Here is a 141,991-nt window from a genome sequence, read left to right as displayed (position 1 = left end):
AACATGTGAATGAACCTCGGCGCGCTAATCAGTTCAATATTGATTCTTAAATATTTCTGTATATTAATCAATTTGAACAAACCAGCAAACAAAATAATGTTTTCATATATTTTCTGTTCAATTTAATATACATAGGGAACAAACAGTTTTGACCATATATTTGGAAGCAATAACATTTTATTACAAGAATGGAGGGCTTAATACACTGATCCTCCTGTCAGACGCTGGACCGGCAGCCGACACGTGTTTCGATACAGAGTAACTTTTTCAAGGCTTCAATAAATCGTGAATAAGTTCCAGAAGAATTCCATAGACATTCAAGTCTCCAGTGAAGAGGATCAGTCCCAAGCGAATATTAGCAAGAGAAAATCAGGACAATTCATAAAGAGATTCTATTAGAAATAGTATCTTTACCCGGAACATAAATTGGGCCCCAAGTTTTAAATGGATCCAGTACTAGTCATAAATTGATAGGCGAGGAAGGTAGGGCTATGATAGGCCCCTGTCCATAAGCATTCCGCGGTGTATCGACGCTGTTCGAGTAGGTTAACAAGGTTGTTGTTTTTGACTAGTACAGGATCCATTTAAAACTTGAATGTCTATGGAATATTGCTGGAACTTACCATGGGGTAAAGGGTTTTGCTAGATACAAGAACTGTATTATTTCATCATCACCACAGGCCTGATTTTGTACAGGGTTGCTTACAGAATAAACATGAACATATTACTTAATGCACTTCTTTTTGGTACAAAATGATATTTTATTTGATTTTTATCTTTTGAGTAATTCTTCTTTTTCTTTTTCTGTTAGTTAAATATTGTCATAGTTCATTTAGTGCATGATTTCAATTCACAACCTCGATTGTTCACAACATACATAAAAAATATATATACATCACATACAATACATAACAGTGCTGTACACAACTTATATATAAAACTAGGAGAGGAAGTTCCTAAAATAACAAATCTTTTCTATGGCTGGCAGTCGGATAACATGCGACAAGCGTATTGGCGTTATTTTAGCGTTCTTCATGGGAACTGTCTCAACTTGCTACAATAAAGTGAACAATAAAACACAAAAGAACACATTTAACAGCATTTAAGGCCTGAGACTTCATTATTGATACAATTATGAACACATGGGGGCCCATTGGCATGTCGGGCGGATCGCCACCGCCCGCATGAGGGTGGCGATCCACCCAACATTTGTACCTGCCCGCATGCTAATTCCGCTGCCATATTACTATGGCGGGGACACCCCGGCGGATGGAAAGACCGTCCGCCGTTTTTCCGCCACTAGGCAATCCGCCCGATTGCCTACCGGGTGGAAAAGCAGTTAATATGGTGGCGGTGTCTGGTAGACACTGCCATCCATATTATGATGCATGTGGGGTTTTGCCATTGCCGCCACAGAAAGGCAGGCGGTTCTCGCCATTGGGGGCCTGTAGCGGGCCCCCAGGGATTTAGGGGGATGGGGGTACACATGGGGGGTACCTATGGTACCCCCCTGCAGTTTCATGCACAACATGGCAGGCACCATGCGGTGCCTGCCACGTTGTACATGGAACTACACAACATGCCTTTTTGGCATTGCGGTGGGCGGTGCTGAGAGCACCGCCCGCCGCAATGTCAAGAATGCAGGATGCGCCCGCCAGTGTGGCGGGCGCATCCTAATGTCACCCAAGGGACCCCCGCACCAATTGCGGGTGGTCCCATTCTACGAAAGGGTGGCGGGCGGACAACGTCCGCCCACCGTCCTAATGATGTCCATAGTGTTTCATTCTCTATATACGATTTCTGAGCCTTTGTTTATGAAGGAGTTCCTCCTGTCGCTATTCATTAATCCAAAACATATACATTTTGCCATTAAAAAAAATCTTAATTTATATCTTGTGAAAAAATAGGCAGATAAAGAACACAAAAGAAATAGATCCAAATGTACCAGGATAAATCACCCAATGTGTTAGATCAATTAGAGTGTATTGATCACCAAGCAATCAATAGAAAATGAGTGGTTTATAAAGGGGGGCAATGTTGTGTTGCCCCAGATATAAAAGGGATGAAATATATAGAAAAACTTAAATTGCTTTTCCAAGTTATACCTGTAATTTTGATGTAAAGATATTGATTTTCGATATTAGGCGGGTGAAGAAGAAATGTTATCCCGGACTAATGGTGTTTCCTTGGGGGTCCAGTCTCTTCTGGATTGCTATTGATATACACATAGAATGGAAAAAGGACCCTAATCATTAATTTCTTCCCTTATATCTCATTCTAAAGCGACCTATGTATAGTATATTGGGCTGACACCGTGGGTAGTGAGGTGTAGATTTTTGACCTTGAGGGGCACCAACATTGTGATGCTAATGTATAATGCACATAGAGAGTGATGTGCTACCAAAGAGACCACCACTACCATATGTAAATATTGTAGGGAACGGGGTAAGGTGGGCATAGGGTAAGCGAAGCCTGTACATGGTGTGGTCAGTGAGCTACAGAGTTATTTTAAGGGTTTCATTCCATACTGACCTCTAATTAAAGCCCCTAGCCTCTAGAAGAGACACAGGTGTAACAATGCTGTGTTATGCTGTATCTGAATTGCTGTACCTGTACTGCATCTTGGGGTAAGCCTTCTCTGCTTGCTAACGCTATCTTGGAAGAGTCAGTGGTAAAAAGGAAGCAACTTGATTACTGAATTAGAACAACATAAATTACACAATGTTAAACCAGAAAAACTGGGATCAATCCCAGCTTCCCCACTTGACCAAATTCTGTGATCCTATGCATGATCCCAGGAAGATGTTTTATTTCACTTTGCCTCCTTTTTCTTCATCATCACATATAACAGCACCTTGAGATACTTGAGTTGTGGATGTGCGAGCTACACAACCTTCTCCTGTGTCTGATTTAATAAACTATAATATTTTCCATGTGTAATAATAACCCATGCCGCTCAGAGGAGTCCACATGATCCCGATGACTTACTGACCTACTTCTTGGTTAACTATTGGCATTATCAGGGTGGTAGGGGGCATGAACGTTTGTATGTTTATTTTGCAAAACTATCACTTGTAAAAAATGCTTCTTAATGCACTGATATAATCCGATGTACTAAGGTGAAAGGCCTTTGCATGTTAATAAAATACATTTTTTTTGTGAAATATGAAGGGGCTTTTATCATATTTTTTACATGTTTAATGCTAGATATATTAAAAGTAAATGTGTTGCTAAAGTTAGTGGCAAAGGACACCTTATTTGCTTCTTTTATTTTAAGAATTCTATAAAGTTCTCACAGAATTACTTAGAAGGATCTCATCCCATTACTCAAGATTTCACAGACAAACTGACAAATCATTACACAACCAAAGCAGACACGTTAGACTTCTATTCAAAACAAAGAAAAACCACCAGCACCAATCCTTTAAGAATAAACCTCCAAGAGTAGGCTAACCCAGCCTCAGCAGTCCTTCCACCAAATTTCACATGATCAATGTATGGATCTGGTCAATGCAAGCAGGCCAGCCGGCAGCCCTTCTGACCTTTGTACACCACTAAATTTCAAGACAATTCTTCTAACTACCTCTACTGAGACACCGGTAAGAAGTATCTTCAAAAATTCCTTAAATGTTGGAATATTTCCAGAAGACCTAAAAAGGTAAAACTTATGCCTATTACTAAAGAAAACAAACCTGGACCCGCCAACAACAGACCGATTTCAAATGGAGCTTTCCTGGGCAAAGTGATAGAAAGAGCAGCATTCGCCCAGATGACACAATTCATTGAAGATAATTCCATACATTCAGACTTCCAAACATGATTCCGTCCAGGAAAAGGCTCAGAATCTGCCCTCATTGCTATCTGGGACAACTATAAGAAGACAGTTGACCGGAACGGGGTTGCTGCACTACTTCGCTTGGACCTCTGGGCAGCCTTTGACAGGGTAGACCATGACACTAATACAACGACTCTACGAAGCCGGCATACAGGAGACTGCTCTCGACTGGATCACATCTCAACTTTAAAACAGAACTGATTTCGTCGTCCATGCCCCTTCTTTCTCATCCAAACCAAACTTCACAAAAGCAGGGCTCCCTCAAGGCTCTATCATCTCACCCTTGTTTTTCAACATCTACATGAAGTCATTATCAATTATCAATTGATTTTCAATCAATTTCACCTAACATGCTATAACTATGGAGATGACTCACACATACTTCTTAAACTGGAAAGCCCCACAGACATTGGAAACTTACACATTTTCAGTAGCCTCAGAGCCGTGGATCAGTGGATGGCGTGGAGCCATCTCAAACTGAATGCCTCCAAACCAGACATACTCACTGTGGCGATTGCAAAAATTATGACCCACTCCTTGCCTGGCCTGATGACCTGGAAACACAGCCTAAAGTATCAAAGGAAGTAAGAAACCTCAGAATTACCATGGACTCCAAGCTATCAATGAATGCCCAAGTGGACAAACCAGCAAGATCAAGCTTGTGTTTCTATAAAAACTCTGCAACGCATTTTTCCCCACCTGGGATTTCCACACATGGTCGAGGCTCCTATCTCTCTTGTACTATTTGTAAAAAGAGGGGGACTCTGGGATCATCTTTAACAACTATGAAAAGACTACAATGGATTCAAAACTCTGCTGTCAGACTACTCTTACATATAAAGCCGCAATCCCACATCTCTCCCTACATTGGTGACCGGTTGCCAGAAGATCCACATTGAAGCTGCTTTTTATCACCCACAAAGTGATACATAGAATGGGACCACTCTTCATAAGGAATGAAATTGCCAAAAACATTCAACAAAGAAACTAGATTGGCACCTCGCCTCAAAATCCCACCATATAAGAAAAAAACATAGGTGGCACATCCTTCTCTGTTCAAACAGCCAAACTATGAAACTCTTTATCCACAAACATAAGATCCACGGATAACTACCTTATCTTCAGAAGACTACTCAAGAGTTGTCTCTTCCCCACATAACCACCATATTCAAACACATATATACCATATAGCCCTGTGTATATAAGCATTCATTTGGACTATATATGTGTTCATAGATGTATGCATTGTTTTTTATAAACATATATAATAATTATGTTAATACATATATAGATATCTGTGAGTTCTGCTTAACAAATGTACATATACTTATACTTATGGTTATATGACAGCATAAATAAGAACATCTTTATCATAATTATTTATCTACAATTGCTTCACTATTGAAATACATAAATATATATAAATAAAACAAATAAATTAACATAAAGTACAGCAACACTTCAAAGTCTGAGTTTATTAAATACAACTTAAATATCCATACATGACCATCCTTATACATATATAGCTTCCATGTACTTATGTATCTTTATATTTAGTACTTTACTTCTAATTCAGCATCTCCAATGCACTACCCTATCTCTCAGCCTATACTTCTCTCAATATATCCTCTACCTCCACTCTCTGACTCATCCCAAACCAATTCTACTACTCTGCACCACAAAATAACCCTTTCTAGATTCTTCCCTCCTCTACCTTTCCTTGCATCATCTCATACCTTTTTTACTATTCAGATCTCCCAAATAAGCCTTTCTAAACCCCTCCCTCTGACTCTTCCCCCCTCCACCTCCCCCTCATTCATCCCAAACCTCACCCTACTGCTCTGGGATCCCAAAAAACATTTTGTAGACTCTTCCCTCTTCTATCCCTCCATTATCCTTTTCAAATCAACTAACAGACCAACTTGTGCACCGCTCAAATTAATTTGATCTTTTCCTATGCTAATTCACCACTAATCCTGTTCAGGTTCCGGAGTAGCATGCTACTTGCTGAAAAGCGCTTTGACACCTCATCAGGGTAGGAAGCACTATATAAATGCAAACCCTCCCCTCTTGCATCCCTCCACTATCCTTTTTCAATCAAAATACCAAAATCACATGTCCACCGCTCAAATAAATTTCACATCCTCCTATACTAATTCACCACTAATTCTCTTATGGCGACACTCCGGGCCGCGGTGTTGACTAAATAGGTCTGAGGCGGGGAGTCGTCAGCGTGATTATACGCGACGTGAAGCTTTCCCTCCACCGCGTTTGCCAATGAGGAGAGACTGACGTCCTCTGAAAGTACAGACCCCAGCAACTTGCTACCTGGGTCCTAACCGGCTTTAAGCCGTAAATATTTTGGAACAATTTTCCTTATATTTTAACTTTTTCACACATTATTCCTCACGGCTGGGTGCACCTTAGCGCGTGCATACCACCGGAGGATCACTGTCCTTTGGTCCTGACGAAAGCTGAGCGACTTGGGCTCACTGAGCAGAAACATGTCGACCATTTTTTCACTCAGTGGACTAGGTGTCTTTAATTATTGAGACCTACCCTATGCTTCCACTTTAAATTGTTTTTAACCAGTGCTGGTTGGACTTTGAATAAAATAGTTGACTGTCACAACTACGCACTTTTTAAATATTTGCACTCACTTAGCACAATTCGGTTTTTCTGTTTGCACCCTCAACACTCACAACAACCAGCTCCGCTGCAAAACAGGCGTCGTAGCACACTGGAAAGACGCTAGGTCTTTCCAGTGGGAACCCAGTGATGAAGCATGTCACCACTAGGTGGTGAGTGAGGGTTCTTACTCAACCTTTTTTTGGTTCTCCTTCACTTTTTGTCTGTTTTTTCACCACATCAAGAGTTTCCCCCTGTATGTGGTGTTTTGTTCTATCAATCTTCAGTTGTTTATGTAATTGACACACAGTAAAAACCATGGGCAGGTTGGGACACTTGACACAAACGACCCAACTATGTCAGGGCACATACATATGCCCTGTCTCCGTACATACAAGCTTTCACAAATGAGACAGCCTGGGAATCTCCACATTGTGCGACATTATGCAAGGCCGCACCCTCAAATCATTTCAACAATTACAAAAAGAGTTTCAGTTACATAAATCGCAGTTCTACAGATACCTTCAATTGCGACACGCTCTAACCCCCACATTCGTCAGTTCAAGGAGTTACCTGAGTTTCATCCCCTAGAGGGTCGTCTATTAATGGGAGACCCGTGGCACACACGATCAGACAAATTTATCAGACCTTGACCACCTACACACGAAATACACTACATAAGACCAGAGATGCTTGGGTGAGCGACCTACCAGCCATGACTGATGACGATTGGACAGAGGCCCTAGCTAGTCCCAGGTGTGCAGTGATTTCTTCACGATACCGCCTTAGCCAGATCAAATATCTCCATCGCGCATACTATACCCAATCCTGTCTGTGGAAATGAGTGTCATTCAATCTCCCAGTGCCTCCATTGTGGGGGTGCTGAGGGCACATTTTTACACATGGTCTGGAGCTGCAAGGCGCCACAACCATATTGTCGGAAAATTACGTCCTGTCTGGGTCGTGTCCTGGCCTGGAACATTCCAGATGACCCCAGACTGCTATTACTCCACAGTACGAAGAGGATTGGCGGAAACCGCTACAAACAACACCTGGTGTTCCTGGGCCTAACTTTGGCCCAAAGGGACATAGCCCAGATGTGGAAGGCAGCTTCTTCGCTGAGTAAGGGCGGATGGAAAATAGCCATGGACAGATGCATGGGTGAAGGGATAGCATTCTACCAGGTGTGGGGATACCCACAGAAACACAGAAAGATTTGGTCTGGCTGGGTGACATACCAAGGTATTGATCTACCCCCTCTGCCACAAGTCGACCCCTCATAAATCCCCTGGCAATATGCATGACTTATCACTAAGCCACAGACAGGTAACCCTGAATGTTGACGCACACACATTTAATCCTATGGGTTGTGGGTATTCAGTGGTGTTCAGTGCTATCTTTCAGTTGTTAGGCCTGATGTTAAACAGGCTAGTTTGATAAGGTTCTCAAAAACATGTTACTTTCAACATCAATTATTATTTGTAATTGATGCATTGGGCATGGCCCATCCTGTACCTTTAAAAATTAATAGAATTTGTCATGGAAAAAAAATATATATTTTTGTAAATGTTGAAGGTTTCCTGGGGTGCAAATATTTTGATGTAAATTGCATAAGATATTTTATAAATATTTGTTTAATAAAAAATATTTGTATACATATATGATAGGATAATTATTTTTAACGTTATTTCTAAATCATTTTTTATTGTTTTCGTTTTTTATTTTTTAGTATTAATATTTTTTCTTTATTTGGATAATTTTGAATTTAAAACTTTAAACAAATGTTACTGTAATTTAGAACTTAATATTTATATATTTTTTATTTTTGTGAGAAGGGGTATATCAAATATTTATGAATACTTTTTTATAATATGTTTTAAAAAACATGTTTATAAAACATTTTTGGACACATTTTTAAAAAACTTGTGTAAAATTGTAAATGTTGAATAAAAAAATGTAAAAGTTTACACATTTTTGTTTTATTCATAGTTTTGAAATGTTTTATATTTTTATATAGTTATCATGTTTAAATTATTCAGCATTTTCCCTCAGTTTATTTGTTTTGGAGTTAGGAATAGTAACTTTTTGGGGGATTATTATCCAGCACTTTCCCTAAGTTTAGTTGGTCTTGGAATCGGAAAAGTAATTTTTTATGGTTTAATATCCAGCATTTTCCATGAGTTTAGTTGGTTTTGGAGTTGGAATAGTAATTTTTCATGGTTTATTATCCAGCACTTTCCCTGAGTTTAGTTTGTTTTGGAGCTAGAATAGTAATTTGTTATGGTTTATTATCCAACACTTTCCCTGAGTTTAGTTGGTCTTGGAGTTGGAAAAGTAATTTTCTTTATTTTGGTTTATTATACAGCACTTTCCCTGAGTTTAGTTTGTTTTGGAGTTGGAATAGTATTTTTTTATGGTTTATTATCCAGCATTTTCCCTGAGTGTAGTTGGTTTTTGAGGTGGAATAGTTTTGTGGTGTAGGTATTCATACATTGTTTTTGTCTGCTTACTGAGTTTAGGGCCCATTTTAGTTAGGGATTGCTCTAGCCTTAGCTCTTGATAGCTCTGTTCTTTTCTGATGGCTTCTTTTATTTTGTGTAAGGTTGTTTGCCCTCTTCCTATTGTGGCTTGGAAGGCATTATGCCATCCTTCTTCTGCGTAATTAGTTTAGCTTTCTGAGCTACAGTGCTATCTTTGACTTTCCACCAGGGGAATATGATGTTTATGATTAGATTGTGATTTTTGCATATGTAGCTGTTTTTAAATCATGTTTTTTATCCAATGTTGAAGTTTTTTTATGTGTATAAAAATGTTTTTACTTTATTGATTTTGCATAAGAACAGAAGCCAGAATAAAAAAGAATATATTTTTCATTACACATCCCTTTGGGTCCATTTAAGGTTGGTGATGCATACAGTGTATGGGTGACTTCCTTGTGCATGTATGATAGTGTGGATCTGGATGCTCAAATTAAACTCAAAGGGAATTGATTTTTGACAGAAGTGTCTACTTGGTGTCCTGTCCCTTTGGGGAGGAGGACCCCTCTCTTATATTTGTGATTTGGTACTTCAGTTTTTGGTACATAGGCCAGGGCAATTAATTTTTTGATTTTATAGGCAACGTTGCTATGTGTGGCATAATCTATTCTTAGAGTAGATTGTCATAGGTGTCTCCAGATACTTTTGGTTACAGTGATAATAACAACCTAGTATTGCAGTGTGTGGATATATTTTTAAAATTGACTGAATCATTGCTTGTTCAAAGTCATTGATTATTTTTTGTGGGAAGTATTATTGTAAGGAGTTTTATGTTGTTTTATTATTGTAAGGAGTTTTATGTAGGTGTTGTGTTGTTTGTTGGGGAGTAATGCGTAAATGAAGGGCACGCGCATTTCCTGCAAGAATTGCACATGCGCCGGCACGTGCAGATGCGCAGTTTTTGCAATGATCATCCAGAGATGGATAGGAAGAGGAGGAGGGCAGCCAAGGGACGACCCAGTACAGGTAAATGATTTTAGTTTTTGTTTTAATTAATTTTTACTTAATTTTTAATAGGGGGTGGAGGCAGGGGCTGGCCAACACTGCTCCACTGCAGAGTTTGCAGAGATTTGCCTACTCCGCGTTCCGTGTAGAACGTGGAGTAGGCAAATCTCAGTACACTCCACGGGTGGAACGGAGTTCTCCGCCTGCGCCTAGAATGAGCCCTGCGGGACCCCACATAGAGTGACTATGGGCTCAGAGTGGAACTTGTCAACCCGCACTGTCTGTGTCCTGCTGTCTGGACGATGACAAAAGCTTCAAGGCTAAGTCTGTGACACCAATTTCCTGTAGGCGGTCAATCATCCAGGTGGGAGAGTTGGTGTTGAAGTCCACGGATAGATCCAGCAGAATCAGCGCCACAGACTGTCCAGTATCAACCAAGGAGCGGATGTTATTGACTGCAGCTATTAGTGCAGTCTCGTTCCCATGGTTACTCCTAAATCCTTACTGTGAAATGTCCAGCAGATGCTGTTGTTCCAAGTAAGCCATAGGCTGGATAAGTAGAAATTAATCCAAGACCTTGGTGGGAATAGGCCTGGCCATGTGGGTGGGGGTCTAGGAAGGGTCCATTTCGAAGCCAGGCAGTGTGCTTTGTGCCATAGGCCTGCTGTACCCAGTATGCCTTGCTTTCATCCATTATGCCCATATGTAGTCAGTGGTGCATGGACCAAGTCTTTCTGTGGGGTGTCTTGAATTTATACATCATTTATGGCATGGATGGTATTGGATTGTGGTGATATTTGTGTGTTTTTCGCTTTTTGGGGTGTTGTTGGGGCCTGGCCATGTGGGCGGGGGGCATTTTGAGGTCTGGTCCAGGCAGGGCCTGGCCATGTGGGTGGCGGTCAAGGGGCCATTTTGAAGCCAGGCAGTGTGCTTTGTGCCATAGGCCTGCTGTACCCAGTATGCCTTGTTTTCATCCATTATGCCCAGGTGTAGTCATTGGTGCATGGACCAAGTCTTTCTGTGGGGTGTCTTGAATTTATACATCATTTATGGCATGGATGGCATTGGATTGTGGTGATATTTGTGTGTTTTTCGCTTTTTGGGGTGTTGTTGGGGCCTGGCCATGTGGGTGGGGGCCATTTTGAGGCCTGGTCCAGGCAGGACCTGGCCATGTGGGTGGAGGTCAAGCAAGGGTCCATTTTGAAGCCAGGCAGTGTGCTTTGTGCCATAGGCCTGCTGTAGTCAGTATGCCTTGCTTTCATCCATTATGCCCAGGGGTAGTCAGTGGTGCATGGACCAAGTCTTTCTGTGGGGTGTCTTGAATTTAAACATCATTTATGGCATGTATGGCATTGGATTGGGTTTTTTGTGTGTTTTTCGCTTTTTTGTGGTGTTGTTGGGGCCTGGCCATGTGGGTGGGGGCCATTTTGAGGCCTGGTCCCTCCAGGCAGGGCCTGGCCATGTGGGCGGGGGTCAAGGAAGGGTCCATTTTGAAGCCAGGCAGTGTGCTTTGTGCCATAGGCCTGCTGTAGCCAGTATGCCTTGCTTTCATCCATTATGCCCAGGGGTACTCAGTGGTGCATGAAACAACTCTCTCTGTGTGGTCTCTCTTCTATTAATGTAAACATCCATTTTTTATGAGAAATACATTTTCAATTTTTATTTTTGGTCTTTCCGTTTTTGGGTGTGTTGTAATAATAGTAAATGCCTAGTTGCAAACTATTAATTGAAGCTCGACATATGCAACATTTATTTAACTGATGTTCCTCTGGCTTCGTTTGCTTTTAGGTGCACAAAGAGAACCACAAATCAGCCTCATCATTCATCATCAGTGCCAGGAAGAAGTCCTGCTGCAGTGTGTGCAGCACAACGTCATATGACGTCACGTGTGGCCACAGAAAACTCTGCAACTCGTGCAACTGTGGCCTGCTGTTCTGACATCTGAAGAAGATGGGCCCAAAAAAAGGTGGCCGTAGCAGCTCTACCAAGAAAGTTGCCAGTGCCACTGCCAGTAAGAAGGAGCAGAAGAAGCAAGTGGCGCCACTTACCAAGGAGACTGGTGTGCCGACCTGCACTTTTTTTGGGGAAAAAAAACTACGCCTGCAGCAGCGGGGTACGCCGGGGACCAAGCTGGGAGCAGCACCTCCACTTCATTGGTCTCAGTGCCACCACGCCAAGTTAGGCCCAAGGCCATGAGTGCAGCAGAGGCAGCCACTTTAATTGCTCAATCACCATCGACCAGTGATGTTGGCTCATCGCAAGAAAGCAGCATCCAATCAACGCAGGGTGTAACTCATCTGACGAGTGTTCAACAACCACAGCCGCAACGACAACCACAGGTGCAACTAGTACAAGTGCAAGTACATGCGCAAGTACATGCGCAAGTAGAGGCGCAAGTAGAGGCGCAAGGAGAGGCGCAAGTAGAGGCGCAAGTAGAGGCGCAAGGAGAGGCGCAAGGAGAGGCGCATGGAGAGGCGCAACGAGAGGCGCATGGAGCGGCACAACTGCCCACAATGCTTGTTCCTCCAGAAGTAGGGGCACATCCGGAAATCGGGATTCAAGCTGAGGTATCTTCTGAGGAAGCCACTCCTCCTGATGATCCATTGTCTTCCAGATCCCCAGCAAGAAAAAGGTCAAGAAGGGCTACTACAAGTTCTTCTTCAAGCCCCCTTCCTTCTGATGATCTTGATGTTGATTGGAACCCACCAATGCAGTCTGAGAGTGAGGCACGCCATGAGCCGACAAAGGTAGCTAAGCCTAAAACGAAGGTTCCCGCAAGGCTTTCAATTATGGGTGATGACGACGAACAAGAAGTGGTGTATTCTGCTGCTGATGAACAGTCTGACGACAACTCAGTCATCACAGTCGTCACTCCAGCCCCAGCGGGCATGCAACAGACAGACATTTTTACCCTATCCCGAATTGCTGCTGAGCGGGATGTGGGCGGCGTGGCACTGGTACCACCACCAACACAGGTAACTACTACACCAACATGACCTACTACAGCTGCCATATTTTCTCTTCAGAAGGGTCGGCAGGGACCTCCATCCAGCTCGACCTCCATTACCTCAAGTAGTGGTGCTGTAACTATAAGGGCACACCAGAGTCAAAATCCGCCACGCCCATCCTCCACTTCATCTGGCATTGAAAGTAGCACCTCCACCACCACCACCAGAAATCTCCAGTCCCCAGTTTGGGACTTCTTTAGTATTAGCAGAAAGGCGGAAAACCTAGTCGTTTGTTCGATTTGTAAGCAAGTAGTTAGTCGGGGTAAGCTTGGTACCAACTATGGTACCAGAGGCCAGAGAGGTAATCTCCAAAAACACCACATCATCCAGTGAGAGGTGCACCTAAGTAACATCTGGAAAGCCAAAAGTACAAATCCAAATGTATCCATGGATATTGCATCTTCTAATGACGATGAGCAGATCGTGCAGGGGGGAATTGAAGAATCAGAAGCGAGCGACATTTTTTCTGGTACACACAGTACCCCTGGCAGCATCACTGCAGTGGTAGCGCCCACACCCTCCACCCCAGCAGCATCTATGAGGCACACTAAGAGTCAGGGAGAGACACCAGTGTGAAAAAGTAGTACATCAATGAGCCTAACTGGGTTGAAGAAGTCTAGATCATCAGCATCATGTAAAACGGTCCAGACCACCATTAAAAGCATGTTTTGGTCGGAGGTGCCATTTGAACGCAACCACCCAATGGCACGCCTTTATAATGCAATGCTGGCTAAAATGTTAGCACTGGACCTTCTCCCTTTTTCTTTGGTGGAAGGGGTGGGTTTTCGAGAATTTGTGGCAACAGTCTGCCCTAAATGGAAGGTTCCTAGCTGGTCCTATTTTGCCAGAGTTGCGGTTCCAGCGCTACATCAAGATGTGCTGGAGGTGATTGGGGCAGCTTTGCAGAAGAGTGCTGTTCACACTATCCACCTGACAACAGACATTTGGACCAGTTGCCAAGCCCTTGATTACATGTGCATCACTGCACACAGGGTCTCTTTTGCCGGGGTTAGAGACAAGTTATATGCAGGTGTTGACAGTGACATAGTTTTTCAAGCTTGTCGGAAACATGCAACAGTAGCCATATTTGCCATGGAGAAATCTCATACTGCAGAAAACAATTTGAAGGAGTTTCAAAGTAAGGTCTTTCAATGGCTGCATCCAAGAAAGTGCATGATTGGTTTTGTTTCCACAGATAATGGCAGTAATATAGTTAAGGTCATGCATGATGGTAACTACTTCAGAGTGCCGTGTTTGGCGCACAGTATTAACATTGTGGTGCAAGATTTCTTGAAAAAAGAAAACACAGTCAGCAAGTTACTGACCACCTTCCGAAGAATCTGCACACATTTCAGCCATTATTTTAAGGCCCGGAAGCAGCTGAGGAACATTCAATGTGAACGTAGAGTGCCAGTCAGAGGACTCATCCAGGAGGTGGTAACACGTTGGAACTCAACCTTTTACATGCTTGAGCGTCTGTCTGAGCAGTGCATGGTAATCAATGAGTATGTCTTTCAACGGGGTTCTACTATGAAAGACATGAGGCTAGATTTGGATGAATGGGACCTAGTTAAAAGCCTGACAGAAATGCTTTGTCCTTTTGAGGTCTTAACGCGTGAAGTCAGCAGGGAGGACGGTACTTTGGGCAAAGCTATCCCATTGTTGTGCATGCTAGAGCACCAACTGAAGGCGGTGTCTTCATCGTTCAAAGATGATACTGACAAGCAAGACGCATATCCGTTGATGGAGAGCTTATTAACCCGCCTAGTTGACAATGAAAGGCTTAAAAAAATACATACAGAACAACATTACATTTGTGCCACTATTCTGGATCCACAGTACAAAAAGGCACTGGCCAGCAAAGCGTTCATTCCTTTTACTGAAGCAGATGTTTCAAAGTACAGACATTGGCTAGCTCTGTCAGCCACTCAGTTCGAAAAAGAGCGTCAGGAAATTGAAGGAACCGGCACAAGTACTACTGAATCAGCAGGCCATCCGCCGTCAAGGTCCACTTCTGTGGCCGATGGCAGTCACTTTCCCTCAGAGCCGTTACCGACACCAGCAACCATATCATCATCATCATCATCTGCACCAGGCCCAGCCATAATATTGTCGGAAGCGGATTGGATAACTCATCAAAGGTTTTCTTCTCGTTCCAGTGTTGATGTAAAGCCTAAGGCAACAGATGGTACGCAAAGTGGGCAAACCCTGGAGGACCTTGAGTGGATGATGCAGGCCTATCTGGATGACCCAGCAGAGGTCTTGATTGATCACAACTAGGGCTCCCCGTTTTCCGTTTAAACGGATTTTTACATATAAATGCAGACGGGAAACAACTTTTCCTTGGTCTGTATTTATATATAAAAACGGGAAAATACTAGTATATTTAGTCATTCACTTCAATAGAATCACCCCCCCAACCATCTGATGTCTCCCCCTCCTTAGAGGGTTAAGAGGTGTTAGCCCAGCTGAGACAGCTTCCCTGCGCGCACATAGCCGCACCCGAGTACTTCACAGGTCTTTGAAAGAATTTTTACATGTTAATGAGGCTTTATTGTTCACCCCTCAGCCCCTGCCTCTTCACTCAGCCGATTGCTCCAAGTATAGCAACCAGGGAAGAAAATTCTCCAGGCCAACCTCGGAAAGTCCTCGAGACAAAGCACTGGCCAGGGAGTGCTTATAAAACTAAAATGAACTTGCAAACAGGACACACCCTGAAGTCATCACCCGATGTAGGGGCCCCGGTATCACCGCCCTTGAGCCCCCCTGGCTGTAGATCCAAAATAGTCTCCAATTTCAGGCATCAATAAAAATGACCATTCCGGTGATTAATGTTCTTCCCGTAGAGAGTCCGAAGCTTCGTCTAGTGCAGGTTCTGACTCATTATAGCACAGAGGGTTAATATGCCTGCTGGAAAGAACGTGTCCCATTCACAATGATTTGGGGGCAGCCATGGTTCCTGCGCACTCATAAGCAGGGGTGTGTGGGGGAGGGGAATCAAACTTTCATGTGCAGAAGTCTGCCATCATTTTTGTCGCTTTATTTTTTGTGAATATGTAAATAATAACATCATTTTTGCATGATTCAATGTGTATCAATTGGTAGCCCTGACATGATACAATATAATTCCCCTTCCCCACAGAATATGTTGAGGGGCCCTGAGACACTTCTACGTCACAAATAATCGTATCCTTCTGGTTGACTAGGGGCCCCAGGAAGGGTGGGCTCCTTCTTGCACCACAGTGAATGCAGGGGTCTGCATTGCGCCCCGGCTTTGTAGTGCCACTACACTTAGGTCCTGTCAGTTTGCAGACATTTGAAAACTTCTATAGTGCCACAAAGATAGGCAAGTACCATTTAAATGGCTTAACAAATTAGGTTCAGTGAAAGCGAAAGTGGGGTAAATTAACATAATTAACAATCATATTGAGTAAATAAAATCCTAGTCTGATTTTCACTCAAAAAATAAACGTTTGAAATGTAGGCCTAAATTGGCATTCAGTCACGTCTTTACATGCCATTACTTACTACTAGCCTCTCAGTGTGGCAGTAAGGTGTTCAGTGGGGGAAGAGGATGTGGCACCCTGCCGATAGCAGACACTGCAAGGCTCTGAGACAAATGGCTTGTGATAGCACTTTTAAGCATATTTGGGACATCCTGCAAATGGTAACGTTTTCAGATGAACGTATAGCAGAGTGTTGACCAATAACAACCGAGCGCATGTGTGCATTCACAATTTAAATATATGTGGAAAAATACTAGCTGTAGTGTTGTCTTTTGCTTGTGACAAAAATAAATGTGGATAAATACAGAAAAAATGCCCAAAAAATAAATATGGATAAATACAGACAGTAATGGCAAAAAAATAAATACCATAAAACCGGGAGCCCTAATCACAACCCATTGCGGTATTGGTATGGGAAAGGGGGTCAATGGCCACTGATCACCAAGCTGGTTCTAAATTATTTGTCTTGCCCACTCGCACACGTGTCTTCCGAACGTGTTTTCAGTGCTGCTGGTGCCATTGTAACTTCAAAAAGGACCCGCCTCTCGACCAAAAATGTGGAGAGGTTGACAATGATCAAGATGAATCAGCACTTCATACCACCAGATTACAAAATACGTGAATCCATGCAGGAAGAAGAGGACACCGACTTAGGTGACGGACGTTCTTCTCTGTTAGCTGACCTACTCCCGTCTCAATTCACAGAGTTTGAGAACGAGCTCTACTTCCCTGACACCGAGGCCTGAAAATGACTTTTTTTTTTCCCGTCCTTATTCACTTTTATTCCTGTGTGTCTTTTTTTGTTTTGCAACTTTTACCACAACAAAACTCGAATCACAACAAATCCATCATCAGCACTGTCTTCATCTTGTTTCCTTATTGATTTGAAGGTGCCGCTGTTTGCATTCCTGAGGTTCACAAGTTTACAACTCAGTCATGCTCCTCTATTCTCCTCCTCCAGACTCTCCCTATCCATTTCCCTCAAGGCAGATGGCTGGATTACACAGAATCAAGAAACTTTGGTTTCGTAGACGAGTCCCCCCAAGTGGGACTGGAATTACTGACTACATGCTGATTGCTGACAGTTACTTCTGAAATTGACAGGAGAGGCTGCCCTTTGGGCCTTCACTTTCAGAACAAGATGTGGACAAAACGTGGAACAGGTAATGAATAATGAGCAGATGGCATGCAGGGGATAGCAATGGCTGTCTGGCTCTGATGAAAGCAATTGCTGTTTGTTTGTTGTGCATGAAATGAATCATATGTCTTCTGTTATTATTTAATCTTTTACAAACTAAATGTAACTCAAGTCTACTCTGATTTGTTTTACCTTGTTTAATTAAAATTGTACTTCAACTGCAGGGGCCACTACGTTGCATTTTCCAATATGCAAAATGCCCTTGGACTCACTGTTTGCCAATATACCATGATGATGATGAGTGTTGATGATCAAAGTTAAATAATATATCTTTTTTCTTTACAGTCACTCACTGGGATGGATGGATCATCATCATCAGTTTACGGAAGAACTATGGCCAATTATTGAGTGGCAAACAGGTAAACCAGTCAACAACAACTACTACAGCAGAACTACATGTCTGTGTAGTCGTGGTATGGAGTGGTCGAGCCAGTGTAGTGTTGTTATGCCCGAGTCCAGACAGCAGTTCTTGTAAAATTGCGGCTATGTGGCTTGCTGCATACAATTAGATATGCTTTGTCTGTCTGTGTCAAAGACGTATACTACATCCGGTTGCTTCACTCAGTGGTGCCTGCCTTGACCGTCTGCATGGCCCTGGCCTGCTGTGTGCTAATTACTATCCTTGAAAAGGAGACTCAGAGTACGCACTTTAGAAATGATGCTTGTATGTAATACTGTCGCCTCTGAAACTGAAAGTGTTATTTTTGCACTACACAGCGTTCCTTATTTTCTCCGTGGTGTTTTAATATCACTTCCTGTTTTTCCATCAACAATTACAGGCCGGCTTCTACCCTTTGCGACGGGAAAAACAATTAACTCAGGCTTACCATTAGCGATCCGCAATTCTGCATCTGCCAGGCAGGCAGTGGACAGTGTGTCTGGTCACCAAGATTGATCGACGGAGCGTCAGATGGAATGGAGGAGTACCGCGAATAGGAGGAATGGCTGGATGCATGCAACTTCCCAAATTCAACAGGACAACTACAACATGCAGTTACAGTATCCTCTTCACTTCTCCTTATCTTTTAAATATTATTATTGTTGTGAACTTCTATGAGTGTGAATCTGTGCATTTGTTTGCTCTCTGCTTTAAATTAATCCCTCCAGCCATTGTATACAGTCAGTCAGTCAAAGATAACTTTATTTGGTCACAACCATAAAGCATACACAAAAAAAGAAAATTTGTAACAAGCAAAATTAAAAGAAAAACCTATTCTTAGTCATACTTTAAAATATTTACAGTTTCTATAATTTCCATTTCCAGCCCCAAGCATTTGATCTTTTTCTACTTTCGCGAGGAGGTTATCTACTAGTACTTACCCCGCGGCATATTAAAATGTTCGATGAGGCACCCATCCAACTTGTTACCGCATGTCGGCAAGTACGAATGTTTAAGTCATTTAAGGGTGTTTTCAACAATTTCCTTCTTTCTTCTTTTATGGACCCACAGGCGCACATTAGGTGGCATAAAGTTTCTGTATGGTACCCACATAGACGGCATGTCTTTGCTTGCTGTTTGCTTTTCCAAGTAGGGACCAGATCCTTTCGAGAAGTAATCACCTAATCCGTATGCCATGAACCTCCTTTTTAGTGATAGACGGAAATGGGCTGCTAAATAGGGTTGTGGTTTTGGTCTTTTATATGAATTTATTACCACCCATGCATGACGGCGTTTGGCCAATCTCCTTTTATCTTCCACGAAAGATAGTGACTGATGTTCATTCCAAGTTGCTGTTCCAAGCTTCCTCGATCTCTAGTGTCTCCAGGGCAATACGCAGATAGTCGCCCCAAGTGTTTTTTTTTTTGGTCATATTGTGTCTTTATTTCTGTCCAGCATAAGTTGTTCAGCGTTCCTATTTCTGATGCTCTAAATTTCCAGCACAGTTTTGCAAAAATTGCTTTCCTTTGGTATTCTTGATTCTGGAGGCCAAATTCTAAGCGTATTTGTGATGGAGATGAATCTTCAAAAAGGTTAAAGACTGCTTTGTAGACTTTAATCTGTAGTTTGTTTAAGGTGTTAATTTCTTGGCCTTGCCATATTTCCAATCCATAGGATAAAGTTGGGAGCAATTGTGCTGCCATTATTTTTAGGAGGTGCCCATGTGAAGGGCATTGCAGTTTCTTGTAAAGCTGTTTGTAGGCGATGGTTAATGATTGGGCTTTAGCTGTAAAATCCCTTTTTTGATCCTCCAAGGACATGTTTCTGCCCACTTTAATACCCAAATATTTATATGAGCTTATCTCCTCAATTTGTGTATTCTTTGCGTCCCTTTCATATTTTCCTCGCATAGGGCCAGCTAGTCTCACCACCGTAGTTTTTGTTTTGTTTAATTCCAGGCCTAGTAAATCGAAATAGTCGATTAGTTTATTTATGACCCTTTGCAGCCCTATCGGAGTTTTGGCTCACCACCACAATGTCGTCAGCATATTGCAGGAACTGAATTGGCTCATTTGCCAATTTTGGCGGATGGCCATTTACTTGTAGCAGGTGGTTATTTAGGTCTGCTAAGTATAAATTAAATAAACATGGTGAGAGCACACAGCCTTGTTTTAATCCGTTGGTTATATTTATTTTTGACGATATTCTTCTCCCGTCTCTAAGCTTTACTGTGGCCCATGTTTCACTGTATAAAGATGTCATTGTGTCTATCAGTACCTGGGGGAGACCCCATGCTTCCAGTTTCTTCCACAGACGGTCGCATGGCACTCTATCAAAAGCTGATTTCAGGTCGATGTAACATGCCAGAAATCCTGCCTTCTTCTTTTCTGCTTTTTCCATCAAGATCGTCAGTGGTGAAAGGTTTGTGATGGTACCCATGCCTTGTCTGAAGCCTGTTTGAAATTTTGGGATTATTTTATTTTCCTTTGTCCATTCCAGTAAGTGATGTAAAATAAAAGAGGCAAAAAGTTCTGCCTCTACGTCAATGAGGGCAATCAGCCTGTAATTCCCGGGTTCTGTTCTACTACCGTTTTTGTAGATTGGATGAAAAAGATTTCCGCTCCAAGACCGTGGCATCTTGCTATCACATAACAATTGGTTAAAAAGGGTTGTGAGATAATTGGCCCAGAATTGGGGGTCTTGTCTGAAAAGGGCGTCCGGCCGCCCATTTGGTCCTGCGGCACCTTCGGCGTTCAATTTTTATATAAAAATTTTTGTATATTTTACTGTTCTCAATGGAATTAGATCTTCCGGTTCCCAGCTGGTTATATCTTCTTTCAGTTCATCTTTTTTAGAGCGATTTCCTCGATTTCCGGTTCTTTTCCTTTTACTATATCTATACTTGCTTCTTCGCACGTGAGTGGGCCCGTTTGGGTGTTGTACAGTTTGTCAATATATTGCAGCCAAGTTGTTTTGCTTATTCCTATTACATTTGCCTACTAATTTTGCTAGGAACATGTCTTCCTTTTTTTCCCAAAGTAATTAATAATTGGGTGTCAGTGCTTATCAAACGTTCAGCTTGTGGCTCAAGACTTTTTTCCCCTTTAGACAGATCTGGTATCTTATCATCAGTTCTCCTTGCAGTCGATTTTACATGGTCTAAGTTTTTTAATCTGTCTTGGTTTTTTAATATTTGTACATTTTCCAATAATATTGTTTCTCTTTCATGTTTTTCTATTACTGGTTTGTGTGTAGACCTCTTTTGTCTAGTTTCTGTTTCGTCCTCTGTATTTTTTATATTATTTATTGTTTTTACTCCTACATTCTGTCCACTTTTTAATTTGCGTTGGATGTTTTCTGGTGACATCTGTTTGCTTTGTATGGAAATGCTAGGAGACCCTGTATTATCTGATGTATTTATATCTTGGTTATTTAATTCTGCTTTTACGGTGTCTTCCCCCTGATCAATAATGCTTTTATTTCACTTTTGTGTAAATGTAGCATAAATTTGACTTTTTTCCTGCTTAGTTTCTTCGATGGCGTTCTTCCTAGCTTTCCGCGGTCGTTTGCGTATCTTTTAGTTTGATTCTCTAATACGTCGGCGTGCTGAAAAAACCTCAGCAAACACGAAAAAAAAACCAAATACGCTAATTCGTGAATTTTGCAGACCGGGAATTTGCTTTCGCACAAATTTGTGTACCGCGAATTCGTAAATTTCACCCATACTTAGCTTAAAATGAATGTCGTACCTCGCTGTCTCTATGTAATGCAGCACTCACTCTATATAATTCTGCTGCATTTTTTCCACACATTAGAGAGTCTAATGTCAGACCTGTTACGAGGAAAGAAACGCAGAAGGGTGCATCTGACGACACTACAAAGAACTTGGGATGGAGGCCCCCCAATTGGAATTCTACTGTATGGCCTCCATAGTTGCAACATGTGGTCCACTGGTTGGACAGCGAAGATAATTGGGAGAAACGTCTCTTGGCGGGGACGTACGGAGCCTGCCTGTTAGCGGAACATTTGATGCTCCGGTGTGGTGCCCCCCGGGAGAGTCCATACATAGTACAGCACGTAGCCACAACGTGGGAGAATGTGGTGCGCCGGGTGGTGCAACATGCCCCCTATGCTCCTGCCATTCCCCTATGGGTGCTGAGCCCTTTTGCCAGTATAGCTGACTCCATGTCAGTGCGCCTCTGGAAGGAATGAGGTTGCCAGGCACTGGGGAACCTCTATATAGACAGGAAATGTATCACCCGGCAGAAAGCATATGTCACCTTCAATCTAGGACCGGGCCAATTCCTACAGTATGAAAAGATTTCTATTGCAGCACGAGACATTTGGGCGATGTTTCCAGATGAGCCCCCAACACCGATACATTGAAAGTAATGCTGTATATGGCGCTGGATAGACGGTTGGTTTCCCATCTTTATTGAGCAATGAGGGATGATCTATTGAGTGAAGCTCTTAGGATCCAGCCAAAATGGGATGCACTTGTAGATGAACCCCTGACAGAGGGTGAATGAAGGATGGTCCACGAGGGGGTACAGAAGGTCAGCACAAATGCACGGTTTAAGCTACTCCAATATAATGTAGTTCACCAGTTCACCAGGTATACCTCACCCCACGCCCGCTACACATAATATATCCGTCCTGCAAAGATTTATATCTAAGATGTAATGATCATGCAGTGTATTTCCTCCACATTATCTGGTCCTGCATGCTCCTGTTCTCCTACTGGGAGGAAATACTCACACAATTACAAGGGGCTATAGGATAGAGTACCCCTAAGATTAGACAAGTCTTGCTGGACTGTTGCCTGCGCAGAGACGCAGGAAGCTGAGTAGACGGTTTGCTCTCTTAGGGCCCGTCTTGGCCAAGAGATGCATTGTTATCGCATGTTTGCGTCCTCAACCCCCACAGCCCGAGGAATGGTGTGTGAATGGGCAACTGCGGAATTGATGCAAATTAAATTTGTGCGAAAGGATGATAAGGTGAAAGATGATCTACTGGTATGGGCTTATATGTTAGTGGAACTCAGACATGAACGGACTCCCGGGACCCAGGATGGAGGGGTTCCCTCCAGGGGGGAACAAGATGGGAATAGTGCCTAGACTAAACTTGGTAACCCTAGGGTGTTTGTACAGCGTTCAATCTCTTTATGTAACCATATAACTTGGCATGGACCGGAAAGAGGATTGGGGTGTGGGGAGGGAGTTTAGGGAGTTATCTCAATGTGATGTATTTTTGTAATAAGATATGGAGGACTGTATAGGCCAAGACAATAATATATGGCGTTGAATGCAAGACAAGCTCATATATCCTGATGTAATGATTGCATTCTCAAATGTTAATAAAGAAACTTATATGAACAATAGCAACACGTAAAATTAATATATTGGATAAAACACATTAAAATAATTAAAAAACAATATTTTTAACAACTATATTGCTGAAAACGATGTTAAAACCATCTATATTAATTAAAATGATATTACCTCAAAAACAATATTCTTGTCAACGATATTTTTGCATCACGATATTTGTGAGTCCTGATATTTAATTCCACATATTTATGTCTCCTGAAATTTTGAACTCAATATTTTGTCTAAACACCTCCTGATGATGATGATTAAGAAATCGACTTATTTCAGTACAAACAGCCAGGTTTTCAGCCTTTTTCAAAACACTGCAACATTACTCAATGCGCGAAGCTCCAGGGGGAGCAGATTCCATGCTGCTGATCCTAGGTAGGTAAGAGACCTTCCTCCCACTCTGACACGTCAAATTCTGGGAGTCACTGCTAATAATTTGTTAGCAGACCTCAGGTTTCTCGATGGAGCATAGAACCTGACCCTGGTTCTAAGGTAGAATGCACAGTTCTGGTAAACATCCCATGCACTAGTACTAGAGCCTAGAACAAGATTATTTTCCTGATAGGAAGCCAGTGGAAAGCATGTAGATGAGAAGACATCCACGCTCTAACTGGCCAGTTCAGAAAAAGGGGAGTTGCTGCATTTTGGACCACCTGAAGCCTATCCAACAGTTGATCCGGGAGCCCTCAATAGAGAGCATTACCGTAGTCCAACATGGAGGTTATCAAGGCCTGAATAACCATTTTTTATGCCATAAAGGGCTGGTAGTGCTTACCACTGACCTCATTTAGGGCTTAAAGGACACGCTGTCATGAAAGCTGACCCCATGTTCTCGACTGTGCCTCCCTGTGGGCCTGGAGGGGGAGCATTTTCGGGCTAGAAAGTCTGCCAAAATTCTGGAGGAATCTTGCACAAATTTTTTTTTTGTTTTGTCCACATTGCACTTTAGTTGGTGAACTGCCATCCAGTGGAAAACTGCAGTTAGGCATGTTTTGATCCATATTCCTTAAATCTCTTCCCCCTTGCCTCACGAGAACAGCAGCTGTGTGTCATCAGCGTAAGATATAACTTTTGCCAAAAGGCTTCAGCTATCTAGGCAAGGGGAGTGAGCTAGATATTTAATAAAGTTGGGCTTAGGGCAGAGCCAGGGGGAACTCCTACTGTCAATGTGCGCGGTTTTGACGAGAAAGGAGGAATCCAAAAGTGTTGGCTTTAGTCTGCCAAAAAATAGGAGTGCCAGTCCAAGATTTGCCCCAATAAACTAATAGACTGGAGATGCACCGGGAATGGGGGACTGTATCAAAGGCTGCAGGTAGGTCTGACATGATCAGCAAAGCCTTTTCCAGTATCTAGGATACCGTTAATGCATTCAGTGACTTCCATAAGACCGATCTCTGGATTATAGTGGGGTGTAAAGCCGGACTCGATTGGATTTCAGATATAGGGAACTCTGTTGATTCATGTACTTTTCAAGTATCTTGGATAGTGCCGGCAGCAAAGAGATGGGCCAGTAGTTAGGTGGAATACTTGGGTTCGCAGATGGTTTCTTCAACAGAGTCAAGATCTTCGCTGGTTTCCAGGAACATGGAACAGTAGCAGTCGCTAGCGACATGTTGAGGACCATGTTCACCAGAGGGTTAATGACGGAGGCCCCTGAGGTTAACAGGTTTGGCGGGCACGGGTCTGAAGGAGAGCCTGGTTTAACAGCACTCAAGGCTGTCAGCGATCTCTCCAGTGAAATAGACTTGAAGATAGCGAAAGACACATTGGTTGAGGGGACCCTACTGGCCTGCAAAAAGCCCAGTAGCTCTTCATCTCGGAGAACAAACTGGCTTGGATGCTCAGGATCTTAGTATGGAAATAGGTAGCCAACTGTTCACGCCAATCCACTGAGTGATGGTGGGACCTAGCACTAGCTGCCGGAGACATGAAAGTTTTAACAATTGCAAAGCTTTCTCTAGCTTTGTTCCCTGCTCTTCAAATCTTATCTTCTAGGTATACTTGTTTAGCTGTCCTTATTGCAGCATAATATTTTTTGAGCTAATTTCTAAATCTCTCTATCCTTTTTATTGCATTCTTTCCTCCATTTCACTTTTTTCTCTACCTTGAGGTTATCCGAGAACCAAGAGCTTGAGGGCCTAGCACGGCTCGCTCTTCGAGGGAGAAGCGGGGGCAGTTTATCAGTAGAGCCTCTGATCATGTTGTCTGGCAGCATGATATCTTCCTCAACCAGACCTGAGAGAGAGAAGGAAATTTCCTTCCTAAGAACATAGAAATTCCATAGGCCGAATTTTGTGAAATGCTCTCGAAATACAAGTAGATATGGTAGATGAAGGGTGTGCTTTGACTAAGACCTGCCAGGAAAATGTAATCCGGTGAAGTTCTGACCAAACCTGAGGGATGGGATCTTCTGTTTGCAAAATAGCATTGGAAAACACCTGATCCAGTGAAGGACCAGCTTGGTGAGTTGGTTTGAATATAAATTCTTTGAGGTCTAAAGAAGGGTTCACTGACAAAACATTGACACCCAAAACATCCTCATACCACAATATCATAAATATAGATGTCAAAAATATCGACATCCTATATTTATAAAGGTGAGTATAAAAATATCGGGAAAAAATATTGATGACATAAATACAGACGTAAAAAATATTCTTTTGTGTATATATATATATAAAATAAAATAATAAATATTAAATAATAAACTTAATTTAAAAAAATAAAAAATTAATATACATTTTAACAAACATGAACAAATAAACTTAACTTAAAAATGTTAAACAGACATATATAATAATTATTATATATATTTACTGTAAAACAATTAATAAATGAGTAATTTAAATTTATTTTACAATTTTAAAACTATATAAAATGTAACAAATATATATATATATATACATATATCAATAACATAAAAGTATCTTAAAAAACATTCTATTATTAACTAAAACATTAAACAATTTAAAAATATTTAAACTTACATTTCCCACTCCAGTCAATGCAACAGTAGGGAAAGTGTTGGATAGCAGAGGGGTAAACATTATTATTCCCACTCAATTCAGTCCAACAGTAGGGAAAGTGTTGAATAGCAGAGGGGTAAAAATTCCTATTCCCACTCCAGTGAGTATAACAGTAGGGAAAGTGTTGGATAGCAGAGAGGTAAAAATTACTATTTCAACTCAAATGAGTGTAGCAGTAGGGAAAGTGTTGAATAGCGGATGTGTAAAAATTACTATTCCCACTCCAAAAAGTGCAACAGTAGGGAAAGTGTTGAAAAGTGGAGGGGTTCAAATTAAGATTACCACTCCAGTGAGTGTAACAGTAGGGGAAGTGTTGGATTACAGAGAGATTAAAATTACTATTTCCACTACAGTCAGTTCAAAATTAAAAACAAACAAAATATCAACAAATATTTTAAAAACAAAATGAATTAAAAACATATATAAATATGTAAAAAAAATAATACAAATACATTTAATATTATAAATTAAAAAAATAGGAACATAATATAGTATTAAATACATATCACAAATACCTACAGTTATTATAATAAATAACATAAAATATTTTTAAAACAAAGATTTTTAGTTAGAAATTTTTTATAAACAAAAACATTATTACATACATTTTTTTTATTTACATCCTTCTCTATAACACCACACAATTCCCAACCCACATTTAAATTAAAAATAAACTGTACTTTCATAATTAATATAATTAATTATCAATTAAATAAATATTACTAATTAAAAAACAAATTAAAACACATAAAAATGAATTCACTTCCCACCCTTTACCCCTAAAACCCCACAACCTGCACCTAAAAAGAATTACACAATATACATATTTAATTTTCAATTAATTAATGAATAATAATTAACAACTCATTAATATTTAATTACAAATACATTTCCTCCCACAATTAACACTATAAAATCTCAGTATTCTACATCCTATAACTGCCTTTGCACTGCAAATATAATGGACTGTATATTTGGTGTTATCACTTGTATGTAGAAACATGGGTCAGAGTATACGTGCCCCACCCACTGATGTGAGGCTTTTACTCTGCCTCTGGGGGCAATCAGTGGCTGCTGACCAGCTGCCATTTTTTAGTTATGACTGAGATCCTATGCCTATATACTAGTGCACTCCAACTGGAAAGCCATACTACTCTACATGTATGCTTAACTCTGTAAAAGTGGTAAGTCAAGCATGCCAGCTTTACTCCAGGACATATGTATACTTTAACAGAGGCAAGTCAAGCAGTCCATCCTTACTCCAGGTCGCGTTTATAGTCTAAAAGAAACAAGTCAAGCAGTCTATCCTTACTCCTGAGGGTATGTATACTCTAAAAGTGGCAAGTCAAGCAGCCCAGCATTATCCAGGAGGTATATGCAATCTAAAAGTGGTAAATGAGGCAGTCCAGATTTACTCCAGGAGGTATGTGTACTCTAAGGGTGGCAAGTCAAGCAGTCCACCCTTAGTCTGAGGGTATGTATGCTTACTCCAGGACTCATGTTCACTCTAAAAGTGCTAAGTTAACCATTTCAAGCCTTATCCACGAGGTTGTATAATTGACTCTCTAAAAGTGGTAAAGGAAGCTGTCCATCCTCACTCCTGGAGGTATATATACTCTAAATGTGGCAAGTCATGCAGTCTATCCTTACTCTTGAGGGTATGTATACTCTAAAAGTGGTAAGTCAAGCAGTACAACCTCACTCCAATGGCTATGCATACTTGACTCTCTAAAAGTAGTAAGTGAAGCAGTCCAGCCTTACTCCAGGACGTTCCGGTCAGGGTGGCACTGAGAGATGTAGAACACAAGCAGTTACTCAGGTCTTTATTTTCATTGATAAAATAGTTTATTCTCTGATTCACAGATCTATACAAACATTTAGTATATATGTTAAGTAACTGTAATGTGTTAAAATCATCTGCAATACAAATGCTGTCCTAATATCTCATCAGCTCAGTTGTCTGCTCTAAACAACAGGGTTTAAAGTGTGTATATCTGAGATATTCTTGAAAATTAGTCCATCAAAAGTCAAGATCTGCACCTCCTGTTGTGCTAAGTATTTCCGGGTATTCATTGGCCTGAGTTGTGTCCGGTTTTAAATATGTGTTTTTATCAGAGACTTGTTCATCCTCGTTTGAGGCTCAGGCGGCCTCCGTTACAACCAGAGCGCCCCCTTTTGTCGGCCATTTTCAGATTTACGGTGGGGTAATTTGTAATTTTGCTTTCTTTCATTCTCAGGTTTTGTTTCTTCTTCTTTTCTAATGTATTGCATTAGTCATTGATTGTTAAGATTTCAAAAGTATCCGATATTGTGCGGCTTCAGTGAAAAAAAAAATGTACATGCCCGGTTAAATTATTTATGTTTGGTGATTTGTTTTTATATTTCTCTTGTATTACATTTTTAAAAGATTACCTCAATCTTAATGTTTACATAAACGTGACAAGGACTATTTCTGTACCTTGCAAATTTGCATTGTTAGTAGGGACAACTGTATTTTATTTCTATAAAACCATGAATTAGGTTTCTCTTGAATAGATTGAGCCTTCATATCTACTATAAGTAGTTCACTTGACTCCTGAGTCTTTTAGTGTCCCTTAAACCACTTTGTTAAGTCTAGCCTAAGACATTGCAAGCACTGTCTCCTGCCAGACATAGTGTTATACAACAGTGGGCTAAGGGCCTTCCCATTGCCTACCACTGGTTGGCTTCACTGTCACTATCATTTGTTTGCTCCATATAGGTCAGCTGTGAAGGCTTCCGTCCTCTTAGTGTGCTTAACACTACGCTGGCGCATAGATGGATTACTTGTGCCCCTCCACTGCTCACTGTTTTTAGGTGCCAACTTCTTCTTTGTGTTTAAGTCCTATACCATAGTGTCATTTCAGCTGGCTCCCTCCTGTACTACTCCTGCCCTCCATGTTGCCCCTGCCCACCGACTCACTACTGTCTGTTGTGTTAAGCCCCTTGCTGTTCCTCCATTGTCCGTCTGATCCGGAGACAGGAAGCGATATCACTGTAGTGCTAAGTGTGTTAATTGATTTTGTGACCCAGAGATGGGAAGTTACATCACTGAAGAGCTATGTGATCTTTCTGTTAATTGGTTTTGTGATCCAGAGACAGGAAGTTATATCAGTATAGCACTATGGCGATCTGTCTGTTAATTGATTTTGTGATCCAGAGAAAATAATTGATATCACTGTAGCCCTTGGACTTCAAATCCCAGATGTGGACACCAGAAGTTCTTCCAAATGTATTTAACTCCAAATATGAAATTGTTTGACCCTTGGCAAGGAAATTATTGGCAAGGCAACTATCAAACCTAAAGTATGCCTACATACAAATAGAGGCCAGGAGCAGCATCTTCCTATTAACCCTGGGTGTAGTCTGCATAGTTGCGCTACGCGTAGGTCCGTGAAGTGCACTTCACAGTACGCGAGATACGCTTAGCGCTACGCGAACTGCGTAGTACGCTGTTCGGGATGATTGCACAGTGCCGGATACTTGTCCGCACTGTGCAATCATTAAAAATGGCATCTCACACAGTGCGAGCTGTCTTTTTCTGCCGCTCAAGTAGATTTTTACTCGAGGGGCAGCTTTCTCAACGCGGACTGGTAGTTTCCCATTGCGAGCGGTCGCAAGCATACGCGACCACTCGCAATGAGAAACCTGACCTCCTCCCATTGATGTTGCTGATCACGAATGAGGAAAAAGTCTTGCAGAGATGTCATTTTGTTTGCTCGTGAGCGCCAACTTGACGTTGAAGACCGCGAGCGAGCAAAAAATGGCACCTACGCTACGCGATTTTGCACTGTGCTACGTGCAATTGGCGTAGCACGAAGTAGCACAAACTATGCAAACTTCGCAAGCGTAGGTTAGTTGTACGCCCAGGGTAACTTCCTATCCTCTTTGCAGACTCTTATTTAGCACAACAATATTTTAACTTAGAAAAGAGATTTGTTGCTGCCCAAAAGCATGCACAACTATTTTATCCAGGCTGGAGTTTCCCCTGATGTTCAGAATGGAATGTTCCTGCCCTGTGCTTAAGGTCATGATTAAAGAATGGTTCCCCATTACACATTAACATTCATCCATGGTATTTTGATTGCTCACTTACCAGAAAAGTGACCCCTCCTTTGTCAACTTGTGGCTGCTTTCAACCTCGCAACCACACTTATTCATCATGGCAGTAAAATATTCCTCTTCCCAGCCCAGCAGCACTCACATTGTTGGCTCTGGAGAAAACAGCTGTAAGTGAAATGCTACTAATGTGGTACTACTTAACCAGCTTTTCAGTCAGTTTTTAACCAAACCCCACTTTGAAATTGTAGGGCATCCTTTTGCTTGAATAGAGCCGAGTTGACTTGAAAAAACTGAAATATGAGAAGCTATTAGGGCCGGGTCAGATTCAATGGAATATCAGATCCAGAAATTATTCAAGGCAATTCTTCATCCTGCATTCCTGGAGTTTCCACCGCTGCTGCTTTAGGTACCAGCAGAAAGTCCTACATTTCTTAATATTCTGTGTTCTGTTTAGTTAACTACATTAAGTCACTACAAACATAATCTTTCTTTATCATCTAAACATATATTCAGAATGTCGCAGTGTTGTAGGGTGCTCTATACAGGAGCCGCTATACACCTAAACTCGGAAAATCCCCAAAGTTTTCTTCGTCTTCCATACATATAATAATTTTTCAAAAATATTTTAAAATATTGGTATTGAGTTGTTTGTTTACACTGGTAAAATAGTCAGTATTAAAAATATTAACAAGAACTCATGAAAACCAGTTTTTCCTCCCCCCATAATATAAAATCTTTAGCAATTCCTGCTTAAAGGGTCCTCAAGTCTAACTCATCACGAGTGAGGCTCACACATAATGAGGTCACATTGAGCCCTCTTCATGCTTGGCCGAATCTCACACCTGGTGAGGTTGGCTAGAAGCTAACTTCCAGACAGGGCTTGTTTAGACCTCTGTGGATTGCCAAATATCCTATGATGACATAAGAGGCTGAAGCTGGTCCTCCAACTGGTGATTTTTGGGGGGGGCTCTGCTTATTTAAATGCATATTTCTCCCATTTAGCTGACATCCCCTCCTGTGACATCATTGGAGTCTAAGATCATGTGTCATTATTTACTGTGATGCCAAGGAAGCTTTGTTTTATTTTCTTGAAACCCGCCTCCTTCAGATGTTTGACATGGCGACCGCTGAGAAATACAGTCCCAGCAGACTAAGGGACTGGTTCAGAGTTTGGCAGACTACAAATGTTATGGGAAAGTTCTTCTACCTTTTGGAGCTGTTGAGCTCTGATGACTTCAGGAAATACTCAACCACCCTATTGGTCACCATGAGATTGGGAATTGCTTGAATGCTTGCAATGCCTGCGACAGAATAACTTGGCTTGTCTTGAGGCACAGTGCTCGCCAATACGGATGAACCGTTGAATGACTGAAAAAGAGACTTCCAAAAGCAACAAAGCTAGTTATAAACCTCTAAGTAAAGAGGATATTGAGCCAATGAGAGTGCTTGGAATTTTGGCACCACATGCAGTGTTTGCCTTCATTCTTCATTGGCTGAGAATTTGAAGCCAATGCATAGAGTGGGCATAATTGTCCGCCATATTGGGTGAAGTCACAGGCACCACATTGCTCTCATGCTTTAAGACCCTCAAGCAGTTAATTCCCCTCTTCCTTGCTAAAAGCCTTGGGCTTCAGCACAGGCCCCTGGGGTGGGCAATTAACACTGATTAACAATCACTGCAAAGGGTATTATTGACCAGAATGTCCATGGCAGACTGGACCACGAGGGATTCCTGGGGTTCCATGATATCTCTTTTCTTTTGAACTGCAGGTAAGGCTATCACAGTACGTCGTGCAAGTGTGGTAGTTAATGTTAGCCAGTTTATTATGAGCATTCTTTATTCCATCTAAGTAGCTCATTATTATGGCGGGAGGATTTCCACCGCCGTTCCGGTCATGGTGATCCTCCCGCCATCATAATGTAATTCACCCACCGCCAAATCAGGATAGCGGTGGGACTCACATAGGTTCCGTGGCGGACAGAAAGTCCGTCCACCATGGTTACGCAAGGCGGTCCTTTTCCGCCCACCTTGTGGGACCTGAAACCAGGGCATCATTACAGCGGTACCGTGCAGGCACCCCCGTAGTGATTATGATGAGCCCTTCCGCCTGTCTTTTTGCGATGGAAATCCAGCTGCAAAAAGACAGGCAGAGACTGGCTTTGGGGGCCTGTTGCGGGCCCCCTCTGTGGGGTTAGGGGGTGCACTGGGGGTACCCATGGTACCCCTCTGCATTTCCATGCACAAGGTGGCAGGCCCCGCGTGGTGCCTGCCACGTTGTGCATGGAAATGCACATTGTGGCATTTTCACATTGCGGACAGTGCTGCAGCCAGCAGCACCATCCGCAAAGTGAAAAGGCCAGGATGTGCCCACCAGTGTGACTGGCACATCCTAATTGGGCTGGTGGGACCACCGTACGTCTGGGGGTGGTCCCATCACCGTTATGATGGCGGGTAGACTGATGTTCGCCCGTCATCATAATGAGCCCCAAGGTATTTTATATTCCATGTCCATAACAAAGTTTCTTCACTGCAGGTATTACTAACCTGATTGTTGTTATTGTATGTATTCATTGGTGGAGCTTTACCCTGTATGACATTCCATTTTCTAGGCTGATGGTTCTGATTCAATTGGTACCAGTCTAGCTCGTTGGTGGATGCTCCAATACAGACTGAAATGGAACACTTATGTCTAAGTGTTATCATTACTTCATTTTGGCGACAATTTGTAAAGAACCTGGAAGGAGCATCTACATCTGTTTGCTGCATAATTTGGCTGCCGTCTCATCGATTTACACATTCTTTATTGAGAGGCTGAACTCTACATACTGGCAAGAATTGCCGTGTTTACTTATGTATGTATAATCGGCATAGTTTCAGTTTCCGATATATTCGGCAAGTGGCTTGGGGTGAAGAAACGTGCAAGACTGTTGATTGGACCATTTATGATCATGTGGTACGGCGCAAGTGAGGCTGCTAAGGCGCTTATTCCGGTGCATGGATGCCATTAGTTATGGTCATTCGGCCATCTCCATGTATTTTGACCAGTTTTTTGTGGGATTTAACCTTGTGTCAAACCACTGACTTTGTGCCAGCGTTTACCTTTTAGAACGCTGCACACTGTAGTGTTGGGCCCTAGACACAGACACCGGGTGAGTTAGTTAGATAACTGGCCACAAGCACGTGCACCCGGGCCCTTTTATTGACTGGGCCAAGTCACTCATGGCACCCTTGATGGATGAGTGTGGGGTTGCAGTGTGTCCAGCCCTCGAAGGAGTGGCTGGGATGACAGCTTCCTGCGGGACACTAGAACGTGTCCCACAGGACACTACACACACGTTCGCGTTCCTGCTTGGTCTTTTCAGTATTTCCCTCTCTGGCTCATATAATCGCATGCGCACACCCAAGCATCTGATAGAGTTAACTGTACGTGCCTACTTGTGCATGCTGTGGTAGCCATATTTTGTGGAAATTTTGAGTATTTTAAAGGCTATCACATCTTTGCTGGCTTACACAGTTTGTGTCAGATGGGAAGATTTGCTGCTTATACTGTTTGTCACAAGGAAGATTTCATCCTTCAGCAGCATTAACAGCTTTTTCTTTGGATTTTCTCTCATGGTTTGCTAATATATATATATTATATATATATATATATATATATATATATATATATATATATATATATATATATATATATATATATATATATATATATATATATATATATATATATATATATATATATATATATATATAATTTCTATTCTTTCCACATTTTCTATCAACGTATTATGGTTCTTAATATTAATTATGCGAATCCTCCACCAGCATTTTTCAATGGTCTCAATCAACCCAGCATGAATTGGAACATAAGGCTTACACAGGTTAACAATTTGATCAGGTGCTTGTTTATGAAGTTTCCACCATCTGCCATGTTTTAGAATTTTCTTTTGGCAATTAATGGAGGAATATTGCCACCCAAAAAAAGCTTTACTTCTAAATTTAATGGGCACTGATGCTAAAGACATTTTCGACCACTTACCTGTTATGGCACCACCACATGGAGTAGAAGCGGGTGATTACGACTGGTATTCTGAACCGTTAGACCGATTTTAAAAAAAAAGTTTCAGTGAAGTACAACATATATTTCTGGAAAGGTTTAATTTCTATACTTGCCATAAATTACTGGAGGAGTCTGCGGATGGTTATGTTTCTTCCTTGAGGGTTCTTGCTGCAGACTGTGCATTTGGTTCTGAAGTGGGCACTTATATTAGAGATCAATTGGTTATTTGTTGCTCCAGCAAAAAGACTCAAGTACAGCTTTTGCGTCAGCGTAATCCTACAAGTGTTGATCCTTCTATTAGTTCTTTCAAAATTATTTATGTTGACAGCACGACTGTTTGGGCTAGCGGCGTTATCCATTAAAGATAATAGTAAATTTGCATCTGCCAACACTAAAATGTTAAACCCTTTTACACCATTCAGTAAATCTAGCACTAAATTTGCTTGTAATAGTTGTGGTTCAAAAATGCATTCTGTTCAATTTAAGCAGTGTCAAGCCAAGGGTAAAGAATGTTTTAAATGTAGAAAATAGGGACATTTAGGAAATGTTTGTTTAAGTAAGGCTAACAGAGTTTCAAGTGTTCCCGTGGGTGGTAGGGAGCCAGAGTGTGAACAAGAAGCTGTGTTGTGTATTAGAGAAAGGGTGTCTGTAGTAGAACCAGATAAGAAGAATGATGTTTGCATCTCTCCTCCGCAAGTCAATGACCCTGTTTCCAATAACTTTGTGTAATGATGAAATGTCCACAAGTGATGATGTATTTCAGAGATGCTTTATTCCAAGTTATGTAGAGAGACCCCACCAGGAGCATCCAGCATGGTGCTCAGCCCAGCCAACTGCAATCTGTCAGGCAGATCACCAACATTCTGATAGATGCATAACATGAACATTCCAATTGAGGTAGAGAAGGATAGCATAGAGAATACCAAGATACCACATTATCCTCTCTTCTTAAACAGAAAACAAAAAGCTAAAAACAGCAATGGAGAACAGGAGGAAATGAAAACAAGTATATTGAGCAAAAGCGGAAAAAGGAACAGTAAAGACAAAACACCCATAAAAAGAGAACAAAGAAAGAAGAATGGAAAAAAACATATAAACCATCCTCCCTTCTTACACCATATAAACCATCCTCTCTTCTTACACCATATAAACCATCCTCTCTTCTTACAGAACTTTAACCCCTCCCATGCTCATGACGGAGCCGCTCCGTCATGAGCATCGGCTGAGCTGTGCTCATGACGGAGCGGTTCCGTCATAGCCCTGCCGCCGCGCCTGCGCGGCGCGTTCTATTGAGCGGGCGGGCCATGACGGAACCGCTCCATCACGAGCACAGCTCAACCGCAGCTCGTGACGGAGCGGCTCGGTCACGAGCATGCGAGCGCTGCTCGGCCCCCCGCCCCCCCTAGCGCTGCGGCGGAATTGCCGCCGCAGCGAAGGGGTTAAAAGGAAGGAAACAATGGAAGGCAATAAGAAAAAAGAAAGAATAAAAGAAACCTTCATTTCAAGAACAAGGACGATGAGGAAGAGTAGAGGTGAAACCTCATCTAAACACTATTACCTCTAAGCAAAATACAATTACGTAATGCAAGAGATAACAGTGCAAAAAGTTGCAAAAAAAATACATCAAATCGGAACATATTTAGCATAGAAAGCATAAAAGCACATAAATAGAGAAAACATAAGCTAAATATGTGGATGTAAAACCTAGACTCTAAAAGTACTTGTAAACTAGCATATGTGAATAAAAACACATAACATGTTCAAAACTCTAATGCTATAGGACTGTAACCCTAGCAGCGCGTGTGTGCACGCTCTCACCTGCTGTCTTCATCAGAGTTTTTGTGACGCCGATGTGGAGCTTCTGTGACGCGTCGTCCTCTCTGCATGATCTCCCGATGTGGTTTGTGTCAAGAAGCGCCGTGAGCCACCCTGCTATGCGTCACTCTGCGTGCTGCCATGTTTGTTTTTGGAGCCTTTCCGAGCGCTGTGTACATTCTCTGCCTCAATGTAGCGCTGTGTACATTGTCTGCCTCAACGTTATTTGCCATTCAGCGGACAGCGAGACAGGTGCCATTTAGAGTTTCCCATCCTCGTCGCCAATATGTAATGATGAAATGTCCACAAGTGATGATGTATTTCAGAGATGCTTTATTCCAAGTTATGTAGAGAGACCCCACCAGGAGCATCCAGCATGGTGCTCAGCCCAGCCAACTGCAATCTGTCAGGCAGATCACCAACATTCTGATAGATGCATCACATGAACATTCCAATAGAGGTAGAGAAGGATAGCATAGAGAATACCAAGATACCACACTTTGTTTCTCATGATCAATTGGATGTGGAACCTTATATACCACCTATATGTGAGATCCTTATTGATGGCAGAGCAGTACAAGTTATGACGGATTCTGGCTCTCCTTATACAATTATATCAGTTTCTTTTTTGTACAAGAATTGGCAAGATAAAATTATTGAAGCCATTGATTTTAGAGTGTTTGGATTTGGAGGCAAAGAAATTACTATGAAGGGATACTTTGTATATAACATTTCTTTCAGAAATATAACTATTATTTGGAAAGTGTATGTTGCTGTGGATGGCTTGCAGGTTTTGGCATGAAGATACCAAGGAAAGTTTGATATCACTCTTCATCCAAATGTGAAAGTACAAGTGTGTTTGCTGAAGACACAGAGTTTGTGCAGAGTGTTATCAATAAAAATAACAAACTATAAAGCCTTCTAGGAGCACGTAAAAGTCTTTCCCGCAAAGAACTTGATAAGGATAAAGGTTTTTCACACAATATTGAATTAAGAAAGGATGCTATACCCGTTAAACATAAATTGAGACATGTTCCATTATCAGTTCGAGTGGAGTTGTCTCAAATGCTGAAAGACATGTGCAAAGAAGGAATAGTTGAACCTGTTGATTCATCAGAGTGGATTTTTTCAATTGTTTTGGTAAAAGAAAAATGGAGAACTTAGGCTCTGTGTGAATTTGAGGTTGGTATACAATCACATTTTGTTGGATTGCCATCCAGTAAATTAATTGTTAGCCAAATTGGATGGGGCTAATGTGTTTACTACAATTGACCTTAAAGCAGCCTATCATCGGGTTGCGTTACCACCTGAATCAAGACATGTTGTCACATTTACTACACCTGATAGGGGATTTAAATATGTCAGGATGCCTTTTGAATTAGTGTCTGCTGCACCAGTTGTTCAGAAATTGCTGTTTAGTCTTTTTTAGAGATATCCATGGAATTGTTGCATTCCAGGATGACATTTTGGGGTATTCTAAAACAGAGGATGTACATTCTAACATACTGAGGGGCATATTATCAAGGGCCATTTTCCGCCTTTTTGGCTTTAAAAGCCAAAAAAGCAGCAAAAATGACATTGCCCTATTTACTAGGTGGCACTAATATGCATTAGCGCATGTTAGCAGCCGGATTCCTAATGCCGCGCCTCGCATGTCCAATGAGATGCAAAGTAGGCGTTCTGGGAGGCAAAGTAGGCGTTCCTATGAAAATACAACATGGAAGAGGGCGCCAGCACAACAGCGGCCCTTGTCTTGAGAAGCGATATCAACTCCCGCTAACCGCGGATATCGCAGAAAAATAACGTCTGCAAAATTCTCGCCATGTGCATAATGGGAGGTGGATTATAAGGTTACATCCATTTCTCCCTATTTACAACATTTTCATCAGCGCAGTTCTAACATCGCTGGTGTTCATGCGATATTGATGGAAATTGCCGTATGTAGCCGGATTTCACATCGCCTGTTGGCAAATCGTTGCAAATACGCTACTAACATGGCGATGTGATCCGGCAATATACGGAGATAATGAGAAACGCGCTAGCCGCGTTTAGCGATATTTGTCACTCGTCGTTGATAATATGCCCCTTAATAGGGTTTTAACTATCTTGGAAGAAAAAAGTTTGACTATTCATCTTGGTAAATGTACATTTTTCACCCATGAAGTAGAATACTTAGGTCACACGATTTCAAAATCTGGCATTTATCCTAAGAAATATTTGTTCAATTCTACTCAGATTATAACAATTCCCAAAAGTAAGGATCAACTCAAATCTTTTTTGGGTTTATGCAAATACTGTGCTAGATTTAAGCAACATTTTTCTGATGTTGTTCTCCCTTTAAGATCTTTACCTAAACAAGGAATCAAGTTTGAGTGGTTGGAAGAACATTCCTTAGCATTTAATGGTTTTAAGGAAGCGATTATCATCTCTAAGCCGCTGTGTTCTTTTTCTCATGATGCTACCAATGTGGTTACTGTGGATGCCAGTTCTACTGGTCTTGGAGCAGTTCTGAGTCAAATTAAGGATGGTGTTGATGGTTGTTAGAGAAAAGTAAGAGAAATACCAAGTTACCAAAAATATTTGATGATGTTTTTATATATTATTTATGTATTTATTTATTATTTCTCTTTTGTTTTTGTTTAAGTATAAGGAAGGGAGTATGTGATAGCTAATGTTAGCTTTCTTACTATGAGTATTCTAAGTATACTTTATTCCATCTAAAGTCCTCATTACGATGTCGGTTGGAAAGCATTCTGACCGTCTCGGTGTCGGAATCGTTTCCGACCGACTCGGATTCGGGCAGTCTGACCGACTGATTTCAATGTTTCCGATCACCGTTTGGTCAGACTCCCACTGTCTTCAATTGGAGCCTGAGTTCCGACCGACAACACAAGCTCCCACTGTAAAACGGGGTGTTTACAGAAAACCATGCATCCTGTGGTGGGTACCCCATGGTGCCTGCCTCTGTGTATGTTTTAAAAATGTTTTATTTATTTATATAGCGCAGCTAAAACCCTGGGGTGCCTAGGCATCTAGGTTGCAAAGAGGGGACCAAAGGGTACCTTCATGGGCCCCAACCGTAGGCCTCCGGGTGAACGGGGGCCTGCTATGGGCCCCCAAAGCTGGTTTCTGACAGCCGAACCGTGTCGGAGAAACCGAGTTGGAGAGGCTGTCCGAATCCGACAACGTAATGTGTCTGAAAAGTGGTTCATACAGTTGTACGAGTTGGCTTTGACCGATGCAGTTTGTCCGAATGCTGATCGGAACGAGCCAGAAAGTCTGTATGGTTTCCTAACATTGTAATTGATTGGCCGGAGATGTTTCCGAGTCAGTTTCAGACAAACCGAATGCCGTTCAGAGTCTTTCCCACCGACATCTTAATGAGGCCCTAAGTATTTTATACTCCATGCTCCTTACCAAGTTCCTTCACTGCAGGTATAACTTAACTCATTATTGTTATTGTATGTATTTAATGGTTGATCTTTATCTTTTATGACATTCCATGTTTTTAGCTGAGGGGTTCTGATTAGGCTTGGGCGGTGAACTCTGCTTCGTTCACGTAGTTTTCTGCAACCTGTGCTCCGCAGAGCTCGCAAAGTGCAGAAAACTCCACTCCACGTAGTTCAGCAGGGTTTTTTCATTGATTGCGCACGTGAGTGGTAAGTTTGCAAGCGCGACCTGCCGCTCGGGTAGATTTTCTACCTTAGCGGCAGGAAGACCAGCTCGAACGGCAGTTCGCACTGCACTCCACCACTTGCGGAATTCTGCAGAGTCAATTGTCACTTTGTGGAGTTCCGCGTAGCTAAACTCCACGTACTACGCCCAGGCCTGGTTCTGATTCAGTCGGGTGCCAGTCTAGCTTGTTGGTGGATGCTCCAATAAAGAGTGGAATGGAACACTTATGTCTAAGTGTTATCATGACTTCAGCAAGCCTTGTGCATTCTTACAAAAATAAACTTTAGCTTTCAATTTGGCCCACAATATTTTTTTATCATAATTGTAGCACTGCATTATGGAGCTATAATGCTAATAGTGGTTCTGATGATGTAATACTTTTTGCTACAGTGTCAAATTGCCATGATTGAACTGTAATACACTGGTTAACCATTAATCATTTCGTCATATTTATTTATTTATCTGCTTTTATAAATCGCAATCGTTACCCGAAGTTGTCAGAGCGCTTTACAATGCAACCAGTTACATTACATAAGGACTTCAGAGTACATGAATTACGTAAAAGATACTAAACAGAAACTCTAAACTCAGATTACAACTTGCAAATTCACTCGATTATATTTTTAAAAAAAGTTGAAGCAATTAGGGTTGGAAAAGTATATATTATGTATTTACAGAGCAAGATCTCCTCACCATTGCTGGGGTTTTTGTGGTGATCCTTCAGCCAGGCCTTCAGGGTGCTGTGGCACTCACAGGCGGTGATCTAGGGCCTGGAGGGATCCCCGAGCAAGTGATGCCCATAGGGGTAGAAGACAGAGGGTGGTGGGTGAAGGCAGCGGGAGAAGTATGTGGCTGCTCTCATGCTGGGTGCCAACTATAGGAAGGGGGGTAGCTTGGTCTGTAGGGCAGGAAGGTTTCATGGCCAGTGTAGAGGAGTTTGTAAGTAGAGGAAAGGGAGTCATTGGTTCGGTGCTGTGGGTGAGAGACTGGAGTAGTAGGAGCCGGCCAGTCTGCGAAGCGCCCTGAAGTGACCCCCTCAGCAGAGGCATCTACCTCAAAGGGACTCACCATTGGGGCCACAGGTGTAATCAGGCTTGTCCTCGCGATCAAATAGAGGCCGCCATCTTAGTCCTGGTACTAGGGCTGTAGCCAGGAAATATGGAAGATGATGGAGCAGTGGACGGGGGCCCGGCCAGCCAATTCACTGGACCCCCTACAGCAGTAGCAAAAGAAGAAGGTACCAGCCCCTTGGAAATCACCGCCGCAGCCACAGGTGGAAGAGAACCATTCAAGTGCTCTGGGCAGGGCCAAATGTCTGTGCTCCAGCTGCCGCCACTGTATATGTGGCAATTCATACATGGGAGCTTGTAATCATTCCCTGTATAAACACTTGTCTCTGATGTCTTTATTCCAGGTGAATGCTGACAAAAGAAATGACATAGCTGCTCAACTGTAATAAGTTATTACAGTTAATGTTAATGTTAATGTTATCGGATTTCTAGAGCGCATAGCTGCCCGTGAGCGTCCCAGCGCTGAACAAGTACTGATGGAAAGAGAGGGAGAGAAGCTCATGGGAACAGCCATGTTTTCAAGGATTTTCGAAATGCCAGAAGATTGGGTTGGGCACGGATGTCAGGAGGGAGGGAATTCCACATCTTGGACGCATTGTAGGAAAGGCGCCGGCCTCCGGATCGTGCTCGGAAGATCTTGGGTAGTTTAGTAGGGTTGGCATTGGATGATCGAAGGGGTCTAGAGGTGGTATAGGGAGTGACCAGCTTTCTGAGTATGGGGGGGCTTTCCCATTCAGAATTTTGTGTGTGAAGCAGAGTGACTTGAGCTGCACTCTTTCCATGATGGGTAGCCAGTGCAGAGCTCGCAAGGCTGGTTTGGCTGAGCAGCGGTTCCTGGTGTTGGTCAGAATCCTGGCGGCGGCATTTTGAACTACTTGAAGTTTGGTAGTGACTTTTAGAGGTGCCCCCAGATAGAGTGCATTGCCGTAGTCCAGCCTTGACAAGATGAGACCCTGTATCAAAAGTTTCCTTGATTGGAAGGGGAGTAGAGGTAGGATTTTTCGGGTGGATCGCAGAAGACCAAAGCAGACTCCGGCAGTTTTTCTAGCTTGGGTTTGCATGGTGAGGTTTTTGTCCAGCCATAGACCGAGGCTTTTAATCTCGGGCTTAGGGGTTGGAGGTTTACCCATGCAAGGGGGCCAGAGGGAGTCTGTGAGGAGGTGGGCTTGGTTCCCCATCACTATGATCTCCGTCTTGTCGCCATTGAGCTTTAAGTAGGATCTGTCCATCCAGCTGACGATGTCCGTGAGGCAGGAATAGAGGTCTATATTGGGATTTTTTTGCTGGGTGAGGGAAACCACCAGCTGCGTATCGTCTGCGTATGTTAGAAGTTTTATCCCGTGTGGGATGACTATCTGTTCCAGGGGGACATATATACGTTGAAGAGAGTATGGCTCAGAGAAGAGCCCTGGGGCACTCCACAACGTACAGGGTTCTCTTTGGATGAATAGCTGTCCTCTAGCACCTGGAATGATCGGTCTTGCAGAAATGATTTCAGCCAGGATAAGGCGAGGCCTGAAATCCCAAGATCGCTAAGTCACTGGGTCAGGATCTGATGGTTGACCGTGTCGAAGGCCGTGCTTAGGTCCAGGAGGATCACTGCCACTGATCCTCCTGTGTCCATGATCTTCCTGGCCTCCTCGACCACTGTCAGCATCGTGGTTTCAGTGCCCTGACCCGGTCGGAAACCTGTTTGTGAGGATTTGAGTAGTTCGTTGGTCTCGAGATTATTAGATAGCTGAGAGTTTATGAATTTTTCTGTTATCTTGCTGGTGCAAGGCAGGAGGGAGATTGAGTTCTGATGTCACAATGACTGCTGCCAGAGCCAGCAGCTAAAAGGAAAGGCACATCATGAAGTTTAGGTGCCGTTTTTACATGGAAAACAAAACTTGTTTTTTCTTCTTCTTTCTCTAAATGAACAGTTATCGTTAAAAAGCAGAAATGTATGGTAATAGGATTATTTTTGCACGCTACAGGTACTACAGAAAATAGAGACTCTGATGAACCTGATTCTAAGATATTTTTGCAACAAATATCTCCCTATTTCATTTTGCAGATTCTTCATGTCTGCAAACATCCCACATGTTTCATATGAAAGATAAAAGTGGTGAGGATTTAAGCAGTTTGTGTGAAGATTGATGGTGTGACCATGTATTATAAGGAATAAAGTCCCCCATCATTGATTATTAGGATATTATAAGTCACTTCAGATCTCCATGACCATATAAAGGAGCCCTGCATTCTGTCTCTTTCCTCTAGATGGTCATGCAATGCCTCAGTGACCTGCAGAATTCTTATAATGTACATTAAGGGGTACTTCAACCCTTATATAAAGTGCACATAAAAATAATATAACTCGTTTTGAGGATTCCCACTGCTTTAGATCCATAATTCATGGGAACGACGTGAATTATGTAACTAGGTAATGGGTATGATATGCTTCCCGTGAACTATGGGCTTTAAAACCACTGTGCGTGCAGTGCATGAACAACAGATAAGAATGCACCATCCTATATATTTTCTTTTCTTACAATTTTTTAAACCTGTTGTACAACATGTATATTTTGCTATGTTTATTAAAATAAAATTCAAATAATTGGTAAGCATGATGTGCTCTCATTTTGAACAGCATAGATCCCATACATAAAATGACTAGTCCACCTGCCCTGATGCCTCCATTGAGGAAAGAGGTCTGCAGATATAGCCTGGCGGGGGGGTGTTGGAGTGAATAGCAGTGCCCACCCTGCAGCAATCAGGTCCCGCCTTAACGCCTGTATTACTCAGGCAGTTGCACGGCATGCGCCATGCCATCGGATTAGGGCTAGGGCACATGAATGGTGGTGGTCTGGGCGGTGACGATGCTGAAGGGCTGCTTCTTCTTCTTGATCTCTCGCGCCATCTGGCACCAGGAGCAGCAATAGCACCAGCACAGCTTGCACCAGTCATCCCAGATGGAGCCCTGAAGGGGGCGGTGTGGGATAGAAGATAGAGAAACAAGTTACTTTTATATAATCATTGCATTAATGCTGCCTATGGGGTCCTTGAAAAGAGAGAAGCCCCTATTCATTTTACTCTTTCACTTCAATGTAATATAATCATAAAGCACTTTTAGCATCTGCTTTTCATGCCATAAGTATAAAAAACAGCTACAAACTTGACATTAGTGTAACAAATTAAATATAGAAAATTTCATTTACAGTGAACTGGTGCTCGCATAATGTCTTTTCAGGAAAAGTAAAGCCTTGAGAGATAGTGAACAGACCCTTGAGAGTGAGGCAGAATGTATAGTGCTGGCTAGTTTCAGCTTTACTGTACTGTAACTGACCACTAGGGATCACTGGATATCAGCACTGAACCTATGTAGATTTATAAGACCTAATATATGAAATTTCCTTCTGCAAAAAGTGGTCATAAACTGTGCTCCAAATTTTTGCGAATGGAAAGGAAATATCAGAGTCGACCTATGTACTAATTCTGAACGATAGGGTGTCGCAATCCAACCAACCTCATCAATATTCATAAGATATGTCATTAATTGTGACTCACTACTATTGGATGACATCAACGGGATGGTGGCCTTCTGGGGTTAGCAGAACACCTGTCCGTGTTCACATTTTAAATAAAGTCACCTTTTTTCTTTTCAAATGTGGTCCAATTTCCTTCAAGGAAACAGGGCCCATTAAAAAAAACGTTTTTTGTTGGCTTTTTTGAGAGTTTTGAGTGGTCCCGTGGGCCACTGCCTACCCCTCATTAAACTTTTTAACTTGGATCCCATTTGCATATGGGTTAATACCTTCTTGGGTTGAGGTGGAGGTAAAATGTCCATGTTTTAGGAACAGATTTCAGTAACAAAACATTGATACATACTATAATTGATAGCTGATTGGAAGAGACTCCTTAAAAACACCCCTTTTAAAATAGCGATATGTTATTCAGTAACGTGTTACTGAGGGCCATATGTATCATCATGTCAATTTGCGATTTCTAAATAGCGATTTTTAAGGAATCGCTATTTAGAAATCGCAAAATGGTATACATGTAGGAAATCGCTTCTTTTTAGCGATTCCTTAACATTCCTAAATTGCGATTAGCAAATTGCTAATCGCAAATTTCCCATTCATTTCTATGGGCCAAGAGGCCCAGAGGAATGAAGGGGAAATTTGCTATTAGGAATTTGCTAATTGCAATTTAGGAATATTTTCAAGGGTGCAGGGGTGTCACAAGAACACCTTGCTGCACCCCTGAAAATGACATGTGTGGGTATATGGCGCACATACATGCCCTAAGGGCATGCATGAGCGTCATATGCCAACTTTGGATTTTAAATAAATTGCTTTTTCAAAAGAATTCGCAACTTACCACCAACTAGAAGTTGGTGGTAACTTGCGATTCCTTATGGGCATTTTTGCATTCATTTTTATTTGATACATTGCATTTAAGGAATTGCTAAATTTGCGATTCCTTAAGTGCAATCGCAAAATAAGGAATGGCAAATTTTGTGATTCCTTATTTTGCTGCAAAAATGTTTCATACATTCCATTTAGCAAATTAGCATTCGCAAAGGCCGAAATTCGCATATGGCCCTTAATCAGAAACTGGGTTTAGTGCATAACAAAAAGTCATTCTGCAATTGCAAACGTAGTCATTGTGTGAATCGCAGGCTTAGAGACTTGCAAAATGGTTTTGTACATCAGGCTCAGTTTTAGTTAGGCATTCATCTAAACATGTTGTACTAACATATCACACTACACCGACAGTACACTTTAGACCCAACTTTTTGCAGCATTAGGGGAGCAGCATGGTGCCAAGCCATTTAGTTTGGTCACTGTTTGCCAGCTCAACTATTGTAAACAACTTATGCTTACCACACCCAAAGACACATGTCATGGCATAAAAGCCACAGTATGAGCACAGATGTCATGGAACAAGACATCTGAAGCTGAGCGAGGAACAACCTCATACCCCGGAAGAGCAAAATGAGAAGTAAGTAATGTCCTTTGGCAGTTACCCAATGCAATCTGTCACTGAACAAAACACCAGTCTGTTGTAACCATGCCGCCACTATGCAGCATGAACCACCTCTGAACGGTGAACAACCTTTACAACGAAACTTTTACAACGCACTACCATTACAACGCGGTCATTACAACGCAAACCATTACAACGCATTGCGCTGGGGGGCGCTGGGGGGCGCTCTAGGATAGGGAATAAGTTTAATTTTCTATCCAACACCTTCCCTAGTGTCCACGGGGACTGGAGCTGGAATAGAAAATTAAACTTTTCACTATCCAGCACCTCTAAGCGCTATGCGTTGTAAAGGTATGCGATGTAAAAACCGCGTTGTAAAGGCAGGCGTTGTAATAGCCTGCGTTGTAACGTCATACATCCCCTCTGAACAATATAAAACACAACAAAATGCAATACCTGGATGTCTGACGTCATCGGATGGGAGACGTGTGAGCACAATTCCAGTAAGTGCTCACGCGGACACTTTTGACAGCGACAAAGCAGCGTGACATGAAGCAAGTCACCCCCCCTACCCACTTGGGACAAACATTCGTGCCATAGCAATTGAACCCTGCACCCACATGGGATTTACAGTGCGAAAAACTACAACACCCACAATGCCGCAGGAGCGGTCGCGTCCCCGCCCAGGGGCGTCGTGGGCAGCAAGCAACTTAACCAGCAGGTTCACCTGACAAGCACTTTCTAGCCACAGAAGAAGAGAGTTGGTTCCTCCCGAAACGCGTCTGGCTGCCACAACTTTGCGGAATGGTTACCTGTTCCTTGCCACGAGCATGCTGTTAATAAACCAGTGTTTTCTCAAGAATCTTCCTGGTGGTCCCTTCACTTTTGGGAACTGGTAGTGATGGATGTTAGCGGCCGCCCTGGTCGCGAAGGTGACCCCCCAGCTTCTGGATTCGAGTCAGCTCCACCTGGATGTCTGACGTCATCGGATGGGAGACGTGTGAGCACAATTCCAGTAAGTGCTCACGCGGACACTTTTGACAGCGACAAAGCAGCGTGACATGAAGCAAGTCACCCCCCCTACCCACTTGGGACAAACATTCGTGCCATAGCAATTGAACCCTGCACCCACATGGGATTTACAGTGCGAAAAACTACAACACCCACAATGCCGCAGGAGCGGTCGCGTCCCCACCCAGGGGCGTGGTGGGCAGCAAGCAACTTAACCAGCAGGTTCACCTGACAAGCACTTTCTAGCCACAGAAGAAGGGAGTTGGTTCCTCCTGAAACGCGTCTGGCTGCCACAACTTTGCGGAATGGTTACCTGTTCCTTGCCACGAGCATGCTGTTAATAAACCAGTGTTTTCTCAAGAATCTTCCTGGTGGTCCCTTCACTTTTGGGAACTGGTAGTGATGGATGTTAGCGGCCGCCCTGGTCGCGAAGGTGACCCTCAGCTTCTGGATTCGAGTCAGCTCCACCTGGATGTCTGACGTCATCGGATGGGAGACGTGTGAGCACAATTCCAGTAAGTGCTCACGCGGACACTTTTGACAGCGACAAAGCAGCGTGACATGAAGCAAGTCACCCCCCCTACCCACTTGGGACAAACATTCGTGCCATAGCAATTGAACCCTGCACCCACATGGGATTTACAGTGCGAAAAACTACAACACCCACAATGCTGCAGGAGCGGTCGCGTCCCCGCCCAGGGGCGTCGTGGGCAGCAAGCAACTTAACCAGCAGGTTCACCTGACAAGCACTTTCTAGCCACAGAAGAAGGGAGTTGGTTCCTCCCGAAACGCGTCTGGCTGCCACAACTTTGCGGAATAGTTACCTGTTCCTTGCCACGAGCATGCTGTTAATAAACCAGTGTTTTCTCAAGAATCTTCCTGGTGGTCCCTTCACTTTTGGGAACTGGTAGTGATGGATATATATATATGTATATATATATATATTTTTCCACATTTTCTATCAACGTATTATGGCTCATAATATTAATTATGCAAATCCTCCACCGCCATTTTTCAATGGTCTCAATCAACCCAGCATGAAATGGAATATAAGGCTTAGACACGTTAACAATTATCTTTTGGCAATTAATGGAGGAATATTGCCACCCAAAAAAAGCTTTACTTCTAAATTTAATGGGCACTGATGCTAAAGACATTTTCAACCACTTACCTGTTATGGCACCACCACATGGAGTAGAAGCGGGTGATTATGACTGGTATTCTGAAGCGTTAGACCGATTAAAAAAAAGTTTCAGTGAAGTACCACATATATTTCTGGAAAGGTTTAATTTCTATACTTGCCATCAATTACTGGAGGAGTCTGCGGATGCTTATGTTTCTTCCTTGAGGGTTCTTGCTGCAGACTGTGCATTTGGTTCTGAAGTGGGCACTTATATTAGAGATCAATTGGTTATTTGTTGCTCCAGCAAAAAGATTCAAGTACAGCTTTTGCGTCAGCGTAATCCTACATTACAAGAAGCAATAGACATTGCTAAAAGTGTTGATCCTTCTATTAGTTCTTTCAAAACTATTTATGTTGACAGCACGACTGTTTGGGCTAGCGGCGTTATCCATTAAAGATAATAGTAAATTTGCATCTGCCAATACTAAAATGTTGAACCCTTTTACACCATTCAGTAAATCTAGCACGACATTTGCTTGTAATAGTTGTGGTTCAAAAATGCATTCTGTTCAATTTAAGCAGTGTCAAGCCAAGGGTAAAGAATGTTTTAAATGTAGAAAATAGGGACATTTAGGAAATGTTTGTTTAAGTAAGGCTAACAGAGTTTCAAGTGTTCCCGTGGGTGGTAGGGAGCCAGAGTGTGAACAAGAAGCTGTGTTGTGTATTAGAGAAAGGGTGTCTGTAGTAGAACCTGATCAGAAGAATGATCTTTGCATCTCTCCTCCGCAAGTCAATGACCCCGTTTACAATAACTTTGTTTCTCATGATCAATTGGATGTGGAACCTTATATACCACCTATGTGTGAGATCATTATTGATGGCAGATCAGTACGAGTTATGACAGATTCTGTCTCTCCTTATACAATTATATCAGTTTCTTTTTTGTACAAGAATTGGCAAGATAAAAATATTGAAGCCACTGATGTTAGAGTGTTTGGATTTGGAGGCAAAGAAATTACTATGAAGGGATACTTTGTATATAACATTTCTTTCAGAAATATAACTATTATTTGGAAAGTGTATGTTGCTGTGGATGGCTTGCAGGTTTTGGCATGGAGATACCAAGGAAAGTTTGATATCACTCTTCATCCAAATGTGAAAGTACAAGTGTGTTTGCTGAAGAGACAGAGTTTGTGCAGAGTGTTATCAATAAAAATAACAAACTATAAAGCCTTCTAGGAGCACGTAAAAGTCTTTTCCGCAAAAGAACTTGATAAGGATAAAGGTTTTTCACACAATATTGAATTAAGAAAGGATGCTATACCCGTTAAACATAAATTGAGACATGTTCCATTATCAGTTCGAGTGGAGTTGTCTCAAATGTTGAAAGACATGTGCAAAGAAGGAATAGTTGAACCTGTTGATTCATCAGAGTGGATTTTTTCAATTGTTTTGGTAAAAGAAAAATGGAGAACTTAGGCTCTGTGTGAATTTGAGGTTGGTATACAAACAAATTGTTTTGGATTGCCATCCAGTGAATTAATTGTTAGCAAAATTGGATGGGGCTAATGTGTTTACTACAATTGACCTTAAAGCAGCCTATCATCAGGTTGCATTAACACCTGAATCAAGACATGTTGTCACATTCACTACACCTGATAGGGCATTTAATTATGTCAGGATGCCTTTTGAATTAGTGTCTGCTGCACCAGTTGTTCAGAAATTGCTGTTTAGTCTTTTTTAGAGATATCGATGCAGTTGTTGCATTCCAGGATGACATTTTGGGGTATTCTAAAACAGAGGATGTACATTCTAACATACTGAGGGGCATATTATCAAGGGCCATTTTGCCGCTTTTTTGGCTTTAAAAGCCAAAAAAGTTGCAAAAATGACATCGCCCTATTTACTAGGTGGTGCTAATATGCATTAGCGTATGTTAGCAGCCGGATTCCTAATGCCTCGCCTCGCATGTCCAATGAGATGCAAAGTAGGCGTTCTGAGAGGCAAAGTAGGCGTTCCCATGAAAATACAACATGGAAGAGGGCGCCAGCACAACAGCGGCCCTTGTCTTGAGAAGCGATATCAACTCCCGCTAACCGCGGATATCGCAGAAAAATAACGTCTGCAAAATTCTCGACTTAGCCATGGGCATAATGGGAGGTGGTTTATAAGGTTACATCCACTTACCCTATTTACAAAATTTTCATCATCGCAGTTCTAACATCGCTGGTGTTCATGCGATATTGATGGAAATTGGCGTATGTAGCCGGATTTCACATCGCTTGTTGGCAAATCATTGCAAATACGCTACTAACATGGCGATGTGATCCGGCAATATACGGAGATAATGAGAAACGTGCTAGCCGCGTTTAGCGATATTTGTCACTCGTCGTTGATAATATGCCCCTTAATAGGGTTTTAACTATCTTGGAAGAAAAAAGTTTGACTATTCATCTTGGTAAATGTACATTTTTCACCCATGAAGTAGAATACTTAGGTCACACGATTTCAAAATCTGGCATTTATCCTAAGAAATATTTGTTAAATTCTACTCAGATTATAAAAATTCCCAAAAGTAAGGATCAACTCAAATCTTTTTTGGGTTTATGCAAATACTGTGCTAGATTTAAACAACATTTTTCTGATGTTGTTCTTGCTTTAAAATCCTTACCTAAAAAAGGAATCAAGTTTGAGTGGTTGGAAGAACATTCCTTAGCATTTAATGGTTTTAAGGAAGCGATTATCATCTCTAAACCGCTGTGTTATTTTTCTCATGATGCTACCAATGTGGTTACTGTGAATGCCAGTTCTACTGGTCTTGGAGCAGTTCTGAGTCAAATTAAGGATGGTGTTGATGGTTGTTAGAGAAAAGTAAGAGAAATACCAAGTTACCAAAAATATTTGATGATGTTTTTATATATTATTTATGTATTTATTTATTATTTCTCTTTTGTTTTTGTTTAAGTATAAGGAAGGGAGTATGTGATAGCTAATGTTAGCTTTCTTACTATGAGTATTCTAAGTATACTTTATTCCATCTAAAGTCCTCATTACAATGTCGGTTGGAAAGCATTCTGACCGTCTCGGTGTCGGAATCGTTTCCGACCAACTCGGATTCGGGCAGTCTGACCGACTGATTTTGACGTTTCCGATCACCGTTTGGTCAGACTCCCACTGTCTTCAATTGGAGCCTGAGTTCCGACCGACAACACAAGCTCCCACTGTAAAACGGGGTGTTTACAGAAAACCATGCATCCTGTGGTGGGTACCCCATGGTGCCTGCCTCTGTGTATGTTTTAAAAATGTTTTATTTATTTATATAGCGCAGCTAAAACCCTGGGGTGCCTAGGCATCTAGGTTGCAAAGAGGGGACCAAAGGGTACCTTCATGGGCCCCAACCGTAGGCCTCCGGGTGAACGGGGGCCTGCTATGGGCCCCCAAAGCTAGTTTCTGACAGCTGAACCGAGTTGGAAAGGCTGTCCGAATCCGACAACGTAATGTGTCTGAAACGTGGTTCATAGAGTTGTACGAGTTGGCTTTGACCGACGCAGTTTGTCCGAATGCTGATCGGAACGAGCCAGAAAGTCTGTATGGTTTCCTAACATGTTAATTGATTGGCCGGAGATGTTTCCGAGTCAGTTTCAGACAAACCAAATGCCGTTCAGAGCCTTTCCCACCGACATCTTAATGAGGCCCTAAGTATGTTATACTCCATGCTCCTTACCAAGTTCCTTCACTGCGAAGCGCAAGTAATTTCGAAAGAGGTATATGATTAGAGAAGTATCATTCTGGTATAGGCTGTTAATTAAGGATGAAGAGAACATACTACACTTTGAACTGACAAACCTATGGGAAAACAGAATAGCGGTACTCCCTGAAGAACGCAGTAAAATATGGTCAGACTCTTTCACTTTATCTCAGAGGCTAATCAAACCAGCTAATTTAAGGCGTAACCATTTATTTACAGCTTAAAGAGTTTATTGGACCCCGGCCAAATTACATAAGATAACGCAAAATAACTATTATTGTCCCCGCTGTAATTATATCGCAGCAGATGATGTTCACATGTTTTTGGAGTGTCCGGTGATTCAGGATTACTGGAGAGCGATAGTTGGCTTCTTGGGCGAGGTACTAACAACAACAACTCTATGTTCACCTAAATTTGTATTTTTTGGTTTACTTAATGATTATAATATCAATAATGTAGACACACAGTTTATCTTTTATGTAGTAGTTATTGCCAGGAGAGAAATCTGCAAAGAATGGAAGTCAGCTGCCCCCCCCCCCCCAGATTTGCAGAATGCTTAAAACATATTATGGAAGTATGCAAGATGGACATGGTTGGTCGTAACGAGAATACTGAGAATGTATGGTCTAAACTGGAGGTCTGGTCTAATAAGTAAATGGTCCGATGATTATGCCAGAGGTTGTGTCGGTCCTGTCCTCCCCCGGCTCGAAGTATTCCATCATAGGCCAAGGGGAGTTGGATAAGGAAAACAACCTACCTCTGGGACATCCCTGTCTGCTATGATACTGTCCCCAGGGCCGACTCGGAAATGTCAGTATAAGAGGCGACAGCGAGACCCATCTAGAGCATATAAAATCTGGTGGCATATATGAGGACAAAAAAAAAAAAGTTCCTTCACTGCAGGTATAACTTACCTCAATATTGTTATTGTATGTTTTTAATGGTTGATCTTTATCTTTTATGACATTCCATGTTTTTAGCTGAGGGGTTCTGATTAGGCTTGGGCGGTGAACTCTGCTTTGTTCACGTAGTTTTCTGTACCCTGTGCTCCGCAGAGCTCGCAAAGTGCAGAAAACTCCACTCCACGTAGTGCAGCAGGGTTTTTTCATTGATTGCACACGTGAGTAGTAGGTTTGCAAGCGCGACCTGCCGCTCGGGTAGATTTTGTACCTTAGCGGCAGGAAGACCAGCTCGAACGGCAGTTCGCACTGCACTCCACCACTTGCGGAACTCTGCAGAGTCAATTGTCACTTTGTGGAGTTCCGCGTAGCTGAAATCCACGTACTACGCCCAGGCCTGGTTCTGATTCAGTCGGGTGCCAGTCTAGCTTGTTGGTGGATGCTCCAATAAAGAGTGGAATGGAACATTTATGTCTAAGTGTTATCATGACTTCAGCAAGCCGCATGCATTCTTACAAAAATAAACTTTAGCTTTTAATTTGGCCCACAATATTTTTTATCATAATTGTAGCACTGCATTATGGAGCTATAATGCTAATAGTGGTTCTGATGATGTAATACTTTTTGCTACAGTGTCAAATTGCTATGATTGAACTGTTATACACCGGTTAACCATTAATCATTTTGTCATATTTATTTATTTATCTGTTTTTATATATCGCAATCGTTACACGAAGTTGTCAGAACTCTTTACAATGCAACCAGTTACATTACATAAGGACTTCAGAGTACATGAATTACGTAAAAGATACTAAACAGAAACTCTAAACTCAGATTACAACTTGCACTTGAAGCAATTAGGGTTGGAAAAGTATATATTAGGTATTTACAGAGCAAGAGCTTCTCGCTATTGCTGGGGTTTCTGTGGTGCTCGTTCAGCCAGGCCTTCAGGGTTCTGTTGCACTCACAGGGGGCGATCTAGGGCCTGGAGGGATCCCCGAGCAAGTGATGGCCATAGGGGTAGAAGACAGAGTGGTGATGGGTGAAGGTAGCCTGAGAAGTATGTGGCTGCTCTCATGCTGGGTGCCAACTAAAGGAAGGGGGGTAGCTTGGTGCTGTAGGGCAAGAAGGTTTCATAGACAGTGTAGAGGAGTTTGTAAGTAGAGGAAAGGCAGTCATTGGTTCGGTGCGTTGGGTGAGAGACTGGAGTAGGAGGAGCCGGCCAGTCTGCAAAGCGCCCTGAAGTGACCCCCTCAGCAGAGGCATCTACCTCAAAGGGACTCACAATTGGGGCCACAGGTGTAATCAGGGTGGTCCTCGCGATCAAATAGAGGCCGCCATCTAAGTCCTGGTACTAGGGCTGTATCCAGGAAATATGGAGGATGATATAGCAGTGGACGGGGGCCCGGCCAGCCAATTCACTGGACCCCCTGCAGCAGAAGCAAAACAAGAGGGCACCAGCCCCTTGGAGCTCCCCGCCGCAGCCACAGGTGGAAGAGGACCATTCAAGTGCTCTGGGCAGGGCCAAATGTCTCTGCTCCAGCTGCCGCCACTGTATATGTGGCGAGTCATACATGGGAGCTTGTAATCAATCCCTGTATAAACACTTGTCTCTGATGTCTTTATTCCAGGTGAATGCTGACAAAAGAAATGACATAGCTGCTCAACTGTAATAAGTGATTACAGTTGAGTTCTGATGTCACAATGACTGCTGCCAGAGCCAGCAGCTAAGAGGAAAGGCACATCATGAAGTTTAGTTGCCGTTTTTACATGGAAAACAAAGCTTGTTTTTTCTTCCTATTTCTCTAAATGAGCAGTTATCGTTAAAAAGCAGAAATGTATGGTAATAGGATTATTTGTGCACGCTACAGGTACTACAGAAAATAGAGACTCTGATGAACCTGATTCTAAGATATTTTTTGCAACAAATATCTCCCTATTACATTTTGCAGATTCTTCATGTCTGCAAACATCCCACATGTTTCATATGAAAGATAAAAGAGGTGAGGATTTAAGCAGTTTGTGTGAAGATTGATGGTGTGACCATGTATTATAAGGAATAAAGTCCCCCATCATTGATTTTTAGGATATTATAAGTCACTTCAGATCTCCATGACCATATAAAAGAGCCCTGCATTCTGTCTCTTTCCTCTAGATGGCCATGCAATGCCTCTGTGACTTGCAGAATTCCTATAATGTACATTAAGGGGTACTTCAACCCTTATATATGGTGCACATAAAAATGATATAACTTGTTTTGAGGATTCCCACAGCTTTAGATCCATAATTCAAGGGAACGACGTGAATTATGTAACTAGGTAATGGGTATGACATGCTTCCTGTGAACTATGGCCTTTAAAACCACTGTGCGTGCAGTGCATCAACAACAGATAAGAATGCACCATCCTATATATTTTCTTTTCTTACAATTTTTTAAACCTGTTGTACAACATGTATATTTTGCTATGTTTATTAAAATAAAATTCAAATAATTGATAAGCATGATATGCTCTCATTTTGAACAGCATAGATCCCATACATAAAATGTCTAGTCCACCTGCCCTGATGCCACCATTGAGGAAAGAGGTCTGCAGATATAGCATGGCGGGGGGGTGTTGGAGTGAATAGCAGTGCCCACCCTGCAGCAATCAGGTCCCGCCTTAACGCCTGCATTACTCAGGCATGCCATCGGATTAGGGCTAGGGCACATGAATGGTGGTGGTCTGGGCGGTGACGATGCTGAAGGGCTGCTTCCTCTTCTTGATCTCTCGCGCCATCTGGCACCAGGAGCAGCAATAGCACCAGCACAGCTTGCACCAGTCATCCCAGATGGAACCCTGAAGGGGGCGGTGTGGGATAGAAGATAGAGAAACAAGTTACTTTTATATAATCATTGCATCAATGCTGCCTATGGGGTCCTTGAACAGAGAGAAGCCCCTGTTCATTTTACTCTTTCACTTCAATGTAATATAATCATAAAGCACTTTTAGCATCTGCTTTTCATGCCATAAGTATAAAAAACAGCTGCAAACTTGACATTAGTGTAACAAATTAAATCTAGAAAATTTCATTTACAGTGAACTGGTGCTCGCATAATGTCTTTTCAGGAAAAGTAAAGTCTTGAGAGATAGTGAACAGACACTTGAGTGTGAGGCAGAATGTATAGTGCTTGCTAGTTTCAGCTTTACTGTACTGTAACTGACCACTAGGGGTCACTGGATATCAGCACTGCAGTTATGTAAATTTATAAGACCTAATATATGAAATTTCCTTCTGCAAAAAGTGGTCATAAATTGTGCTCCAAATTTTTGCAAAGAGAAAAGAAATATGTGAGCCGACCTATGTACTAATTCTGAACGATAGAGTGTCGCAATCCAACCGACCTCATTAATATTCCTAGATATGTCATTAATTGTGACTCACTACTATTGGATGACATCACCGGGATGGTGGCCTTCTGGAGTTAGCAGAACATCTGTCCGTGTTCACATTTTAAATAAAGTCACCTTTTTTCTTTTCAAATGTGGTCCAATTTCCTTCAAGGAAACAGAGCCCATTTAAAAAAAACAAAACGTTTTTTGTTGGCTTTTTTGAAAGTTTTGAGTGGTCCCGTGGGCCACAGCCTACCCCTCATTAAACTTTTTAACTTGGATCCCATTTGCATATGGGGTAATACCTTCTTGGGGTGAGGTGGAGGTAAAATGTCCATGTTTTAGGAACAGATTTCAGTAACAAAACATTGATACATACTATAATTGATAGCTGATTGGAAGAGACTCCTTAAAAACACCCCTTTTAAAATAGCGATATGTTATTCAGTAACGTGTTACTGAGGGCCATATGTATCATCATGTCAATTTGCGATTTCTAAATAGCGATTTTTAAGGAATCGCTATTTAGAAATCGCAAAATGGTATACATGTAGGAAATCGCTTCTTTTTAGCGATTCCTTAACATTCCTAAATTGCGATTAGCAAATTGCTAATCGCAAATTTCCCATTCATTTCTATGGGCCAAGAGGCCCATAGGAATGAAGGGGAAATTTGCTATTAGGAATTTGCTAATTGCAATTTAGGAATATTTTCAAGGGTGCAGGGGTGTCACAAGAACACCTTGCTGCACCCCTGAAAATGACATGTGTGGGTATATGGCGCACATACATGCCCTAAGGGCATGCATGAGCGTCATATGCCAACTTTGGATTTTAAATAAATTGCTTTTTCAAAAGAATTCGCAACTTACCACCAACTAGAAGTTGGTGGTAACTTGCGATTCCTTATGGGCATTTTTGCATTCATTTTTATTTGATACATTGCATTTAAGGAATTGCTAAATTTGCGATTCCTTAAGTGCAATCGCAAAATAAGGAATGGCAAATTTTGTGATTCCTTATTTTGCTGCAAAAATGTTTCATACATTCCATTTAGCAAATTAGCATTCGCTAAGGCCGAAATTCGCATATGGCCCTTAATCAGAAACTGGGTTTAGTGCATAACAAAAAGTCATTCTGCAATTGCAAACGTAGTCATTGTGTGAATCGCAGGCTTAGAGACTTGCAAAATGGTTTTGTACATCAGGCTCAGTTTTAGTTAGGCATTCATCTAAACATGTTGTACTAACATATCACACTACACCGACAGTACACTTTAGACCCAACTTTTTGCAGCATTAGGGGAGCAGCATGGTGCCAAGCCATTTAGTTTGGTCACTGTTTGCCAGCTCAACTATTGTAAACAACTTATGCTTACCACACCCAAAGACACATGTCATGGCATAAAAGCCACAGTATGAGCACAGATGTCATGGAACAAGACATCTGAAGCTGAGCGAGGAACAACCTCATACCCCGGAAGAGCAAAATGAGAAGTAAGTAATGTCCTTTGGCAGTTACCCAATGCAATCTGTCACTGAACAAAACACCAGTCTGTTGTAACCATGCCGCCACTATGCAGCATGAACCACCTCTGAACGGTGAACAACCTTTACAACGAAACTTTTACAACGCACTACCATTACAACGCGGTCATTACAACGCAAACCATTACAACGCATTGCGCTGGGGGGCGCTCTAGGATAGGGAATAAGTTTAATTTTCTATCCAACACCTTCCCTAGTGTCCACGGGGACTGGAGCTGGAATAGAAAATTAAACTTTTCACTATCCAGCACCTCTAAGCGCTATGCGTTGTAAAGGTATGCGATGTAAAAACCGCGTTGTAAAGGCAGGCGTTGTAATAGCCTGCGTTGTAACGTCATACATCCCCTCTGAACAATATGAAACACAACCAAATGCAATACCAACAGGTCCCGTCTACTCAAGTCAACAAGTCTCCCAGAGCCCTAAATTGCGACCAGGTTCCAAAAGCTGTACAACACCATGCAAGACTAGGAATAGATTATAAAAATACACTTAGCATAGTTCTCCTCAAATAAAAAAAATGTTGTAGTGGCTGCTAGTGGCTACCAAGGAGACTGCAGGCTCCTTCAGGGCCTCAGATCATACTGGTAGCAAATGTTTAAGAAGGGCCACCTGTCATTAATATACTGGCCCAACTTAAAGCTTCCTTTGAAATGCATAGATTTGGAGGGAAAATGTAAAGGCCCTGGGCAAGGGAGAGCCTAGCACCAGGAAGAGCCCCGGCCAGGAAGAGTCTAGCACTGGAAGAGCCTACTGTCGCGAAGATCCTAGTGCCAAGAAGAGCCCAAAGTAGGAAGAGCCTAACGCTAGGAAGAGTCTAAAACCAGGAAGACCCAGCACCAGGAATAGCCTGGCACCACTGTTATATTCTGTTATTTTTAGGTCATGTCCATCTGCCCTGGAAACTATTGCTCTGCTCCAATGCAACAAGTGGCTTCTACTTCTGGAATCGAGTCAGAGTCAAGAATTTGAGAGACGCAGTTGCGAAGGATCTCAGAACTTCCCAGGGGGCATTTCGGAATACTAATAATCAAGATTTACAACATCCTGTGTTTCTTGTTGTTATTTTCCTGGGTTAGGCCCATGTAGCGAGGCACCTTATTCCTTACATAGACCTAGAAAATATTATTTCAGAGGTGAACATTTGCACACATTTGCATGCACGACAATGTTGGATTAGTTTCTCTGAAACTACTTTGTTTATACATCCAGCTTCACACAACAATATCACAATGCCTTGAACATCATGTGCTAGGCCTCTACGCACTAGGTACAAAAGTAGTCCTATCTCCATCCCCGGAGCAACAGCGCTATCTACATATCCGTAACATCACTAATCTAGCGTGCACATTGCAAAGGCTGCTTTTATTATAAATAATAGGCATCCTGGTAGATTGGTAGAGGAGGCACGTCCGCTGACACTGAAGGTCTGTGCATGCTGAGAATCCACCATGCACCGGACTGACATTCCATGAGGCGTGTCTAACTCGAGACCGCATCACAGGAGTATGTTGGCTTACCATTTTGCAAATATGCTTGCATAGAGTCATTGCTTCAGCACCATAGTAGAAATGTATCTACTGTTCACTCTTTTTGCTGCTTGTAATCTCCTTTATTTGCTTCTGTCTCCTAACCATTGCAGCAAATGTATTTTATACAAGAATAACGTTGGTTCAATACATATATTGAAAACGTCCCACTGTGAATTTTCTGTATATTTCTCTGAGAGAAAGTAAGCACGAGTGACTGAGCGAAAAATGTTGTGCTGTTTCCAAGATTCCTGAGGAATCACAGTTGTCATGGTCAGTGGTTGCCTGAAACTGTTTGCTCACTGGTAGGTTAGGGGGGCTTACGGTGGCACTGTGAGAAAGCTGGTCTACAGGCAAACATATACTACTGGGGCCAGTCTAGACACCAAGCCCTTAGTTTATGTTGCCCAAACAATGCGCAGATCCTATGGACTAGTAGGAACTTCACGACATGGCGCCGCCAATGTTGGTTAGGCTCTTATTTAACCTTCAAATCTGAGTAGTTCTGTTGTGCTTTCACAGAGACCCCATCTCGGTTAGCAGCAGTAGACCTGGGGGTGGTAAGTTAATCTCGTGGAATATAGCAGGCCTACGTCCAAGACTGCAGTCTCTGGAATGGCTCACATTCATCAATGATTTTGATGTGTGTGTCTTCCAGGAGACTTGGTTATGTGAGCCGCATTTTGCCCAGGGTTATTTAAATTATTTTGTCCCGGCGATTAAGGGGTCAAAAGGGCGCCCGATGGGAGGTTTAGTTATTTGGGTCCGGCAGAGTTTATCACTTTCTATTAAAGAGGTATCGACTAAAAGTAACAACATCCAGCTTATTAGAGTTCATTTGGTTCCCTTGGGTTGGTTAGATATCTATAATGTCTATGTCAGGGGAAATAAGGGAGGGAGGTCCCAGGTTATAGCGGCTTTGGATTCCCTCTCAGAATCTAACTCAGTGAATAATAATATAGCTGTAGCAGGAGATTTAAACCTAACCTTTGAGCCCATGGTTGCTTATGACCTGTATCCTGGGGAAGAGGAAGACAAGCAATGGGGGGTCCCTAAACTGGATCTGAAACCTATAACTAGGTGGTCTGAGGATGTCATCTGTATTAATGCGATTTGTTGTGAAAGGGGATTAAGAGCATTAAACGGGAGAATTGTGAGCGACATGTCAGGGGCTAATACATTTGACAATGGGCGCTACAGCAGTAGGATTGATTATGCCCTTTGCAGTATGAATCTGTGGCATCTATAGGGGGACATGGAGGTTAAGCCACGAATAGAAAGTGAGCATAACCCGTCGTGTGTGGTGCACCAATGGTGTAAACCAGAACAATTAGAACTGGATAGGGTTGTGTATTGCTCTCCTGTAAGCGTCCCCACTAATGATCGGCGCAGGCTTAAATGGGCGCACGCCATGGCCAATCAAGAGGTCATGGACAATATTGGGGAGGAGATTTACAAAGCCACATTGGTCCTCGAGCAAATAAATAATTCTGCTGTAGGTCTGGTTGAAGTAACTAAACGACATGATAGCCTTTTTGTGGGCATCAGGGACCACTTTCTCAAACCAGTTAAGAAAAACAAGGAAGGAACCCCTAAGCCGCTTAAGTGGTATAATACCGATTGTAGGAATACTAGAATTGCACTAGGCACTGCTATCAAGGGGAGGGACTTGGACGTTGTTCGTACTGCCAGAAAGGAGTACAAGAGGTGCATACTAAATGCCAAGCAGCTGTGGGATGAACTTCATTGGCAGGATTTAAGGGAGGCAAGTGATAGTAAGGATTTTAGGCAATTGTGGAACATTGTCAAGTGGGGTGGGGGGGAGGCAGTCCCACTCTCCTGAAAATAATGTCTTGCAGGAGGATTGGGTGAATTACTTTAGACCGCAATATGCACGTAGCCATCTGGATAATATGATGGATGATTTTAGGCCTGTCTTTTATAAGGGTGAATTTTTTAATATTAATGAAGTCCTGATGGCTCTTAGCACGGTGGCCAGCGGTAGAACGCCGGGGCAAGACGGGGTCCCAGCGGATGTTTTTCTTTAGGATAAAGAACACTGGGGCAAATACATCATGCTTCTTGCTAATGCTATGGCCCAGGGAGCACCAGTCCCGGTATCATGGCAGGGAGCGGTGATAATTCCAGTATTCAAGAAAGGTGACAAAGCGCAGCCAGGAAATTATAGGCCCATCAGCCTTATAGATACTATCCAAAAGGTGATCGTGAGGATGATCCTGAATAGGGTATTTGATTGGGTGGAGGAGAATAGTGTTCTGTCCTCCTTTCAAGCGGGGTTTCGTAAGCTAACAAGCACGGTAGATCAGGTCTTTTGTTTTACTTTACTACAATGGAAGACTGTGGTTTTTATCAAAGGCAGTCTCTATGCTGCCTTTGTTGACTTACGAGCAGCTTTTGATCTGGTCCCCAGGTCCCAGCTATGGGCAGTCTTAAAAAAAACTGGGTCTATCTGAAGAAATGTTAACATTGCTGATGAGGTTGCATGAAGCCAACTATGCCAAGATACAGTGGGGAGGGCAGGGAAGGATTACCTCCGACTTCCCGGTTGAGCGTGGTGTCCGCCAAGGCTGCTAAATGGCTCCCACGCTTTTCACATTATATATCAATGCAGTTGTTGCCCGCATGTCATCAGTAAACACAGATGCTCCTACTCTAGCTGGTGTTAAGACACCGATTTTAATGTTTGCAGATGATACACTAATTTTATCGAAGACCCCGAGTGGCCTGCAGCGTGCCCTATCAATTTTTGAGGAATTCTGTTTGGAACATGGCTTGGAAGTTAACGTGGCTAAAACCAAGCTCATGGTTTTTAATCCGCACCATAGTTTTAAAGGTAAACTTTTTATGAATGGCCAATCGTTGGAGGTGGTCAAGGCCTTTAAGTATTTAGGGATTCATGTGGCGAAAGATAATAAATGGGCCCAACATATAGACATAGCGGCACTCAGGCATAGACAACTTGCAGGAGCCTTAAACATGGAGCATAAAACATCTTTTACAAAGGCAATAAAGTCTGTACTCCAAGTTTATGAGGCCAAGGCTCCCAGCTCTGCGCTTTACTGCCCGTAGCTATGGGGGTTCGAGAAATTGGGGGCTCTAATAATTTCTGAAAACAAGTTTTTTCGTAGTATCACTGGACTTCCTGTGAGCACCCCTTTGCTGCCACTTAGGTATGATCTTGGCAGGAAAGCTATTTCGGATCTTGCAAGGCTCCGCCCAATTTTATATTGCCGTAGGCTCTGGACTACTCCGGAGCTCCTGCATTATGCAGCAGGATTCTTGGATATTGTTAAATCCGATGTTTTCCATAAAATTAACTGGTTAAATGAGCTCAGAGATACCTTAGTAGGCCTGGGTATGAAAATGCTGTGGGAAAATCCAGAGACAGCTTCTTTCGAATCAAAACAAGTTTTAAAGGAGATTTACTGGGCGAGGGTGGCTCACCGAATCTGGAGTGGCACTGGTTCTTCAACCATGGCTGGAGGCTTTCTAGAGGCAAAGCTTATCCCCAGGTTAGAGCCTTATTGGGACGCCATTACCAAACCAGGGGATAGGAAGCTCTACTTCCAGCTCAGAGCAGGATCCCTACCCCTCAAGTCTTTGACCGGCAGGTAGTCTAGTGCAACTACCAGCATCTGCCCTGCATGTGGGGATCACAAGGAAACCATTGGTCATTTTTTATTTGTTTGTCCCGCCTATGTAATTCCAAGACGAGTCTGGTTAATCCCACTGTGTAAGTCTTTGGGTACTACTAGTAGTGCTGAAGCTCTAAGAATCATACGCACTAGCACTTTATTGTCCATCTCAATAGCAACTGCCAAATATTTAGGATGGGCATGGGTGCTAAGACAGACATTTTAGGCATTGACCGCTGATTGTGTGTTTGTTGGTAAGGATAATTTATCCAGTTTGATTATGTAAAAACTTTTTTTAAATTTAATTAGAACTATAAGTCATTTTGTATATAGCAATCGAGATGAACTTTTTAAATGATTGTTTAAGGATTGTGTTTTTATCTATTTGTATGTAATTTTTATATTCTAAACATTTTTATTGATCGAGTATCTCTGAAATATATGGAATTTCTATGCTTTTATGAGTCCATCTCGAATAAAGCTAAATTGACTTGACCCCATCTCACATTAAACTGGAGACGTCATACAAGGAAAAAAGAATACACCTCAGCTGAGTAGGCAAAAAGGTCCACATTCTAGTAATTCAGAACATCGAAACCCCCCTCCTGTAAGAGAGGGGCAGTGTGGGAGGGAGGACCCTGAATCTGCATCTAAAAAGAATAGCTCCCATGTAAGAAACCCAGCGACAGTTGTCTACATGACCATGGTCCCAAAACAAAGCCGCAATTCTGGCTAAGAAAGTAGCGAGTCAATCCACAATAAAGAAATACATTGGCTCAGCCCTCAGAGTGATCGTTATCCCAGGGAGGTGCTACCCTGGAGCACTCAGAATGAGGACCTACAAAGGGACCACTAGATTGGCAGAGTGGAGGTTTCTTCAGTTTATGGGGGAGCAGCTCACTCTAGTAATCTATAAATGCCCCCAGTCTTTGCTTTTAATGGGCAGATTTCATTTGCACATCTTTTACAAACATACCCCCAAAAAACCCTTTCTTTTAGAGGTGCATTCATTCAAATGTTGATGATGGGCACATACAGTCAGTCTCTAAACTCCAGTTTTGGAACTAAAAATAATACTTAATCTTTTTATAATAAAAATGAGTAGAACTGGTTTGCCATGTGTGCTGGTGCAGAGAATATTGACCCCACATAGTTGGGTGTTTTGTCTGTTAACCTGCCAATAAATGTCCTGCTGATGCCCCTTGAATGTGGGTGGCAGAGGTGAAACATGTCTACAGAGTAGGTGGCTACTATGAGGGTACAGTTATAGCAGGGGACCCCCTCACAATTCCTTACACAGAGCCCCTGAGGTTTTGTTACGTCACTGGCTAGGTCCTCCTTCCCTCCACACTAATCAATGCAGATAAGGCGTGACTCATTCAGCCCCCCTTCCCCTCCATGTGCTTACCTGGATGTGGTATCGCTGACGGATCCCGGTACGCATCGCCATGGAGATGGGTACGCAGGCGCAAGTGTAGACGCCAGTCAAGTAGCCAGTGCAGGCGATGCATAATAGGTCAATGAGCGGCAGACACAGGCACTCTCCAAACTCACTGGCAGTCTGGCACTGGAAACATGGGCAGCACCAGAAGGCACAGGAGCCTGTAGGGAAAAGAGGAAATGGTCATGACGTCATCAGGACTGAGGTATTCAGTTTAGGGGAGGGGCGTGGCTGGATATCCTATATGGAGGAGGGTCACGGAGAGATACCATGGGGTGAGGGAAATGCATAGAGAGATATCCCTGGTGGAGGAGGGCAGTGGAGGGATACCAGGGCAAAGAGAAAGTACTGAAGGATATCCCTGGTGGAGGAGGGCCACGGAGAGATACCATGAGGAAGGGAAAGCACAGAGGGTTGTAGGGGTGGAGGAGGACCACAAGGCTATCAGGGGGGAAAGGAAAGGCATTGAGGGGTATCCCTGGTGGAGGAGGGTCACGGAGAGATACAAGAGGAAAGGGAAAGGCACAGAGGGATATCCCTGCTGGAGGAGGGTCACGGAGGGAAACCAGGGGGGAAGGAAAGGCACAGAGGCATATCCCTGGTGGAGAAGGGTCACGGAGGGAAACCAGGGGGAAAGGAAAGGCACAGAGGCATATCCCTGGTGGAGGAGGGTCATGGATGGATACCGGGGGAAGGGAAAGGCACAGAGGCATATCCCTGGTGGAGGAGGGTCACCGAGGGAAACCAGGGGGAAAGGAAAGGTACAGAGGCATATCCCTGGTGGAGGAGGGTCACCGAGGGAAACCAGGGGGAAAGGAAAGGCACAGAGGCATATCCCTGGTGGAGGAGGGTCAGGGATGGATACCGGGGGAAGGGAAAGGCACAGAGGGCTATCCTTGATGGAGGAGGACCACAGAGGGATAGGGGGGGGGGAAGGGAAAGGCACAGAGGGCTATCCTTGATGGAGGAGGACCACAGAGGGATACGGGGGGGGAGGGAAAGGCACAGAGGGCTATCCTTGATGGAGGAGGACCACAGAGGGATACAGGGGAAAGGGAAAGGCACAGAGGGATCTGGTGGACAGAGGGTTATCTGTGGTGGTGGAGGGCCATGGAGGGATGCCAGTGAGGAAGGGAGAGGCAGAGAGGGATATCCAAGAACAGGGTGTAACAATAATTCAATCTTTAGAGCTTCTATCTTAAATCCAGGGAGGGGGCGTGGCAGGATATACCAGGTGGAGGAAGTGCATGAGGGGCGGGACGGGAGAAGAGAGAGGCGTAGAAGGATACCCAGTGTGAGGGTGGAATAGTAACTCAATCCTCAGAGCTGTAGTCTTCAATCTAAGGGGCGGGCCGAGGGATATCCAAGGTGGAGGAGGAGCACAGATGGATACCAGTGGAAAGGGGAGGGGCAGAGAAGGATCCCAGGGTTGAAAGGTGCCGAGGGATATCTCAGGGAAGAGGGAATAATCACTAAACCTAAAGAGCTCCAGTCTTCAGTCCAAGGCAGGGGCACTGAGTGATACCATAGTTACTTCAGCAATAGCAATAGATGCTGCTACATCTCTAGATATTGAGGCATACTCCTTTTGTGTTTGTGTGACAGCCACTTACCACTGTCTAAAAGTGCAGCTGCAGCTCCACAACACTTTACACCAGTCAGCTCCAAACTGTGGTGCAGATTACATCCCACATCAGCACTTCCAATGCTCATTTACATAATACAGCTGCATGAGATGTTCCCCTGCTGCTGCCTGGGCACTGGCTGTTCAGACAGAGGGTGAAACCTGTCCCCCTGCTGTCTGTTCTGTATGAGGGTGAAACCTGTCCCCCTGCTGTCTGTTCTGTATGAGGGTGAAACCTGTCCCCCTGCTGTCTGTTCTGTATGAGGGTGACACCTGTCCTCCTTCTGCCTGTTCTCTGTCAGAGTGAAACCTGCCCCACTGCTGCCTGTTCTGTGTGAGGGTCAAACCTGCCCTACTGCTGCGTGTTCTGTGTGAGGGTGAATCCTGCCCTACTGCTGCGTGTTCTGTGTGAGAGTCAAACCTGCCCTACTCCTCCCTGTTCTGTGTGAGGGTTGATAGATAATATGTATAGTGAACACTATTTAAATAAATAGAAACATGGAATATGGAGTATGTTATTTAACTAAATGTCAATTTATGAGGAGGAACGTTGCAAAAAAATGTTTTAATGTTATTGAGTATATTATTTATAGTTTAGTAATAATGTCTTCTGTAATTTTTATTTATCAGATTTTATCGTGGCTTGTTCCTGAAGAAGGCGTTCTCCTTACGCCGAAACGCGCGTCGAAAGAATACATTAATGCCACATTTTTTAATCTTTGATGGTTATAATACAGAGATTATACATTGCTAATTTACTGTGTTATTGTGTATATAAATGTTTTTTATTGGTGAATGTATTATGTACGTCCTTTTTTAAGGATTTTTTAACTACTTACAATAAATAAAAAAGTGTAAACCGTCCCTCCTCCCCATAGTTTGTTATTATTAGAACTGTGAATTTTTTTTGTTATAATGGCCTATTTGTGATCAGTTGTTTTCATAGTTATCTCTAATCTGACTTAGATTGGTGCAGATTTGATTTTGTAGATTGCCTAGGAATGATAAAGCACAACTGTGTGAGGGTTGAACCTGCCCTACTGCTGCGTGTTCTGTTTGAGGGTGAAACCTCTCCTTCTACCTGTTCTCTGTGAGAGTGAAACCTGCCCTACTGCTGCCTGTTCTCTGTGAGGGTGAAACCTGCCCTACTGTTGCCTGTTCTGTGTGAGGGTGAAACCTGCCCTACTGTTGCCTGTTCTGTATGAGGGTGAAACCTGCCCTACTGTTGCCTGTTCTGTGTGAGGGTTGAACCTGCCCTACTGCTGCGTGTTCTGTATGAGGGTGAAACCTGCCCTACTGCTGCCTGTTCTGTGTGAAGGTGAAACCTGCCCTACTGTTGCCTGTTCTATGTGAGGGTGAAACCTGCCCTACTGTTGCCTGTTCTGTGTGAGGGTGAAACCTGCCCTACTGTTGCCTGTTCTGTGTGAGGGTGGAACCTGCCCTACTGCTGCGTGTTCTGTATGAGGGTGAAACCTGCCCTACTGTTGCCTGTTCTGTGTGAGGGTTGAACCTGCCCTACTGCTGCGTGTTCTGTATGAGGGTGAAACCTGCCCTACTGCTGCCTGTTCTGTGTGAGGGTGAAACCTGCCCTACTGTTGCCTGTTCTGTGTGAGGGTGAAACCTGCCCTACTGTTGCCTGTTCTGTGTGAGGGTGAAACCTGCCCTACTGCTGTCTGTTCTGTGTGAGGGTCAAACCTGCCCCACTGCTGCCTGTTCTGTGTGAGGGTCAAACCTGCCCCACTGCTGCCTGTTCTGTGTGAGGGTGAAACCTGCCCTACTGTTGCCTGTTCTGTGTGAGGGTGAAACCTGCCCTACTGCTGCCTGTTCTGTGTGAGGGTGAAACCTGCCCCACTGCTGCCTGTTCTGTGTGAGGGTTGAACCTGCCCTACTGCTGCGTGTTCTGCATGAGAGTGAAACCTGCCCTACTGCTGCCTGTTCTGTATGAGGGTCAAACCTGCCCTACTGTTGCCTGTTCTGTGTGAGGGTGAAACCTGCCCTACTGCTGCCTGTTCTGTGTGAGGGTTGAACCTGCCCTACTGCTGCGTGTTCTGTATGAGGGTGAAACCTGCCCTACTGCTGCCTGTTCTGTGTGAGGGTGAAACCTGCCCTACTGTTGCCTGTTCTGTGTGAGGGTGAAACCTGCCCTACTGTTGCCTGTTCTGTGTGAGGGTGAAACCTGCCCTACTGTTGCCTGTTCTGTGTGAGGGTGAAACCTGCCCTACTGTTGCCTGTTCTGTGTGAGGGCGAAACCTGCCCTACTGTTGCCTGTTCTGTGCGAGGGTGAAACCTGCCCTACTGCTGCGTGTTCTGTGTGAGGGTTGAACCTGCCCTACTGTTGCCTGTTCTACGTGAGGGTGGAACCTGCCCTGCTGCTGCCTGTGCACTGGCTGTTCTGTGTGAGGGTGAAAACTGCTGCGATGCTGCCTGTTCTCTGTGAGGGTGAAACATGTCCTACTCCTGGCTGTTCTGTGTGAGGGTGGAACCTGTCCTGCTGCTGCCTTTGCACTAACAGTTCCGTGTAAGGTTGAAACCCACCTTGCTGCTGCCTGTGCACTAATTGCTCTGTGTGAGGGTGAAACCTGCACTGTTGTTGCCTGTACACTAACAATTCTGTGTGAGGGTGAAGCCTGCCTTGCAGTGTCCTGTGCACTAATTGTTCTGTGTGAGGGTGAAATCGCCCTGCTGCTGCCTGTGCACTTACAGTTCTGTGTGAGGGCGAAACTCGCCCTGCTACTACTGCCTGTGCATTAACTTCCGTGTGAGGGTGGCCCTGCTGCTGCCTGTGTTCTGCCTGTTCGGTATGAGGGTGAAACTTGCTCCACTGCTGCTTGGGTTCTGCCTGTTCAGTGTGAGGTTAAAGCCTGCAATGCTGTCACCTCTGCTCTGCCTGTTCTGCGTGAGGGTGCAACCTGTCCTACTGCTGATTATGAGAGAAGCTTGCACTGTTTCTTTCTGCCCCAAACCAGTTCTGTGCTAGAGGCATGTCTGCATTGCTGCTGATTTCCTGTCTGTGTTCTATTTTGACAGAAAACAGACATCAGAAATGTGAAAACCCCCAAATTGATGCTCAGCAACATGACTACAAGACTGCAGAGTCTTTCATGGGGGGTTTTAAGGGCAGACAAGGAGCCCGCACTCACTCACTTGTTTTCTATTCATTTCTGATCTCAACTCTAATCTCTTGAAGAGTCATGATAAGTTCATTGCCTTGAAAAAACTCCTGGGGTGTATTGCTAGATCCAGGCTCCTCTTCTGCTGGGACAGCTTGAAAGTGTCCTCTGTTCTCACCCTCAATTCCAGGAGTCTGGGGGGGCTCTCAGGTGTCCCTTGGCCTACACTTGAAAAGCCTTTGAGACTTCTGAATATCCAATTGAACTTTCACATTGAAAATAATAAAATGGTTCAACTTTCCACCATTTTGGAATTTGCTCACCTCTTCCTGCAGAAGGGGTGTGGACTCTATCCGAATCCATACTCAAATACACAAGAGAAGGTAGGTATACCCTTGGTGTCTCTTGGGATCTACTTTCACCCTATACTGGGGATAAGCAAATGCAGCAGCATAACAAAACCTCAGGGCCCCCCCTGGAAGGTAGGGTGAGAGGGTCCCCATTACCCAATCCCTAACTGACTTGCTGCTTCTGAGTGTTTTGTTTCATTGCAGCTGGCCAGCTCAAAGGGCCACCCCTTGAGGTGAACAATGTGGGCGTCACCCCCTCCCCTGCACCACTGCAGCTGTAGGGGACACCGTTATGCACCTGAGGAAATGATTCTACCACTATTTTAAGACTCACCCTAAGCTCAGTCATTTCAGTAGAAGATTGGGAGGAGACTTGAAATGCTGCCTGTGAGGTTTCCTATCACTCTGAAGACCCGCCTTAATCACCACTTCCTGTCGGATTACTGCCATGGGCATGAGCAGCAGAGATACAGCAGTGAGGACCATTGCAGAGTTAGAGGCATAACCCTGCTACCAATGATGTCACTCTAATCCCAGGAGAGAAGGGAGATCTAAGTGACTCGGGTAGCACAATCTTTCCACGAGTAGCAAGGGAAGGATCTAACACAACCACCATCAGTGAATGAGAGATTCACACTAATGCCACCATTAATAAAAGAACATTCCCTCTACATCCCCTATTATGTGAGTAAAATAACCCTAATTCTTGCTGAACAAGAATCTGTTACCATAAGATGATCTACAAATTACAAATTTGCTAACATGAAATAGTGAAGGATCCCACCGCTGTCACCTTTAACGTGCAGGAGACTCACAATAGTGGGACTATTATTAAGTTCACCATTTATCTACCGTTATCATTAGTGAGTAGGAACAATCAAAATCCTGTTACCATAAATAGTAAATAATCGCAACACTGCCACCATTAGTGAATAAGGCAGTCACAATTGAAACACTGTTATCTAGTAAAGGATGCTGCCACTATTAGTGAGTAGGCGAATCGCATTCATGCCACTGTAAGTCAGTGAGCGATCTCATTGAGGCTACTACTGAGTGGAGGAATCACAATCCTGACACTTCTCTTTGGTGAAGTATCCCAGTGTCTGTGCTTAATTTGAGCCGGTGGTAGCGGCTGGCTTATATTTGGGGCGACACTTATTTTTCCTCTACAGAATTGGACCCAGAACAAGAGACGGAAAAACCACAAACGTGAGAAAAAAGGAGAGAGATGGAAAAAAGTGACAAAAGGAGAAAGTAGGAGCAAAATGAACATGCAGGAGTGAGTTTGAGGGGCAGAGAGTACTGGGGGATGGATTAATGACACTTGAGAGAGAATCAAGAAACATAGCTTTGGTATTTGGCATCACAACGTTCTTCAGTGTCGGCAGCAGCTTTTGAAGAAAAGTTTGGGCCCAATGAACCTACGCCCATTGGTGCTAATGTGAGTCTCTGTCTATAAATCATGATGATACTGTTTAATAGTGGGCACCGTAATGTAAACAATGTTGGTGGGCAGCAGATGCCACTGTCTCTTGATTTAACAAGTAACAGAGGCCTCGCGTGCTACCCAGATGAAGCGGCTCTCCAGTGGCGTTTACTACAGTGTGACAGCCTCCTCCTCCTGTCACTAGTGTTAGTATGTCTCGTGACTACACTCTGCACTCCTGAGCTCTACGGCCGCATCCAGACTTCAAGGGTAGAAGGAGATTGATCCAGACTGTCCTGTGCACCACTGACCCACATTTCATTACAGTTCACCTACTCATAACAACTCTGGTGTCTCCAGGCGTCAAGGAACATAGGGCCAGATTTATATCTTGGCAGCCGGGTTACTCTGTCACAGCGGTGAAAGATATCCCATCCGCCGAAACATAAATCCCATAGGATATAATTGAATTCATATTTCCGTGGATGGGAGAGCCGTCCGCCGAGATCTGAATCGGATCAATAGGCACGGAAGACTTCCAAGAATTTGAGGCTCATTTGGTGCCAGGGAGCAAGGTAATTAAACAACAGGGGGTGGTGATGGACAGAGTTTCTGAATTAAGCAGAATACTCTCACCCAGTCTAGAGATCAGGGCTTGATCCAACACCATTTTTTAGCTCACTGCACCATCCCAGCTCAGAACCTGGCTATATGCAAATTAGTCTGTCCCTGGCCCAGTGCATCATGGGAACAGGGCAGTCCAAACTACCAAGCCAAGTCTTTCACTGGGAAGGAAACAAGCTTCCGGGGACCGGTTTCTGGCATTACAGCCGTCTTCGGCCCGGCTTGCTTGAATCCTGATGGTGCAATGAGCAAGGGACTCACGTCTGAGTATACCCTTCCACGCTTATAGTGGACAAAATAATTAAACAACAGGAGGTGGTGATGAGGGAACAAGGTAAGGCCTGGGGGAGAGGACCTCAGGTTGACGAAAGAAAGGCCATCATTCCGCAGCCATAGGGTGGTGTAACTTACAGACACTGCAGTCCTCGCAGCAACCACAGATGTCACTGCTCCAACTGTTGCCGCTCATCACTGTGACCTGCGTGGATGTCATGGCGACAGGCTGGTTGACTTGGACCACATTCATGTTGACCTGCAGGAGGTAAGAGGGTAAAAACTGTATGAGGACAAAGACTGAATGTGCTTAGAGTGCAGCTCTTGGTATAATCACAGATATTTTTACTCGTGAAAAGAGGAAAAGGAGGAAATGTGAGTGTCCTGTAAGGACAGCAGCAACACAGAGGAAACATTTATTTATTTATTTATTTTGAAGGTTTTGTATAATGAATGAATGAATTAAGTTCTTATATAGCGCAACTGCCACCATACGGATATCCTAAAGTCATAAATTCAAATGCTTTTGTATAGCGCACAATTCACCAAAAGGTCTCAGGGGGCTTTGCAGTGAAAAACAGCAGCCTTGAGGAAGTAAAGGGACTGAGGAGGAGATGTTAATTAAGGAAGAGCCAGGTTTTTAGATTTTTACGAAATGCCAGGTGATTGGAAAGGGACAAAAGATGATGGGGCAGTTTGTTCCAGAGTAGTGGAGCTATGTGGGAAAAAGCTGACATCCATTTTGCGATGTCCGAGCCCGTGACTGAACTAGAAGGCTTTTGGAACTGGATCTTAAAGCTCTGGATGGGCGATACCAGACCAGTTGTTTCGCTAGATATGTGGGCCCAGTGCTATGAAGGAGTTTATGAGTCAGACTTAAAATTTTTAATTGGCTTCTCTGGCGGATAGGCAGCCAGTGCAGTTGTTTGAGGCTAGGTATAGTGGCTGACCTAGGGGGTAGTCCTAGCACCAGTCTCGCGGCAACGTTCTGAAGAGTTTGTAATTTTGTAAGTAAACACTCATTGATGGCGACAAACAGAGCGTTTCCGTAGTCTAAACAGCTTATAATTAGGCCTTGAACCAGAGGCTTTCTGGTTTCAAGAGGTAGCCATTTAAAAATGTTACGCAATTTATGGAAAATCCCGTAACAGACACCAGATACTTGATTGATGTGTGTTTTCATAGAAAGATCGCAGTCAATCTTGATTCTCAGGTCGCGTACCACCTCTTTAGGTTCGGGCAAGGTCCTAGTTCTTGGGGCCACCAATCCTGTGACCAGACTTTCTTGGCCTTGCCAAACAGTATGATTTGTGTTTTGCTATAATTAAGTTGGAGTTTATTTTCACACATCCATTTGCTGATGTTGATCATGCACTGTTTGAATCTAGTACTGGTTTCAAGGAAATCAGAGCTGCAGGTGATGAGCACCTGAGTGTCGTCGGCATATGACACTGTGGTGAAGTCGTATGATTTTATGATGTTCGCCAGTGGAGTAAGGTATAGGTTAAACAGCATGGGGCTGAGAATTGACCCCTGCGGGACTCCCACGGTGAGAGATGTACTACACAATACAAGGGTGTTGACCTTGATGTAAGTAAGGCGGTCCGCGAGATAGTTCTCAAACCAGGATAGGGCCTTGCCTCTGACACCAATCTCCCACAGCCGATGTTTGAGAATGCTGTGAGACATGGTGTCAAAGGCCGCCGATAAGTCCAATAGGATCATAACTGCGGACTCGCCTTTATCTAGGGTAAGCCAGATATTGTCCACTATCTCAATTACTGCTGTTTCGGTTCCATGGGCAGCGCGGAACCCCGACTGAGAGGGGTCCAGAAGCGCATGCGTTTCAATATAGGTGGTAATGCGTTTGTTCACTAAATGTTCCAGTACCTTCCCAAAGTAGGGCAGTAGAGAGATAGGTCTGTAATTGGACGGAATGGTGGGGTCACTAGTGGGCTTTTTAAGAATCGGTTTAACCTGAGCCTGCTTCAAGCTACTGGGTATAGATGCTTGTTCAAAGGAGGTATTAAAGATGTTAGTAAGTGAGCTAGCCAGTAGCGGGAGTATCTCATTGCATTTACGTGGGGACAGCAGATCAGTGGGGGAGCCCGATTTAATTTTCCTGAGACCTTCTAGCACTTCAGTAGTTGTTGTGGGCTCAAATTTTGTAAGAAGCGGTGTTCCTATTGTTTCAGTAATAGTGAAATTGAAAGGGGGTACCTCACTAAATTGGGGTGCGTCTTGGCTGGTAGCTGGAAATGTGGAATAGATCCGTTTGATTTTATTGTCGAAATAAGACGACAGCGAGTTGACCCACTCCATGGTGGGGTTAAATACTGATTGTTCCACCTGAGGGGTAGTAAATTCTTTCAGTATTTTGTAAATCTCTTTACTGGAGTGGGCCGCTTTATTTATTCTTTGGGTGAGATAGAGCGTTTTTGCTGCTTTTATATTTCTTAAATAATTAGAGTGTGTCAATTTGTAGTTCTTACGGTTTTCCAGCGTTCTGGTTTTTCTCCACAACCGTTCTGCTGATCTGCTGACCATTTTTTCTTCTTTTAGAACATCAGTGAACCAAGTGAACCATATCCTGGCGCTCAGACTTAAATAAACCAACCTAGACGTAGACCGGACTGACAGCGGGGACAGGGCTAGGGATTGGTTCTAGGAAAGAGCCAAGTTTTCAGACTCTTTCTGAACTCAGACAGAGAATTGGCTTGTCTAATATTCTGGGGCAGCTTGTTCCATAAGTGAGCAGCTGCCACACTGAAAGCCCTCCCGCCCATCCTGGAGTGCCTGAATCTGGTAGTCGTCAGCAAATATGCGCTGGAGGAGCGGAGCTGTACCAGGTGAACTTCTCTTGCAGTGGTGCAGGACTCAAGTCGTGTACTGCCCTGTGAGCAATACAGAGTGATTTAAAGTGAACCCTTTCCTTAATAGGCAGCCAGTGAAGGTCTCTCAAAGCCAGCGTTGCCGAGGCCCCGCGTTGCCTATTTAACGCCATTGTTGCCGCCATAGACTGGACTCTCTGCAGCCCCTGAAAGATGTATTGCGGTGCACCCAAATACAGGGAGTTGCAGTAGTCCAGTCTTCTCAGCACTATGTTCCTCACTGCAAGGGAGCGCTAGTCTTTAGGGAGTAGGGGAAGGATCTGTCATAGCACAAGTTAACAGTTTTATTGGCCTGTGACTCCATTTGGAGGTTACCGTCCACCAAAACTCTCAGGTTGCGCACCGTTTTCACTGGAACCAGAGGCTCCTCCTCAGGAGTGAGCCTGAAATCCAGAGGTAGATGTTGGGACATTCTGGCCGTGGGGCAGTATACCACCTCCGTTCCCCCCCGTTGAATTGTAAAGAGTTTCTCCCATCCAGCAGTCTGACGCATGCACTCCAGGAACGTATCCATGGATGCTGCTTGCTTCCCCTCCAGGGAAAACACCAGTTGAGTGTCGTCAGCGTAGTTGACCAGGTCAATGCGAAAAGATTTAATAATGAGGAACAGGGTCTGTAAGTAGATATTAAAAAGAATGGGACTGATCGCAGAGCCCTGCGGCACTCCATGATGTACTGGAGACTTACTGGAGGTGAAAGGTGTCATAGTCACCATCTGTTGTCTTCTTGATAGGTAGGACTGTAGCCATTGTAGGGCCCGTCCTGACACCCCATCCTCTCCAGTCTTTCCACCAGTACTGTGCGGCTCACCGTATCGAATGCGGCTGACATGTCTAGTAATATTAGGATGGTATCATTCCCATTGTCAGCAATGATTCGTAAGTTGTCTAATACGGTAGCCAAAGCGGTCTCGGTACCGTGATCTGGACGAAACCTAAATTGGTCCCTATCCAACAAAATGATTATCTTCCAGATAGCATGAAAGACTTTTGCTGACTGCTTTTTCCAAGATTTTAATTGTATATGGCAGAAGGGAAATGGGTCTAAAATTTGCTGGTGTCTTAGGGTCTAGCAAGGGTTTTTTTAACAGAGGTGTCACTACTGCCTGCTCCCACGCCTCTGGGACTATTCCTACTTCCAGGGATTGGCTGTAGATCTCTCGCAGCCAAGGAAAGATTTTGCCGCTTCATCAGGCCTCTGGATAAAATTGTCCTGGTCACTAGTATTATTAGGATGAAGATCTCCGACAGTTTTAGCAATTTTGTCTTCAAAATGAGCAGCAATCTCCTCGCAGAGTTCTTGCGAAGCAGCTACCTTGTTGCTCATACAAGTTGGACTGGAGAGGTCCTTAAAGATTTTAAAAAGAGCTTTGGTGCTGTTAGGAGCTTGTAGGATAGAGTTCACATAAAAGTCTGATTTGGACTTAGCAATAGCCTCCTTATATTTAGCCTGAACTAATTTCAGGTCTTTCTTATCTGGGTCTGAATAAGTCTTCCTCCATTTTCTCTCGGTTCTCTTGCATGACAAACGCAGTAATTTCAGTTCCTCATTATACAATGGGGCTGAGGCTTTCTTCCTATTTTTTAGGCTTTTTACTGGGATGATCGGGTCCAGAGTGCTGGCTATGTGATTGCAGAATGTTTGATAATTCTCCTCTACAGAAATAGAGGGGGTAAAAAGGTTTAAATTCGTGAAGATCTGGGAAGTTTTATTTTTTCCTAATTTGGCCCACTCTCTTCCTCTTCTGTATGTCACGGGACAGTCATCATTATCCACCGAACTGAGAGCCTTGATGTTAAAGTGGACTAGGTAGTGATCAGTCCAACTTTGTGGCAATATATCTATCACCTCTGTCTCGGTCTGTGTGGCAAACAATAGATCTAGCATGTGCCCCCCTTGATGAGTGGGTTGCCGAACCAATTGGTGTAAATGAAGGTTCGAGCAGGTGTTCCTCAAATCTCTCAGATGGCTGCCCAGACTTCTGTTATCCCATAAATTAAAGTCTCCCATTATAACCATTCTAGAATGGGTTAGGGTCAGATTAGTAATAATGTCCAAAAGTACTCAGAAGTGGGCATTTTGCCCTGGGGGTCTATGACAGATCATTCCCGTAAGTAGCCTACCTTTGGCCTCCTGCAATGAAAAACCCAGAATTTCAATTCCTTTTACATCGTCTATCTCTAGCAGTGCAAAATTCCATTTCTCCTTAAAGATCAACCCAACCCCTCCTCCCCTCCCCACAGGCCTTGGTTTATGAAAGACTTTGTACCCCTTAGGGCAGGCAAATCCCATTTCTGCAGAGGAGTCAGGACTGTTCCAAGTCTCAGTTAAGAAAAGGACATCCATATCCATATCTTCTATCATGCAAAATACCTCCAAATTATGTTTTACTAAGGATCTGCTATTGATCATCCTACAGTTCAAGAGCTTTTTATCACGGCCAACTGCAGATGGACGGTGATAGTGTCCCCTACCTTCCCTCTTTCCTATTTTGAGCAACTGTTCCCTTGACTATGTTATCCGACCTTGTTCTTTATTGAAACATGCAGCATGGCTGGCGCTGAGCGCGTCCGAGGCGCGGACGGGCACAGACGGGCTTAGAGGCACGCCATCGGCACTCACGGTGCACGCTTGCATTGCCCGTCCTAAATAGGCAGGTGAATGCAGTCAGCCAGCCGCTAGAGCGCGATCATAAATGGCGCTCACTAGGGGACAGCTGACCTCTGATCCCCACACCCAAGATGGCGCTGGTTACGGATCGGGAGCATCGAGGGGGCTTGAATTCCGCTAAGCAGCGGATGGATTGAAGGTTTTTTTAAGTGCAAGTAAGTGGGCTTTTAAAATGATTCAAAGTAACACAAATTCAAGAATAAAAACTAATTTTTAAGTTTAAAAGAAAATTTGCTGATTTTTTATAGGTATTTTTTATATACCCCAGCTTCCCCAGGATCAAGTGGTCAGCGTGAAGTCTGATAATGAAAGTCTAGTATAGCACGAACAAGACCCTTGCGGGTATCAGAGCACCTTACAGGGCAAATATTGGATGACAAATACATATAAAACACAGAATTATGGGAGTACAGTACTAATAATTATTAAAAAATAGCATATATCTACAGGAATGTAGAAGTCACAGTTCAAGTGAATTTAGGCATGAGTATCGATTTCATTTCTTTTTTTAAAAAGGCTGCTGACGGGATTAGTCTTGTTTCTGGGGGTAAAGCGTTCCAGATCCTGGGAGCCATTCCTGAGAAGGTACGATTATATGTTTTCTTCTTGGAAAAACACTGTGGTTTAAGTAGCAGATTATCCAAACTCCTGGTAGAGCTGTTACCACCCGATAGTACTAGTTTCTCCGCAAGGTACCTCAGGGTTTTTTGATGCAATGCCTTATGAGTCATACAGGCGATTTTTAGGTGGATTCTGGCCTCAAAAGGTAACTAATTGAGGGCCTGCAGGTCAGGTGAAATGTTGCAGTTTCTTTTTTTGCCTGTGACTAGTCTAGCAGCTGTGTTGGCTGCGGCTCTTAGCGGAGAAGTCGTTGATTTAGGAAGGCCGCAGACAGCGACACTTCCATAATCAATTCTGGGAATTATTAGAGTTTGTACTGCCTGTTTAAAGTCATTTGCGGGATTGAAGGGTTTCAGTTTTCTCAGGGTATTCATCTGAAAATGTGCTCCTTTAATTGCAGCGTTGATATGCTTCTGCATATTTAGTTTATTGTTCAGTGTTATTCCTAGGGATTTCGCGGAATCGATGATGAGAGATTGACCGTCAAGTGCAGTTAGGTGTTTCATCCAATCGCGGGATGATGGTTGTTTGGTTGGGGGGAGCAATTAGGAGGAATTCTGTCTTTAGTGTGTATAGTTTTAAGTGGTTCCTAGCTAGCCAGGTTTGTGTCTTTTGGAGCATAGAGTTAAGGGGCTTGATGTCTTCGAGAGAGTGGACCCTAATGTAGAGCTGTGTGTCGTCGGTGTACATGTGGTAATTGATATTTGCGGAGTTGAGAAGCTCAGTGAGTGGTTCCATGAATAGATTGAAGAAAGTTGGGGAGAGGGAAGATCCCTGGGGTACTCCCAGGGTGATTGGGGTGGAAGTCGATAAGGATTGGTTAACCTTGAATCTTTGTGTTCTATTTTGGAGGAAGGAGGTGAACCAGTTTAATACCGGACCAGATAGTCCCATTCTTTTGCTTCAAGAGATCCAGTAGGTTGTTGTGTTTGACTGTATCAAAGGCTGAGGATAAGTCCAGTAAGATTAGTAAACAGGCTTTATTTTGATCCAGTATTTGTAATGCATCATCTATTAAGTGGGTCATGGCTGATTCTGTACTGTGCCCAGCACGAAAGCCTGATTGGAATTGTTCAAGAAGGTTGAAATTGTCTATGTGGTTGATGAGCTGCATGTGCACACTTTTTTCAAGCAGTTTGGCCAGGGTTGAGGTGTTAGATATTGGGCGATAGTTGTTCAATTCTGAAAGGTCTGCTGTTACTTTCTTTAGGATGGGGGAAACCTGACCGGCTTTGAGGATGTCTGGGATGGTTCCTTGCAGAAGAGAGGTATTTATAATCTTAGTCCATAGAGGCACTAGCAATGGAATGAGGGTCCTTAAGAGGGAAGCTGGGAGAGGGTCAGTGAAATGATTGGAGGGATTCAAAGTAGTGAGCGTGTTTAGGATAGCTTCTTTGCTATAGTAGTTGAAAGTGGTCCAGGAGGCGTTGTTCTTGAGGTCGAGCTTTGTAGAGCAGTTCAACGGTGTCCCAGATGTGGAGAGCGAGGAGATTGAGTGTGGGTCAGTCAGGGATAATAGGTCGTTCAGAAGATCAGTGTGAAAAATTAGTACAAGCTTGGTGAACATTATCTGCGCCATCTTGCCCCCTTTTCGAGCCCATTCGTGCACGTAAGCGGCAGCCATTTTGAGCACCATGGCCTCCCTGCCCCTCGCTGATAGCCAGCGCGTCTCTCTCTCTCTCTTAACCTCGCAAGCATCCCCCCGCACACTGACAACCCCCGCTCTCTCATGCCCTGGGTCATAAACCCCACTTCAGCGCAGCTTCACCACGGAATCCCATCCTGTTCCCAGCACGACACCTCCCCTCATTCCTTTCATGGCCTCAGATCCTTTTGATACAAACCCCCTTTTCCTGTATCCCCGTTTGTCTTCCTTGTTCCCAGGCCGCCACCTGGCCTTGCGGATACTGTTTATTACCCCGTACAGTAGGAAGCTTCCCCTCCCCATCAAAAGACCCTCGAGCCGATCAAAGCCCCCACCCTATGAGATCCGATAAACCCCATGCATTCCGTGAATCGGCGGAATGCCCTGCTGTGCGACAACCATCACCTGTTGTGACCGGGGTGGGGAATCCAACTGTAAATGTATGTGGGAACGGGCCTGAAGGGGAGATTCCGAGGATGTTCTTTCAAATACTAAAGTGTTGCGAGAATGTGTTATGTGCAATAAAGGTCATAAAACCCTAGTATAAGAGGCCAGGCCTCAGAGATGTGGTTAGAGCACCTCGTGACGATACTTGCTGTCTGAATTGATGTGTTCTCCTCCGGAGAGAATAAAATCCTCGTTTCCTGCCTTCCCGTCTCCAGCGCCTGCTTCTTCATTGGTTAACATTGGTGGGTCATAGAGGCGATACCGCCGGGCAACATAAAAAGGGTCTTTGGTTACTGGTTGTCTTTGGAACCCTTTTTTACAATTGGCGTCCCAAACGTGGGGCCCATCAGCGACTCGTGGATCCAGTGGGAGAGGTCCTGACGACAGAGTGAACGACTGCAACGATCGGAAGGTACCCTGTCCGATAGACCCTCGTCTGACAGCCGATCATCCGAACTTCACTGGTTCCGAACAGACCTCTCTCGAGTGATCTGCGGTCCTGACTGGGAACCATCAGGAGTGCCACGAGAAGTACGGAGAGAAGAGGACGATCGGGCGCTGGATTCGGAAGACAAGAAACTGTCCATGCGGTCCGGGTAAGGTCGTGTAAACACGACGAATTGCGAAAGTGATAGATAATTGAAAGTGATTGATAATTGTTGAGAAAATACTAGTATTACTTTTTGTTAATTTATTGGAGATTCACTGTCTACAAACGGAGAAACAACAGGCTCTCCCTTTATAAACAGCGAAGGATAGGTACGCACCCGTCGGACCTATTTTTCTCCCCTACTGAACAATTGCCCCCCCCCCCCCATTGATTAACTGTTATAGATTGTTTTCTGGAGATTCTCTGTCTGAAAACAGGGAAGATTAGGTCCCCTCTTTACAGATAGTGAAAGGGTAGGTGACGCGAACCTTAGCGAGCTTACTTATTCTCCCCATTGACCATATTGATTTTTTATTTTTGACCTAACATTGATTGCTCAGAATTGGTTCATGAGGTATTCACTACGTGCAAACAACGTAGAATAGAAATATTCTGTCTAGTCTTTGCACACAGTGATAAGATAGGTAGTGCTGACTATTATCCCATTGTGATCCGTCATGCCTGTCTTCTCCCCACTGGTTAGTAGCCTGTTTAACCCGGACCGCTTATTAGAGATGAACCATCCGGCTCCGCTGGAAGGCACCCCTAATAAGGACATGTTCATGAAGCATGGATTGATCGCTATAGCCTATAGTGAGCTGTGGCATAAATATACGAAAAAGGATCGAGAAAGTCAGTGGCCACTGAGAGGATCCTTTGATCTTGACAAAATAGAGACGGTAGAAATAGCCCTTCGTAGGAATGAAACAACACCTATTATGCTCGATAGTCTCGGTATGTGGCGCAAAGAAGCCACCCGACGAAGGGAAGACGACGAATTTAGGAAAGGTGAAGGGCCAGCGATGGCGCAGTCCCGAGGAGTAGATATGAAAGGAGAACGGTGTAAAGGGGTGTGCCGACAAATCAACCCCGGAACACAACGACCCGAAGGTAATCCCCCGACACTACGCACAGGACGAATAGATTTAAAACAGAACCAATGTGCTTTCTGTAAACGTCTCGGGCACTGGAAAGCCCAATGCCCGACTTTGCAGAGCATAGGTAAGAACGGAGGGTCGACAGAAAGGACAGACCGACAGAAAGGGAAAAGGCGCGAAATAAAAACCAATCAGACTAGTGCGGACAGGACAGATAGAACCACACCGTTTGATTATGCTCGATGGCACAGATTTCGTCAGACCAATTTTAACGACATGTTAGAGTTTTGGGACTGATTGCTCTCTGTTGCTCCCCCACTCTGAAAACCAAACACAATTGCAGATCAGTGTAAACAACCCCCATTAGAGAAAGGACTCAAGGAAACCAAGCGTCTATTATATAACTTAGGATTTAATTACGGTAAAGAAAAACACACAACCAACAGTAAATAGAATAACTAGTAGAACTCTCTAAAAAAGCAAACTTGACTAATAGGAAAAATACAAAACATGTTATGCTCACTCCGGAAGTCCTCGAAATGTAACAGTTCGATGGTCCCGCCCATCCGAAACACATAGCACGTGTGGGGCGGGGCCTGCCAGCAACCATGGGCCAAAAAGGAGATTGCTGGCGAGAAGGTCCTGGAGGCTCCACCAAGCAGGCAATGAAATGGTCTTCCCATACTGCCCTTCCAGGGATGGCGTCCCCCGGGCCGCGAGTAGGGAGGGGGCGGCTGCAAATGACCCCCTCCCTCGTATCTCCTGGTCCGGCCATCACGAATTCCTCCAGCGAACGGATGCAGGATGGGCAGGGAGGAAGAGGCGACGCGGACGAGCCTCTTCCACCTCCACAGATAGGAGGCTTCCCTGCCCTGGTCCGGCGCCGATGTCCTCCAGCCGGGCGACGGCCTGGTATATTTCCGCAGAACAGGACATGCAATGCCCGTCTGGTATACTTCCATAGCACAGGACACACAATGTCCGACGGGCATATTACGGAGCACCGGATGTACAGTGGTCCCCCAAGAGTCGGAATCAGGGGTGTAGGGTGGTCATCATGTGCGCCCCTGATTCCAAGGGGCGGCGTAGGATGCGCCGGGAGAGGAAGGCGGCACGGACGAGCCTCTCTCACCTCCCCAGACGAAAGCTCCACTGCTGCACCCTGGCGCCCCGAACCAAAATGTCCTGCTCCAGCAGCATGATGCTCTGTCCTTCGCCATCACAAGAAATTTCTTCCACTCCCGATGGATACGACAAAGGTGGCTGCCACAGGGTCTCAAAATGGCGTCTGGGCCCTCGAAAGGCGGATCTAGGCCGCTGGAGTAACTTTGTCCGAAATTGCAACTCGGGCACTTGCCCACCTGGGCGCAAGCCCCCACCATCGACAAACATCCCCTCGACTTTGAAGATTCTACCAAAGTCCCAAGAGCCCTCAGCCCCTTCAGGCTTCCGGAGGAGAACAGCTGCATTGATCACTAATGAAATAACCACGGCACAGCAACAAGATGGCGGTGCTCTCGTGTCTGCATCAGCTTCCGTCTGAACCACCCAGGAACATTATGGGCTAACGAACTCGAGTAAGTTCCGGCTGAGCATCAACGTGACCCGGTAAGAAAGACTCTACCCCCTCCCTCTCTTGATTGACGGTCCACACCACCAGCCCCTCTGTTAGCACAGTTTTCTTTTGAACTGCCGAAAGGGACCCTGGTCCAACCGCCAATCGTCGAGGATATTTTTCCTCTGGTGCTACTTCCGGACTAAGCCGGCCTCGCCCAAAATGGCGCCGGTATCAATGGAAACTAACGGACGCCTCGTGGTGTTCCTTAACTAATGAAACTTGATGTACTAAGATATATATACGAACCATTGTGCACTCGAGGGGAAAGGGAGGAGGGTTCACTTGGCGAACGTTTGAGAGGGGTTCCGTAAAAATGTTGATTTCAATGAACGATTTATTTTTGATATTTATTGTGACTGGTACATAACGTCGCCTATGATGCACACCCACGGTTTACATCTAGGAAATACGATTCCTATGAGCTTGACTGTGTTTCCATTTATGAACTAAATTGCCCCTGGTTCCCTCGTCACGCAATGAAATATTTTTAGTTACTTGCAAATAATAAATTAGGCCTTTTTTTTACATGTTCTTGTGTTATAAAATAACCCCCTACTGTATGTACCTCCATCGACGACATATCAGGCCAAATTATGATTGTGCTCTCACATTTTACGTACTGAATGATTATACAAATAAAAGTCTTAAAAACTATGAATAGGCATCGCATACTTTTGTAAATGTGGGTATCGGCGGGAGGGTTTTTCTGCGCGCAACCGTTCTGCTCTTTTTTTAAGGTTATCCGAGAAATGATTGTCCGGCCCCGGATTGATGATCGGATCCCAGGTATGATACGTTGCCTCCAAAATATGCGACTAAGCTCAGGGACTGACATATGAAGAAGGACCTCGACGTCTGAGAATGGGTAAAGTAAAGCGGCGTGATTGATGAAATGTTATAAAGATATGGTGGTCGAAGGTACTGAGGTACCGGGTTGAATGAAGAACTGATATGCCTTAGGACCTCACAGCTTTGGGAATGATTTAAGGATCCCGATGGCCAGATACATCTACAAAACCGGGTACCTCACGCTAGGCACCTCTGATTCCTTTTTTAGCGTCCCCCTACACACGATCCTTCATGCCATCCTCGAACCCCCCATGAACCACCTATCACATTGCCCGCCCCCCCCCTTGACTGCAGAGACAAAGACCCTAAGGATTATATCCCGAAGAGATGAGTACGAGTATGCAGTAAGTAAAGGACTTTTCGTGCCCGTACATTTGATGTGTTCGAACGTTGTTCCCCCACCTCCCCCTTTTTCCCTCCTTTTTCCCTCTGCAGATTACATTGGGGTCCCGATTAGGGTACCGTAAGGAATCTGGAGCCACGTCACGCCCGATGCATGAAAACGGACTACCGCTACAAGACGACACAAAAAGGACGCCCTACCCAATGCACGACCTTTTTATACCAGATCTAATGCTCTTCTGTCCCAAAACTGCATGCTCTCTACATCCTAACATAGACCTGAAACGTCTAACGTTGGGTAACGCACTGAATAGCCCAAACAATACACAGTCATTCTCCATGTCCCATGTGTACTGTTTGGCCTATTGTCTCTCTCTCTCTCTCTCTCTCTCTCTCTCTCTCTTTTTCTCTCTCTCTCTCTCTCTCTCTCTCTCACTCTTTCACCCCTCCACACTTTCCCTCTTCCTAGCGACTGGCACCTAATTGACGAACCTGGTGCACCTCCTGATTGGCCCCAAATACCATAAGTATTTGCACAAATTTGTCCTAAATAAATTGAATCGGTACCACGTTACTACCTCTCCTTTTCTGCTAAATATGGATGAAATTTAAATTGGCCAATAGGAAAGGGACAGGTAAGACGACTGAGGTTCCCTAAATTTGACCCGCAGCCAGGGAACCATTTGTCAGTGGCTTCTATGATAAAATATGTCTGTGGTAATGCGACCATCCCCATTCCAAATTGCCTCCACACCCCGAACAGTAAGAAATGATCGAGACACCTCCGTCATCCCAAAATGCCCCCAGTTTGGTGTCAGCTGCCCTGAACGAGAGCCTGAAAAACGCCCCCTGCTCTAATTTCACTGTGTCCCTAATTGTTTTCCATAAGATCCCTCCTTCCCCGAGGATAAGTTCAATAATTACCGCAAACCACCCCCGAGTTTTTGTAGTAACCAGGTTGCGAGGATTTATATAGAAAGTTAGAAAGATGTGTGCAAAGTTGAAAATTAGATCGAAAATCGAAAGAACTTGTTGCAGTAAGCCTTGTTGTAAATAAGATGTTTTTATGTAATGCAGACTTGTTTAGCCTATGTTCACCCCTCAGAAGGATGCACATCAGACTGTGGTGAATAGCACGTTGCACTTTTTGTAAAATACAAGGCCCTGAAGGCCAGCCTAGCCTTGCAAGACTCGTACTAGGGAAATGGGTCTCTACCGGAAGAACCGACATCTACTATAATAGACGTATGCAATAAATGAGTACCAGACCTCGTACCTATTACAAATGAACGTAATAACCATCAAAGCGCCAAAGAATTAGCCAGCAAAAGGAAGTTGTAAGGAATCCAGCAAACCCATCATCAATTGTTTATACGTTGACCGCAAGAATCTCCAATGTAGCGAGTGCTTACCCCAGTTGCTTGGTGTTGGGAGAGAAATAGATTTATGTAATTACCTTCTTCTGCAATATCTCTAAAGACTGTCTTTTCAAAACTCATTTAAGGGTATCACTGTCGGAGGAGAAAGAGACCGGATGTGGGAGCACGCGGCCTGACTGCGGATTGTGGAACATCAGCGACGGAGGCCGAGGCGAGACCACAGCAGTAAGGAGACGCAGGACGGGGCACTGTTTCAGACAAAGCTAAGGAAAGGGCTGACCTGAAGCCCCTGCTCTATGATCAACGTGTGCCAAAAAGTCCCCGCTCTCTGAACATGGTTACGGACCCGCCTGTCGCAAACTCTCCGTCCCCCTTGATCTGTTCCCGACCTGGCCTTGCTCCATCCCCCCCTCCTCCGACCTACCATAAGGACCGTTCACACCCGCACCTTTCCACCGGAACTCCCAAGTTCCTCCAGATCCTACTGAGCTACCCAGAGAAGAGTACTCCCTGCGTCAGAAGGGAGGGAGCTCCGACTAAGTAGACCACGAACTATGTTAATCTTAGAACGGTGACCTAGAACTCCACCAAGGGTCGCCTCTAAAGAATAGATGAACGAAGTATGCGGTTCTACCCGCTGCTGAACGCCTTGAAGATGATGGAAGCGACTGGAAATGCTCACCACACAGATTCAAGAAACAAACAGATCTCACAATTCAGGAACAATCGCATTTTTTATTGCAAATCTATGCTCTGCGTTACAAAAGAAAGTGCACCTGCTCCAAAACCGTAGCGCATTTCTCCTATGGGGTCTGGCGAAACAAAACAAAATGTACCCCTGCCCGCAGACCTCCAAAGACTCAATCCACATGAACATTTCTGCTGATAGGTAATCCAGGTGCTCAACAGTGCCAACAGAAGACGGCCTAGACACTGAGAACTCTGATTTTTATTTTTATTATATCTCATTTCTCTCCCAATCATCATTGGACTGACTATGCTCCCGCCGAGTACAAAAAAAAAGAAAAAAAAAGGACTTACTTATATGATAACTTACCAGCTCCTATTTCGAATGACTATAAGTACCTATGATCTGTACCCAACGCCCTCACTACGTAATTCTAGTCTGATATTGCATTACGATGATTTTTCCTACAACCAACTTAACAATGAACCCGTTTACTAGATGATGAGATTTTTCAATGTGATGTTTATAATATGATGTATATGCACAGTTCCTTTGCCTAAGTCCCCTCTCCCTTACTTATGACCGCTGCAATAGGTATAGATAGGAAATAGGCCAGCAAGATGTCTTGGAAATGTTAAAGGGAGGACTGTGAAAAATTAGTACAAGCTTGGTGAACATTATCTGCGCCATCTTGCCCCCTTTTCGAGCCCATTCGTGCGCGTAAGCGGCAGCCATTTTGAGCACCATGGCCTCCCTGCCCCTCGCTGATAGCCAGCGCGTCTCTCTCTCTCTCTTAACCTCGCAAGCATCCCCCCGCACACTGACAACCCCCGCTCTCTCATGCCCTGGGTCATAAACCCCACTTCAGCGCAGCTTCACCACGGAATCCCATCCTGTTCCCAGCACGACACCTCCCCTCATTCCTTTCATGGCCTCAGATCCTTTTGATACAAACCCCCTTTTCCTGTATCCCCGTTTGTCTTCCTTGTTCCCAGGCCGCCACCTGGCCTTGCGGATACTGTTTATTACCCCGTACAGTAGGAAGCTTCCCCTCCCCATCAAAAGACCCTCGAGCCGATCAAAGCCCCCACCCTATGAGATCCGATAAACCCCATGCATTCCGTGAATCGGCGGAATGCCCTGCTGTGCGACAACCATCACCTGTTGTGACCGGGGTGGGGAATCCAACTGTAAATGTATGTGGGAACGGGCCTGAAGGGGAGATTCCGAGGATGTTCTTTCAAATACTAAAGTGTTGCGAGAATGTGTTATGTGCAATAAAGGTCATAAAACCCTAGTATAAGAGGCCAGGCCTCAGAGATGTGGTTAGAGCACCTCGTGACAATACTTGCTGTCTGAATTGATGTGTTCTCCTCCGGAGAGAATAAAATCCTCGTTTCCTGCCTTCCCGTCTCCAGCGCCTGCTTCTTCATTGGTTAACATTGGTGGGTCATAGAGGCGATACCGCCGGGCAACATAAAAAGGGTCTTTGGTTACTGGTTGTCTTTGGAACCCTTTTTTACATCAGTCTTTAAGTTTTCAATTTTTGTTGTAAAAAGGAGGCAAGATCTTAGCAATTGGGGAGAATATCTGGATTGGATTGGGGGGAGTGTGAGACATTCTTAGATTGAGCTTTGAATATTTCAAACAGTTTTTTGAGGCGGTTTTTTGCTTGGTCTAATTGTTTGCATATGAAATCAGCTTTTGCGCATCTAATCGTTCTGCAGTAGGCATTTCTGGTGCTTCTTAGTATTTTAAGGTGGGTAGCGGATGGGGCAGCTCTCAATTGCCTTTCAATAGATCTCAGTGTTCTTCTGTCCTCATTTAGTCTACCATCATACCAGGGATTTGAGATTTTGGTGGTGACTCTTTTTAGTTGCATGGGAGCTAAGGTGTCAAGTAAGTTCTGTACATCCTTGGATCCATCAGTGGGGTGTGAGGTTGTGACTGGCAGATGCGAGATCGGCAGGATTGATGTTTTCTAGGTTCCTCTTCCCGATATTTGTCCTCGATGGTTGTACAGAGAGCAGTTTAACCACTTCCTTGATATGGAAAGTGATTATGCAATGATCGGACCAATCGCAATGGAGAATCAATTCCAGTTGGATTGAGTCTGCTTTAGAAATTACTGGATCAAGTACTGACACTTTTTCGTGTGTAGGGCTATTACAGATTTGAGACAGGTTAAGGTCGGACAGGAATGTTTTGAGGCTATTGACCTCTGGGTCATCAGGGCCGTTCCAGTGGAGGTTGAAATCCCCCAGGAAGATCTGTGTATTCTGTTGTCCTGCGTTTGTGGCTAGGATATCCATCATGTGTTCGATGAAGGCAAGGTTGTTACCTGGAGGATTGTAGAAAGAGTGTAGTGAGCATATTGTCTTATTATTGTTGGTGATGTGTAGGCAAAGATATTCACAGGAGGAGTACACTGTGGTGTAGGAGGGGTTTACAGAGAGGTTGTTCCTATGGATGCAAGCAATGCCACCACCAAGCCTATCTGGTCTGTCCAGTCTGGTGATGTGATAGTTTGGCATAACTAGTATGTCAAAGATGGGTGTGGATGACTCGGTTAGCCAAGTTTCCTTTAAGATTATAAGGTCGGGTTCATTGGTTATAATGAGGTCCGCTATATCGGTGGCATGAGGTGCTGCCGATCTACAATTTAGAAGGATACATTTTATCTGGGTCTTGGTTGGGGTGGTGTTCTGGTCTTGGGAGACGGAAACTCTTTTGAGGTTGTTTTCGACAATACCTCTGGGGGTGTGTCTTGTAGCTCTGGGTGCAATGGAATGGATGGGTTGGAATGAGGACAGTATCTGGGTATTTTCCGTACACGTAGGTCTAGATGGTAGGGAAGGGGGTTCGTAGGAATGAAGTAGGGAAGTAAGGTCATTCAGTGATAGGGTTTATTTGTCCCTTACTGGACGGGTTGAAGCATTGGGGTAAGGTACTGTATTCCATCTGGGGAGTAATTTATAGGGGGGGCTAGTACATGACCGCTGAATGGGTTTCACTTGTGGTTTGGGTTGTTGCCGGATCAGGACATGAAGAGATTGGATGTCCTCTTTAATTTGTTGTAAGGATAGTAGTATCTCATCTAATCTGGGGTCATATGCAGACGTTATCAAATTAGTAACTTGGCCTGTGGTTAATTGAGGAAGGGTTGTGACTTGTGTGATGTCTCGGGGAGTAGAGAGTGCTAGTTTGAGGGGTGGTGGTATTTAAGTGTGGTAGTCCGTGGAGACAACGGGTGGATGGGGGACGAGAAGGGGTATTTATGTGCGCTTTAGGGTTGGTTGATTCATTATGTTGCATCGATATAGAGCGGTAGTCACTGGGAGGGGGGAGTAGAGAGGGGACATGAGGAGGTATTGGTGTGGGTTGTGTAAGGGGGGACGGTGAGAATCATTGTATGTGGAGGGGGAGAATGTGGGCCTGCTGACTTATTGGGTGTAGTTGTGTAAGGGGAGATTGGAGTGATATCAGAAATTATATTAATGGGGAAGTGGGGAGATATGAGCTGTCTGAAATGGAGCTGAGGACTTGGTTATGGGGATGAGGAGTGGGGTCGGTGGTGAGGGAAAGGAGCTGAGGACTTGGTTATGGAGATGAGAAGTGGGGTCAGGGGGTGAGGGAGCTGAGGACTTGATTATGGGGATGAAGAGTGGGGTCGGGGTGAGGGGTTCTTTAAAATGTCCTCACTCACTAATAGTGGCATTCTTCATCATAGGGATGCTACAACATCCCAGCGCAGACCAATGCCTGGGATGGAGCAAAGGGCTTGGGGAAGACAGTACAAACAAATATCTCGGGATCCACGCAGGAAAACAAAAAGACAGTGAATTAAGAAGAAGATAAAATGAACTCAGGGATGGCCTAAACTATATTTATTCATGGACTTACAGGTAGGATTACAAGGTTTCAAACAGGGATGAACCAGAGGGTAATTAGTGCCTCTTCATTTCTCCTTACTGCTCATATTGTCGACGTGTTTCGGCCATTAACTATCACCCTCACGGGTCATTCGGCTATACTTAGAACTAGCAATCCCATTGACTTTATTACCCTTATAAAGTAAGTGAAGCTATGAGGATATATTCATCCAAGTTATAATGACCGTGTCACTTTCTATGTATACGCACACAGATTTCTTGTAATGACAAACAACATAAATAAGTACAACACAATGCGTTTTTCCATAAAAACCATTGGTATTGTTCTCCACGGAACGATGCCTGCATACTGATCACTCTCCCTGAGGGTTCGAAATCTCCTTAGGAGGCATCCACACAATGCACATATGGTCTCTCTCACAGCTCAAATGTATCCATCTTCCTGGGCAAACCACCACTAGTAAGCAACACCCCTAGGTAAAGTGTAGTTAAATAGAGGGTGAGGACACATTATGTATCACTTACCAAGTATCACCGCGCAAATCTCTGAAACTGGAGTGCAAGCAGGAGCGTCTCCCTGTAGTCACGATCTGTAGCATGGGACAAAAAACACACATTAACATACCCACGCACTCAAAGCCCAAAGTGCACTTTGGGTACTTATACAAAAGCCACAGATAAGCCCCTTGCTCTGAACTCTCCTCCGTTTTCACACACAGAGTCTAGCCTGACCACAAAATCTCGAACAGATCACCACCATTGCATACACATAGCACTCACGTCTTCAAGGTACGGACACCACTTAATAGTGCCTCTCGTTGCCCCATGTAGGTGCAGACTCCTTCCAACCATCTTTTCAAATATGTACGGCTAACTCAGGTGAACTGCAACCCACTTCTATTTGTGCGCTAGTCCAGTCACATGATTGGATCATAATGCTAACTCTTTTGTCAATATTATTACAGATACCCCCACCATGTTATGAGAGGGCCACGGTCAAACACATAGGAAAACCAACACACATCGATGCTCTATTGCATACTCATGTCCTCCCCTGAAATGACATACCGCTGATCTCTGCGGTACGCCCAGCATCTCTGCTGCTAGGTAGCGTTCCCCGTGCACGTGACCAGTGCATCTGGGGGCAGTATGTCACGGGCAGACATTAGGGCACTGCTCCTCAAGGAAAAAAAAGCACAAAAAGTCCCCCTGCTTCCCTACCACACAGAATTTTGAAGATTGTGGGATTGTCTCTCCATGATTATACAATATAGATGTTTATCACTGCACGATTCCTTCCAGTCAATTTATAGTTTTGAAATCAGCCAAAGGGTGAGGAAGGGCAAAAAAAAAAAATCATGAATAAATAAATCATGGACTTAACCAAAAGCCCTGTATTGTAAGATCATCCTTATTACTAGATCATATCAGTGTGTGACTAATGCAGTCTTGTTTTAGTCTAACATTATATGTTCAGATGTAGATATAGAGTAGCTATGCCCGCTGAATCTTGATACTAGTACTACACCCTGTCAAACAGCATTAAGCCCTTAGAGGCTAGTGAGCTGATGGCATTGGATGTCATTGTTAAGAACAACCTCGTGGCTTATAGGTCCAATAAATCCATCTCTGCATCTTATGTCCCTGGTGTTATGGGGGATTTTGAGTTATTTCTAGTACAGTCCAATGTATGTCTTCAATAGTATGGATCTTTTCAGCAAAGTGTGCTGTAAGTTTGGTCATGGTTTTCTTTCACCTGACATTGCTTTTATGTTCCAATATTCTAATCTCCTTTTTTCGGGTCATCATCCCTTTATAAATAAGGTTACATGGGAAACCTAGATGATATTATCCGCATTGCAGTTTGTATTTTTGGTTTGAATCCAAGGATAGCTTAAACCAACAATCACTGATTTGGAGTTCTTCGATAATGTGCAAACGCCACATGATCCACATGCCATGTGGCCTACCACTGACGGAAGATCACACATCCTGGGTTCATGACTGGGACCGTGTTATTGTGGTCCAGTGTGCACCAAATCAAAGTCAAATCAAATAAACTTTGTTCGGCTTCATATGCTAAAACCATAAAAGCACAAGGTAGAATATAATACATACAATCCAGATAGGAACATACCCGATTTAAGCGTAGTATATGCAATATAAAAATATATACAATTTAAAATATATAGTTACAGAATCTCCACAAACACACTTAAAATGCCTGCTAAACAACACTAAATGGTGCAGTAAGACCTTGTGTTTAATCAAGTTGTTAGTTAAATGGCTAGTGGAGCAAGGTAAAGTGCATGGTGCCAGGAATAATGACAAGGCTCAGGCGAGTTAATCACAACTCACACCAAGCCTAATCGTGGATTTTTAAAAGTTAAGCACATAAAAAACAGTGTTGCCCATCAACATTTGAAGAAATATATAAGCGGGCAGTACTTGTCTAAAATTGGCCTTTTTCAAAATAGGAATTAAAAAGGATTTGCACCAGCATGTCTCTGATGCTTGCACTCTTTTTGAAAGAGAACATGGGCGTTGTCAATTTTAAACCGTTGAATTTGGGAATCCGACAATTCATTGTGACTATCAGTTTTACCTGATTGGATGCTGTGCTAAATGTCGTGACACAACTTGTCCTGTCAATGTCAAAGGGGTGCAGAAAGAAAGAAGAGGAGTGCAGAAAGAGGCAAGAGAACTGCTGAGGATAGCAACAGAGCTGTAGAAAGAAGCAAGAGAAGTGCAAAAAGAGGCAAGTGAGGTGCAGAAAGAAGCAAGAGCAGTGCAGAAAGAACCAACAGTGATGCAAAAAGAGGCAAGAGGGGTCAAGAAAAAAGTAGGAGATGTGCACAAAGAGGTAAGATAGGTGCAGAAAGAGGCAGGAGGGGTGTATAAAGAAGGAAGAGAAGTGCAGAAAGAAGCAACAGAGGTAATGAAAGAGGCACGAAGGGTGTCGAAAGAGCACAAGAGTGCAGAATAACCGACAGAGGTACAGAAAGAGGCAAGAGAGGTACAGAAACAGGCAGGAAATGTGCAGAAAGAGGTAACAGGGATGCAGCAGGAGGCAAGGGAGGTGCAGAAAGAGAAAGGAGGGGTGAAGAAAGAGGCAAGAGGGGTGCAGGAAAAAGTCAGAACAGTGCAGAATGAACCAACAGAGGTGCAAAAAGAGGCAAGAGAGATACAGAAAGAGGCAGGGGTGAGGAAAGAAGGAAGAGAAGTACAGAAACAGGCAAGAGAATTGCTGGAAGAAGCATCAGAGCTGTCGAAAGAAGCACGAGAAGTGCAGAAAGAGGCAAGTGAGGTGCAGAAAGAAGCAAGAGCAGTGCAGAAAGATGCCAACAGAAGTGCAAAAAGAAGCAAGAGGGGTGCAGAAAAAGGTAGGAGAGGTGGACAAAGAGGCAAGAGAAGTACAGAAAGAGGCTAGATGGGTGCAGAAAGAATGAAGAGAAGTGCAGAAAGAAGCAACAGAGGTGCTGCAAGAGGCACGAAGGGTGTAGAAAGAGCAAGAGAAGTGCAGAAAGAACCAGCAGAGGTACAGAATGAGGCAAGAGAGGTACAGAAACAGGCAGGAAAGGTGCAGAAAGAGGCAGGAACAGTGCAGAAAGAGGGTAAAGGGATGTAGAAAGAGGCAATTGAGGTGCTGAAAGCGAAAAAGGGGGTGCAGAAAAAGGCAAGAGGGGTTCAGAAAGCAGCAAGTGAGGTGTAGAAAGAGGCAACAGATGTGCAGAAAGATGCAAGAGAGGTGCAGAAACTAGCAAAAGAAGTACAGAAAGAGGTAAGAGAATTGCTGAAAGAAGCAACAGAGGTGTGGAAAGAAGCAAGAGAAGTGCAGAAAGAGGCAAGTGAGGCAATGAAAGAGGAAAGAGGGGTGCAGAAAATGGCAAGAGAACAGCATAAAGAGGCAAGATGGATGCAAAAAAGGGGAAAAGGGTGCAACAGAAGTGCAGAAAGAGGTAAAAGGTATTAAGAAAGAGGCAAGAGGGGTGCAGAAAGAAGCAAGAGAGGTGCAGAAAGAAACAAACAAATGGCAGAAACAAGCAACAGATGTGCAGAAAGAGGCAAGAGGAGTGCAGAGGAGAGAAGAGGGATGCAAAAAGAGGCACAAAGAGTGCAGAAAGAGGCACAAGGGGTGCAGAAAGAAGTAGGAAAAGTGCAAAAAGAAGGAAGAGATGTGCAGAAAGAAACAAAAGAAGTGAAGAATCGGGCAGAAACAGGCGAGAGAGGTGCAGAAAGAGGAATGAGGGGTAGAGAAAGAAGCAAGAGATGTGCAGAAAGAAGCAACAGAGATGCAAAAAGGAGGAACGGGGTGGAGAAAGTGGCAAGAGGGGTGAAGAAAGAGGGAAGAGAGGTAGAAAAAGAAGCAAGAGGGTACAGAAAGAAGCAAGAGAGCTATATAAAGAAACAAAAGAAGGGCGGAAGGAAGGAACAGAGGTGCAGAAAGAGGCAAGAGAGGTGCAGAAAGAGGGATGAGGGGTAGAGAAAGAGGCAAGAGAAGTGCAGAAAGAAGCAACAGAGATGCAAAAAGGGGGAAAACAGGTGGAGAAAGTGTCAAGAGGGGTACAGAAAGAAGCAAGAGATGTGCAGAAATAAATAAAAGAAGAGCACAAAGAAGGAACAGAGGTGGAGAAAGAGGCAAGAGAGGTGCAGAAAGAGGGAAGAAGGGTGCAGAAAAATGCAAGAGTGGTGTAGAAAGATGCAAAGCGGTGCAGAAAGAAGCAAGGGTGGTGCAGAAAGAAGCACCAGAGGTGCAGAAAGAAGCAACAGATGTACAGGAGGAGGCAACAGGGGTGAAGGAAGAGGGAAGGAAGATAGAGAAAGAGGCAAGGGGTACAGAAAGATGCAAGAGAGCTGTAGAAAGAAACAAAAAAAGGGCAGAAAGAAGGAACAGAGGTGCAGAAAGAGGGACCAGGTTCTGTAAATTTACCACTGGTGACAAGAAGGTGCTCTAACCAGCACTCAAAAATATGCATCCTCAAGGCACAATAAAATAATGGTGGATAATAACCTCAGATGGCTGCTTTAAGGATGGACCAAGGGCTCCCCTGAAATTCCAGGTTTAATCTCCCGTTCTGTTGTATTAGCAGTGCCCTCACAAAGGCTCTTTTGTTAGTGATTTGTACCACCGATCATTGTTAGCCCTTGCCTGTGCCTCTTCTGAGTATAGGAGCCTCTGATGGGGTCCATCTAAAACAGATTTGGGATCTGCGCACACAACTTATGTCCATGAAACTTGTGGTTTTTGACCAGACATTAGAGTCCTATTCAATTTCGGATGTATGACGTTACAACGCATACTTTTACATGCATACCATTACAACGCGGTATTTACAACGCATACCGTTACAACGCATAGCGCTTAGAGGTGCTGGATAGTGGTAAGTATAATTTTATATTCCAACTCCAGTCCCCGTGGACACTAGGGAAGGTGTTGGATATAAAATTATACTTATTCCCTATCCTAGAGCGCCCCCCATCGCAATGCGTTGTAATGGTATGCGTGGTAAAACCTTCGTTGTAAACATTGTATACCTTCAATTTCATTTGTCCTGAATATAGTTTCATGACTTTGATGCACTAGGAGAGCAAACGTCAAGTTTTCCCCCACATTATTCTTTCCGATTTAGATTTGAGAAACAACATGTACTCTAGGCATAGAGTCTTTCGGAATAGGTTGACTGGTTGATCTCAATAATGCAAGGTCTATTTTTGGAAACACTCATGGAAACTGACAAGGAGAAAAGTAGGTCAGGTCAAGGAGCATAATTAAACCCGCTGTTTAAAGAATGTACATGTTGCTTTTCTTTCTTCTGCTTTGGTATTTTTGCTGTACATCTGCAAGCAGAAATAGATAATGATGGCCGCATGTTCATGTTTTACAATGCTTCGGTAATTATAGAAAAGTAAAACTATTTCTGCATGCTTTTACACATTCCAAGCTACCACACAGTTTTTATTTAAAAACTGATTTGTATCATACTGATTAATATCTATCTGCAACAAATATCTAACAGCTTGTTTGATGTGTTTTAACTTTACACTAGAGATTCTATTTTTATTCTTCATGTTTCCAAACATGCTCTCACTCATGTAACAGAGTTACACACCAAGGAATTAAGGGGCGGATTACGAGTTTGGCGCAGTAGTTGCACCGGCTCCCCTCATGCACAGCGGTGCTAAACCCGCAAGGACCGCCCACCGTATTGCAAGATGAACTCATGTACAGCTGATGGTCCTTCACCTTTCTCATGGTGGTGCTTGAAAAACAGGCACCACAATGGAACCGGTAAAAAAGTTCCAGCACGGCATGGACGGTGACATTTCTCTTCCACTGCCAGCCTTTTAACAGTCGGGCTCCTGCCATGAATTGGCTGGCGATTGAGGAACTTGTAGTATGCTAAGAAGGACTGTGCCAGTCGGGGTAAGCATCTTACATTGTGGCACAGCTTCAATAGGGAATGAGTGTTCGATGACAAAACCAGTGGTCCTCTGCTACAACGACTTTGAAAGTCGTAATGAGGCACATGGTGGACCGCCACCGTGAGTCCGGCGGTCTTCCGACCGTCCGACTCGAAATCAGGCCCTAAGTGGTTTGTGGGAAAGGTAATGGTGTGTCCATGTATTACAACCATTGAGCTATCCACCGACATACGTGATAAGGATACTGCAAGTCACTGAGGAGCTCCATAACTTTACAAAGCCTTAATTGTTACCCTTTTTTGTATGAACATGGAACTCCTCAGAGACTTGCAATATCCTTATAATGTATAGCAGGGGATACTTTGCCCCATATATGATGCTAACAACAGTGGGGACAGCAGACAACCCTACTGTCTATTCCAGTGAATATGAATTGCACCTGCTTGCAACCTCTTTGTGATCTAGTAGGAGGTTGTGTTGGAATATGAGGAGTGCACTATCCTGGCGAACAATGTAAGACCCTTCATGAGTGGCCGAGTGTTGTCGGTAGGATTTCCCAGTTCCTCAGGTTAAAGATATCTGCTTGGTTTTTACAGTTCAGCAAACTATATATTTACACTTTCTGATGGAGTTTGTGGTTTGCAGTCATGTGTGACTTCTGCCCGTGGAGTATGTAGATACATGTTATCACTCATCCTAGAAAATGTATCCATTCTGAATTGGGATTAATTTCATCGAAATTCAAATTCTAGTCCATTGCTAATATGCGAGGAAGTGCTGTTTAGTACCATGCTAGAATGTGTAATGGCCATTGCTGTTATGCAGCCATAGGAGTTAATGTTCATATTTTGAATGGATTTTGGGTGTTTCAAAAAATGGTGGGGCGGATAGGATACAATGTAATATGTAGTACTATATAACCTCTTGGGGCAAATCACCACACGGGCTATTTATGCAATATGGCTACTGATGGTGATCAGTGAGTTAGACCTAAAATAAGGAAGGTTCCACTCTGAAAAGAGAGAGCACAGGCCTGATCATGTTATAGATAAAGTCAAATGTACTTAGCTTACAATACAGGATTATTTTTCTGCAAGCACAACAAAATGGTTTAGGAGTGAAACAAATTAAACAAGCATTGGAAATGTATTGGTTTCGCCTATGTAAATGAATAAAGAGCTGTTTTCATCAATCATCATCAGTGAGAAGAGCTCCCTGACAGATAACACAGGAGTGGAGAGGATGTGGTACTGTGGCCAGAGCTGCTGACTTGAGAGCTGAGAATCCTGGTTCTAGTCTAGGTGGGGCCCATCTACATCTTGTGATTCTATGCAAATCACTTAGGGCCATATGTATCAAGCCGTTTTTGAATCGCAAAGGCCGAAATTCGCAGAATTTCGGCCTTTGCGACTCGCAAACGGCCGTTTTGCACGTTTTGGAATGTATGAAACATTCCCAAAATAAGGAATTGCAAACTTGTGCAATTCCTTATTTTTCCATAGCATTTAGGGAATCACAAATTTGCGATTCCTTAAATGCTATGTATGTAGCAATTTTAGCTTGCGAATTTTGTTTAAGAATTCGCAAATTACCACCAACTTTCAGTTCATGGTAACTTGCGAATTCTTCCAGAAATGCACAAATTGGCATTTTTAAAGGTGGCATATGATGCACACACATGCCCATAGGGCATGTATGTGCGCCATATGCACACACATGTTCTTTTCAGGGGTGCAGCAGGGTGTCTTTGAGACACCCAGCACCCTTGCAATAATTCTTAAATTGCGATTAGCAAATTGTGAATTCGCAATTTGAGAATTATTTTGCATTCATTCCTATGGGCCTCCTGGCCCAGAGGAATGCATTGGAAATTATTCCTTAATTGCGAATTCGCAAAATGCGAATTCGCAAATAAGGAAGCTTAAGGAATCGCAAATAAAAAGCGATTTTGTTCATACATACCATTTTGCATTTCCTAAATAGCGATTCCTTAAAATTCGCTATTTAGGAAATGCAAAATAGTTTGATGATACATATGGCCCTTAATCTCTCTGGGCGATAAATTGTTATGTAAATATGCTGCACGAGTAAAAGGCAAAACTTTATGCAAATATAGTTCCACCAAAGTGAATGTTAACAGTATTTCAGCAGCGGAAAACTGATAAGAGAAGCAAACAAGGAACAAACATTGGTAAATACAGGAAAATATGCTCCAGCCAATAGAAATGGAAGGAAAGTAAGTGGCACGCACAGGAACCAATGAGAGACCAGGAAAGAGAGGAGGTGGGATGTAAGTTACTTTTAAGTGTATATTAAAAACAATAGCTTTCTCAAGCATGGCACCAGTCCTGTGCAGGCGAAACCAAAAATGTAAAAGAACGTTAAGAAAGGGAAAAGTAAAAGAACGCCAAGTACTGACTTTAAATGTATGGCTTTGTAATTACCAAGGTACACATATATTTCTACTTTGGATTGCTTCACATGCATGGGTATTGTCTCTAAATCTTTATATTTTAAATGGTGTCCCCAAAAATTGTTATATTTTTCAGCATGTTGTCCACAAATGTATGCCTAAAGACCTAGAAGAAGCACATTTATGAAACTAAGGTCAGTGGCGTCTTCTTTTCGTTCCTCTTCCCTGGCAGTGCGCCAGGAACTGAGGCAGCTCAGAGGAAACATTAATCCAGGTAAACCTATTTATTGATTTGTATTTACTTTTCTTTGACCTGGCTTCACTTTTTTCTCCTTGAATAAACAGTGAAAGTGTTTCCATGCCCATCTGTGAGACTGTTGTATGATTCCAATATCTAAAAAATGAAAGAGCCTCAAGCCCTGTGACAAGGGCCTACTCGCTATAACCATGTGTGGGGCGATGGTGTGTTGCAGTCTGGACAACACATGGAGAAAATACAACTTGACATACTGCAGGCACACGCTTGAGATTCCACGTGTTTTTTCTCACCTAAGCCGCCGTTCAGCAAAGCAGACATGCGCACTTCCAAGTACGTTTAGCTCCAGTGTAAGATTTCTAGTAACTACAAAAAGCGGTTTGTTTATCTCTCTTCCGCTCGATAATCTTTTTTTAAAAATTGTTTTATTGAAGATCCATAAGTACACTAAAAGGCACATATGTTACGAGAAAAAAAGGAAGCATAACATCATGGCAGACAATAATACATCAAACAATTATATCAATGAAATTTAGCAAATAGGGCTGATGGCTTTACACACAGAACACCCTGATCTTTCCAAAAAAAAAAAAAAAAAAAGACATTCAAAGGAGAAAACATAATATAACCTATACAGCACATTTATGCCTCCATATAGGCCACGTCTGAGCCCCAAATCTGATGGCCTAATTTCATTTTCCGTCTACCTTTCAAAACATGCAGGCTATATTCCATATTAAACATTGACAAAGGTCTTGCCCTCCATGCTTCAAAAGAAGGTGCGTCCTTTTGCAGCCACATTGATGCAATACAAAGCCTAGCCACAGCTGGCAAGAAAAATCAGATATAGAAATTTACAGGGTAACTTATCCGCTGCCGATCCCATCTCCACCCCCAACAAGACCTGAGTGGCAGACAATCGCACCGGCCCACCTAGAATTTCACCCAAGAATTTCTCCATATGTCCAAACAGCGTAGTTAAGTGCCCGCACGTATAAAAGACATGGTTGGACCACATGTGCAGCATCCGTCCCACAGCGAAAGCACTTTCCCTCATTCAGTCCCCCCCACTTAGATATTTTAGCTGGTGTGTAATATAATTTAAAAACAGTCTTACAATGTTGGGCGTAGAAATTTGCAGACATAAACAATCACCCCGCCAAGTCTATAGAAGTCTCAACCTGTATGCCATGACAGCCCAATCGGTTTTCCCATTTGCGATTTTGGGCTTCCAAATCATTGTCAAAAGTGCCCAGCATTAAAGTATAAAGTGTACCAATCCGTGCATCTTTCCTCACCTCCTCAATAAGGGGATTAACTTGGATCTTCCATCGGGCTTTCAACAAATAATCACAAATTTGTAGATATTTGAAAAAATCAGCCCAGGACAGATGAAATTGATCCCCTCGCTGGTCAAAGGACTTCAGTCCCTCATCAGCAAATAGATCACCAACAGTGCGCACCCCTTTAGCCCGCCAATTGTCTACCACCCGATCCCAGAATACCGATGGGAGAAGGGTGGTTGCCGTTAACGGAGTGTACCAAGATACCTTTTCCACCTCATACTTCTTTTTAACCGCTGTCCATACTTTATAAGCCGCAATGAGGACTTTGAACCTAGTTCGCTTGTAATGGCTCCAGTCCACATTAATAAACAGTCGATTTTTAGCATCGCTGTCCAGTAGCATTTAATAAATAGAGGAAGATTCAGTCATAGCGGTTGGTGCTGCCCCAGTTAACAGTATATTCATATGCTGCAGCATACAAACGTAGTAATATAACGTGAAATCTGGGACGGCCCAGCCCCATTGCTCCCACGGCAGGATCATATACCGCATCGCTCTGCGTGCTTTGCCCTGAGACCACAAAAATATGGCACATACAGATTGTAATAGAGCAAGATTGGCTTTCGAGATCTCCAAAGGAACTGATCTAAAAAAATATAATATTTTCGGCAAGATCACCATCTTAAGAACGTTACATCTTCCAACCATGGACAGATGTAAACACTCAAATCGGTCCAGCTGTTTTTGAACTCCCGCCATCAAGCGCCCCCAGTTAGACTCAATCAATCAATCAATCAGTGACACTTATAAAGCGCGCTACATACCCGTAGGGTCTCAAGGCGCTGGGGCGGGGGAGCCGCTACTGCTCGAACAGCCAGGTCTTCAGCTTCTTCCTGAAGGAGAGGTGGTCTTGGGTCAGGCGCAGGTCGGTCGGGAGGGAGTTCCAGGTCTTGGCGGCCAGGTAGGAGAAGGACCTTCCTCCTGTAGTCGCTCTTCGGATGCGGGGGACGGCGGCGAGGGCGTGGTTGGCTGATCGGAGGTGGCGTTTGGGAGCGTAGAAGTTGACTCGGCTGTTGAGGTAGCTCGGGCCTTGGTCGTGTAGGGCTTTGTGTGCGTGGGTGAGGAGGCGGAAGGTGATTCTTTTGTTGACGGGGAGCCAGTGAAGGTCTCTCAGATGTCCGGAGATGTGGCTGGTTCGTGGGATGTCGAGGATGAGTCTGGCTGAGGCGTTCTGGATCCGCTGGAGTCTCTTCTGGAGCTTGGCGGTGGTACCGGCGTAGAGGGCGTTGCCGTAGTCCAGTCGGCTGGTGACGAGGGCCTGGGTGACGGTCTTCCTGGTCTCGGTGGGGATCCACCAGAAGATCTTCCGTAGCATGCGTAGGATGTTGAAGCATGCCGAGGAGACGTTGTTGACTTGCCTGGTCATGGAGAGGGAGGAGTCCAGGATGAAGCCCAGGTTGCGTGCATGGTCTGTCGGTTTGGGTGCGGTGCCCAGGGCGGGAGGCCACCAGGAGTCGTCCCAGGCGGAGGGAGAGGAGCCCAGGATGAGGACCTCCGTCTTGTCCGAGTTCAGTTTCAGGCGGCTGGTCGTCATCCACTCGGCTACCTCTTTCATCCCTTCGTGCAGGTTGGCTCTGGCGGCGGCGGGGTCGTTGGTCAGGGAGAGGATCAGCTGGGTGTCGTCGGCGTAGGAGATTATGCTGAGGTTGTGTTTGCGTACGATGGCCGCGAGGGGGCTCATGTAGACGTTGAAGAGGGTGGGGCTCAGAGATGATCCTTGGGGGACGCCGCAGATGACTTCGGTGGCCTCTGACTTGTACGGTGGTAGGCGGACTCTCTGTGTTCTCCCGTCGAGGAAGGAGATGATCCATTCCAGCGCTTTGTCCTGGATTCCGACGTTGCTGAGGCGCCGTACTAGGGTGCGGTGGCAGACCGTGTCGAATGCCGCGGAGAGGTCTAGGAGGATGAGGGCCGCTGTTTCTCCGTTGTCCATCAGGGCTCGGATGTCATCGGTGGCGGCGATGAGGGCGGTCTCGGTGCTGTGGTTGGCTCGGAAGCCGGACTGTGAGGGGTCAAGGGATCCGTTCGTCTCGAGGAAGGCGGCCATCTGCTTGTTGACGGTCTTCTCGATGACTTTGGCTGGAAACGGGAGGAGCGAGATGGGGCGGTAATTCTTGAGGTCGGTGGGGTCCGCTGTTGGTTTCTTGAGTAGAGCGCTGAGTTCGGCGTGTTTCCAGCTCTCGGGGAAGATGGTGGTGTCAAAGGATGTGTTGATGATGTCTCGCAGGTGGGGTGCGATGACAGCGTCGGCCTTGTTGAAGACGTGGTGAGGGCAGGGGTCGGTCGGTGATCCGGAGTGGATGGAGTTCATCGTGCGGATGGTGCCTTCGGTGCTGATCGGGGTCCAGGCGTGGAGGGTGGTGGTGGGGGGTGGTTGTTCGGTCATGGTGTGCGTTGGTTGGTTGTTGAAGCTGTTGTGTATGTCCGCGATCTTGTTGTGGAAGTATGAAGCCAGGGAGTTGCAGAGGTCTTGCGATGGGGTGATGTCGTTGTTTCCTGCGCTGGGGTTGGAAAGCTCTTTGACGATGTTGAAGAGTTCCTTGCAGTTGTGTGCGTTGTTGTCCAACCGGTCCTTGAATGCTGTTTTCTTGGCGGCGCGGATCAGCTGGTGGTGTTCCCGGGTGGCAAGTTTGAAGGAGGTCCTGTTGTCCGGTGTTGGTTCCCTTCTCCAGACTTTCTCGAGGGCTCGGCAGTTCTTCTTGGAGCTCTTGAGTTCGTCGGTGAACCATGGGGCTTTCTTGCTGCCGGGTCTGCTGGGCGGGGTCCTCAGTGGGGCGAGTTCGTCCGCGCAGTTGCTGATCCACTTCGTGAGGTTGTCGGCGGCCTGGCTGGGGTTCGCTGAGCTGGCAGGAGGGTGCTGGCTCAGGGAGGTGGCGAGCTGGTCTGCTGTGATCTTGTTCCAGCTTCTGCGGGCGGCCTGTTGCTGGTGGTGGTGGGTCGTTGTTTTCTTGAAGGTGAAGTGGACGCAGCTGTGGTCCGTTCATTGAAGTTCTGTGGCGTGGCTGAAGTCGATGTCCTTGCTGGATGAGAAGACAGCGTCGAGTGTGTGTCCGGCGAGGTGGGTGGGGGTGGACACCAGTTGCTTGAGTCCCAGATTGGCGAGGTTGTCGAGCAGGGTGCTGGTGTTGCGGTCGTTGTTGTTCTCCAGATGGAAGTTGAGGTCTCCCAGGAGGATGTAGTCAGCGGAGGGGAGGGCATGTGGGCTGACGAAGTCGGCGATGTCCTCGCTGAATTGTGTGCGTGGTCCAGGGGGTCGGTAGATCAGGGTGCCTCTGAGGGTGGTGTTCGGGTTGGTGTGGATCTGGAAATGCAGGTGTTCGGCGGTGGTCAGGGAGTTGTCGGTGCTGGTCGTGAGACGGATGGTGCTCCTGTGGATGATGGCGATGCCTCCTCCCATCTGGTTGGCGTTTCGGTCCCTCCGGACGATCTTGTAGCCCTCTGGGATGGCGATGGCGATGTCGGGAGCTGAAGAGGCGTTCATCCAGGTCTCCGTGAGGAAGGCAACGTCTGGAGCTGTGGTGTCGAGGAGGTTCCAGAGTTCGATGGCATGTCTGTGGACGGAGCGGGTGTTGACTCAACCATTGCACTCAAACAGACCCAAATCCTTATCCCCAAATAAACCACCTCCTGCAAGACCCTTTGGGCAGCAAATGCCCCTATATTGGCACATAGTATTTGTGTCTTGGATGAATTTGGTTTATATCCAGACACCACCCCATTCCGTACCGCCAATTGCTCTATTCCGGGCATAGCAGTTACTGGGTTAGATGTTACTACGGCAACGTCGTCTGCATATGCAAAGACCCGATATTGATATTGCTGCAGCATTACTCACTCGATCCTAGAGCTCTTTTCTAACATTTTTAAAAACGGGTCTATATATAAGTAGAACAATAATGGGGAACAGGGACGTCCCAGTCTTGTCCCACGTGTAATTGACAAAGGCTTAGACTCAAGCCCCATTATACAAATTCTAGCGACTGGCTGGCGGTATAACGTTTGCAAAGCAGATAAAAACTGTTGCCTGAACCCAAAGCCGCCGCATCACCGCCCATAGAAATTCCCATGTAACACGATCAAAAGCCTTCTCGGCATTCAATAAAATAGGGCTAAACGTATTCCCTCTACAGTTAGCATTATCCAAGAGTGATATTACTCTATTGACATGATTCATCGTCCCCCGCTTAGGAATAAATCCATGTTGTTGGGTCGAGACCAAAGGTGTTATAACTTCCGCTAGTCTAGTCGCGAGAATTTTTGAATATATTTTGCAATCAGCATTCAAGAGAGAAATAGGGTGGTATGAAGCCGGGTGCTCGGCAGGCTTACCTTTTTTTTTAAATACTACAATGCTGGCCTCGTCCCAAGTTGTGGGATACGCACCAGTCTGAGCTAGCCTAAATGTAGTCAGCATGTCCTCCTGCAGAACACCAAAAAAAGTTTTATAAATCTCAACCGGAAGTTTATCCGGTCCTGCAGCTTTGCCAGATGCTAGCTCATTTATGGCTCTTTCTAGCTCTCCCATAGTTATAGGGGCCTCCAACATCTCCGCCTCTAATTCACCCAAATTATTCTCCCAGAAGCACTGTATCAAAGACTCACCCTTTTGCACATCATACTTTTCTCCTGTATACAATACTTCATACAAGTCTTTGAACACCTCCAAATCCCAGCCTCAGTTTCCACACGATTCCCCCTAGAGTCAAGAATTAAACTGATTCTCTGAGCCGCTTCCTTTGCTCTAAGTTTTTGTGCCAAACACCATATTCATAGTTCAATTGTTCCTTAATTAGATATTTCTTAGCTGCCTCTTGACTCCAATGGAGGTGTATTTTAGCCTTGCACCTGGCGACTTCTGCTGAGAGGTCAACAATAGCTGAACCGCCATGTATACCCAGCATGAGCTTTTCTTCTGCCAACATCAGAGCCCGATATAGTTCCTCTAATATGGACCGAAGTTGATTTTGCCTATATAATCCAAAACTGAGAGCTTCCCTCCTAAATGCGGCGTTGAAAGCATCCCATACACACCCTGTTCCCGTGCTACCTCGGTTGATCCGAAAAAAAGCTGCAATCCATTCATTCATATAGGAGACAAACTTTACATCTAACAATAATTTCCGGTCAAAAGGAAAACCGCGTGGCTTAGATGCTGTCCGAGTATATGCTAAGGTTAGTACCAAAGGGCCATGATCTGAAGTAACCCGTGGGTACACTTGGATTCGAGCATCCTTCAATAGATGTTGCGGGGTAAAAAAGATAATATAACCTTACAAGTTTTTGGTGTGGACAAGAATAGAAGGTGTACCCCGGCTCGTCCCCCGTTCATAATATCCCAAGCCTCAACCAATCCATGCGCCTCTACAAGAGATTGAAGCGCCTTAAATACTTTTGGCTTTCTCCCGCTGTACCTATAGCTCACATCCCATGCAGATTTGGGGGCCAAGGGGATATTTAGATCTCCACACACTATCACTGGAGTTGGCCATAAAGCCAGCTCGACATTAAGCAATTCAAAACTAATGCCTCATCTAGATTTGGGCCATATATAGAACATATCATGAATTTCAACGTCCCACTGACACATTCAGCTATGGCCCATCTCCCATGTTTGTCTGTCAATGCTCTACCCGTACTAGCAATATGTTTTTTCGCTAGAATTGCAACACCCCTTGATATAATAGCTTGTTCAGTACTAGTCAATACCAAATGCCCCAACTCCGCTAGTAGTTCTCTCTTGGCCCATGCTATGTGGGTTTCCTTAAGACATATCAAATCTCACTGAAGCATCTGCAACTCACTCGCCACCCGCTTCCGCTCGATAATCAGCATAAACAATGCATTGTGGAGAAGTTTGGCTCAATGATTAGAGCGGCAGACCCTGATGCAGAGGTCTAGCCCGGGACCTGGGTTCAATTGCCCGCCTCGGCGGGTCTTGGGCTCAAAATTCCACGGACCTGATAATTCTCGCCTCGGTGCCTATTCCAATCATGGAGTCCCACTCTGCAACTCTGGGCAATAGCTTGCTTCATCTCCACAACGTCCCCCACAACGCGGAGGATGCCTGGCCTCCACCTTGGGGGTGCCCAGGAGTGGACGCCTCAGAGGGAAAGCCAGGACCGGTTCCACAGCGGTATTCGTACAAGCGCCTTGAGACCCTTGCGGGTGAGTAGTGTGCTATACAAGTATCAATTTACATTGCCATAGCCCCGCAGTGGCTCATTGGTCAGATCCTGGCCTTTTGCAAGATTGAGGCAGCTTTCTCTCTCTGTTGATTTGTGAATCTTTGCGTTCCCGCACATATAATTCAGGTCTGATCTCATGTGATCGACAATCAGAGCCTTGAAATACGTAGCAATCCCCAAACCCAAGCATTTTTAACGAGCTATAAGAGTGCACTTGCTTGAGACCAGATCCAAAATAAGCATTGGCAAAGCCAATTGTTCAGGCGGTGCTTTAAAAAAATAAAAAGTAGAAGTGTGATAGACCACTTATCTATAAGCATATTTCTCATCCACGGCTGCTCTTTGTTTATTCCACTTTAATGTTACATGCTTTAAAATATCTTTTATCATAAGTACCTCTGTTGTATATTTCTGTAAAACAACAGCCAGGCTGCAAATATTTATTTCCCTTCAAATATGCAGAAGCATGATGAAGATATGACCCTTTGGTACCGGAGAAAAAACTTGGAATATTTCAAGGCAAAAACATTTATATCTAGCTCTGTGTTTGATAGGTGTTTACAGAGGAATCTAATTGCGCTAATTGTATTGTATTGTATTGTAATTGCAGCTGAATAGCTCTTACTACCCCTAACGAGGCATCGATTCGCTTTTTCGGTGAGTAGCACGCTTCTCCGGAACCCATAGAGGATTAGTGTTGAATTAGTATAGTGAAACATGCAAATGCCACTTACAGTCACTTACAATTATGCATTGTGCCCCCACTTAGCAAGGCCAGGAGAGACAGACGGAACGGAAAACTGATTGGAGGGGCAGATGCGTGTGTGTGAGCGGGTGTTATGGGTTTGACCTTCTTAAAGCATTGAGGCAGTCAAAATGCTTCTCTCGTATGGGGTGTGCTTTGATTGTGCCCGAGACCAGTCCACACCCAGAACTAGTATGCCTACACCAACCGGGCTGCGAACGGAAACCGCTTACCGTCATACAATGCATTTTCTCCTGAGACTGCTCAACTATGAAGCAGGTGGCACATGGCTGCTTTATGCAGGAGTGTCAGAAATGCAAGGCCGACATGGTCATGTCTGAAGCTAGGTTTTAAAACCTATGGTGCCTGATTTACAGAACTAACAAGACAAAATACTAAACTTACTACCATTTTGGTATTCACAGAAGGCACTTACACATTTTGATATTCACAGAAGGCACTTACTAATTTTGGTTTTCACAGAAAGGCACTTACTCATCGATGTGTAAGTGCCTACTGTATTGTGTATGAGCATGAGTTAGTGCACAGAAGTGAAGCGCTTCAGTTACCCTCAGGGCTTCTGGAAATACTGCAGGAAAGTAAAACAGACAGAAGCACTTTGGCCAGGTGGGTTCTTAAGCCAAGTTCATCAATGAGGAGTATAGGTGGAAAGAAAGGTAAGGCTGTCCCCCACTCAAGCCACTGTAAACAAAAACCGCCTTACCTCATTCCAAACATCCAACCTTTATAGACCAAACCAAATGTTCTGATACGTCATCTAGATCATCCTAAACGTGTTGATTTTCACTGTTCTCGTAGGTCAAGGATGTAATGTTGAGCAATAGATACAGGTACCCACACCTCCCCCAAAAAGTGTGCGGAGATAGAGAGAGTGCCTCACGGACGTAACACCCGAGGGGGTTCCTGGTTTAATAATATCCAGTGTACCCACTTCTCATCATCGGTCACTCTCTCTATAAGTGGTATGTGAAGGTACCCAAGTAGCAACAATAAAATGTGTGCATAGTCATTATAGTGATAAAGAAATGTGTCTAATACCAGGGTGCAGAAAATTGTAACAGTGCACCAATCACCCCAAAATAATTATCTAATAAGTGTAAAGCGTGCAACCAAAACTGGTTAAAATTGCGTAATAGGTCAGGGTTGCTAGCTTAGTCTCTTTTATTCTGGTGCTGCAAGCCCGTCCAAATTAAAATTGGATTCTCATATACCAAGGAATTTCAAAGTGCCGACATGTTTCATTGCTCATAGCTCAGCAAATTCATCAGGGCAAACTGGGGTTTCTTGGTTCATAATCACCACACTCTTGCGTGTATACGACCTTTAGGTTGCCACCTCCAGACGTACCGGCAACCATCTATTGGACCTCGTGTCATCCGATCACGTGTCCCTCGGTAGCTTGGTACAACAATTCAAGCCCGTTGAGCCGGGTCCCTCAAGTGACATCCAGGATGCAGGTCTATGCAGACTCTTGAAACAACATCTAATGGCTGGTGACTTTCTCTGGGAAAGGTGTCAACCCTAGGCAGAATGCATCAATCACCCAAGTGCTGCAAATCCACAGCTGCAGTTTAAAGCTGTCTCAGAGCACACTGCGAGACACAGGCAGCTCTCCTCAACAGTGTCTCACCCTGGTTGGCTGCAGTTTTCAGTGATTCAAGGACCCCCCTGAATGTTGTTTGCTGGCAGGCAGGTAGGCTAGCAAAAGAGGGGGTGTCAGTCATGAGCACCAATAACCCTGCTCCAAATTCATAACATTATCTTTATTCTATCATTTGTTTCTCGCCCTCTTTGTTTATCACTATCTCTACCTCTCTCTACACTCTCCTTGCCTCTCTTATTTACATATCTCTCTGCCTGTCTTGTATCTCTCTTTATCTCTATCTCTACCGCTCTCACCTCTGGTATTTATATCTCTCTCTGTCTGCCTTGTATCTCTCTTTATCACTATCTCTACCTCTCTGCCCTTTCCTATTTATATCTCTCTCTGCCTGTCTTGTATCTCTCTTTATCACTATCTCTACCTCTCTCCCATCTTAAGTATATCTCTGTACTTGTGGAGAAGTGTGGCTCACTGGTTAGAAGCGGCAGACCCTGATGCAGAGGTCTGACCCGGGACCAGGGTCCTGCGGCAGGGTCTTGGGCTCAATGTCCACGGACTCGATAATTCTCGCCTCAGTGCCTATTCTAATCATGGGCCCCACTCTGCAACTCTGGGCAATAGCTTGCTTAATCTCCACAATGGCCCGAAAGCGCTGGGATGCCTGGCTTCCCCTTTGGGGTGCCCAGTAGGGGCCATCTCACAGGAAAAGCCAGGAAGGGTTCCACAGCGGTATACAGCGCCAGGATGCCTGAAAGGTGATAGTGCACTTTACAAGTATACATACATTTACATTTACATGTCTTGTATCTCTTTATCACTATCTCTACCTTTCTCTTGCCTCTCTCCTTGCCTCTCGTATTTATCTCTCTCTTTGTCCTGTATCTCTCCTAATTTCACGTATCTATAGCTACCTCTTTCATCTTCTGTCCTTCTGCCCTCTCTGCTTTCCGCTCATTCACCTCTCTGTGTCACACTCTCTCGCTTCTCTTTTTCACCCTTCTCTCTAGTTATCTCTCCAATTCGCTCAATATGCCACCCCTCTCCTTGTTTCTGATTTATCTCTTCCATTCGCTCTCTCTCTGTTTTTTACTGCTCACATTCACTCATCAGTCTCTTCCTCACTCTGTCTCTCACTCCCTTTCTGGTTAAGTTCTCTCTCTCTCCCAACCCTCCTCTTCCTCTCACTCAGGACCACAGACATCCTGTTCATTTTTAGAGATTTGTGGAACTGGCATACTTTTCTCTAGAGTAATCACCACTATTACTCATAATTTTGCGTAATTGTGTGAGAAGTGTAATCTAGCATTTTGCGCTGTTTTCTTAGAACAAAATTCTCCCTCCCGCGCATCCAAAATGGGCGCGAGGATGCCTGAGAAAATATTGCTAAATGCTATCGGACATAAACAGAAGTAGTCAGCAGCCGCTCTTTGTTTGCTGTTCCTGTGCTCCTGTGGTAGGATCTTTACCCCAAATTACTCCTATTTACTCAAGCTGGAGTAATTGCTTCACTTTGCTATTTCATAGCATAACAGTAATGTGTAATTACTCCAATGCTCTGGCGTAATTAAAATTCCACCCAGGACTACTCAGTTCTTGTTTTCAACCCACCTCTTCTTCCATGTTCTCTCTCACCAGTTTTCTCCTGTCCCTCTCCCTCCAGTTCTTCTTAGCCTGTTTCCTGTAATCACCCCCACACACCCTTCCTCCTCTGCTGCTGTGTGGTGTGTTGGAAGGTGGGGGGATATTGATGGGGCAAGTCAGTGGAAACCCTCTCCCCACAGTTGTTTCCTGCCATTGAAGAAAAGAGTTAGTGGTCAGATGAGGGCAGCTTCCCACCGGTCACCCGCCCTCCTCCATCCTGCATGCCACCCTCACACCACCCTGCCAAGTACCCCCACCTGTGACTCCAGCAGCCAGTAGGCCTGGGTGGATTTTCGACTATGCCAGAGTAATCAGAGTATTTTTTTTTTTTCCAAAACCTTTATTGCACTTTGCATAATACACAGCGGAATGCCCACAACCCTGTGGGCCGGCCGCTATCAGAGGATCATTGTATGCAACGTTTTCCAGTAGAACGGATATTAAAGTCACAGTTACATTAAAATCGTGATGGAGCGTACAGAAAAAATGAAAGTGCCAGTTGAGCAAGCATTCAATGCAGGAAATGAGGTTTTGATGGAGTTTTTTCGTTTTTTGAAAATAACAAACACATAACATCAACAGTTAGGAATGACAGTAGGGTCTGGCATGAATCAGTTCATTTCAAGTTGCAAGTGTCTCTTGGGAGTATGGAATTCTGACACCCCCACACAACACATGCACGCCTCTGCTTATAACACACGTCCCCCCCCAATCAGAGTATTTTTGATTATTCTATGGTACTCTTTGATGCTGAATTAGCAACAATTACACACATACTCCTGCTCGCTTAATTATGAGTTATTTAGGGGTAAAAGACCTACCAGGAGAGAACATTTAGGAAGCGCGAGCAGCCGCTCACACTCGCTATTTGTGTTCTGTTGCATTTAGTGATATTTTTTTGTGCAAAATGCATTCTCGTGCACCTTTTGGATGTGAAGGAGGCTTTTTTTCCATCAAGAAACAGCGCTAAACGCAGAATTAGTCTTCTTGCGTAGTTAAGAGTAATCTCCTAGAATTCTCTGGTAATTCCACGTGATTACACTACACTGAATTATGCGAGTTACGCCCACCACTAGCAGCAAGATATATATCCATAAGGCATTAAGGCTGGGTGCATGAACACATTCATTCCCAGCAGCAGCTCATTAACCTCACCCACCTGCTGCTTGAAGGAGGGTGGAGGGAGCATTATTTTCCACAGTTCCTGAATTGCAGGTTAGGATTCAGGTGCATGAACGTAACTGTAATTATGTGCAGCAATCTTATTACAGGAATGGCAGCGAGTGCGATAGGTTCGCGTTCTGATACCTTGTTAGAGCTCTACATGGTCGCACTAATGTTTGTTTGGTGTTAATGTAGGGCAAGCTTAGCAGGGACAAAAGGTGCTCTGTCTATTCTACTGGTGTTTGGGAACATACAAAGCTGTGCACACCAAAGGGGTTTACATCTATGGAAATGCACAATTACACAAGGATCGTTCCTCAGATCGACTTTCTTCAATGCATACATAATCCCTCTAAACAGCATAATCCGATCTCACGACATCAATCCTCTCCTACGCCAGCAACACTCAACTCATTCTGTCCCTCACAGACAAGACGCCCAGTACTCAGATCAGGTTTAATGCCTGCGTGACTGAAACCGCTCACTGGATGAAGACCGACTGCCTAAAGCTGAATACTGACAAGACCCAAATTGTAATCTACCTGAAGAGCATTCTGCCTTGGGTCTACAGAGCTTGGACCAACAATGACCCAATCACTCACTCCCAGAACCTTGGGATCCTCATCAACAAGAAACTCAACATGACCGCCCGAATCAACGCTGAAGATGATGAGGAAGGTTTTCCAATGGCCCCCAAACAGCACCAGGAAAACAGTCATACATGCCCTGGTCACAAGCAAGCTATACTACGGGAACATCCTCTGTGCCAGGATCAACAAAAAACGCACAAAAAGGCTGTAGACTGTTCAGAACTGGCAGCCAGAATCACTCTCAACCTCCCAAGCTGCACGCACATCACACTACACCTGAAGGAGCTACACTGGCTCCTCGTACACAAACAAGCACAATTCAAACTCCTGGCATACACTTTCTGGAGAAGCAAGTCCAGGGCTCATGCACTGTAGCAGAGCTGTATGGCTGCGCTGTGCTAGTGTTAGAATAACAGAGGGTGCTGTAACTCGGAATAGAGGTGCACTGGCAGAGCTGTATGAATTGCAGTACTGGTATTCTAGGTGAGGAGTAATGTACCAACCTCTCTCGCGACTCCTTCCCTCTTGTTGTCCTCTGTCTTCCTACTTGACTCTCGCCTCCACCTGCCAGTAACGGTGTCCCTTGTTATCCCAGCCAGGAGGTTCCCACGGGGAGCTCTGCGAGCGAATGAGCGCCTCCAGGAAGTGTTGGCGCTTTACCTGCTTCAGACAGAGGTGGGAAACTGGTTCTGCACGCAGTTAGATTAAATTTCTCACCCACCCCATGATGCCATGAACTCTCCCTACCTGCCAGGACTCTCTGACTGCACAGCTCCTAGCGCATAGGTACTAGCAAACATTTTCCTAAGGGCCACAAAGTATGGTCTGTGGTGTGCCCGAGGGCCGCATTGATGCCAGCAGGGTGGGAGAGGGGCTTTGCAAGGAACGGGATAAGGTGGGCTTAGGAGAAGCAAAGCATGTCCATGGTGTGGTCAGTGAGCCACTGAGTTATTTTGAGGGTTTGATTCCATACTGACCTCTAAATTAAGCCCCTAGCCTCTACAGAGTCAAAGGTTTGAAAATACGGTGTTGTTTAGTATCTGAATGGCTGTCCCTTTACCGCATCTTGGGGTAAGCCTTCTCTGCATGCTATCGCTACCTAGGGAGAGTCAAGTCTAAAAAGAAAGCAACTTGATTACTGAATTGGAACAACATAAAATTGCACAATGCAAAACCAGAAAACCAGGGATCAATCCCAGCTTCCCCACTTGACTAAATTGTGTGATCCTAGGCATTTTTCACTTTGCCTCCTTTTTCTTCATTCTCACATATAAGAGCACCTTGAAATACTTGAGTTGTGGATGTGCGCACTACAAAACCTTCTCCTGTGTCTCATTTAATAAAGTACAATATTTTCCATTTAGAATACCAAACCCATGCCATTCAGAGGAGTCTGTGTGATCCTGATGACTTACTGACTCACTTCTTAGTTCACTATTGACATTGTGAGGGTGGGAGGAGGCATGAACCTTGTAAAAAATGCTTCTTTATGCACAGATATAATCCGATGCACTAAGGTGAAAGGTCTTTGCATGTTAATAAAATACACTTTTATGAAATGTGAAGAGGCTTTTATCATATTTTGTACATGTTTAATGCTAGATATCTTGAAATGAAATGTGTTGCTAAAATTAGTGGTGAAGGGCACCTTATTTGCTTCTTTTTGTTTAAGAATTCTATAAAATTCTCACCAAATTTCATAATCCAAATTGCCTAGAAGGAGCTCATGCTATTACTCAAGAATTTACAGACAAGCTGGCAAATCATTACACAACCAAAAGAGACACTTTTTTTTTGTAAGACTTTATTTGCATTTGACAATTATACATTACATCATTTGCGTGTATAGAGCACAATATCACGCCATAGTCATTTCGATGTTCATGATACACAGCTATTCAGCCGACAACCTCCCGGTCCGGCAGCGATTATGATCATGGTGCGTCAAATTTTCAATCAGTATATACAGAATTATTAGTCTTACTTTTTTAATTATTTATTTAAATTAAAACAAAACTATAGACTCATCAGGAATTATAAACAGTTCAATAGAGCTTCAATACACGGACATTCATCTATATCGGTGGGGCTTTACTGATGTACTACGCTGTATTCTACCCATGAGTTCCCCGTTGTCTCTTACCATCACACCCATATCCCTCCCCGCATCCTAGTCATGAGTATGTATTAGTTCCCAAGTTCATCCTCCTCATCAGAGCTATCCTCTCCCTCCTCCGGCAAAGGTTCACACAGTTCACCTCTATACTTGTTCCACGGTAACCAGATCTTGTTCCACTTGCGAGGGTTGGCCCTTATTTTATAGACCACACGCTCGCTAACCATCAGTGTATCCATGTGTTTGCACCACTGTGCTAATGCCGGTGTGTCTGCCGCCCCCCATTTCTGTGCTATATCGCGCTTGGCCACCATCGCTCCTATCACCACCCACCGTTGACCTTGTCTAGGTAAATCTGTCCTCCCCCACACATTCAACAAGCAAACCCTCGGGTCTGGTGTAAGTGAAACTTCCAGTGTTTGTGAAATGGTTCTCATAATTCGCCTCCAGTATTCGCTAATGACCAGACATCCCCAAAGTGTGTGAAGGAGTGTCCCTTCCTCTCCACAGCCTCTCAGACAGTTCAGATTCTGCGCTCTATGTATTCTATACAAAGCGGTTCTTGTGTAGTAGACCCTATGGAGTATTTTAAATTGTACTAGGCGGAATCGGGCCGATACTCCGGCTTCTCTCGAGGATGCCAGTGCAGCATTCCAGTCTGTTTCGTCCATTTCTCCTAACTGCGTCTCCCATTTATACCGTAATTTAACTAGTGGGTCCGGTAGATTATTTAATAGTTTTCGATAGGTGAGTGATGTAGCTCCTGTTTGCATATAGTCAGTGAGCAGGCGGTCTTCTAATGGAGACGATTCAGGGACTTTGGTCCCCGGCTCTATGGCCGTCATCAATGCGTGTTTGATCTGTATGTACCTATATGTCTCAGTGGGTCCTAGGTCATATTGTTGTTATAGGAGTGAGAATGGGATCATACCATTACTCGTCTATAGGTCTCCCACTGTGGAGATTCCAATGTTGTCCCATAGGGTAAATCCTTTGCTATTTCTCAGGCAACCCAGTGCTTTAGTGTCCCACAGGGGTGTGAGTTTGGTTATAACATCCCCCCATTTTAATCTAGCCTGCGCCTTATGCCATAATATTACTGTGTGCTTTGTCGGACCTATCAATTTAGTCAATAGACGTTTATTATATAGTGGTGCCAATAGGCTGTGTGTTCCTAATTGGGTTCTGTCAGCCATATATGCCGGGTCGTCTTGTGGTGCGTGGAGCCATTGGTTTATCACCTTAAGTTGGGATGCCCAGTAATATAACTGTAAATTTGGCAGTGCTATCCCACCGTCGTACCCTCCACGGTTAAGTTATATATGAGCCACGCGAGCCGGGCGTTGTCCCCATAGCAGACCTGAGAGGACTGCTGTCACCTTCTTAAAATATGAGGGTGAGACAAGGGTTGGTGTGTTCTCCAATATATATAAAAAACATGGAAGCGCCTTCATTTTAAATAAAGCCGCCCTGCCCAGAAGCGTCAGTGGTAAATTCGCCCAGTGTCTGGTATCTGCCTGTAAGCGAGTGAGAGGGGGTTGTAAATTCTGCGTAAAGTAGTGCGAGGCGTCTCGGGTTACATAAATGCCTAGATATTTAAATGAGGTGTGTGCTATGGTCAGTTGGCATTCGCTGGGTATAGGCGGCAGGGGACCCCTCAGTTCATATATAATCGATTTTGACCAATTTATGGTGTAGCCTGAGTAAGCACCGTGTGCATTACACAGATCAAGTAGAATAGGAATACCTGCAGCCGGGTCAGACAAGTATATTAACATATCATCAGCATAAAGGGAGACCCTGTCTTCCCAATGCTCCCCCCAACTTACCCCCTTTAATAAAGGAGTGTCTCTAATGATAGTCGCTAACGGTTCCAGAACCAACGCAAACAGCAGAGGAGAGAGAGGGCAGCCCTGCCTCGTTCTTCTAGCCAGTGGCATGTCACGTGAAACGTGGCCATTTGCCGTCACATGTGCTACAGGTTCTGTATATAAGAGTTTTATCCACACTATGAATTTAGGGCCGAAGCCCATGTGCGCTAGAACTGCGAAAAGGTATGGCCACTCCACTAAATCGAATGCCATCTTGGCGTCTAGCGAGAGAATGACTGCTGGTTCTGACAATAGGGGGCACGCGCCAGCGCGCCATGGACTCTTCGGAGGTTAAGTGCCGTGCTCCTATGCGGCATAAAGCCAGATTGGTCTGGATGGATCAAGTGGGAAAGGTGGGGCATCAATCTGGTAGCCAATATCTTTGCCAGTATCTTGGCTTCCGTGTTGAGTAACGAGATCGGTCGGTATGAGGCACAGTCTGCTGGTGGCTTACCCGGTTTTGGGATGGCAACTATAGTGGCCAACCGCTGATCCAGGGGCAGTACCCCCTGCTCAAAGCTATCCTTGAACATCGCCAATATTGGCTCACTGAGTGTGTCAGACATTGTTTGATACCATTCAACCGGGATTCCGTTGGGGCCCACTGCTTTTCCAGTGTGTAGTGTGTGAATTGCTGCCTGAACCTCTTGTACTGTCAGGTCTGCCTCCAGATCTTCCACTGCATCTTGAGGCAGGGTTGGGGTGCGAACCGGTTGGTGAGCCAGCGTCGCATCAGCCTCCGTAACTACCCTTTCAGGAGTGTATACCTCTTGAAAATGATCTGCGAGGAGATCAATTATTTCCGACGGTTGCGAGTGTAGTGTCCCACTGCGGTCTGCCAGTTGTAGTATGGTCCTGTTACCTTCTTTTCTCTTATCTAACCAGGCCAGCAATTTACTGGCCTTGTCACCTATATCATATATTCTATTCGCTGTTGCTGTTATATTCCCCATCGTTTGAAGACGGATATGATCAGTGTGGGCTTGCTGGCTTAGTGTAAGTGTGTGTAATGTTACCTCCGTCGGGTGTTCCATGTGGGCTACGTTTGCTATCTCTAGATCCAGCTCTAGGTCCCGCAACTCCTGCTGCTGCGTGCTTTTGTGTCCCGTTATTGTTGTAATGGCAGGACCTCTCAGGACCGTTTTGTATGCTTCCCATAAAGTAGTGGGGGAGGACACCGAACCAGTATTTTCGGCAAAATAGTGCTGGGTCGCCTTTTTCAGTTCTTTCCGTACATGTGGTACCTTGATATACCCCGGATAGATTGGATATAGTCTTCTACGTACCCTTCCAGAGCATGAGATGTTTAGTAGTAAGGGGGAATGATCTGAAACACCCCTGGGCCTAATCTGCACATCACTAATTGTAAGTTGTCGTACCCCAATGTAAGAAAGTAGTCTATATGGGACAGGCTATTATGGGTCGCCGAGTAATACGTGTATTTCCGATCCTCAGGGTAAAGGTGCCGCCAAACGTCCACCAGCCCTTGTGCATCAATGAATTCTTGAAAGCGGGACGGACCAGACACGTGCGCTCTGGCCGGGTATCTATCCTGCGTGTTGTGTGCCACTGCGTTGAAGTCTCCCCCCACCACCAGGTCACCTTCTGGGAGATCTAGCAGTAATTTCCCTAACTTGGGTAGAGTGGTCGGGTGCAGTGCCGGTGGAATGTATACCGAAACCACGTTAAGTGGTTTGCCCTCCCACTGTCCAATCGCCACAGCAAAGCGGCCATACTCATCGGTTCTCGTGGAATGTATTATAAAACGGGATGCCTTTTTCATCAGTATACCCGTTCCTCGAGATCCGGAGGTGAAGTCTGAGTGTACCACCATACTGTATCCCCTTCTGTCCAATGCCTTGCTCGCCGTTCCCACTAGGTGTGTTTCCTGAAGAAGGATTAAATCTGGATTCAGTCTCTTAATTCCCTGCAAGACCAGCCCTCTCTTTATCTTATCCCCAAGACCTCTCACATTCCAGGACATCACTTGTAGTGGAGGTATCGGGCCTGTGCTTATATTCTCATGTTGAGGAGTAGATTGTGAGTCGCGTGCCATGCATACTTATCAGGTTTAGTCTGTACATTCCAACATCTACGTGCCATAGTACTCGGTACATACCCCTGTAATCTTTCAGTTCGCTGTGTTGCCTATTATTTCCCTGAGTCAAACAAAACGAAAAACCATGAACCCCCCCACACCCTGAACTACCCCCCTCCCTGCCCCCCTGCTATACGGACTCAGAACCGCCCGCCCCCCCAACTTAGCAGAGTGCCTGTCCCATTCCCCACACCAAATACTTGCTCGCGGAGGTGACGAGTCTCCGGAGCCGGCGGCCCCTCATACACTCCATGGAAGTCCTCAGCCCAGTGTCCTGCAGCCAGCCCCCAGGCAGAATCCAAAACTAAGAAACACAATTGGTATGTCCTTTATGAAGATTAGTGTCCCTTGCTGGCGCCTTCCTCCACCGTGTCTTCATCTTGTGAGTTGTCTTCTTCCGTCCTGTGAGACGTCTGCGAGCCCTCTGGGAATCCCACGTGCTTGTCCTTTTTTGATCTGTTGGATCTACGAGGTTGTGTCGCCGGTCTCCACCCATTAAGCCAGTCTCTCGCAAGGTCAGGTGTATCAAAGAACCACGTTTTATTGTCCGATACCACCCTCAGTCGCGCCGGAAAAAGCATGGAGTAGGGGATCTCTCTCGCCCTCAGTTCCTTCTTGACCTCCAGAAACGTCCTTCTTCGGCGCGCAACTTCCGCCGTATAGTCCTGGAAAAAGGCTAGAGTGGGGTTAAGGATCTTCACCGGAGGGGATACCCTAGCCGCCTGCAAAATGGCGTCCCTGTCCCGGAAGTTGAAGAGTCGAGCCAAGATGGGTCTCGGCGTCACTCCCTGCTTAGGTTTGCCCCCCGGAACTCGATGTGCTCTTTCCACAGAGAAAAAGGCAGACAATCCCTTGGGTTGGAGCTCTTTTTTAATTAGGTCTTCCACGTAGAGATCAGTTGCTCCAACACCTTCGGATTCCGGTACGCCAAGAATTCGTATGTTGTTCCTTCTTGAGCGACCTTCCTGGTCATCCAGCTTCTCCTGCAATGTTCTGTTCTCCGTCGCCAGTTTTTGCATCTCTGTCTGGAGCTCAGAGACGTCCTCCACTAGGGACTTCGTGACCACTTCCATCGACTTCACTTTCTCAGACATTTTTTGGAAGTCGGCAGGGATCAATGTGATCTCAGTAGAGATTGAGCCCACGGTGGCCTGCACTTGAGTCAGTGTCCTCATGACATCGTCCAATGTTGTTTTTTGCGTGTTCGCCCCTTCCGCCATCTTGCCGGCTGAGGCCGACGGGGAGGACGATGCCCCACCACTGGCAAATCGATCAATTTGGGTCTGTGTGGCGCCTCCTCTTGCATTCTTTCCAGCCATTATCACCTCTTCGTACCCTAGAAGCCTCACCGGGTACTCCGCCCAATCGTTCGGGGCGTCACAGAGAACTGGTGTGTAGGTGGTCAACACCTGTCTCCTTATGTGTGTAGCGGGCCACCCCCTCTCCGCACACCCAGTCCTCGGTTTACAATTCCTTCAGCGGGTCTGGTGCCGGTGCCATGAGGCCGGAGGTTCCACTCTCAAAGTTGATCTCGATGGGGAGGCGACGATGTCCAAAGGCAGTCGACTCGTTGAGTATTATGCACCAAGATGGCGGACCAGTCCTTTGTTCTCCTTAGGTTTCGGTTTCACTTGTCTGCCGTCCGGAGGAACTTACTCCTGATCTCTTGGAGATCGGCTCCTTAAATGTAGTCGTGGCTAATGAAGACAGTTGAAACAAGTCTTGCCGCTCCCGAGCTCATGAGCCACTTCCCGGTTTGCGGTCGTGTATTTCCAGTGGAGACGAACCGAGTCTCCCTCGTCTCTTGTCGGTCGACAGTTCAGGACACGTCCCGGCTCCTCATGGCCAACCAGGCCTCAGTGTCGTCTCGACGTATTTTCTGTTTCCAGTGTCGGACAGACTTTGAAGTTGCTGCCTTGGGTCCCGCCCGGTCCTAGGCTTCGGAACCCTCCGTTAGAGCTTCTGTTCTGCACGGATAAGTGGTCGGATATTAGGAGAGGCCGTCCGGTCTACGGAGCTCCTCTGTTAGGCTGCCGCCATGCTCGGCTGCTAGCCACACCCCCAAAAGAGACACTTTGGACTCCTATTTAAAACAAAGAAAAACCACCAGCACCAATGCGAGGAGCTGGCCTGGTATGTAATGTATACTTAAGTAAGTGGACACCTTGCACCAGTCCAGGCAATCCTTAGAAAGCTATGTAAGTGGTAGCTGTGGAGAGCAGCCTTCAGGCTTAGTCCAGAAGGAGTGTAAAGCAGCTTGTTATACCAGAATGCAATCTTATTATAGATTAAGTGAAAAGAACCACACAAGGTATTTATAGAAATATGTATTTATTGTATAATACTCTCTAGTATGTTCAAATAGCTCCAACACAGAGATAAGCACAATGCACACAATACTTTAGCAAAGAAACACAGTAAATAGCACGGAATACACAGTGGACCTCAGGGGGGAGCAAACCATATACTGAGAAAGTGGTATAAGAACCACGACTCAGATCAAGACAGTGTCGAGAGGACGTGGAGGTGCTGGGGACACACAGAAACACTCAAGGTATGTAGATAGGGACCCAACAGAGAGTGTGTGCAGTGTGGGAACAGGACCACGTGCTCAGTAAAAGTGTAAGTTGTGGTTGGATTTTTAAAGATTAAGGACCCTTCCCTGTGGACACTGAAAAAACCTAGTGGAAGACAGAAGTCTGAAGAGCCACCCCACCTGTGGATACCCTATTACCCATGTAACTTACACCAGGGAAGCCAGGTGCTTACGTGTGAAGTGGTGTCAGAAACGTCCGTAGTTTCTAATGGAGGACTTCAGGAAAGTGCCACTGCTGGTAGAGGAGAAAGCATCTGGTGGAATATGAAGGTGGATTCTAGACAAGAAGTACCTGCACCAGTGTGGACAGAGTCTATGTCACTCAGGAGGGACCAGGAGACTTGGAAGACAAATGGCCTCCGATGTCGGGTGTTGCAGGAGAGTTGACAAGGACCTTGACTCTGCAGCTGTAAGGACCAGGCAACGCAGAGGAAGTACAGGAGCTGTACACGAGCTGTCCCACATCGGATGTCGATTGCAGAGGGGTCGGTGTTCGACGGGAGCACAAACAATCTTTCGCAAATGCAACCCACGCAAAAAGTCGAAGAAGGTGCAATGTAACATATCAGCCAAAGTTCACCTAACGCTGGGGATACATAGTAACCTATCAGACAAAGTTCACCTAACAAAGGGAGATACAGAGTAACATATCAGCCAAATTTCATCTAACACTGGGAGATACAGAGTAACCTATCAGCCAAAGTTCACCTAACAAACGGAGATACAGAGTAACCTATCAGCCAAAGTTCACCTAACAAAGGGAGATACAGAGTAACCTAACAGCCAAAGTTCACCTAACAAACGGAGATACAGAGTAACCTCTTGACCAGTGCTCACTTTAACCAGGGACATAAAAGGAACACGGGAATTGTGTGTCAGGGAGGGGTCAACAAATGCAGAATGGTAGGATAAATAATACTGCAAGGAAAGACAACTTATGCGGCAATTATACAGCAGCTGTTTCTAACAAAAAAGGAGCTCTACCAGACACCTTTGTATATTTCAGATTTGTTATGCATGGTTCTCCCTTGGAGCTACTTTTGATTCTGGAAATAGACCCTCATATAAAGATGTTACATGCTTGTGTTTTTCAGAATGCCTGAGCGGCCTTTTGACATAACTTCAGCTTTGAAAGCGGTGTCTGTGATTGGAACCATTGAGAGAGCCTTTTGGGTCTGACTCCTCATTGTGCCCCAGTTGGAAGGTCAACAGAATAAACACCAGCCCCTCGGGAAGTCCAATCTGTACCTGCAGCCATGGTCCATGCAGATGGCTTGTTGGCCCATGCAGATGGCTTGTTGGCCCATGCAGATGGCTTGTTGGCCCATGCAGATGGCTTGTTGGCCCATGCAGATGGCTTGTTGGCCCATGCAGATGGCTTGTTGGTCCATGCAGATGGCTTGTTGGTCCATGCAGATGGCTTGTTGGCCCATGCAGATGGCTTGTTGGCCCATGCAGATGGCTTGTTGGTCCATGCAGATGGCTTGTTGTTCCATGCAGATGGCTTGTTGGCTCATGCAGATGGCTTGTTGGTCCATGCAGATGGCTTGTTGGCCCATGCAGATGGCTTGTTGGTCCATGCAGATGGCTTGTTGGTCCATGCAGATGGCTTGTTGGTCCATGTAGATGGCTTGTTGGCCCATGCAGATGGCTTGTTGGTCCATGCAGATGGCTTGTTGGCCCATGCAGATGGCTTGTTGGCCCATGCAGATGGCTTGTTGGTCCACGCAGATGGCTTGTTGGTCCATGCAGATGGCTTGTTGGTCCACGCAGATGGCTTGTTGGCCCATGCAGATGGCTTGTTGGCCCATGCAGATGGCTTGTTGGTCCATGCAGAAGGCTTGTTGGTCCAGATACTCGTCGCAATGAGTGAGAGGTGCTGGATGCTGTGAAACAGCGTTGAGTGAAGTGTGCTCAATGGTGCCGTGAGAGGAGAGGGTCATCATTAGCTCGTCTCACCTGAGCGGCAGCTGCTTGGAGTTCCTTATATACATGAAACATAGTTCAGGTCAAGGTATCAGCACCAATGCAGTACTAGAAGGCTCACTGCTCATCCTTGGAGAGGTCTGAGCCGCATCTCGGTGGCGGCTGGTGAACTTTGAAAGTGGCGGAACATAAGCAGCTGCCAGAAGTGCATTAAGTGAGCAAAAATCACAGCCCCACCTTCCTCAGAGATCAACTGGTGGGGAGGGACATCTGCCTCTGGAAATACAATTAGAAACAGAGCTAAAATTGCGTATTTTGATGTATAATTTATATTGATCCTTAAATTGGATAAAATGCCAGAAGGCTTACAGGCAGGTTCTCCAAAGGGGCATTGATGAAATATTCCAGTATTTTCACGGTGTGCCACTCAAGTCTGACAGTCCACTAGGTCATGGATAGCTCCCCAAAACCTTGAAAAGATTGTAACAAAAAATGCATTTTCAGTACAAGTGCTCTAAAAAGTAGAATAAAAACCATGCACTATTCATTTAGTGTAAAAAATCTGGGAATACTATTTGACAAGTTCTCCAATCATTTTCCAAAATATCTATAATACCTTTCATCATATACTCCTTCTACTTTCTTTTTACTTTCGACTTTTTGTGCCCTTCCGGGTAGCTTTGACATCCACATGGATGGGGCATGATAGGAAATATTGCAATCTCAGGACAAAGACAGCAAATGTATCCATCAGGTTAGACTGGTTAGTGAGGACTTAAAAGTTCAAAAAGCTTGCATATCTCTAAGGTTACACTAATCTTGCACACATAGGCCTTCTACAGTAATAGAGAAATATACAAAGCATCCACAGAACTGATAAAATACTTCAGCATGAGTAATAATAAAACAGATACTGAATCAAGTGCCCTTGAACACCGATCTAATAACATCAGCGGTGAAGGTTCCCAGTCAGAATGAATTGTCAGTCAACACCCACTTTAAATAAAATATGTCAACACAATTGTTTTTTGTGTCTCAAACATAAGCTGAAAATCTTCTTGAAAGTACACACATTTTCTTCCCATATATAAACCTTTTGTTAATATATATGCTCTACAATGCATGCATTATGTATTACCATTCATATAGCATGAACCTACCTCCAAAGCAACAGAAAGCTGTACGTCACAATGCAGGCCATTGGGAGAGAGTATAGATTGTGTAGATCAAGTGGAGATTACACAAATACACGTAGGCACAATAAGATTAAGGGATGCATGTGCCCAGAATCACACAATGCTGAGCCAAGTACTGAGGCCAGGATTCAAACCTTGGTCTCAAGGTTCCACCGCCGGCAGCTCTAGCCACTGGGCCATAATGATTGTACTAAGCTCTCTACAAATAGCTACATTAACATAACATAAAAAAGATATCCTAGAACACCTGTTTGACATTTTTTTTAAGTGTGCTCATGCATTCAATTCCCAAACACCCACTTTTTATTTGGGGTCTATAAACCAACACACCAAATATAATATTTTCATTGTCTTTAAGTAACACATTAGTAAATACTAGTTTTTTCCATGGATGTCAAGTCTTCAGACTGCCAGTGGTACCCCTGCCTGGTACCACAAGAGATAGAGATGGAATCTGAAAGGGTTTCCAAGCAGTGAATCCTTGCTTTAAGACCAGTGTACAGACTCCGGATACTAGAGACATTTGGCAGAGCCTAACCCCGCGGTCTCCATAACCCCCCAAAGTTAGGGCCAGGAGACCTGGTCAAAGGCCTTCTCAGCATCCATGAGAATCATACCCACAGGCCCTTCACCAAGAGAGGCTTTCGCCAGGGCCATATTGATGTATTGACGTGAGATGTTGTATCACAACCCGTAATAAAGCTGTTCTGGTGTAAATCGACCAACCCTGAGATAATTACGGACAATTAATCAGCAAGAATTTAGTATAGATCTTTGAATCTACATTGATTAAAGAAATTGGACAATATGATTCACAAAGTGTGGGCAATTTCCCTTTTTTCTGAACATTAACATTGGTATTCTCACCCCAAGACCGGGGAACCTGGCCAGATGAATCAGAGAAGTTAAACAGATCCCTATGAACAGCGGCCAGAATCTGCAAAAAGGTGGAGTAAAACTCCGATGGGATTTAATCAGGACTGTAGGCCTCCCCTCTGGCCAGGGACTCCATGGCATTTTCCACCTCCACGAGAGATATCAGTGCTTCTAGTTTGGTCGCTGTTAATGACTCATTTTATGATGGAAATACCGCCTAACGAAATAGAAGATATCTTCGGCAGAGGAGAAGCAGTCATCTCAATAAAGATCTTGGTAGAAACATCTTAACACCTTGGCTGCTAGAGGTTTTCCCCCCCGGTGCTGGACTCACAGAGTTACCTTTATTCATGACGAGCTCAGCTCGTCATAAGCACAGCTCAACCGTGCCTCATGGCGAGCTGAGCTCGTCATGAGCAGCGAAGGGGTTAAGACATCTCTAATAGCAGCTGGTTCAACCACAAACTCCTGATTCTCACCCCTAATCTACTGGATGGTAATGAAGCTACAACTATCCCTGGCTCTGAAAGAGAGGATCCTCCCCATTTATTTCATATTTTTAAAGCTAGACATTTGCCTGGCGTGACCGTTTTTCACCACCCGATCCCACATACATTTTCTCAGAGAGGCCTGGAGAGCGATAGACTGGCCCAGAAGGCACTCATCCCGGAGTCCAGCCCTGGCAATAATGCTTCATCCCTGTTTGGATTCTTCTAAAGAACTAAGAATGCGATGCGCTGCTGTTTCCTCCTCCATTGCCATCTTTCGCTGACGAGAATAAAAAGCCAAAATCTGCATAATTAAAAAACTGGTTTCTTACACGGGTGCCCAATAAACCAAATGAAAAATCCAAACAAGCATAACTAAAATAATTTTTAACTAAATATTAAACAAATTATTGACATCAGTCAAAAATATATCAACTAAAATTGCAAATAAGACTGATGGATACATTTAATATGAGGATTTAGTTAAAAACGAAAAAATGTACAGGCCAAAAAACTCAAAACTACAGGTAAAATTATAAGGAAACAATTAAATCCAATACATAAAATGTAATACAACAAGTACCAATCACATCAAATATGTACACATAATAAATTATTATATTTTCCACCTCAAAAAAATAACTTACTGTTCTGTAGCTGCAGATCTTTCTCTGTATCCATGTAGTTAAAAATATAATTCAACAAAAAAGGAGAAGTAATTAAAAAAAGCCCTTATACAATGCAAAAATAAAACAGCTCCATTTGAAATCCAGCAAAGCAATCTAAACTTGTAAGCAACCATAACAAACCCAAAAATTGTTTAAAAAAAGCAAAACGTGAAAAAATCGAAGGAAATCAGCATTAAAAATATTGATTTAACAGAAACCCAAATGGTTTCCTGAAAAAAATAAAGCAACATGCAAACATATAATACCTGCTAATGCATAGCCCTATCTTTACATGTAAAATAAACTTCACAATTAATTTAAGCAAAGCACAATACATAATATAAAAATAAAATAACACTACGTTACTAACATTTGCTACCTAAGTATAACACAGAACAATAGTAAACAAATATCAAAAACTACAAATAAACCTTCCGAAAACTATGAAACAGCACTATAACTACTGTTTACTAGTACCCCCTACATCCTCCCTAATGAAAACCCTATAAAAACCTTTAAAAAGGTATTTTTCTTCAACAAAGAGCAGGAACTTCGTACCGCTCACTTCCTGAAAAATTAACCAAAAATGATACACACAGACTACAAATGTTACATTAGTAGTAAGAAAAATTTGGTCTCTAAATGAAACTGAAAAAATAGACTATCTCCCTACAGAAAACATGGGGGATATATATTTTTTTAAAGTCTAACAAATGTTTAAAAAATGTAAAAACATTTAAATAATGTCAAACATGTTGATAGAGTGACATAAAATATGAAACACTTATGTAAAGTATAAAATAAATAATACTATAAAAAATATTATTTCACATATACCTTAAAAATTATGTAAAGAAACAGTAAAAATAAGTATATGCAAATGTATTAGTTCACAAAATAATGTACCACAGTCGAAAAAAAAATGAAGGAAGATGTAGAAATGAACAACACTGTTCAAATATTATTTACATGTTCTATTTAATATTAAATGTGTCCTGAAACGTTGTTTAAATATAACCATGAACATTTTTTAGTTATGTATGAAAATATATATGTAATACAAATGCATACATATAGATCAATTAAATATTACAAAAATATAAATAAAAATTACAAACTGTTTAACTTACCGTTATTGTTAGAAAAAAGTAAAATATTATTTATGTAAAAAGAATGCTACACCAACTCATATCTAAACCATTTTGGAGAAGAGCTGGGACATTAAAAGGATAACATTTACTATTCCTACTTCAATCTAAACCATTTTGGGGGAAGTATTAAGCACTAAAGGGTTTACATTTACTATTTCCACTCCAATGTAAACCACTTTGGGGAAGGTATTGGACAATAAAATGGTTATATTTTCCATTTCCACTCCAATCTAAATTAGTTTGTGTAAGGCCTTGGACAATAAAGGGGTTACATTTACTATTCCCACTCCATTCTAAACCATTTTGTGTAAGGCATTGGATAATAAAAGGGTTACATTTACTAGTCCCACTCCAAACTCAAGTATTTCAGGGAAGAAGTTGACCACAAAAGGGCTTATCTGTACTATTCCCATTCCAACTTAAAACATTTTGGGAAAGGTGTTGGAAACTAAAGGGTTACATTTACTATTCCCACTCCAATCTAAAACAAGGTGTTAAACATTAAAGAGGTTATCTTACCTATTCTCACTCCAGTCCAAACCAATTCATAGGAAATGTCTTACAAATTCTGCTTTCCAGTATATAAACACATTACTCATAACACATTCTTACCTAATAAATATTTCCAATAAGATTCAGCGGGGGCTGGTTACTTTTGCAAGAGGTGGGTCGCGTTAATGGTAAATGGTAAATCGCTTTTATAAAGGCTGGATATGCTTACATTTGTACAGCAGAGGTGATCGGGGCACATTCTGTTTATAGGTACGTTTCATTTATATCGAATGCGCACCTATCATCTCGGCAATACAAATATAATTTTACAGCATATTGGGAGGACTGCTATAAAATAAATAAATAAATATATTATTACCTTGATGATATTGCGCTGGCAACAAAGATGTTCCTGCTGAACACAAGCATCCCAGCCAATCCAAGCACTGCTATCATGTTGCTTTTAAGACCTAACAGCATGAGGGCAGTGCCAGGATTTGCTGAGTCAGGGAACCACAATGCTCCGCCAGAGAATGATGGAGCTATGTCTCTAGCCTTGATAGCTCGTGCTGACCTGCACTTTCAGACCCTTCCCTTTCCTATAATCCCTGAAGTTGACTACTTGGTAGCACGCTCGACTTCTTGCCAAACCCCTTTGACCTGCGTCCTTGTTTACCGCCCTCCTCAAACCACCTCATCCTTTATTTCTAATTTTCAAGATCTCCTGGCGACACCAGTGATAAATAATTCATCAGTCTTAGTCCTAGGGGACTTTAATTACTGGCCCAACGATCCCGCCGAAACCTCTTACTCCAAAGATTTTACTGACCTTATGACTAGCCTTAACTTTGTACCTCACATTCATAGCCCCACTCATACTCATGGTCATGCACTGGACCAAATCTGGGCCCTAAATGTCCCCACAACGCCCCCCACCATTTCCCCCTGCCTCTGGTCGGACCACTCCCTCATTTCCTTTTCCCTTGCACTATCCCCTGAGGCTAAGCCCCTGCTCCCCAAGAACACTTGGATTAGGAAATGGGGCAAAGCAGACATGCCGTCTCTCTGCTCGTCCTTGTCCGAGTCCAGCCCTGACCTTTCAGGCCTTGCAGCCTCAGCCCAATTGGAATCCATCAATAATTGGCTGATTAAATCGGGCGACGATTTCGCTCCCCTGAGGCGGATCACGGTCCAGCGAGCCCATGCAGCAAATAGGTGGTTCCACTCTGACCTTAAGGTGAAAAAACTAGCGGCACGAAGAGCTGAGAGAGCTTGGAGGAGAGCCTACAGCCCCTCACTGAAAGCCGCATACCACTCTGCCTTACAGATTTACAAAAAAGGCATTCTTGAAGCTAAAACAGAATACTACTCAGGAAGGATTTTAGCGGCAGAGTCCCAATCCAAAGAGATTTTTGCTACCGTCCATGAACTGGCAGCATCCAACAGAGTCACGACAACAGTCCCTCCCTCTCAACATCTCTGCGATTCGCTGAACGAATTTTTCATTGAGAAGGTCGCACAGATAAAAATCAATATACCACCTCCTTCTCTAACCTTTGTTAACCCATCCCCTCCCCCTTCTATTTCCAAACTGGCTAGCATTCCACTGCTGACCAAGGACTCCCTCCTTCCCCTCCTTCGACGGGTGAAGTCGGGTTCCCCTTTGGATTTTGGTCCCGCCCATGTTTTAAGAGAGATCTTCTCGGCCTGTCCCACCCCTCCTCTTACGTTCCTTAATGACTCACTAAGTAATGGTGTGGTTCCTCCCTCCCACAAATCAGCAGTCATTATCCCGATTTAAAAAAAAAATGGCGCTGATCCCCTGTCCCCTGCCAATTACCGCCCCATTTCCCTCCTACCCTATTTGGGAAAGGTCTTAGAAACCCACGTCACGAGTACCCTGAGCACTTATGTGGAGGCAAATCAGTGCCTCTCCCCTTGCCAGGCGGGCTTCCGACCTCTGCACTCCACAGAGAAGGTGGTGATCTCAGTGATGGACAGACTCCGCGAGGGTATTGACATCAACCTCCCGCAAGCCCTTGTTCTTTTGGACCTGTCCGCCGCTTTTGACACGGTGGATCACTCCATCCTTCTCACTCGTGTCAAGGCGGCGGGCATAGAGGGCTCTGCCCTCTCCTGGCTTAATTCCTTCCTGTGTGACAGGGCACAGGCTGCTCATCTCACTGGTTTTACTGCCTCCTCACGAAAGGTGGAGTGTGGCGTCCCTCAGGGCTCCTCCTTATCCCCCCTTTTGTTTAATTTATATATCTACCCCCTTATCTCTTCACTACAGCAGCTTGAGGTCACGGTGTTTAATTACGCCGATGACCTCCAGCTTATCTTTAATCTCTCTCACTCTGCCTCCTCTGTTCAAAACTTTCAACCCGTCATGTTATTCATCCAAGATTGGATGAACAGCAACCACCTCAAACTCAACCCTGACAAGACAGAGTTGGTCTTGACAGGAGGTGGTTGCAGTCCCTGGTCCCCTTCGTTCTGGCCCCCTTCACTTGGTGTCCCCCCCTCCCGGTCCCTAAAGTTAAAACCCTTGGTATCTTTCTCAATCCCCAACTATCTGTAAACCCCCAGGTGAGCTCAGTGGTCTCCTCCTGCATCTTTTCCCTCCGGATAATTAGAAAGATATCCCGCTTCTTTTCCCTTCCGGCACTGAAAATAATTGTGATGGCAATGGTGCTCTCGCGCCTCGATTATGGGAACATAATCTACAACGGCGCACTGGCCTATGCCATACACCGATTGCAGCTAGTGCAAAATCAGGCTGCCCGCCTGATCCATGGGCTGCCCAAATACCATTGAGCAACCCCACTGCTGAAATCATTGCACTGGCTACCTGTGAGGGAGCGGGCCTTATTTAAACTAGGTTGCCTCACCTTCCAGGCTAGAATGGGCACTGCCCCCGAGTTTATGTGCTCGGCCATCAAACCTTACCTTCCGGGCAGAGAACTCCGCTCTACCCACATGGCACTCCTGACCACCCCTCGCTTTAAGAAAAAGAAAGCAGGCGGGGCGAAATTTGCGGTCCTCGCACCTGTCTTCTGGAACTCCCTCCCTATGACCCTTAGATCCACAACTTCCTATTTGGAGTTCCGGAAGAATCTCAAAACCTTCCTCTTTTCCAGAGCTTTTGATGCCTAATCTGTCCCTGTTGTTGCTGTTGCTGGTAATAGCTCCTTCAGCGCCATGAAACCGCTGGGTATAAGCGCGCTAAACAAATGCTTTTAAATTCAAATTTAAATTCAAATTCTGCTCTTCCATCTCCCAGGTGGTGTTGATTATGGAAGCCTGAACTGTGCATGTCAGTCTGGCCTCATTAAAAATAACAACCAATCTGATGTGCACAGTTTATTAACACAGCCTCTCATTAAATTCTCGCACCGATTGCTACGTATCGCCGCCCCTATCTTACAGGAACCAAATGAATGGTGGTATGAAGTCTTTTTAGGGTGTAGTGGCTCGCAGTAGGGGGTCAAAACCCCCACAATCCAAAAGATAAGCCGCCCCTGATATGATTAGCAGTACAAATTATTATATGAAATAAATATTTGTAATTTAGAAAATTAAATTTCAATATTATTGCTAAATAATTTTAAAAAGAATTAGCAAATAAATCAAACTATAACAATAAATAATCACATTAATACATAGAAAACATCTTTAATTATAAAACTATCAATCTGACATATTTTATACACAAATGATTTAATATTTTTTTTAATTATTACGAATTGCTAAAGTAAAACAAAAAAATATATATTGTGATATAAATTGGAAATATAAAGTTCAACATAAGTAAATATTAACACATTATAAACAAATTGTATTGAAAACATAAAAAAACATTTTAAAATTATATTCAAAGAGTACAAATTATCTTACATTTCTTCCAAAATTATTAAACTTCATACACACAAATCTAAAAAAATGTTTTACTTATTCAACATTTTGTCCAAACATCGCTTTGCCGGCACACACCCAGCTCCTAGTTGTTAAGCATAAAAGGTTTATTTTGCCAGGTTTAAAACTGCACCACAGGCTGCAGTGGCAGGTCTGAGAAATGCTACATTAGTGTGTGGCACAATGAGTGCTGCAGGCCCCTTAGTAGCATTTCATTTATAGGCCATGGGTACATGTAGTACTATGTACTTTGGACTTGAAAGTAAATTAACTGTGCCGATCAGCTGTATGCCATTTGTATCAAATGTTATGTAGTGAGCACAAATATTTCATCACTGGTTGGCAGTGGTAAAGTTCTAAAGCCAACAAAAGTGAGTTCACCAAATGATTGTAGGCAAAAAGTTAGGGGTGACCCTGCAGAGAGGGCCAGGTCTACCACTATAGTATGTGCAATGTGTAAGTGTGGGGTTAAATGAATCTGTCTTTGTGCAAAGACTTCTCAGTAGCTAGTACCAATGGCTCTAAACCAGTGGAGATGAAGCTTCAGGGTTGGGGTGGTTGACTGCCAGCTCCCCTTTGCCAGGTTTAGCATCAGGAACCTGGACAGCAAAGACTGCCACGAACAGGAAAACACAATTCAAGGGGCTATGTTATGTTGTGTTATGGGTATTTGTAAAGCGCAACAGCTTATTTCCTGAGGCTATGCAGTAGGAACTGGTTTTTCGTGTAGCCCAGGGAAAGTCCCGCCGCTCTAGATGACGCGTCACGTGGTGAGACTTTGCCACCATGTTGATCTCTGCAGTGTGCCCAGAAGCAAAGCTTCTTGTTTCCTAAACCTGTACTTGCATGAGGTCATCGGCTGCACCCTGAACAGTCCACAGAGAATAGCAGAAGATGCCTAGAGGCGAGGGAAGTGACTATGTCACAAGCACGATCAGAACTTTAATCATTAAAAGAAGAAGTTTGTGACTGCGATCAGCAGTTTCATTGTTTCTGAAAACACCTGTGTCACCTCTTGTGGGCTCTTCATATGTTTCAGTGGCTGGTTTGAGACTGGGCCTGAGGAAGGCTCCGCAAAGGAGGCTCCCATTCTCACCACCAACAACATAACATAACATGTGTATTTGTAAAGCGCACGTTCACCCGTAGGTATCTTGGCGCTGAATAATAGATGTTCATTGTTACCCAACTCAATGGTACTCCTTTTATCGACCTCAGATGGATGAAAGGCAGAGTGGACCCGCAGGATTTAAACCTGTAACCATGAGGTCGAACACAGACCCCTGCAGTGGAGGTATTAGTCCACTGAGCCACCATACAGCTTTGAATGAAGGGGCTTCAGCGGGCCTTTGCCCGCATTGACCCTCCCCTTTTGGATTGGGGACACATTTCTGTGCATAGCCACACCAACAGGGAGACCTCTCAGGAGACAACAACGCCGGTTCAAAGCTCACACAAGTCCCATGCAAGCGACGGTCACGACATAGATGACACAGTAATTGAATTCTTAAAGGTACAGCGGGCAACTTAGGTCGCGAGTGGAAAAACACAATAACAGTAACAGGCTCTGAAATGTAGCTCTGGACTCATTTAAATATTCAAATGTTGTTGGTTTCTCAGCCCTGGAAAGGAAGTGAAAGTAAACTGTGCCTCACCAGATTGTGGTACACTGATGTTGTTGTGTTCCATGATTGATCCAGGGAGTAACAAATGGTAATGAGCCCACACTTTCTGCCCTCTGATTTTCAATTCTAGTACTAACCTGTGGTTTATGATTAAAGAACGTTATCCTCTTCTGAGTTTCTACTCCACACCACGTCCCGGGTGTAAGTCTTGGACTGTCTGGTTTCGCTATTCTGGGGTAGGGAATTGCTAAGGAAAAGCCCTTGGTGGATTTGTGGCTTATCAGTGAGTTAAATATTCAGGGTATCAAGGGTGAAAGCCCCTCATTGTTACAATCTGAGTCCAGTATCCCCTGAACGTCTAGTTCACACTCACAATCAATCACAAATGATATTATGTTGGACCTCATGTAGAGTTAGATGGACAGGATAGATACTCTGTCCACCAAACTGGCAGTCCACCGGTTCTGTTTACATTTAAGTGGACCATCATGTCTCCACCAATGGAGCAAATGCTGGCTCCGATGGTGAACATCTTACACCAGTGACCGAACGGACTGTGGACCAGCGGCGTAAGTACATCAGACTATTCAAACTATTTATGGTGGATGTTCTAAGGTACCTTTTTTTCTGTTAAGACCCCTGAGCAAAGTGTGGTAGTTCCAAGCAGAAAATTAAATTCCTCAAACCCTGGGGGAGAAATCCTAGTGTGTCGGGGTCACTAGTGCTTTGTTTTAGTAAAACGCACTCCCACCTTGGCGGTTTGTTTTTGTACAACACAAAAACTTGCTAAGTAGCTGCATGAAGCATGTTGACCATTTACCAAACGTTCAATGCTTTCTAAGGCGTAGAGAACGCTGGGGGACAATTGAGATCTCTGAATATGGATGACTGTAGTGCGAGAGGGCAGGTCCCTCTGCTCTTGTGGTGCAATGTGGTGAAGCCCCTCAAAGTCTAAATAACCACCTTTGTTTTCACTGCTCTGAATGTACAGACCTCAGTTCCTTACTGAACTACAGTGTCTCTTCTTTCATGTTTTTTTCTATCACCAAGAAGCCAGTCAATGCTCAACAACAACAGTTGACACTTGCCCTATAGGCATGTCAATACCATCCAACCCCTGACCACGAGACACATCAACAACATCATGATCCCAATGCACCACCCAGTTGATTTAACACTTTGATTTACTGGCCCCTTACCTGGGAATTGGTATTGAATCCTTCTTTGGGTAAAGCAATTTTGCCCACTCGCCTTCTGGACTCTGGGCATTCGGGGTTTTACGCACCCAGACAAACAAACGTAGCTGCTAATTAACAGAAACTTCTGTTTGCTCGAGACCTCGATTCAGCCAACCTGATTCTGTTGGGCTTTTCCATAGAGCTGATCATAGTATACATCGGATCCATCTTTCAACCTTTATAGGCCATTGAGTGGCCATCCTTGAGTTGACACAGCTTTTATCCAATCACACAGAACAGATCAAGCTTAGCAACTTTGTCCCCAAAAACCTTCCTTAACCGCAGAGCCCTTAGAGGGCATCCTTATCTAGTGTCGTACTCGAAAAATATAAGATGGTCAAGAGACCCAAGCAAGCATCTGCTGCTGTAAGTTCAGCTCTATGTGAGCGTTGTCCAAGGCTGAGATTGGTTGTATCTGGTAAGGAAATTTAGGAATCCCCTTGAAGGCTGCTTATTGTCCCCCCCGGGATAAAATAGTTGCCCCCTACGGGGTGAAATTGGTGACTTACGCTGACGACACGCAGCTTGTTGTCTCTCTGAACCAGCAGGACCAGTCACCCAGTAACCTGCACTCCTGTCTCCAAGATATATCCCACTGGATGGACAGTTCACACCTCAAACTTAACGGTGACAAAACAGAGATCCTCATGCTGGGCCACCCAACTTCCCCATTATCCACCTCCCTTTGGCCGCCCTGCATGGGACCCGTACCATCCCCCAAAAAGGACACCAAGAGCTTGGGTATCTGGCTTGACCATGAACTCTCTTTCAATACCCAAGCCAGGAAGACCGCGGGCGCCTGCTATGGCATCCTCCGGACAACTCGCAAAATACTGCCCCTCCTTCCCTCAGACTCCAGGAAACTCCTCATCCAGGGTCTTCTATTGTCCAGACTGTATTATGGTAACGCCCTCTACCTAGGGGCCCCCAAGAAAGTCATTGCTATGCTGCAGATTGTCCAAAACTCTGCAGCCAGACTCCTCACCAACACAAACAATAGGAGCTCAGCAAAACCCTCCTTGAAAGCCCTTCATTTGCTCCCTATTCAGGAGAGAATTCATTTTAAAGCCCTCTGTACAACCCATAAAATCCTTCAGGGTGAAGACCCCCCTATCCTTAGGAACATAATCCCACCCCACACTGCTGCCAGAAATCTGCGATCCGCCCATCTTCATCTAGCTACTATACCTAGAATCAAGAGGACTCGCACAGGAGGCCGTCTCTTTTCGTATAACGCCCCTAATTGTGGAACTCCCTCCCTCTGTCCCTTTGCGCCGAAAGTAATCACTCCACCTTCCGCAAACTTCTAAAAACTTGGGTGTTCCCATAATTTTATTTTCCCTTCCACTTCCGTTAACACTCTCACCAGCGCTGGGACGCTCCCGGGCAGCCATGCGCTTTACAAATCCCTTTTCATTTCATTTAATTTCATTATTGGTAGTTTCCAGCTTCTTGACCACCAACCTCCATGCTTGACTGCACTCAAACTGGTATAAGACCCAGAGCTATCTTTCAGCGGGGATCTGCCCCTAAAGTTGTAAGTTACCTATTGTGATGTTAGTGATGGAGGTGCTATTGAACCCCAGTCTGGTGGCCGTCCCCCCCCAGTTAGCAATCGGTCTGTGACACAAGAAATCCGAATCCTTTGGGCGTGAGATCCGATAAGCGGCAAATGTGCACTCCTGGGTACTGGGAGTGCTTCAAGAGATGATCGAAAGGCATTATCTTACGGTGGTCAGTGCTGGTCTTGATTAGATTTCGTGTTCCTTTTTCCTGTAGATTATTTCACAATCATTGTTAACATCACACAGAATCAATGTTTGGTGCTATACAACAGTTACATGTGCAGAAAAGAGTTGACACGTGTTCCGTTCTGTAGCCTGGTATGTCCTCAGGCCTCATCAAGGCAGTGTCCTAAAGCTAAGTCAGGTACCTCAGCTCTGTTGTAGTTCCAGCTCAAAGTCACTCAGGAGAAAGCCACTGCCCCTAGACTTGGATTTCCTACATGAAATGTGTGGTATTCTTTGTGCTGAGTCTAGGAGCACTCAGTGAGAATGTGATGATGTGAGGGTTGCAACACAAAGATGAAAGCATAGATATCTAGGAACTCTCGGGAGTATTTGGCAGTGAAGTAGCGGAGGCGTTTTCTTGGCAATAAAGCTACTACAGTAAAACAATCCTCGCCTACGTATTTTCTTGGAAACCCTTCCAATCATCCTTTCTACGAAATCTACTCTAGCTGTAAGTGAAACTTGCTTAGTGAATAGATCCCACAGTGACACCTTTAAACCACTAGTGAAAAGAATGTTGCAGTCACTAGCCTAACATAAGGCCCACACATGAAGGGCCCGCTGAGGCGGGGTCTCGGGCCCCCACACATGAAGGACCAGCTGAGACGGGGTCTCGGGCCCCCACACATGAAGGACCAGCTGAGACGGGGTCTCGGGCCCCCACACATGATGGACCATCTAAGATGGGGTTTGAGACTGGTGTTAAACTATTGCTATAATTGAGGTGCAGCCTGCCCATCACATCCCTGGACCCCGGTGTCACTGCACATGCGACATTAATGTAATTGACGGGGCTCCAAGTTCCGCGTTCTAGTTGTCTTTCCATCTCGCCTTCCTATGTTCACCCGCTCTCCACTCTTCTCCTTCATCCATTAGTTCTTCCCTCTCTATTCCCTTCCTCAGATTCTCTCTTCTCCCTCTTGCATCTCTCTCTCTCTCATCCCCATCTCCTTCCTCCCTTCCTCCATTCTCTCCTTATTCCTGGTTCCTTTGTCTTCCTTGTCTTACTCATCTTATCTCTTTTCTTTTTCTCACTCGAACTTACTTCCTTCTCCCGTTCCATCACCTTTCCCTTTCCTCCACCCCTTCTTTCACCCTCTCCTTTTCTTTCATCCCTTTCCTCTCTTCTCCATTGTTACCTTGTTCTTCACTCGCTCTCTACCCCTCCCCCTGAAAAGTAACTTCAGCTAAGCCCTGGCATGCACTGCGTCTAAAAAACAAAAACAACAGATCAGAACAGACTGAGCTACCTCTCACCTCAGGGCTGCACCAGCTGCACAAATGATAGCTGCACCCCCACACACGCCCTTGCACCTGCCCCTCTTTCAGTAGGCCATGTAGGGTCTCCCTAAGATTTGGTTCCAAGTAGAAGTGGGTGAGCCACTGAAAGCTCGAGCCAGGGTCGACCCTGAAGCCTGACTCGGGATCAGCTCGCGGTCCTGTTGGAACCTGGAGCCAATGAGGAGCAGAGCCTGCAGGGGTCTTTGCCCCCCCTCCCAGAATATGACATTACAGCCAGACCTGCAGACTTTGGAACTGGGGAACCAGGTTCGATTCTCGGTGTTAGCTCAACATCCTGTGATTCTGAGCCAGTATCTTCATCTCCCTGTGCCCGCCAAAACAAATGTGATCTGGTGTGGTGTAACTGGTGCTCACGTAGGCGCTCCAATACCTTCAGATCGGGTTTGCACTATATAAAAACTGCTAACAAATGCACAAAAAGGTAAAAACGAAGGGGCATATTATCAAGGGAGTTGATCTCCGCTTTTTTGGCTTTAAAAGCCAAGAAAGCGGAGATAAAATTATCTCCCTATTACCTAGCTGTCGCAAACACCAGTTAGCGACAGCTAGTAGGAGATAGCGTCAATCTTGGGCCCCGCTTTGCATGTCAGTGAAATTTATCACTAATGACATGCAAAGTGGGCGTGCCAAGATGTTAGCGACTGGAAACAGTCGCTAACATCGCTATCTCCTATTACCAACTTTTGGAGATATTCGCGCTAAGCGCTATTATCTCCAAAAGCTAACACCTGCCCCTGAGCAGTTCTTAGCCATGTTATCCAATGGGAGGTGGATAACATGGCTAAGAGCATTAGCTCGGTAATGCATGAATATCGCTGACTTTACAGCGATATTCATGCATTTCGGCCGATTTTTATCGCTTAGGAGATAAACCTTGATAATAGCAAGGTTCCTAAGCGATACAAATTGCGGCAGCTCGACGATAAAAATATTGCCGCTAAGCCAACATAGCGATAATTATCGCTAGTTGTTGGTAATATGCCCCTAAAATCTTTACATTAAAGGGAAATAGAAATAGCTACCCATTAAGTGGCTGATTTGTTACTTGTGAAACCAGAAAACCTGGATAAATCTCAGACCACTTAAATTGTGTGAACTTAGGCAAATATTTTCTTTCAGCAAAACTCTTTTTTCTTGATTATTGCTTAATAAAGCACTTTCTAATATGTGAGTTCAGAATACTAATTTTACAGTGCAGAACAAGCTGCTGGTGCTAAAAACCAGCGCGAGCAGCACAAGGTGACAAATTCTGCCCTCTCGCAGATCTCCACAGAATCTTGCAGGGGTTTTGTATAATGCAGCAGAATTCCACAGAGCGAAGCTACGCGAGTTCCGTTCACCCCTAAGGGCAGATTTACAATAATTGGTGCGTCCTTGCATATTAGCAGAGATGTGCCACTTATTTTGCGTGACATAAAAAAATCCTTTCGCCACCATGGATGCGCCGCATTTACAATGCGGCGCACCGAGGCGCAAGGATAGACAGATGCGTGACGCATCTGTCAGCATAAAGGTGACGCAGTGCTAGAGTCATGTCACAAGCATCTCCCTAGATGCGTCATGTTGTAAATATGTTGTATAGTGGCGCATTGTTCACGATGCCGCTGCATCACAGAAGTGATGCAACAGTGCTGTGAAGATGTCGCTAGGGGCTTGTAAATCTGCCCCCTAGTATACAACTGTCTTACCTCTTAGTTCACTAATGGTTCATGCTTAACAACTATCACTTTTAATAAGTATTTCTCAGTGCAGTGTATTAATGTGATGCATTAATATCGAAGCTTCCACATGCCCAAGCTCTTTGTTGAATTTTGAATAGGCGTTGTCATATTTTACGTGATGTTTGCTGTACGATTTACGTAGCAAGCATTTCCAGGGCTCGGCTCCTGCACGGGCTCTAAGGTTCGAGCCGGACCCTTGGCTCGGCTCTTGCTCTCCCTGGTATTTGTAAGCTCGCTCAAATCTCTAACAGGCTCCTGACACTAGCCCTCTGCATCCAGCGCCGCTGTGAGAGGGCCTGTGACTGTGGCTCACGTCCCTGTCCCCCTGCCTTCTGTACATGTACATAGCTCTCACGCACCCTCCTATAGATGGCGCCCCACTCTTTGGGGTGGTCTTCACTGTCCAACAAGCAAAATCTCTCCCACTGACGTCAGAGGCCTTGCGCGCCTTGAAATCCCCCTTCCCCTCAGTGGGTCATCTCTATTGACTGCACTGGGCCCCGCCTCTGAAACCAGTCACCCTCGCCCTACAGGGAGACTCATGGGTCGAGGGGTGCCTCAGGGGTATGAGTATGGGTCATCACTGCTCCTGGAGGTATGCTCCTAGACTCTACCACTTGCTGTGTGTGGGGGTGGGCATGAAGGGCAGACAATCTCTTCCCCGGGGGCTACACTGCTGTGTGTTGCTTAGTTACCAAGAATGCTTGGTTGGCAAGCATTACTGAAATGTTTGTACTCAAGAGGAAGGAGGTTGGTGGAGCAGCGGTTGTAAGGACACTGATTAAACAGCTGGTGTCTTCCTGTGCTCCTCAGCAATAAAGACTTTTACTTCAATCTGCATCCAGAGCCTTATTTAACACTGGCGACGAGGGTTGAAAAGCTAAAGAACCTATGGGCCAGATTCACAGAACTAACTTAAGACAAAATCCTAAACCTACTACTTTTGGTATTCACAGAAGTTAGGATTTTGTCTTAAGTTTCTGCAAGTGTGCAAGATTGTGTTCAAGAAAAACTTTGCAGCTATTTTAAACAATTTGAAGAATTTCACGTACAGCTGACTGGCAGTGAAGTATTTTGCGCATGCAGCTGTTGGGAACTACGTGCTGCGTTGCGCATTCTGTGGGGCAATTCAACGCAACATTTCCAAATGTGGGCATCTTTTCACTGGTGGAAGATTGGCGTTGCATCGCAGTTCAGACACGCAACAGTCACAAGGATCATCGAACCTGCCTGGTTACCAGGTGAGTACATGCCTGCATTGTTGCCAGGGTGCCTGTCGCCTAGTACCTTCAGAGTGCGCGTTGAGCAAGCTCCCGTCAGTCAGCTAACGTGTTGTTCTGCATACTGCGGGAAGTGACGTCACGACACACAGCATGACCCCCACCGGCAGCCATCTTGAATTTCATTGCCAATCCTGTAGAATATACTGGCAAGTTTATCACCCAATTGAAGTGTTAATCTGCAAGTTACGGTCAGCGGTGGAACGTTTTGTCTGGACAGGAAACTGGACTCGAATCTACCTTTATTCACACCGCATTTATTGAGACTATGCAGATTTAATTGTTAATTGAGTTTTATTTCCTTTATCGTTTGCTCGATCTTTGATTTGGCTTCTTCAATTGAATTGAATTTTGTTGAGTGTTCTACTGTGTGGTGAAGCTCAGGGCAGTGAATCAGACACTGAACTAGTCCATACACCCTGTCTACGCAGAATTATAATATCAGTGCACCTCGGGCTTTTGGGAATGTGGATCTGAGCCATCCATGAAATGGTTAGAATGGAAAGCATACTTCACAAACTATATTGAAGCGGTGGATGAAGCCGGAATGATGGCTACTGCACAGAAAAAAAGATTACTTTTCTATTCCTTAGGTCCTGCTGGATTGAAAGTGTACAATCAAATGACTAAACCTACTGTTTCTGGTGATAGCAATGTTTTTGATCTGGCTTTACTGCATCTTGATAATTTATTTGCGCCGAAGGTGTGTATAGGCATTACAAGGTTCATATTCTTCCAAAGGTAGAAAGGTAAATCAGAAACAGTGGATGGTTATGTCTCAGAACTTAAAAAAAGAACTTTAGACTGTAGGTTTGGCACGTTGCATGATGACTTTATAAGAGATC

At 44.3% G+C, this 141,991-nt stretch overlaps 1 protein-coding gene across 2 annotated transcripts; it reads right to left on the bottom strand.

Annotated features, from left to right (window-relative positions):
- Window positions 1–43,962: 43,962 nt before the first annotated feature.
- LOC147678719 (cornifelin homolog) lies at window positions 43,963–113,407 on the bottom strand. 2 transcript variants are annotated; one of them, XM_086946630.1, is made up of 5 exons: window positions 113,301–113,407; window positions 90,936–91,000; window positions 71,979–72,099; window positions 64,401–64,594; window positions 55,345–55,727 (listed from the first exon to the last, which is right to left on the bottom strand). In XM_086946630.1, exons 3-5 carry the CDS (start codon window positions 72,091–72,093, stop codon window positions 55,590–55,592), a joined length of 447 nt encoding a protein of 148 aa, XP_086802756.1. In that variant the 5' UTR covers window positions 72,094–72,099; window positions 90,936–91,000; window positions 113,301–113,407; the 3' UTR covers window positions 55,345–55,589. The 2 variants fall into 2 exon arrangements, with proteins under 2 accessions (XP_086802757.1, XP_086802756.1); XM_086946631.1 differs by lacking the exons at window positions 55,345–55,727; window positions 90,936–91,000; window positions 113,301–113,407 and adding an exon at window positions 43,963–44,100 and having other exon boundaries at window positions 71,979–72,094.
- Between the last annotated feature and the right edge of the window lie 28,584 nt (window positions 113,408–141,991).

Source organism: Lissotriton vulgaris, chromosome 12 (assembly GCF_964263255.1).
Source record: "Lissotriton vulgaris chromosome 12, aLisVul1.2, whole genome shotgun sequence".
NCBI classification, from domain to species: Eukaryota; Metazoa; Chordata; class Amphibia; order Caudata; family Salamandridae; genus Lissotriton; species Lissotriton vulgaris.
The sequence above is the reverse complement of the archived record's forward strand: the minus strand, read 5'-3'. Positions and strand labels throughout refer to the sequence as shown.

Excerpts from the sequence above, each read along its gene's own strand:
- LOC147678719 (XM_086946630.1), bottom strand. The coding sequence starts at position 72,093 with ATGAATGTGGTCCAAGTCAACCAGCCTGTCGCCATGACATCCACGCAG. Across the intron at positions 64,595-71,978 it reads CTGCGAGGACTGCAGTGTCT|GCTCCTGTGCCTTCTGGTGC; the intron begins GTAAGTTACACC and ends TTTTCCCTACAG. Across the intron at positions 55,728-64,400 it reads GTCAGCGATACCACATCCAG|GGTTCCATCTGGGATGACTG; the intron begins GTAAGCACATGG and ends CGCCCCCTTCAG.